Here is a 139,528-nt window from a genome sequence, read left to right on the forward strand (position 1 = left end):
AGCACATAATTCAAACCCTGGCCCGCCCCAAGCCACACCAAGCCACACTATTTGGGGACGTTACAAAAGCTGCTACATGCAGAGTGTACAGCAAATAGCTTTCACAGATAAGGACCTGAATGCAAAGCAACAGGTACTCTGAAGAGTGGAGGGGAGAAGAAGGCAGAGAGTGGAGAGGTAAACACCACATACAGGGTTTCAACCAAGCAGATATGGGCTAGAAAGGGTTAAATTAAGAGGTGGGATCGATACAGTGGGATGAATGCGTATCGATATAGTAATAATAACACTTTAAAGTGAATATAACAGCGTAGGTTAATTAAGGCGCTCTTAGACATTTGTAATCTAATGCTGCAAAACATTTTAATGCTGCATCAAGTGAAAAAAAACCTTCAATATCTTACCAAGTGTTCATAAAATGAATATATGGTACATTGATGTGTATGTATATATATTATATATATTGGTGAGTCTTTTAAATGGTCTGCTGGGGCATATGAAAATGGTTGGGAGAGATCTAGATGAGTAAAGATGGGTATGATGTTTCGTGGGGATGTCCAAGACAGGTTGTCAGTAACAGATTCCATGATAGTTTATCCTCCAAAAGGAATGTCTGATCTTCATATGTGGGGATGTCACTTAAAATTCTGATGTAACATCAGCGTGTGACCATCTAATAGTGTACTGATGTTATGGACATTTATGGAACAGCAGTTGAGAGACGAGTAATTTTGCAATGACACGACTAATGTATGGTAGATTGAAGGGTGGGATAGGTTTATCAGAGCACTGAGTTATTATCGTTCACTGTTGCCCCTACAAGTCTTTATTCCATATTAATAAATAACTTTCAGTCAATTGGGGTCACATATATAGAGTAGTTGTAAAAGTGATGCAGTCGCCATAGCAATCCAAGGGATGTTATTGCGAGTTGCAGAACGTCTGCACCAGAAGGCACAACCCCCTCAATGTGTCAGTAAAAATTGCGTACAGAATAGAAAGTAACACTGTAATGTTTCATTTCTTGAAGAAAGTGAGTAAAGATTCCAGAGTGTAAAGTTTAAGGATGGAATTGGATGAAGAAGAGGCCCCAATCCCTCCTTTCTGGGAGGATGAAAGAGTACAGTATTTGGGAGGCTGGATCCAGCGCATAATAAAGATCAAGACAGACAGATGGACAATGTTTGTGGAGGATGAGCTCAACGAGAAGTTAATCAAAGATTTTCTTGACCGTGAAGACCAAGTCATGATGATTTTCACAGTTATATCAAATGGGAATTTAACTACAATCCAGGAGGTATGTGTGTTATAAGATTAGTGTTTATCAAACTATTACACAAAGTACACCTAAAAGTTACATAAAGTATTATTCTTGCTGCACCTTGTTAATATGATTGACTGAAGATGGAGAATACTTATTTGTGTTAATAAAAGTTAATTTCAGGTAACACCCTTACATAAAAAATATTATGCTATCCCATAGGTTTGTAAATATTAGTTATCTTTAGTTAATAGTCTAGTTAAACTCAGTAATTTCAGAGGTGGCTGAGGTGGCAACATTGTGCTGTACTGTCAAGAGGCTATAGCTCTATCTCAGACCTAGATGTATTTCTTACTGTAAAGATTTCTAGAAGCCACCTACTTCGACCGATTGGACATTGCTTGTCCCACCACTTTGCTGGACAGCTCCAGGCCCCAATGCATGAAAAAGCCTTCTCTTTAAGCATACTATAGGTGCCAATCTATCTGGAGCTTGGTCCCACCTATGGAGGTTCTTCTCCACTTCCATTTCCTACAATACTTTACAAGTTTTGACTCCACACCTAAAGCTCTACTTTTTTCCAGTCTTGCTGCCTGACTATCACCTAATAGATACAGATAGTCTAGATCACCGTTTAGTTTAATGGAGCTGTTCTCAGCTAATCAATTGGCAAATGTTATGATTTTGTTTAGATTCTCAGCTTCTGCTTCTTGTCTATGACCAGGAAGCTCCGCCATGTCCTACCATGCACAAAACATTGTGGAACAGGGTAATGTGATGGTCGGTGGAAAGGGGCCAGTCTTAGTAGATAGAGTTTTTCTCTTAGACAATGCCTCATACCTCTCAACATTTCTAATAGCCAAAGAAGGATGCATTTGTTTTAGGGGGCTTTGTAAGAGGTATACTTGGGGGAAGGGCTTTAAAAGACCTTTTATGTGACTTTGTGTAACCAATGAAGGCATCTAGAAACACAGTATATTTCAGTTGCACAATTCAATTGTATTGTAAACACATTTCTGCTGTTTCTATACACATTATTGTATCTGGGATAGACTTATTCCCAGCAAACATGTTAAGATTATAGAATAGGGGGGCATTAGGGAGAGGAAAGAGTGACAATTGAAATGTATGACACCTATTGTTTAATTTATCTAGATGTCATTTTCTTTAGCAAATGGGATTCTGCATGAACAGTGGAGGTTTGCTTAGCCTGAGAAACCACATCTTGCTATGGTTAATATGTTGTAGCAATATAATTTCACAGAGTGTATTTTATTAGAATATTGTACTGGTGACATCATTATTCACTGAAAACTTATGCAGCTATAATGTCACACAATGGGAAAATGAAGAACCTAAGCTGAATCTATAGGAAATTATGTCAATATATCAATATTATATATATATTCTGCTATAACTTGGAAATGCATATTGTTTGTCCTGATACCTGCAACACATATTTCAAAATGCAGACCACATCATGACTCCATGACTCACTGGGCAGGGTGCTAAATGAGGATCCCCTTGCCCCTCCATAGATAAACTCAATTTACAGTGGCACTAGATGGCCACAAACCCTAGGCAATAGATTGTCTGCTTACATGCAAGTAACCTAGAGACATAGAGCTATGGGCACAGTATTCAGCAAATCTTGTTTTTTAGAGCAAAGGTAGAATTTAGAATTTTTAAAAATGTTAGATGTTAAATCTGTTACCCAACACATACAGTAATTCTCCCATTTTTGTAGATCATCCCAAACACAAAGAACAAAGCAGTTTATATTATGAAGAAGGTTCCAACAAGTATTGGGCTAGACAACTACAAGAATGTACTACAGTTTGGAGAGTTATCATGTTCATCGCTGAAGCAGACATCAGTTCTAATGGAAGAGGTAAGATGTGCCATAACTGTGATGTAAAATGTGTAAAAAGTGAAATTCAATAAATACAAAATAGGCAGAAATCATTGAGCAATATATGATAAAGACCTATTATAACACTTCAGGGTCTTCAACCAGATAGACCATCTACTGATTTTTGGTGCTTCAAGTTGTGAATGTATAGCAAAAAATCTTATAAAGAAAGAAGGGCCAAGTCACAAGGTTCTCCAGTGTCCTTACCAAGGAGAGTTTTACTGAAGCAATGTTGACCTTATGGTAATGACAGTGTCATAACTATAATTGGGCGCCGACAGAAAGTTTGTGTTCGTTTTCACAATACAAATTTTCTTCGTATTCCACAAAATCCATCCAACATTATTCTCAATAATCCCATTTCGTCGTCTGGTTGCCATGGAAACAAGAAATAAACGCATAGAAGATGTTCAATAAGGAATTTGAGACCAATGGATGGAAGAAAGAGGGTCAAAATTAGCTTAGAGTTGTGGTGTTAAGATAAAGAATAGTAGTGGAGTGGTTAAATGATCTTAATTACATTAATTAATTAAATTAATTAAATCAAAACTTTAGAGGGTCTTAGACACTGTGAGAAATGGCAGACAGAGAATCTCACTCTGTAAAATGCCCAGATGCAGCACAGCAGTGTCACATAAAGCAATCACAGTGAAATGAACGGATCCCCTGCCTGCTCTGCTCTTATATAGGCTCTCTTCATTACTAGTCTGCTAGATGCAGCACAGCCATTGGACAAGCTCTCAGCAGGATGTGACAGGAGTGAGCTGATTGGAGAAACGAAGATTAGCTCACTCCATGTCCCTCCTCTTAGTGCAGGCAAAATGATGAAATTCTCCTTCTCTTAGTGTAGTTAAAAAGAACAAATGTACAAAGATTTTGGTATTGCGCACATTCGTCTTTCCAGTGGCAGAACTACCAGGGTCGCAGGGGTCATGACTGCAACCGGGCCCTGGAGTTCTGCCAGTCAGGGGGGCCCAAGGGGTGCCGAGCGGTTGTTTTAGCAAACCGCTCGGCGCCCTTCTGTCTCCTTGGCTGCCGCTGCCTGCCTCATCGCTGCCCCGACTGAAGTGGTGGGAGCGTGAGGCGTCTGTCTCGGGTGACGTCATATGCCGGCGCTCAGCAGTGAAGCCGTGCGCACCGCGGCGAGACAGAGGCCTCGCGCCCCCACCACAGGACTGCACGGTAAGTGACCTACAAAGGGGGGTAGGGAGAGGGTAGATAGTGAGAAGGGGGAGGGTAGATAGTGAGAAGGGGGAGGGTAGATAGTGAGAAGGGGGAGAGGGTAGATAGTGAGAAGGGGAGAGGGTAGATAGTGAGAAGAGGGAGGGTAGATAGTGAGAAGGGGGTGGGTAGATAGTGAGAAGGGGGGTAGGGAGAGGGTAGATAGTGAGAAGGGGGGTAGGGAGAGGGTAGATAGTGAGAAGGGGTAGGGAGAGGGTAGATAGTGAGAAGGGGGAGGGTAGGGAGAGGGTAGATAGTGAGAAGGGGGTAGGGAGAGGGTAGATAGTGAGAAAGGGGTAGGGAGAGGGTAGATAGTGAGAAGGGGGTAGGGAGAGGGTAGATAGTGAGAAGGGGGTAGGGAGAGGGTAGATAGTGAGAAGGGGAGGTAGGGAGAGGGTAGATAGTGAGAAGTGGGTAGGGAGAGGGTAGATTCTCGCACCGGGGCCCTGCGTCTTTCGTTTCTTTTGTCCAATGTTGCATTAATTTGTTCGTTATTAGGACGAATGGACGAAACGGTAACGCGGTAGCAAGAAAACATATTAGTACGAAAATGAATGTGCAAGTCTAGTCATAACTTAAACTCTGAGCCCTGGGCAAGTCTGGTGTAATTTAGCCTACACTTCTGGGTATAGAATATTTTGTGCCACCTCTCTTCAATGTGCTCATACGGATAAACCTTTGGTTGAGAGGAGAACACATTTTTCTCTATATCAATTGTTTCATTTTATTCTGTAAAGACTATAGAACTCAGAACTTCAGTTTCATATATACAGCAAGTATATGCATACATGCACATATACTCTCACTATGGGACTGACTACATGCATAAAGTCCTTTTCTCTTTAGGCTTCCCTACATTACCAAGAGGTACCCAAAATTAGGGTTTCTAGAAATGAAGATATCTTGTCTTCCATAGAACCATAGAGAGTATGGAACATTTTCTTTTATAAATTCAGTACCTTAGCTTATTATATAGCATAATAGAAGTTATGTAAATGGAAGGTATTCAGATGAAAAGCATGAAAAGTAGTTCTTAGTACCACACCAACTGATGATGTTGTCCAAATTTGGGCTCTCTTTATATTTAATGGGGCCCAAGTCTCCCCTGTGGCTCTTGTACTCACACTTTTTTTCATTCACACACATTTGTGGAGAGGACTGTGTCGACAGTGGGACAGATCTCCAGACTATGGTGATAATATAAGTATGTCTCGTACAGAAAAAAATGATGGACGTTCCCCTTTAACCTAAACTACTTGGCCTAACCATGAGTTTTTGGTATACGGTATATTAGATTACTAAGTACTGTATGTCAACTGTATCTTATTTCAACATGGCTTAATCCGTAAATAAGAAATGTCTCAGAATTCTCACTGACAACCTCATATCTGTGAGATCGATCCAAACAGGTTTAAGACCTATCTTGATGTTGCAAAAGAGCATCGTTTGCCCTCATTTGTTGCTAAGAAAGACTTATAAACAAGAATGTGGAAATCGCTGCTGGCAAATATCACAAGTCCCATTATTCTTACTGTTTACTGAATTGTTAGAGCAATGCTATACATTCATCTCCAGCAACAGAATGCTTCATATCTCTCTTTGACTATTACTCAAAATTTCACAATAACACCTGATCACAGTGCAAATATTTATTTCAAGTACGATTAGAGTATGCGAGATAAAAGAACAATGCCAAGCAGCGTATTTTTTGCATTGTTCCTATTTTATGACTTCCACAGAAGTAACTTTCAGTGACAGATTCATGGGTCTCAGGCATGCAACATTGTTGGTTTTGATTTTTTCTTAAGTTAGTTCCTCTTTCTGTGGGATAGTGAAGTGATAGTGAAAACATTAGATACATATTCTATTAAAGAGTAGAATATCTGCAGTTTAAAAATAACTCAATGGGCAAGTGTTTGCATGAAGGAAAGCTTGTATGTTAAGGCAAGTGTAAAGGTAAGTAAGCATGTGTAAGGAAAGTATAAAATAGGATGTTTGTGTGCAAGGGTAGGCAAGAATACATGGGAAAATGTGTATGTGTGTATCTTGTTGTTCTTTTATTTTAATATATATTTAATTACATCAATAGTGACATACATCCTCTACCTAGGTTGTTGTACCTGTCCTATCTAATAAGAAGAATCACCGGTCTTGGCCCTGTTTTATTTCTGAAGACATGGATCATCATGTGGAGGATATGAAGAATAAGATACATATTGTAAAGGGTCTTTTAGCAGGAAAAACAATTTTACCAATTCCGACCACGGCAACAACAATTGAACCAATCCAGTACAGTGCAAACAACAAGTAAGAATGAGAATAATCTATATGTTTCTGAATGATACAGAATATACTTTGTGAATGGCGCTATGTTAACAAAAGTTGTTATTATTTATATATATGACAATAGTTTACACAGGATTTAACTACAGTTGTGTAAAAATACTTCCCGAGTCTGATTTTCTGATTGTAACATATTTTCCACATTGATTTTGATCAGATTGTTCTGTGGATTGTACTAGTTCTTGTTGAATGTTTGTCAAAAAAAAGCAACTGGAATAATGTTCTACAGTAAAAATTTGAACTTTTTGGTGTTGGTGGTACCACATGCCCAATAACCCCCAAATGTCGCTAAGTTAAAGAAAAACTTGGAGCAGAGACCTCAGACCGATTCTCAAGCTCATAATAATAAATCAGGGGCATGTACCTTACCATAACAACTGAATCTAAATTGCTATGAGGAGATTTATTAAACCTGAACGTGGAAGACAAAAATCTCAATAGGACATTGCACAATATAGGCTAATTTGGTAGTGGTATTTTTATTATTTTTGTCGTGGTCTCCCAGGTAATTTTAGCTTAGTAATAATTCTGCTATACATTGAATTATTTAAGAAAACAAAGAGGGATAATTCTGAAACATCATTTTTTGTTTGGTTGTGGCTAAACATATGGGTTTGTCGTTGGTTCTGTCCAACTCATGAAGAATGTTGCATAAGCCGGAGCCAAGCTGGCTTAAACTCCCTCCCCTGGTCAAGATTTTGGTTCTCAAAAGGCGCAACCCAAGAAGGAATGACTCAAATGCTGCGCACTAGCTGGCTCAACCACCTCAGTTTTTATGATTGTAGATTGTGATTTTTTTCTACTTCATTCATTTTTGTATTACAGGGAAACCCAATTTGCCAGAGGAGCCCTACACACATTTGAATCAATGATCATAAAATGGTCTTATCAGATACGGGATATAGTAGAAAGGGATTCTTCACAGCCTCTGGTCCAGGGTCACAACCCTGGTCCAGAAACAGAGCTCGATTTCTGGAAGACAAGACGAGAAAATCTTACAAGCATTTTTGAGCAGGTATGTGCTACATTACATTTAACTCTTTAATTAATATATCCTTTTGTCTCTCTCCTTTTCTTTCTTGACAATGTTCTGTTCGGGGTTATAGACCAACGTATAGACATAAAATATGCTCTAATGTATGTGTGTATATACTGGACCTGGCTTACGGAACCACCCTAAGACACCTGTATGAGCACAGAATTGCTCCCTTAATATTTTAAATAAACACCATATTTATCAATAAGTTGGTTAACAAGGTTAACAATTCCCACACCAATAACAATAACTAAAAACATTCAGCCCTTTTACTTTTCATGAGCCTGGATGGCTGGAGAATTTATTCTGAACAGCAAACAGCTACAATCCCAGAATGAAATAAAGTAAGAGAATGAACTTGAGGTCACACATTACACTGTAAACCCCATGCAATATCTCATCAGTTTGTAAATGACTCTAAATATCAGAGCTATAATATAATTCTGTAGCGCCATAGACAGAGAAACAAATCTGGGCTTTCATGGATCTTTACACAGTCACCATAGGGCAGCAGCAAGTATTTACATCATTATAATTAGGGTTGTAGAATTGCAAGGCACTCAACTTTAGCTAAACGTTATCAAGTTACTTTAATTACATCATCATTAATAGGGTTAGTGTGAAATGATTTGTTTTTAAAGGTGCTGTTCCATCTATTGTGCTGAATTTCAAGTGCCAATAAACTTTACAAAAATAACAGGCGTCTTCAGAAGAAGCTATGTCAGGAGCTATGAGAGTGTGATAATTATATGATCATATATCACATTGGGAACTGAAACACTGCATTGTGCTTTGAGTAAACATGTTTTATACAATCAAATATACATGGTACTCATGATATTCCATACAGGAAAAAGGCACAATCATCCTTTAGGCATCTTTTCTGACTGTGTTGATACATCATATATTAAGGCATGTCGGAGGCATATCAGCATGGGAGTGAATTCAAAGCCAATTAAGCTGCCCTGGGTGCAGAGTTAATGGGTGATGCCACTATATGAGTCTATCCTATTTTAGCAACCAATTATAAGCAGGAGGGGATGCCTAGGGTGCCTAGGTCAGCCCTTGGTTTTGAATAGACCATTACAATTCTTAAACTCTCTACACATTTACTGACATTCACTTAATTCTGTCTACTTTAGCTCCAGTCGCCTGCTGTTCAGAAAATGGCTACTATTTTGGAGGAGAAAGAAAGCAGCTACTATCCAATATTCCAGAACATCACAAAAGAAGTAAAAGAGGGTAAGTAAGACTGCGGCACGGCAGGCGCTTTACATGAAATGCTGGCTGAATTTCATGACATTCTTTCTATAAAATTGGTTCTCTGGCACGTTTGTTGAACATTTGTCAAACAATAGTCGCAAATAATACTAAATAATAATATTAGCTAAAGCCCCATGTCACGTTGCTTGATTGTTTGTTTTTGCTATTTTTAGACTTGTGCAAATGGTCCATTCGTTTTCAGACAATGAGTTTTGTTTCCTGTCCTTTCTTTTTGGACATAACTTAAAGGGTTTTTGCATTTGTTGTCACTTACCCCCGTTTACTGTCTCATGCGCACTCTCGCTCACACTCTCTCTCACTCTTTCTCACGCTATCATTCACACTCTTATGCTTCCTCTCTTTCAATGTCTCCTTATTTTTTCTATCGATCACTTCTGTGTCCCTGTCTCCTTTCCCACAGTTCCACTTCTCTTGCCTCTTCTTGTTTTTGTCCACTTCTCCTTATGTCTTCTTTCTTGTTCCGCTTCTTCCCATGTCTTCTGTCTTCATCCGCTTCTCCATGAACTAGGGATCCTGGTGCGCAAATGGGCAGAGCCTCTGGGCACACTCTCTTCCGATTGGAGGAATGGGGGATAGGCTGCCCTCTGGCTCCACCCTTTTGTGAAAGCGCACTGAGAGGCCAGAAGTATGCAGATAGATTTGCGGAGAGCGGTGCCGAAACGCGTCTCTTTCTAAACGAATGTGTAACCCTCTGTGATTAAGATACAGGATCATAAACTTAAGCTCTCGCGCAAGTGGAACTCAACAATATGGGGGGTCAAGGCGATGAATAAATATGCTGCTTCTCCAACCACTTCAACCGGTTACACTAATGTACATTGACATTTTATTATAGATAGCCTACAATGGACTTGTGCTTAACTCCTATTTCTCCAATCCTCTGCTTCCGACTCCCTGCATCCTATGGTTATTACATGGTCGTTATTCTGTAACGATTACAATTCGTTACAAATCTGGCAGGCATTTTATAGCCATACTCTTGGCAACATCTGTTTCCTTCTAGCTTAACAGGAGTGCTTCTACTTCTCCACCATGGGAAGTTTCCTCTACGGTCATATTGTTCTGACTTTTTATGACATATCTGTTTGTTGGCAGTTAAGAAAAATATGTACTAAAAAGTATAAAATCCCTGTTAACCTACTTTAATGTACTGTTATACATAGATATAATACTACGTGTCCTCTACACATGTAGAGTCTATGTCTGGTTATTATTATCACTTTGGCTTCATAACCACTACTGTATGAATGTGCATACTCACCATGATTTTAATCAGTTGTTAAAGTAATACATTGGAAAAAAATTCTATAAATTGTATGAATTATAAATTAAGTATTTTTTAGTTTAATTCTGTTTTTCAATTTGTTAAAGCACTTTGTGAAGCTGAAGATGTGGATCTACACCTGAAAGCGCTCAAGCCACATATAAAATCACTGGAGGAGGCAGAATTCCCTCACATCCAAACTTTAATTGCTCCTTTGCTTCATACTATCTGTTTGATCTGGAGTCACTCCAGGTTTTACTGTGTTCCCGCTCGGATTATTGTCCTCCTGCAGGAGTTTTGTAATTTATTCATTCAACAGGTACATTTCCCAACATCCTCTGTAGAAAGACTGGCTCCTTATCTAAATGTGACCATTAAAAGTGATTTGAAATTTTACAGAAATTTGCAAGCGTTTTTGAAAAAAATTATCTTGCTTAAAATATGTTAATATCCTTAGTATTCAAAGATACATAAAGGACTATACTATACAAACTAAACTACGACAAGATCAAGGGCTGACTAAGGTCTGAGTCTCTATATTAGGAGAAATGGGCCAACTAGATAAGGCTGAATTCTGTTTCTATGTTTTAAACTAAAAGTACTCTTTTAGATCACTTTCAGCTTTGTTACATAGCATTTACTTACCAGACTAAAACACTCAACATTCCATGATACTTTCCCCCAAATATACTGTTGTCTTCATTATTTGCACGACATTGCTATATGCTTTTCATGTCATCCTGAATTTATTCCATAATTGGTGATTAAAAATAAATACATTTCATACATATCAAAGCAGATATAAAAATTGAAACTTTAAGGCATTGTCCATAGTTGGTACCCTCAGAACTTGGCAGCTGTTGGGGCACTGTTTGTTATATCAATATATGATATGCCCCAAAGACAAAACTACACGAAATACTATGGTTTTACCCATCAGCCAAAAGGACCTTGAGTTTTGTTGACTGTTCAGTGATATCATAGCTGTATAAGTTTAATGCAGCAGTTTTTATCCATGAGACATTCACAGGAGTGGGATATTGAAAGATATATATATTTATATACATATAACATGTTAGGGACATTAGAAATACATTATTATTTTTATTATTATTATTATTAATATTATTATTTTATGTATACAGTGACAACAATTGAATAGAGTGCTTCTTGCAATACTTACATTTAAAGGGCCCCGCTCTCAAGTTTACAATCTAGAGGGATTTAAGATATTAAATTACAATTTGTGCTTATTAATTATCGCTCATTGGCCTACATTGACCCATTTATGCTCGTTATTCCAAACTGATTTTTTCCTCATTAAATTCCAGGCAAAATCATATCTTTCACCGGAAGACCTCTTCAAAGAGGAAACTGAAGATGCTTTGGAGCATGTGCAAGTTGCACTCGGTGTGCTCAGGAACTTTAAACATTCATTTCTAAGTCACAGAAGTAAATTGGGGACATTTTACAGAGATGGCAAAAGGTTCAAACCTTGGGATTTCAAATCTCAAATGGTGTTTGCAAGATATGACAGATTTCTTGAGCGATTAATGAAGATTGAGGTATTTAAATCTTCTAATTGTATCCTTTGCACTCCTGAACACTATAAATACTTACAGTAGTGTGATATGAATTGCAAATGAGCTCGCATACATGTATCATTTAAGAAAAACACTACTTTCACACCTTACGTAAGACACATATTCTACTTAAAATAATACATTCTTGTAATAGTTATAATTACAATTATTACCATAATTACTCCCATTTGACACAGTCAGTGACCACAACAATTATATTTAATTGGGTAGATATTACATTTTAAGGCTTTGAACCGCAGATACCTTTTTTTTCTGGGGGGAAAAAAATAATTATCCCGTGTGCAGAATTCTATGCTTAATTATTTTAATGAAAAGAAACTCATAGAGCACTATGAGAATATTTGTAATCTTATCTGAATGATGTCCAATATTTCAAAGATGCCATCACGTATGTAATAGTTACATTTACTGTACAGCTATTTCTCTCTCCACATGGGTTCATACGGCTATAGGATTGCGCTCAGATAAAAACTTTGCCTAAGACCTTTTGACAAGCTTTTGCTGTAGTTTGTATAGCGGTGTTTTTTAATTTGTGCTGCTAGTATGTCTCTCAACCAGTCAAAAGTTTTTCAATAGCCTATTGAACTGTATAGTTCAACTTTTTTTATTATAGCCAGGGGCATAATAATGAAGGCAAGGCTTTTTGGAGTATTATTATTTGTCACAAAGGGGTACCTTAGCCAATTGTAATGTCTATGGGAATTATATAGAGTCAGTTAGTGGGTTGCAAAAGCCAAAAATTGCAAGCCTTTGAGACTATCTAGGTGTCTTCTTATGCCTGAAGAAGAGACCTAGATAGTCTTTAAAGCTTGCAATCCATTATACGTCAATTACCCAATAAAGGTATCATTTTTACCAAACCGTTCTCACTTTCTATGGCTAACAGGGTACAACTCTATAAGCTTCCCTCAAGATCGTTCGCTTGCGAGCCGGGCTCTCTCCACCTAATGTATCGGTTTGTCTTAGTCTGTCAATTCTCGTCTTGTCATCCCCCTTGAATTTATGTATTGCGCTGCGTAAACTGTTGGCGCTATATAAATAACAGATAATAATAATAATAATAATGATAATAATAATAATAATGCAAAATAGAAAAGTCAATGTACAGTGTAAAGTTAATACATACCCGTAAAGCACTGGATTGTGTTATTTTTTCTTATTAGAAATACCCCCGCATTATCGCATTATTGTTGAAACTGTTGTGCATTGTTTTGCTAGCTGACATTGCATCACACTATATACTATGCTGTATCAAGATAAGCGTAACAGTGGATACAATGAATGTTTTTAACTTGTGTGTTTTACATTGTAGGATATTTTTGTAACAATGCTTGAATTTCAAAGACTTGAAAAGCTTGAGTTTGGTGGGAATAAGGGCAAAACCTTAAATGAACATGTGTGTCACTTGTATGAAGAATTCACAGAAAGCTGCCAAGTATTTAAAGACATTTCATATGATCCTACTGACTGTGCCTATAAGGTAATTTAACTTTTTTGCACAATGCTTGTCAATATCTAGATACACTGATTCAATGAACAAGTAATTGTAAGAAACAAATATATATATATATCTTGTGCACACAAAAAAATGTAAAAAAATCCAATAAATTAACTAAATTCCTGTTTATTCAACTCCAACCACAGGAAAAGCATCATGCAAAGGGACAGTTTTATTTAAGTGACTTTTAATAATTTCATATCTTCAATGCTACATGTTGTTTTTTTTTAATACTTCTAGAGTTTTGATTTCTTTATCGCCTTACCTGCTCTGTAAAGGTTTTCAAATAGTACCTGAAAAAACCTGTAACCCATAGTATGCATAAAAGAGCTTCCATAGACTAATTGGGGTTTATTTACTAAAACAGGAGCTGAACATTTGTGCTCCCTGACACTAGTATGCTTTATGAACGGCCAAACCCCAGCAAGCTTCTCCTACAAGAATAAAGTGACGGCTTAGGGTAATAGTTAAATATCACCTAACCAACGAAACTGCGTATTATGCAGGGCCAGCTCACCTTCTATTTTTGGGGATAAACTTGTCGGGATGAACCATTCATTTAGTGAGTTGAAACCTTAACTCTGTTAGACACTCTCATGCAAGACCATGGGTGTCCAGTGGAAGGCGCTAGTAGGACAATTGCCCCTCTTTGAAATGCCATGACTGGGCCACCCGATTATGTCGCTTCACTGCCCCTTGCACAGGACTAATAATTGTTTGCCTATAAAAGCCTTGTTATATGAACCGAAGAATTCAAAGCAAATCAAAGAAGACGCAAGCTATAGAAAGCGTGCCTTATCAAGTCTGTCGCCAAGAGTCCACTCAATATTTGCAGACTGATATTTATCTGCGGGACAGAATGACACTGAGACAGTCTTGTTAATAGCCATTGGGATTAGGGTGCAATTCCACATAGTTTCGTGATTAGATTTTCTATATAAATAATCTTCTAGTAGCGTTGTTCTTGGCTTGTAGTCTACTGATTTACCAATGTAACCCTTTGTTTTAATTATAACCAAATACGTTGGATTAATAAAACTTTTTAAAACAGATAGTATAACAATTATAATAATAATAGTAATAATGATGATAGGAAGCTCTACTTGTGAAATATTTTTATTTCCGGAGAACATTGATAGGTTATAGATAAAATAGACGAGCAACCGAAATGAATCATAGGTCAAAGCAGCGTTTCCTAGGGTGATATATAAACCTCTTGAGCTACTCCTGAATAATATAGGCAGTACTTTAAAATTAGAGTACTTAATAATGTTGAAAGGAATATTAAAGAAATCAAGGGGAACTATGAGACAGATTGAAAAATGCAAGATCAAGTGTTTGGAGAGAAAGAACTGAAATTTAGAAAGATGGATGACACTTTAGAGCAGTGGTTCTCAACCTTCCTAATGCCACGACCCTTTAATACAGTTCCTCATGTTGTGGTGACCCCAACCATAAAAATATGTAATTATATATTGTGAAATATGTGTTTTCCGATGGTGTTAGGCAACCCCTGTGAAAGGTTCATTCGACCCCCCCAAAGGGGTCGTGACCCACAGGTTGAGAACCGCTGCTCTAGAGGCATCTGAGCTCTGAATGTAAACTTTGTATTTATTTTTCCTTATGTGTTCTTCTTAAGTCTGATGAACAAAAGGTGCATGTACTAGCATGTATCCAATACTTGGTATGAAAATGTGAAAGTAGGCTTTAGGATACAAGACGTTTAGAGCTTGGAGATCTTCCCCTTGAAGGTACTCTGGCAGGTGCAGTCCATGTGTCATGAGATCATGAAGGTCCTTATGCAGACTCTGTCACTAGCTCTTGATGCAGTATTACCTGAGCAAGAATAGTAAACACCTGAGCTTTCACTAGCCAGAGCCACTTTAAGACAGTGGTGGGTCCTGGTGGAGCAATCCAGTCTGTCAAAACACACAAAACTGATCCAACATTACCACCTACAATGTAGCACCTTATTGCCATCTGGCAGACATCCAGTCCAGGAATTCTATTATTCCAGTATACCTATAATTTTTATATATCATATCACTTTCATATTGTTACATAGTGGTACACTGATACCTCGCTCACATTTTAAATGGTCACATTGTAATGTTTGTGATAATAGCTTTCCAAAGGAACTGCACAGCTGTGGACATCTTAGTGCTAGAAGAAATGCCGGCAAAGTCTAGGAAGAACATCTACGTGTCTGACCATCAGATTCCAGCGCAACCTTCCCAGATAGATGATGGGAAATTAAGGGAAATCTGCATGAAATGCCTTGGATATGACTTTATTGTATATCAAGACATGGAAATATAAATACGAAAAAAATCAAACATTAAATGAAATTATATGTTTTCACTTCATTTTCATTACTTACAGGAATTTGAAAATAACTATGTTGAATTCAAGGGAAAAGTACTGGATTTTGACACACAGCTTGCGTCACTGCTTTGTGAAGCTTTCAACGATTGTTCCGGTTTAGAATCGGCATTCAAGGTATGATGCATTTTGTAAAGCTTTGTCCAAGTGGTCAGAAATAATAAAGCACAAGGTAAAATTTACTTGATGCTTGGCTGATCATCAAAATGTGTGGAAGGCAAGAAAGGAACTCCAAGGGAGCACAATGTTCTCCTTTATTCTTATAAAGCTAGATTGTATGTATACTATCTTCTGTATATGAACCAATGCAGCTTTCCAATCTTATTTCTCTAACTGGCAGTTTGTGAATAAAGGTAGCAATTTAAAAGTGTTAATACGCACTCTGTGGTAAATTAATATGGTCACTAGGGAGGTACCTGTTCACTCTGGTGGAACAAATGGTAATGTGTTCATCCTGCTGTTACTTAATCAGAAAAGTAGATGCTGAAATGCAAATAAGCCTGTGTGCACCATGGCAAGCTTCCATGTTCACATCTACTAGAGCTACAATGGTAGGTTAATTACTTTTATTTAGTCCTACAAAATATTTAACCATTTAAGTTTCAGTTGAGGAGAACAGGCTTGTGACATCCCATTATTTAGAATTTCACTGCTGATTTTAGGAGGTAGAAGAGGTAAACATATAAACGCAAGAATCTTTAGTGTCCTGGGCCAATAATAGTCCCTGACATAGGTTGATGTTCATACTGTAGCATTCACATGTCTCGACAACCACAATTGATCTGTGTTTCAAAGAAACTCATTTTACATTTCATGTTTCTCCGCAGGTGCTGGCTATTTCAGGCTACTATCTTGAAAGGCCAGTTATATTGGACATATTCAATACAAATTATTTTGCGCTACTGATGATGTACAACGATGAGCTAGACAGATGCAAGCAGGTGTATGATGAACATGTTAAACAGGTAAACAATAATTTCCATCTGTAAGAGCTTCATACCGAGTCCTCTTAGCTTTATCATTGAGCTGAATTATTACATGTTATATATTTTTTATTACTTAGGAGGAAAATGATGTTGTACACAAAAATATGCCAGTTACCTGTGGTATTCTGAAATGGACAAGAGAACTCAAAGACCGGATCCAGACATTGTGGTCAAATTTCAGATTCATTCAGCATCCGTGAGTCAAACCTTGTTTACGTGTGAGAACATATATGCTTGGTGTCACCAACATAATCCCATTGTCCCTCTAAAGTCCCTCTGACATTCTCTAAATAGTAATAAATTAATTAATAATGAATAAATGTTATTTCATTTGCTGTTAATATATATCGCAGGAGCATGGAAAGTCCTGAAGCTTCAATTGTTTATCAAAAATATATGGAGATGATGACGTTACTTGACCAACACGAAGAATTGGCCTACGATAAATGGAAATCTAAAGTGGATAATGTGTGTGAATTTAATTTGGATAGACCACTCATCAAGCGTAATTTGGAAGATGGGCTTTTGAGTGTGAACTTTGACCAAAAGGTTGGTAAAAAGAGTTTTAGGTAGCTGTGAAAAAATGCTGTAAAGTAAGAATGCTTTCACAAATAAACATGTTTATAGTTTATTTTTATCATTTCACAAAATGCAAAGTGAGTGAACAGAATAGAAATCTAAATCAAATCCATATTTGGTGTGACCCCCCCTTTGCCTTCAAAACATCTTGGAGAACTAACCACAGTTCTGTGGATTTAGGCAGCCTCCGTTGCTTCTCTCTCTTCATGTAATCCTAGACCAGCCCTTCAGCCAACAAACTGCCTTCTGCTTCAACCAAATATTTCACATTTTGACTCATCAATCCAGAACATCTGTTGGCATTTTTCTGCACCCCAGTTCCTGTGTTTTTGTGACTAGTCACTTGGCCTTGTTCCCACGTAGGATGGCTTTTTGGCCGCAAGTCTTCCATGAAGACCACTTCTGACCAGACTTATCCTTGTGCCACCCCAGCACAGTGCGAGTGATATACAGTGGGGCAGGTGAATGGGAGAGCCTTATAATGCCCCAATTCATCCCAGCTTAATCAACAGTTGTAGATACATTATAATTGGTTGTGGGTCATGGACCTCTAATGCCATATGCATATGATGCTTTAATAGCTCAATATGGGAGTGATACCTAAGCTAGGGTGACTTATTAAGATAATATTCCTGCTTTTTAATCATTACAATTCTTACTTTTTAATCACTGTTTACCTCAGGAGAAGAGGATGTCAGCAACAAACTGCTTATTAAATTGCTTACAATATGATGATAATATTTAAATACATACAGGTAGAAATTATATGCCTATGGAATTAACACAGAAAATAATTTTACACTTCTGTATAATATACATATATATTTTTACAGAAAATAATATTTTTTTGTTAATTATTTCTTTGCAGCTGGTTGCCGTGTTACGAGAAGTGAAATATTTACAGATATTAAATCAAACAGACATCCCCACGGCAGCATTGTTTATATTTGAAAAAAGAGAGCTCTTGCATAAGGTTTGTGCTCCAATAAATCTGCGGTATCTTGTACTGAAATTTCGCCAATATTGTTTTAACATGTTTTGTGGCTTTTAATATATTGATGTACTGTAAAAAAGGCATAGGTATTTATGGTGTCAAATGACTTGCTGGGATCAAGAAAGAGTGTAGAGTGCTTTCCTATGGGGTCTTCATCGTTGAGGGACCCAACACAGCATCATAGAATTTGTTGGTTTTATTGAAGCCCGGTGTACGTAAGGGGTGGTGCCAGGTGAAAATGCAGTTTCCACTTTGTCCCTGTGGTGCCCACAAGTGATAACCATTGTCTGGTCTGCTACATGGAGATCTCACCTTAAGAATATATTGGTTTCATTTTTATTGTTTGGGGCAATGCACAAGATGAACAATTTATAAGATCTAAAAAACAGTTTGAGGTTAATTGATCTTTGTTTGAATTCTTTACTCCATTTTGTAGTATATTGGGAACTTAGAACTCATTGTTCAGTGGTACAACAAACTAAAACAAACTGTATTGGAAGTTGAATATCCCTTGATCAAGGAAGACATGAAGTTTATTAATGCGCAACTCAAGAGTGCGGAGGAGCTGTACACCTGGAATCACGAGGACTGCTGGGATTACATTGTTACAATGAAAACCATCGTTCATGACCTGGAACAAAGAGTACAACAGTCAAAAGATAACATAGAAGCAATCCAACATATCATGAAGACTTGGGCAGAACAGCCTCTGTATTCAAGAAAAGACAATAAGAAGGATGCCCTGATAAATCTAGATGACAAAAAGGAAAGACTGTATAAGAAATACAAATCAATGCAAGACGATGGACAAAAAATTCAAAATCTTGCATGGGTAAGTGAACCAAACCCAAGTCCAAATTTTCATGTATGAAAAATACTGTCTAACCCAAGGCCAGATTAAGGAGCAGTTGTATAAGATGGGCCCCTCTTGCATCTCACTGTTTGTAAATTTTTTTAGACCAGGAGACCAGTTAGGGCTTAAAATTCACCATCATTTACAGGGGCGAATCCCCCCTTGGTTTTACAAATTAGGTTTTTTCCCCAGAGTCTAACACACTGATGCAAACTCATACTGTCCATTCTTCACCATAGTGATATAAGCTCAAAAACAATTCTTAATTACACCTGTACCTGTAACCGTGCCATTGCTTGCTGCCCTTCCTTTGTGGTCTCTGAAGGTGTGATGGGGTGCTGGCATATGATGCCATATCCTGGAGCTCCTGTCCAACAGAAGAGAGGGGGAAGCAGCAGCACCAATGCTTGTTGTGTAGTCAGAAGAAGCAATTATATGCTTTTTGAAACCAATAAATGTAGCTCATCCCATCTGGAAACTTTGTGGGCCCCTCACCACACTGGGGTCCTGAAGCTACTGCTCCATTTGCACCTTGGTAAATCCAGCCCTGGCCGCATCATAGCTCAATCATTGAGTAACATACAAGAACAAACTAAACACTCATTAAAATTTTTAAAGAGGTTTTTACTAGAAGCTTATATGGCAACTTAGGAAATAAAAAAAATTAGAGAGCGCACAAATCCCTTTAGGCTTTCTTAGCAATCTGAAGCATGTCATTTGTCCATTTGTGGCTCGTTGAGTTTTGTTTCCACTAAACATAGGCTTCTAGGAGAACTGACAAACCTTAGTATGTGTTATGAAATGTTTACCCCAGTGAGCTTCTCCAACAAGAAGAACTGAGTGACTTGAAATGTTCAGCTCGCCTACAAACATCCACCTGTTTAGATGGGGTATTTTCAACACTAGACATCTGTAACAACCCAAACTTCTGCGATTATCATATGTACAATGATTAATTATTTGTTTCTCTAGGAAAACATGAAACTCCTTAAGGCCGATCCTGAGTCAGACTCATGGAAAATGTACGTAGAGTACATTGATGATATTGTAAATGATGGTTTATACCATGCAATCTTGCATTCCTTGCAATTCTTTATGGAAAACACAGAGGAAAAATTAAAGCCAGCTCCTTTATTTGAGGCACAAATGAGTCTTCACACCAACGAAATATTTTTCAAGCCTTCATTACAAAAAGAAGATGGGGATGGATTGTATGACCTGATGGAAGAGCTTTTAGGTGACATTTTTAAAATGTCTGGGCAAGTAAAACGGATTGCCAATCATTTTGAAGCCAACAACTACCAGGTACCTCCATTTTTTAAAAAAATAACTGCATGCTTGTCTACTATTTAATAAATGGAAATAAAAAATAGAGAGGACTAATTTTCATTGGTCAGAGAGGATCCACATACTGAACGGCCAAGATAAGGAGTTAGCGGGTGACTTTCTGTTTCAAGAAAAGATCTGGTACAAAACTGATGCCCCAAGTAACAAGCAGTATGTGCAACAAACTTAATGTGCTTCATAAGACAGGAGAAGCAAACATGGTTCTATGGCTCAAATATATTACATAAGAGAAATATTGTGGGTTTGTATTGTGCCTGTGTCATCACCATAGGGTTGAGATGTGGCCAGAGTCCTGAGGTTCCTGAGAATACGGACCCCTTGCTGTTCCCCTCCAAACACCAGCCAATAGAATAACTCTCTTGTTAATGACGCAGGAAGATGGTGAATGGGGCAGTTTATCAGAAGTGTCCTCTATTTATATGATTATGATTATTATTTTTTAGAATGACATGGATGAAATGATAGATCTCTCAGAAATCCGGCAGGAAATTATGGAAAAAGTTACCACTGTTATCAACAAAGTGACAGATTACAAGAGTACGTTTGATTCCTATTCCTACTTGTGGACAGATGACAGAACTGAGTTCATGAGGCAGTTTCTCCTGTATGGTCATGTGTTAACCTCAGAGGAAATTGAGGCGCACGCAGATGACCATGTGCCTGAAAGCCCCCCTACTATTGAACAATTTAAGGAACAGGTAAGTAGCACCTGCAAGATATCAAAGCTGTATTACATTTAGTTCATGCCAGAATATCAATGTATTTTAAATTATTTGTTTTCTTTTCAGATTGACCTTTACGAAAATCTGTATATTCACATTAACTCCTTAGATGATTCCAAAGTTTTTGAAAACTGGTTTAGGGTAGACGTGAGGCCTTTTAAAACCTCCACGCTCTTAGTCTTAAAGAGGTGGAGTTGGATGTTTAAAGAACACCTTCTAAGATTTGTCACTGACAGGTAATATATTTATCCACTTTTTGATTTATCTTAACTTGAAGCTAGGGACTATTTTCTGTAAAAATGTAAGATTCTGAAACTGGCAAAAATCCAAGGCCATATATAATCGGCAGTGTTGTATTGTTTGCATTAAGCCAATTTTAGCTGCTATGTGAGAATGCAGGCAAATAATGTTATATAGTACCCCAGTGACCCAAATCCCTGCCCTATGGAAATTCTCTTACATAGTAACAGGTTACTGGGGACTCTCCAAACAGTACAAGTAAACCAAAGCCATCCATGGCTTGAAAAGATCTGTTTTTCTTTTAGGAGATGTAGGAAGAGGCTTTACATGAACTTTTATATTAAAAGCTATCATTTTAATTTGTGAACAGATTGTCTCCTATACACACTACACATATTATTGTATTTCAGGGATCCCCACAAATATTCTGGGACACCATTGGACTGTCACTTCCTAGAGGCAGAGGGATATTTGACAATGTAAAAGTCATAATGTTTTAAAATGTTATATATACAGGCCTCCATTATTAGCTAGAGCACAAATTCAAATTGATCTCATCTCATTGATTCCATCTCTGACTGCTAAATTGATCTATTATATCAGACTAAAAGATGTAATAAGTATGTTATCCTGTTCATAAGAATATTTTGTTCCTTTTTTGTTAGCCTGATTGACTTGGAAGAATTTATTAAGGTGACGAATGCTGGTCTGCAGGAGAACGTTCCTAAAGGAGATTATAAGGCTCTTGTGGGTGTCATGGAGCTTCTCCTCGCTGTTAGAGACAGGCAGGTGGCAACGGATGAACTATTTGAGCCCCTCAAGCAGACCATTGCCTTGCTGGAAAGTTATGGACAGAAACTGCCAGACCAGATATACACCCAATTAGAGGTAAATGAAAAAAATAAAATGTTTAACACAACAAAAGTGGTTTTAGGCTGGAAACACGAATATTATAGAAAACCTCCGGGACTACACATGGCATTGATATCACATATGAAATGCTAGAAGAAAAGTATATTGTTGACAGATTAAAATAAGAGGTATATATGTACATAAACCATATACCAGTTTGCAATACTGCTACCATTTGTTGGAAACATATTGGTTCAGAAAGCCTTTGTAATGCTTTAAGAGAGGAGACGGAAAGGAGGACAAGGATCTGTCACTAAAGTTAATCCTTTGGGGTTTACAATATGTAAAACAAATTAAACTTGTCCATGTTTTTATGTTAAGATATTTAAACTCACAGGCAGTCTTTAAAAACCCATTCCAACAGGAACTACCAGAAAAATGGAACAACACCAAAAAAAATGCAGTTTCCATGAAACACGATCTTGCCCCTCTTCAGATATTGGAGGTTTCCATTATCAGGAAAAGATGTGCTGCTTTCGATGTAAGTAAACGTGTAGCCACATACTAGTTGTACCTGTACTGGTTTCTTACCTTGGGTCCTTGGCTGGCAGAAACAGCTTGAGTTGGATGAATGTAACTGGAACAGAGGTTTCTTAAATGATATACAACAGAAGTCCTTGCACCTCTTTCTATTCTTCTTAGAAAGTTAATGGAACTTAGTCATGACAATTCTACTTTTCAACTTTGTTGAAGGCCTACCATGGATAGCTGTCCCAAAGCCTGGTTTACGTGTTTGCATACAGATAATTTGCCTGGTGCTACAGATAGGGTTTTGTTCATACTAGCACCATTTATATCCTTAAGTGCTTTAATATTTTGTTACTATCTCCAGGTGAAGCAGATAGATTTCAGAGATATGTTTTGTTTGGATGCACCCTTCAAGTACAATGTGCAAAAGCCATATGCTCGTCTGGATAAAGTGAGTAAAGTGTGTTACTTATAACTCATGGGGTAAGAATGTCAAAAGATTGTGCTATATGAATATAATATTAACTGCTTATACTGTTCTTGATTCATCTACTAGATTCTGCCTAATTATCTTCTACTTGGTGTGCTAAGCACCAATAAAGTTTTGAAGATGCAATTTTTGGTAGTAACAGAATTGATTTGATGGTCCAAAAAAAGGCAGTGTCTATTGAATCAGTTGTTAGAGAGACTTATTGTTGGGGGGCACCTGTTAAATGACTCATAGTGGACCAAAAATGTGGAGGATTTGTCCAATCGAAAACGAAATTAGTTGTCACCCACCCTTATTCACTCTAGACTTCCTGGAGCGCTTACCCAAAAAGGTGGCGCCTCGGGGCACACCCTCTCCCCCCGCAACAAAACAGGGCCTCTCCGCCATTCAGAGATCATAGGGTGAGAGAGAGCATGTAAGAAAGTGTCGAGGGTAACAAAACTATTTAACAAAATAGGCAAATATTTGTTATAATGATTATTACTGCATCTTAAAATATACCGTAACCATATAGGTTCATGACTTTTCCTACCACAGACCGCTGTTCTCTCCATAGATGGCTGGTGCATGTACAGTACATTTCTGTGAGCTTATTAGACCTTTTGCGTTGTGTTAATGTTCTTGGGAAGGAAGGCTCACAGATGCAATATTATTTTTTTGGTAAACTAGTTGCATACATCGGACAAGCGGAAGTTAGTCCTGGAAAGTCAGTAAGAACAACAACAAATCCATTATCCAACTATGCAAACCAAAATGTTTTGGGCTATTTCTTCTTGCCATTGAAGGTTCCAGAAAGTAAATTCAGATAAAGACTTTCTATTTACAGTTATAACTTTTTTTCTAAATAATCCACTTGAGGGAGTATACCATGATAGCACTTTGTGATGGTAATAACTGTACATTAAAAGTAGTGTTGGCAATCTACAGGCAAATCACGACATATGTGTTCTGGAGGAAGAGTTGCAAGAGATCCAAGAATCTGCAGACCTATTTGAAGTTGCAGTTCCAGACTACAAGCAAATGAAAAAATGTCGCACAGAGATAAAACTCCTGAAGGAGTTGTGGGACATTATTTTCAATGTTAGGGTATGGTTTATTTTGGTCAAAATGTATTATATTTTTATAACTTATTTTTCTGGCTACACTATACTACGTGTATTTTAACAGTTAAATCAATGCCTGTTTTTGCAAAGTAAAGTGTTTTTGCTAATGCTTGCTATGGTTGTATTTAAAGGGACAGATAGTTTGATTTCATTCTGTATTTAATATTTATCCTACCAGAACAGCATTGAAGACTGGGTTAAATCTCAGTGGAGGCAGATTAATGTGGAACAGATGGATGTTGAGCTAAGAAGGTTTGCAAAGGCAAGTTTCCCAGCTGATGTTTTTTAATTTTATTTTCTTTAAATTTTACCATTCATTTTTCATTTTCAGGTAACTTCACTAATACTCCCTATTATACTGTTTTTCTGTGCAAAATAAGTGTGTCTAGTTCATGAATTACATTTTTTAATAATATTGTTTATATATACATTCTACAACCTTTTAATTTCCTTACTATCTCTGTAAAGTCACATTGATTCTACTTTGAAGATAATTCATTTACTTTCACTACCTAGCGCCCAAAATGATTTTTTTTCAGTCTCAGATGTAGATTTGTTTACCTTTCTAAAATTATATATATATATATATATATATATATATATAAATATATTCCAAAATCAGTAGCTTCTCTGACATTAAAACAGAAAAGTCTGTTCCAATCTCTGCCCGTTGACCCGCTGTGCAATCACAGCTGCTTGCTGTCACTGTAACATACACCGCTTGCATGCAGGCATCAGGGATTGTGATACACACCGCCACAAATGTAAGCGTACCACCTCCCAATCAAAGCAATGTTCAACAAATACATAAAAAAAACAGTACATTTATTTCATTAGAAAAAAATCAATATAAAAAAATGCTCAGGTGCGCTTTCAGTGCAACTCCCATCACCCTTAGACAACATTGATGGGAGTTGTAGCCTTAAAAATAGGTGCACCAAGGTTGACCTACACGTGTACTCTCTAATATTTTATTTCTTTACCCCTATTATGGAATTTAAGCTATTCGTATGTGTTCAGCCCACTGAACAAACAAAAAAACCCTTTCTATTAGCCAAAAATGTATATAAAAGTGGGAACCAAAGCAAAGTCTTCTAGATTAAAGGGTGGATTTCTATTTTTGAGACAGGAGCACAGTTTTATGTTTCTCACGTGCCCCACATTAATTTGCCTTAGATATAATTACATAATCTCTATTCTGTTCCATAGGAAATGTGGTCACTGGACAAACAAGCCCGGTCATGGGATGCGTATGTGGGTTTGGATCTTACTATAAAAAATTTGATAACATCGCTGCGGGCTGTAACAGATTTACAGAACCCGGCAATCCGAGACAGACACTGGAATCAGCTGATGGCCGCAACAAAGGTCAGTTCTTTCCCATGGCTGAAAAACAACACTGGGATTGGAATAGCGCACAGAATTCCCATTACTTATATATATGTATATATATATATATATATATATATATATATATATATATATATATATATATATATATATATATATATACCGTATATATACAGATTTATACTTTTATATATTTATACTTTAACTGTACATTTCTTTTTACATTTCTCCAAGCACAAGGTGTAGCTTTTATATTGTATGTTCTTGGCATTCAGAAAACTCTGGGGTCTTATACTGAATTCAGAAATATTTAGTAAGTGAAATTAGGACACAATTTTAAGGTGGTAATATATTTCCAAAAATGCTCATGGGGCTTTTCCATGTGATCACTTCAGATGTGCATGCTACATTTGAGTAACTAGATTACATGCCCTATATATCACATGACAGGGGCACACAAGTGGATGATGGCAGTGATGGAAGCTACAGAGCTACATCACACATTTTCAATGTCAGAAATGCACAGTGACATTACGTCCATTTTCCATTGTATTCATTTTGCATCTTTACATCAGAAAAGGTCTTGTAGATGAGGACAAAAAAGTCAAAAATTTAGATTGTTTTTAAACTTTCCAAAAACTTATTTGTACATAAAATGTTCTCATGACATATAACACCAGGAACATATTGGCAGAGATGTCTACTACAACAAAGTGACCTAAAATTGGCATGGATATGAAGCTTTTTTTTAATACATAGTCTGAAATGGGTTTTTAAAAAATGTATTGCAAAAATGTAATATTTTAAAAATATTTTAAATAAAATATGTAAATTAATAATAATAAATTCATTACTTAAATTTTAATTATGTACTATATTGGCCCAGCAAGTTCAAACAATTTTTTTTTTAAAACAGAGGTACAGAATGCAATTTTAGGGCATTATTATTCCTGGGGACTTCCCTGGGTCAACTACTTGGACTTCTCCCTTTTCTAGGGGAGTGGCTTTGTGTGGGTGGGGCTAGGTTTACATAGGGGAGGGGCTAGCTCTAGAAATTATTTAGTTGGCGAGAACTTGGTAGAAAAGTTGGTGGAAAGTAAGTGGAACACAGGCAGATAGTGGTCATGGCCATATGCCGCCCCTCGCCCCCAAAAGTCCTGGAGACCTGGGAAAGTAGGACCTCACCCAGAGACTCTGGATCAGACCTGGAGAGTTCCAAAGTGTGGGCACTATTAAACATAAGTCCCCATTGTGAAGACACCGATGCTGCTCGAAACTGTCATGCCACAAATGAGATGTTGCAAGGTGCATAATGGTCAGTAGTTTCGCTGAAAAAACTTATCAACGCCACCTGGAATATTTTCGGAAAACCTGGAATCTGAATTGCGACATTTTTCCCCAGAAAAAATCCATGTTTATGAGTTTTATTTTACCTTCAGCCTGCCCTAAAATAGATGTATAAAAATGTACCGTTATTTTCTAAGGATCATACCATTATTTGCTAAGTGAATTGCATTAGATTGCGAGCTTTTGAGACTACTTTGGTCTTTTGCTGAGGCATGTTGTAACACCTTTATCAGATTTTACTCTGAAACTTCAAAGAACTTGTGTCTGGAATCTTTGAAGTGGCTCTTGGCGTGGACATTCCTCACTCTGTATTGTATTACCCTTGACTAGCCTCATAGTCCTTTGTGAGGGGCAAGTGTCAGATACTACCATCTCTTCCCAGCATGAAGTGGTGACAGTTGGGAACCCTATAGTTATACTATATCCCCTTTATCGCTACCCATTCAACTTCCCATTACAGTAAAGCAGATAAAGCTCTATTTGACCTGTTCCCACCACCAATTGTGGAGAAGGAAATGTGAATGGACAACATATCCAGGTAAAAGTCCACCACACTTCACAAAAGGGATTTTTTCACTTTTTTTCATGTAACACGGAGTAATAGTAATATTCCATATATATTGTTGCCATTCCAGAATATTTCCTGTCAATGTAATTAAGTAATATTATATCTGATATGTAAATGTTCTTTTTTTTTGGCAGGTGAAGTTTTCAATGACTGAACAAACTACGTTATCAGATTTACTCGCTCTGCAGTTGCACAAGGTAGAAGATGAAGTCCGGAACATTGTGGACAAAGCAGTGAAGGAGATGGGGACTGAAAAAGTAAGCTTTATATTGTACATGTTTTTAAACATACTAAGGTTTTTTTAAAAAGGTTCATTGTAAGATCTTGGTAAAAAGGAGTGTTACGATACATGTGATGTCATTTTATTTTCAAAAAATATTTTTTTGGTGTCTTATGACATTTTTAGTCATTAAAATAAAGCTGATTTGTTTGCTGGTATATCATATCTTAGAATTATTGATTTATAACATATATATATGAATTATAATATATTTTCTATGACTAGATACTTTTGGAGATTAGTCAGACTTGGAGCTCCATGCAGTTTTCATATGAGCGACACCATAGAACTGGAACCCCTCTAATAAAAACGGATGAGCAGATCTTTGAAACGCTGGATAGCAATCAGGTTAGTCTTTGGCTAATGATGTTTTTGTTCTTCGATAAAATATCCTCATATAAGTCTATATATGTTTGTTGAGTTTCTCTTTTTAGCAGTATCCTTCTCCATGAGGTTCATGATGACAGAATAAGTACTTTTACTAAGTTTGCACTGAGCTGATGCTACATTTCTACGCATGGTTCTAGACACCCTAGATTTTAAAAATGGAACCATTAAAGTGGAACTGTGATTTTCCCAGATACTTGGTTAATCTTCCCAACACTAAATAAACACATGTATTGGTGTTTAGAGATTTAAAAAGGGGGTTTGTTTGCTGAAATTGAACATTTAATCTAATTATTAAATTGAACTCAACTGTCAACTCGAACACAATTCAAGTCAAATGAAGCTGACTGCAAACATGACTATGAAAAGTACAGCAACCTATTTATAGAAATTCAACTTCATTTGAGTGAGCAGATGGGTCGAAAAAGAGCTCTGATTTTACAAAACTCTGTGAAATTCAGTAGAACTGTTTCACCCAACAACCAACTCGACCTCTGTTTTGACTGACAGGCTCACGCGATAAATTGACAGACAAGCTTGTATAACAGAGTTGGCCACGATTGACAGACTTAGCAATCAACTCTGTAGCAGTCAAGTGCAACTAAACAGGATTTGATGAGACACTTGTAATACCCAACTTAAGAGCATCTACCTCTATGTCAACTATTTTTGTGAAGGTTTTATTAAAGGTGCTCTGCTCTCTAAGTGAGTTGAATATTGACTTACTTACTAATCATCCACAAAGGCTTTGCCATGCTTTAAGCCGCACATTTCTCATCCAACATTTTCCTGCTTCCAAATTCATCAATTGTTGATGATCCGGTGTTGGCTTCATCTGTTTTGCCAGGTTGGCCAGCGATGAATTATCTCATTTTGGTGACCGTGATTTTAGAGTCACTGCTTACTTTGGATATGCATGTTCCTAAAGAGCTTCTCCCCTTGAGTATATATTTTATGCAGGGTGTTAAATTTCAGTTGTAAAGATATGGCGGAGATGGTTGTGAAGAACAGATGTTCTATGTTTTCTCATTCCGAAGTCAGCTGAACTAACAAACCCCTTAACTAAAAATACAGTTACTTCAGTAAATTATAAAACTTCAATTAATATTCTTAATTGTCACCCAGCACCCATGCATTTGTTTCCTTTTAGGTGCAACTGCAATCGATTATGCAAAGCAAGTATGTTGAGTATTTTATTGAACAAGTATCAAGCTGGCAGAAAAAGCTGAACCTAGCTGATTCAGTGATTTATATTTGGATGGAGGTCCAGCGCACATGGTCACATCTAGAAAGCATCTTCATCGGCTCTACTGATATCAGAAGCCAGCTTCCTGAAGATGCTAAAAGATTTCACGGAGTAGATGCAGACTTTAAGGTAAGTAAGAATAAGGCACCTTTAGAATCCAAATAAAATGTTTTCATGTTGTGACAGTATCTTTCTTCATGTCCAATGATGTTATATTCATACAGGAATAACATTGACAGCAAATTATATAGTTTGTAGCAGCAGAATGCTTGGTTTACTATATAATTCCCAATGTAATATTTATGAAGTTCACAAGAGCTGAAGTTTGAAGAGATGGCCCCATATTTCCTAGTTTGTATTGACAATCTTTATGAGAATCTGTTGTTTTTTGAAAACAACATAGACTGGCAGTGGAAATAATATGTTTCCAAATTAACTGATAAGTCACGATGAGATTTATTAAATTTCTTTTAGGCACTAATGCTGGAGACTGAGAAAATACAAAATGTTTTGGATTCAACAAGCCAGCCCGGTCTTTATGAAATTCTTCAAGATTTGCAACTCAGGTAAAGTAGTATACACCATGCAATGTGCAGAAATCAAAGAACTACCAAATGCAAGTAACGTGCTTTAGAATACAATAGACCAGCGATGGTGAACCCATGGCATGCGTACCACAACGGGCAGGTCAAGGCCCAAGGTCTCTTCAAAAAGACTTCTGTTTCAATGCTACCTCGCGAAGCATGTCAGCATCAATAGCTGGGACGCTTTGCAAGGGGGTCAGTGAAATAGAGGTCTGTAGGAACCACCACAGGAATTAAGAAAGGTAAGGGATGGGGAGAAAGGGGAGAGATAGTGAAAAAGAGGAAAAATAGTAAGAAAATACAGAGATAAAGAGAAAAAATTAGGAGACAGAAGGGGAAGATAATGAGAAAGAGGAGAGATAGGGAAAAAAAGAGGACAGACAGTGGTAGCAGCAGCAGCAGCTAATGGGTTCCATCTGAGAAGCCACTAAACACCCATCCTGTTTAATTTAAATATATTTGTATACATTTAGATTAAACATGATGGGTGCAAGGTATTTGGTGGTTTCTCAGATGGAAGCCATGTGCAGCTGTCTCGATTGTTATGTGACACAGAAGCAGGCACTGATAGATTGTTGCCATAGAAACTGAAAACGATTCTCAAAAGTTTCTGATTTCTGCTATTAAACTTGCAGGTAAAAGAATAAAAAGGCATGTTAGCTCAGATCTGTTTATACCAATTAATGTTTTTTCTTAGAAAAACGCCACCTTTAAAGGCTTGTATTCACGTTATTATTCTGGTAACTTGTATTGCTCTGAATTATATTTTGGTAATTTTAGAAAATATGTTTTCATTTCACTATTGCAATCTGGACATTTTTATATATTAAAAGGAGTTTTATTTATTTCCACTATGTTAAACAACTTTGACAAAACATTACACAAGATCCACGTCGAAATAAGGAAATAATATTAGTATTAAGATTTAGGAAATTACCAACATCGATGTGGGTTTGAATTTTAAAAGAAACTGGCCTGCAAGTATTTGCCACAACCGCTCCGTTGTCATTTGCATTTACAGTTTTCATAAATTATCAACACGATTGGCAGTCACAAGCGACTCAAGTTTAACTTGGTGAATCTTTGAAAGTAGTAGTTTTTAGGGAATATCTCGGGGATAACCTGATGTGCCCCTTGATCTTCTCTAAATTTCAGGGATTAGTGAATATTTCCATAAATGTTTCCGTAAATGTTACAAAATAAAGCTTCAATAAGGAAGGATCTCATTGCGTCCGGTGGTCAGAGCTGGGGTATAAACTGTTTGTTGCCCTACGGTAGGTACTGTATGGTGTCTTTCATTGTAAATAGCATTTGCATTAGTTCAGATGTATGTAATATAAAGTATAAACCAGCAGATCATTAGTACCCCTTGGTGATCATATTTTACTGATCTGTTATTTTATATGACTGCAGTGGTTCACATAAACATGATAATAGCAGAAACATTTTATCTTAGGAGGCATGGTGATGTCTAAATCACCTGTTGGAGAGAGTTTTCCTTGCGAGAGTTTGGGAAAGTTAGGTAAAAAATATTAAGTGGTGGATACCTCGTACACTTTATGGGACCCACAGCCCTGTAGTCCAAGCTGTCTGCATCACAATTAAGTACACAAAGTAGAACTGAAGTACAGTAGTCGAGCTACTCATGTTCAAAGGCTCTGTCACACGCCTCGTCTTTTCCCCCATATCCCATAATTACTCTCCCGTAATGGACTGCTTTATGTGGTCAGCATTCACTTCAAATGTATAATTTTGCTGTTTCAATGGAAGCATCAGCCTTTTTGCTGTGCCTGTCCATTATATTTTAAGCCACCAGCGGGCTTTGCTGATCATGAAAAGTTTCATCTTGTATCATAATTACATAGAATTATGGGCCAAGATGGAACTGCATATGACCCTCCTTTGAAATATTCGTTTATGGCTAAACTTTGCTTTTTTTTAGGCTTTCTCTTTGTGAAAAGGCACTGACGGAGTATCTGGAAACTAAACGTTTAGCTTTTCCGCGCTTCTATTTTGTTTCATCAGCAGACTTGCTTGATATTCTGTCAAATGGAACCCAGCCTAAGAAGGTATGTGTTTAACGGTGGCCTGGAAGCTTATCCTTTTCAGATTTTTCTATTTTGGCCCAATGAAAGGTATCAGCTACAACAAAAATTTCGATATTACAGCAAAGTGATAAAAAATAAATAAAATAAATATATATATAATTATGTGTGTTGGGCCTGACGAAGTGTGGCCCGCATTGCCTGTCTAGCGATTTGTCCAGTGGGGGTTGGGGGAGCTGGTGCCCACATGACAGAGCAGGGCAGCCGGGCCCAGTGTAACAGTACGGGTGGTACCCCTGGGATTTGTGGTCCGGGGTAAATTTACTAAAGGCGTTAACCTCTGAAAGTAAAAACTCCTATGTCAATGGGGCTTATTCACTAAAAAGTCAAGTGGTCAGTCAAGTTGAAGGTTAACAAATGACCAAACACAACTTCAGTTGCATGCCAGTGCATGCGAGAACGTGCCTATGAGTTGCATGTGAGAACGTGTGTTCTCATGAGAAAATATCAATTGCATGATTCACAAAATTATTTTTAATAACTTGTTTTGCTTACCCTCCCTCCCTTTTTCCCTCTACATCATGTGTTTTAATGTACCGAGAAGAGGTGAACTTGAGGATGGTGTAGACCCCAAATGGGTTAAAATGTCATGTAATGGGCTCTTATATATTCAGCCCTATAAAACAACTGCCATTAACACCAATGTCGATAGAATCACCATCTTTCCATAACATTTCCGTGTTATAATCATGGAATCAGGTTTTCTTTTACATACTGTTGGAATGTACCGTGTCATTTAGGATGATCTTATGGCTTATTTAATTAGAAGTAAAAAAAAAGTTATAACAACTCCCTGAATGGAATAGATACACTCGAAAGCTTCACTTAAGTGACGTTAACCAAAACAGGCTCTTATCTGTGGCATAATAGTCTGCATTTAAGCTACATCATTTTCTCTTCACAATAAACAGCATTGTTCTTAAACAATATTTGATATAGTTAAATATTAGAGGACTAGAAGGTTAAGCATTATTCTGCATGGAATGATGCTAGCATTCCAGCAGCCAGAGTGTTAAAGGATTGTATTACATCAGACATGTTTGTCTGCAGGAGATAACAATGTAAAATCACTGGCCCATGTCCCCATGGAGCACATGCCCTGAGCGGATGACATACATTAACAACAATAAAGACCAAACATGCCCGGGATCACAGATCAGACACATCTTATCTATCTGGATGAATAAAGCTAAACACTTAGTGTTGTTTTTCATAGTGTCAGTGACCTGGCTGTGGAAGATTGTAATGAGCTTTCCCGAGTTTCTTTAACCGTCATCCTAGTATCCTCCCTCCAGCCACAATCTGCCAGTTTGTGTGACAGCACAAGACCCATTTATTCTGTAGCTTTTCAGCTGGATAATTATGCAGAAGATTTACGCTATGCTGTTCATAAGCTGACAATGGCCATCCATCCAGACAGAATTTCTTGCTCTGAGGAATATCTGCTAGCTGGGTGTTAAACAATCAATAGTAAAACCGCAATGCCAAAGTTTACATTGGATGGGAAATTCACATTTTTTATCTTCATGTCATTAGAAGAAGTATTTTCAAAACAGAAATTTTCAAATATAGGAGAGATGTTACATCTGAGTTGGCCGAAAATGACATTAAAAGTTATTGCTCACGTTTTATTTAAGTTATTTAAGGGTGCTGTCAGGGGTGAGCCTAGCGTTAATAGTGCCTGGGTACAGTATTTTTCAGGACCCTATAACTAAAATACAAGTACATACTAGCACACGAATACCCACACACTCTATCTATACCGTAACACATACATACACCATCTTCCTCCCTTTCCTCCCTCGCACATCTAATCCTAAACTCACCACTGACACTCGAGCACCATACACTTACACTCACACCATGCAGGGACACAAACACACATGCCAACAGAATACACACACTCACACTAACACCATACACTCACACCATACACTCACACACACATATGAGGTCAATCACCCTTCAATAATCACAACTCGCCCAGTGCTGAGTAGAAACGCTACTTCCAACATTTTCTTTTTGTGAACTTTTTGTGAACTTCTTCTTCCATTATTTTAGGTGACACGCCACCTGGCCAAACTTTTCGACAACATCGCTGACCTTCAGTTTCAAGACGTTGAAAAAGAAGAGACAATTTTAGCAACAGGGATGTTTAGCAAAGAAAAAGAATTGGTTTTATTTAATGTGGCTTGCCAATGCACTGGACAGGTAATTAAATTGAGAACAAGAGGGATTGGGACAAAAACAAAGTTGTAGTTTCTAATCACTTGAAATCACATAGAATTCACTTCATTATGAAGGGCATGTTTCTGTTGGGCATACAAGGCTCAGAAAAAAAACATTACATGTTAACAAAGTATAAAAAAACTTTTCATCTATGAGCTTGCATTGTAAAAGTCCGAGCTGGACTGTTTTTATAACACCTTAGAACGATTAGCATTTTGAAAAAGCCTGGCTTGGCGGCCAGTATATTTTAAACTTAAATCTGTTTGCCTCATTGAGGTATGGCAACTTATTATTTCACCCTTTCACAACATTCCCATTAAAACGTATCATTTTGACCATCCTGTTGCCATGTAAAGTACAACCTAAACTTGGAATTGACCATTGTTCCAATCCATAAGGTGGAACACTGGCTAAAGAAAGTGGAAGAGACCATGTGTGAAAGTGTGCGCTATCACATCACAGAGGCTGTGAGTGCTTATGAGGAGAAGCCAAGAGATCAGTGGGTTTTCGACTTCCCAGCCCAGGTGGCACTGACCAGTTCTCAGATCTGGTGGACCATTGACGTTGGAATTGCCTTTGATAGATTGGAAGAAGGGTTTGAAACAGCGTTGAAGGATTTTAACAAAAAACAGGTACACATGCTGCATGTCTTCTATTCCTCAGGACCAGTTATGAGTTGACTGCTGAAGAACATTACTAGTGAACATGATTTTCATGTTTTTATGAGAGCCTAAAGCAATTGACAGTAATTGGTGTTGTAGCTCAACAACATCTAACTTTTGGTTACTCTTGTACTTCAAAGAGGCAAGCAACAAATTGCACCACAGAAAAGAAAGCACCTGTCCTGGTCACTAGTTATAGTAACACCCTTGCCTTCTTTAGTATCTGACGAGAGTATCATGCTGCCTTGGTGTCGTAATCTGAAGTTTGCGGGCCGTCTAGACCATGTTGATTTTTATACAGCATATATTCACTTATTATCTTCTTTCTTTCAGATTTCCCAGTTAAATGCCCTGATTAACATGTTAGTGGGAGAACTCTCAGCTGGCGACAGACAGAAAATTATGACAATATGTACAATAGATGTTCATGCTCGAGATGTGGTAGCAAAGCTTATTAGTCATAAGGTATGTCCTAAATCATGTTCTTAAACATCATGAACACTTAGCGTCTATCTGTATAATAGATTTTAGAAGAATGGCATGGTTTAATGTTTAGGAGTATATTATGTTTTGTTAAAGGTAACCAATTCCCAAGATTTTGCTTGGCTTTCTCAACTGCGACATCGCTGGGATGAAAAGGACAAACATTGCTTTGCCAACATATGTGATGCTCAGTTCCAGTATTCTTATGAGTATTTGGGCAATACAGCCCGACTAGTCATTACACCTTTGACTGACAGGTAAACCACTTTCATACAATGTGAACTCTGTCCAGAATATTCCTTTAACATTACATCCAATGTCACCCCTCTCTCGTGCCCATTGCAAAGTTCAGATGCACACAGTGAAAGGGTCATATGCTCAAAAGTACACAGTTTGCCAGTATTAAAGGTTATATATTGTGGTCGTGCGTGATAGATTTTCTTCTGCTTTTAGGACATACCAAGTGACAATTAAGTAAGAAGCTCAGAAGCCTTTTGATCTGTTTAATTGGAAAATATGCCACATTGGTTGTGTGTGGGAAAGGCGGATAGGAAAATTGGCAGGCTTGGACTGGCCATCTGGCAAACTTGGCTAATGCCATTGGGCAGATGCTAAATGGTGAATGTCATTTACCTTTACAGCCGTTCTGTCAAATGTGGCGCTTTAATGTGTGGCTGTTGGCGTAAAAACCCCACTATAGGCCGCCTCAGGGTAAGGGCAACAATTCCCACAATATAAGGGGTATGCTCACTTATCAGCCGCTGGCCTTAAAGTGCCAGGACCGTCTTTATTCCCAAATCTGGACCTGATAAGCGGCGACACTCACTTTACCAATGGGAGTTTGGGATCCATGGGTGTAGTTTAGATATGTTTTCATAACAGTTTTTTTTCTTCGTAAGATGCTACATTACCCTTACTCAGTCCCTGCACCTGACTATGAGTGGGGCCCCTGCTGGCCCAGCTGGGACAGGCAAAACCGAAACCACTAAGGATTTAGGGCGCGCACTTGGGGTGATGGTTTATGTTTTCAACTGCTCTGAACAGATGGATTATAAGGTAAGTGAAATGGGAAATATACTGTGTGCTTCTTCTTGTTACAAATGAACAGCGAGCGCAGTAGCATCGCCATTTGTCTTGTAGTCCGTCGGAAACATATATAAAGGCCTGGCACAGACAGGGGCCTGGGGATGTTTTGATGAGTTTAACAGAATTGCTGTTGAAGTTCTATCAGTGGTGGCGGTTCAAGTGAAAAGTATTCAAGACGCCATCCGAAACAAGAAAAACAGGCAAGTACAACATCTATCCAGAAATGATAACTTTACTTCAAATCAAAATGTAATCTTTCGCCAGGAATGCATTTCATGGCTTGTCCCTCTGCCTTTGACAGATTTCTGTTCCTGGGAGAAAACATCACATTGAAGCCATCAGTGGGAATATTTATCACTATGAATCCTGGCTACGCCGGTCGGACCGAGCTCCCTGAGAATCTCAAGGCTCTCTTCAGGCAAGCACTTGGAGCGCTTACACCACCTATTGACATTAGCTTTAATTGCAAAATTTTCCTGCATGTTCTTTACTTACCATGGTACTGAAACTGCAAAACTAAAGGATCTATGTACCTAAAAGAATAGGATACAGTGTAAAGGCACATTTATCTAGCTTTACGGGCTTTTAATTTCTCTTGAGTATATTTACTTATTGTAGTCATAACCGATTGAATGCATCTGAAACGTTAGAATTTATTGAGGTAATATATATATAAGTGCCTTCAGAGAAATTTTGCCAGGTGACATCATAAGCTGGAATAGTTTATCTAGTGGCTGCTGTTTTGCGCAATTTGTATTGTTTACACGTTTTTTCAGCTGATACATAAGTGGCCTGGTTAATAGAAATAATATATATGATAGCATGTAATAATCTTATTGCATTTAATATTGACTTTTCATTGCAGTAAAAATAGTGAATTTGAGATAAATATGATCTGTCTGGGCTTGCTCTAGGTTCTTTGTGTGTATTCCCCTTTTGGTGCATATATATGTTAGAGCAGACATTAATTGGGTTGATAAATCTTTTGAGGCCCTATTATTACTGGCAGTTTCATAGGGCTTGCCCCTTAGGCTAATGTTTGCCACCCCCAAAATACAATCCAAGAATCACAGAGTATTTGAAGAATTCAGAGCAGCTCTCCACAAAGTTCATATCCATTTAGCAGGATCTGCATAGTTCAAATGTTGCTGTAAGATGAAATAATTATTATGACAGCAGTGTTATTGTTGCATGTTGTGATGCTCTAACACACATACTAACCCTGTTCAACTCCTAGAATAGATGTTCAGTAAGACATGTAGGGTGCATGGCTGGCCATAACTTTATTTCCCTTTTTGCTGTAGACCATGCGCTATGGTTGTTCCAGACACTGAGTTGATTTGTGAGATAATGCTTGTTGCTGAAGGCTTCATTAATGCTCGACCGCTAGCCAGGAAATTTATAACGCTTTACACGCTATGCAAGGAGCTGCTTTCCAAACAGGTGAGATTATCTTATAAGGTTTAGACATGATTTACATTAATCATTGTAAATAATTATGATATGTTCTTTCCTTTTATATCTGGTACCATCTCCTTCCCACATATTAAGGATCTTGAATGCCAAGAGATGGAAATTTCTGTTGAAATGATAATTATACCCAAAAATACCAGATTCTAGTTGAGCGGCCAATTCACAAGCCCATGCCCCAACCAAGTGATTCTGATTTACATGTACTTTCTTGGGATTGGACACTTACAAATTTAATCATAAACTCCACTACAGTCTCATGTTGTGTATTTACTCTTGATTATAGATTTGGGCAGAAGCTGAAAACATTTTAACAATTTGCCAAGCCTGGGCCATGGCTTGTAATTAATTAGCAGTTATAGACAAAGTGTCTGTGTCCATGGCGCGGCTTGTAGAAGTCATTGTGTTCTTTGGGGCATTTAGTCAAGTGTCCGTCACAAAGAATGTTTCTGCCTACCCCTGCTGATTATTTCCCATCGGGCAAAATCTTTTAGCATACGGAGGTCACTGGTCTCAATGTGTCTGCACCAATTTCATACCCCAGTCCCATTCCAGACCTACTGCATTAATCACACCTCTCAAACCTGTTAATTGCAAGCATGACATCAATAAGTATTAATGTCCTTTTATGTTTTGTAGCATGTTCCATTCCCATGCACAGATTTAAAGAGAATGCTGATATTTTCTAAATAAAAATAATAATAAGTGCATATAAATTGCATTGAGGCCACAATGCCTAGCTTTGATATGTGACACTGTAGACATGCTCGATATGGCTGATTCCCACATTTTACTTCTCCCTGTAATTAGTAAAATATATCCTTATTAATATAAGTAGGTTGACTCAGGCAGCTCATTAGAATTGTAAAGAGGTATACATACATAATGATAAGGCTATTAGAGGAGATTTACATTGTTCCAACTGACACTGCAAATAGAGGCAAGCGTTGGGTGACAGTTAACCATGTAATTTTATTTTGACATAACATGTAAAGTATACACAGTTCTATCAGTCAGTTATAGTCCATCTGAGACATTAGTATTACATAACAAGTCAGTTTTCTGCCCTCTGCAAATGATATTGATGGAAAATATGTAGTCCTGGTGTGTCAGTCTTTGTGGTCCACCTAAGCAAGGTCAACCCCATCGTATTGGAAACGACGGGAGCCACCGACCTGGTGGGGGCACCGCCGCCTGGCTCTCTGCTTTGTTAGCAAGCGCATACAGAAGGGAGGTGCAGAGATATAGTTTGCCTATGGTGCTAGGAACCCTAGAGCTGGCCCATCGTGATGGATACCTTCAACACAGTATCTCACTTGACAAATCATGTTTTGTGCACTTTGCATGCATTAGGTTTTAATGACACATCTCTTGGCGCCTCATGGAGAGGATTACAAAATAAAAAGCACAAAATAATGAAAATATAATAAATGAACAACAAAACCAGCAAGTGTGGTAAGATGTAGATTGGGTCAGATGGTATTAAATTATGATGTCTTTGATGATGATCATTCAGTGAATGTTAGAAGTTAAGATAACTAAAATGTGTTGTACATTACTATTTTTCAACAAAATCTGGTGGAAGAACCCAATGCCACCAATAGGATCTGGCAGCATTGAAAGCTGAACTAGAACACGATAGTAAACCATAGATATGTGTTGTGATCCTGCATTCAATTATTTAGACAATTCTATTAAATACGGTAGTACAACCGTATAGACCCCAAACTTTCCTTCACTGAAACATTTTCCCCAGTGAAATCTAAATCCTGCTCAAGAAGCAATAACAATTTAGCTTATTTTATCCTTGCATTCATAACGCTGTGATATCTAAAATATAAATGTATTTAGGGCAAATTAACAGCAAAGTGTGCTTAAAAAATGATTTCTTTGGATCAGTATATCTGCAATTAATTTTTCAGCGATACTATTATTCACACATTTAGCCCGCAGTCATTTTTTGGAGAAGATAATTGTAGATTAAGAACGGCCCGCCATTAGCTACTAGTCAGAACATGTTATGTTTGGCATTAGCAAGCGCTTTGTATGTGTGCCATAGGTAATAAGAGCTCAGTAATACGGCAGAATATATATACGTCCTCGTTGAAGACAAGTAAAACATACTGTGCTGTGTTGCAATAGATAGTTTAAGTCATGTGACAAGAAAGCTTTGTATTTCAAAGAACAGTAGCATATTATCCCTTTACATCTACTGCAATTATAGAGTGATTAAAAAATCAGTCAAGTTCTAATGTTGAGAAAAAGTCATCATGCATGGCACAAATTAGTAATGTTTGCGATCATTTTCTTTCTAATTCATTAGTTGGGAGACATGTAGAAAAATGGTTCATATCTTCGTAAAAACAGGAAAACATACTGGGAAAAATAATATATGAAATTAGCATAGTGCTTGGCGGCTTTGCCTAGCCTTAAATTAGTCTGACATAGTGATTTGATATTGCTTGTACTCAACTAGTTAACTAGTAACCTCTTAAATACTGTCGGAACTCACTGTTGTGAACTCAGGAGGTTAATTAGTGGGTTACAGGACTCTTAGATTTACCAATGAGAATCCACCTATCATTTATTAAATTCTTAATTGGTCAATAAAAAGGGTCATATCGCTGCTTCACTTAACACCTGCTCCATAAAATATAGAACACACCATAATGATACTTGTAATATCCATGTAATTAAATTGTTAGGGTACTCAAGTGACACATTCATCTAGATCATGATTGCCAACCTATAAAAAAACAAATCTCTCTGGGCTGTGACATCATAGCGAGCTACTAGATGTTTATGGAACCAAGCGAAACCAAGCTGCTTTTATGTTTTTATATCATTTATATATATTTATACTAAAATATCAAATTCTATAATAATATACTGTATTTACTGCTCAGTCACATCTGTTATAACAACATAATGGGATGTTGTCTAGGAAACATTTTTTTTACATATACGTTTTTTACATATCCTTCCATATGTCCCTATTCTTCCTAGGAACACAAATGGTGTAGAGGACACTTACCAAGAGTTTGTTCTAATTATTACTGAAAAAAATTATTTATGGAAGAAAATGTATCAGTAATAAAGTAGGTTTGCACAAAATGGGTCTGTGTGTTTATGTATGAAAAAAAAAAATTTGTGTTCAAACAGCTAATTAGAATTCATGAGAAATTTGAATTCTAAAAATGCATGTGGACTAACTGAAAAAAAAAAAACAGTTAGGGCTTATTCAATAGAAACCGAGTTTTTCCATATAGTTCTCTCCTAATTGTATTTTTATTGTTTTGTCGATATACTTATATCTGACTTTGTATACAGGATCATTATGACTGGGGACTGCGTGCCGTGAAATCTGTCCTGGTGGTGGCAGGTTCTCTCAAACGAGGAGACAGCAAAAGACCTGAAGACCAGGTATCAAGGGCAATAGAGGCTACTAAAAATGACTGTCAATGTTTAGACAGCTTGTGTATAAGGAATACATTTATGGATTCAGTATATATTACAGGAATCTGTTATTGTGTGATTGAACATAAACACATTATTCCAGTGAGATTTCCAACAAAACCTATGTCGGCCATGTTTGTAGAACATAAAAAGGGGACAGGCAGAAGTGTCAGAATAACTGAGGTTTTAGACTAAAGCTATTATTTACTAAAATACTAACATTATCGTAATATATGCTATTATATTATGTAGTGTAATTACTTGACTCCTGAGTTTTTATTTTCCCTACTAACTGTTTAGGATAAAAGCAGTGCAAAAACTTTTCACTCCTTAGTTGCCTTAGACCACCTAACATGTCATACATGACATCTTCCTGTCTACAACGCACTGGGCAGCTACATATCCCCCATCCCAAGCTATTCCTCTTCACTAAATACTGTACCTCATATTAGTGAAGGCAAGCTTCTTGTAAAGGAAAAGTCAATTGTTTTCATAGAAGGCTACAGAAAATCAGCTATTGCCAGGAAATCCATCACAATGTTCTTTATAACATTTTAAATGTTTAATGCTCTTCTGTAATTTGTCACCCAGACTCCTTCTTTTCACGCTTACGTTAAACCCAAGGCGCTTCCATATTCGTTTTGTACCTCTTTGATCGATGAATGCAAAAATCAAACTAATGGGTAGGCTTACGGTTGTTTCAGGGAAAGAGTAAGGTTAAATTCTCACAGAAAACAGTAGAAAATAAATAAAAAAAAATTTTTAATTTTTATATGTGGGTATAATGAATATTTATTTTTATATATCTATATATACACATATATATATATATATAATTATAGGCATTTTATTTGAGATACAATAGATATGAATATTATTTGAGGTCCTCTGTAGAGCTCATGTACAACTGTCTAATTTCTATGGGTTTTTTTATTTGAAAATAAGAATGAATATCGCTTTAATTGATATTGGGGCATTTTCACTGAAGGTGTGTTTTACACTACTATGTTTTAATAATTGTATTAAACACTTTTATAATATTTTTTAATTTACATCTTTTTATTTCCTTGTTTACTTAAAAAAAATGACATTTGCTTTCCTAATGGCCTCATAAAAAATGGATCCATATACCTTCGTTTTCATTTAGGTGCTCATGAGAGCTTTAAGAGACTTCAATCTACCGAAGATCGTAACAGATGATGTGCCCATTTTCATGGGTCTAATCAGTGACCTGTTTCCAGCATTGGATGTACCTAGAAAAAGAGACCTTCCCTTTGAACAGATGGTTAAACAATCTACATTGGAGCTTCACTTGCAGCCCGAGGAGAGTTTTATTCTCAAAGTAAAAACAAAATCAATTTATTTTTCATTACCTCCCATTAAAATAAGTACAGTAAAGTTGCAATAAACTTGAAGGTTAACTTTTATTACAATTTTTTTAAGTGACAATAAAGTATGCACTTTGACTTCCCAAGGGTTACCTATATTTTTATTTTATGTTATTTTTGTGATAATTTGAAACTCATAAAAAAACCATGATAACTGTCACTGTTTGCTTAAATGTGTAACAAACGCAATTATATATATATATATATATATATATATATATATATATATATATATATATACATTACCCACTGTTTTGTCAAGGAATAGAAGATTCTATATTTTTTTCTCTGAAACGTCATTTATTCATTATATTCTGTTATATAATAATTGGATTGCTGCCCTTTTTTATAGATGTGTGTAATGTCATGTGTTAATGTATCAGTGGTCTGCTGTCCAGTTCAGACTTTTAGTTACTATTATGATTGAATTAATTTACTAAGCAATTATTAAGGCACATTACCTTTGGTTAAATTTAGTATTCAATCTCAGACCACGTTTGTTGCCTTTGCACGGTACAGGTTGTCCAGCTGGAAGAGCTGCTCGCTGTACGTCATTCTGTCTTTGTGGTCGGAAATGCAGGAACAGGAAAAAGCAAGGTACAGCATGTTAAATGTGATTTCTTTATTACTTATATAAGTCACAATTTTACTAAGGGTACACAAAGTAACAGCCTCACCAATGAAGAATACATAGTAAAACTCTGTGAGTACTTTAATATGCATTCTTTAAGTAAAAATAGGACCTTTAAGAGAAGCTGCAGTGGGACATCTCCTCCATGGTCTCATGTTTCACGTCACTGATTGGCTGCTTGATGCCAATCCCATTAGAACCCGCCCCCTATCACTCACCGAGCCAGAGCAGTGAGTATACTCTCCTGCTGCTCAATGATGGATGGGGTGCTTCCATCATCTTTTCTTGAAACCCAAATTATACATTTCTTTGACCATCTTGCTAACTAAAAACACAATGCTTTTCAACAGCTCAGGTTGTCATTTTATGGAAAAAGAGTCTTAGCCATTGAAACTATTCATAAAGCTTACAGTATCTGCAGTCTCTGCAGTCGGTTAGAAGGAAGTCAACATCAACATTACATCAATGATCAAGTTCTGGGATCTATTTTTTTTTTTTGGATTATGGTCATCCATCTTCAGTCGTTAACATCACATTTTCTGTGATACTTATAGATTTTCAAACCTGAGTTCACCTGAAAGCTGTAAATTCTACACTCTAGACATACCTCCAAAAAGCGACCTGTCCAGTGCCTGTCTTTGCCCCCAGGGGGTCATGTAATTTGATTATTAGCCTACAGTTAATTAAACAGCTTTCGCAATAACGCTGCAATCCAAGTAAGACCAATTTGCCAACCAAAGGCTGAAGCAAATAGATTTTTCTACATGTATTAAAGAAATTCAATGCTCCACAGAACTCAACAAGCTTTTTCTGTTGAACTGTACTGCGTGCACCAAAATTTTTCACGTTTTTCAATGAAAATCACTAATACACCAATTACTGTGTGAAATAAATCGCACAGTACGCTGCCATTTCAAGCAGACAACCCCTATCCAGAAAAATAACTGCATTTTTAAAGTGTCAGAATGTAAGTAGTTAAACAATAGTGAATATCAGAGCTGGTAAAAATAGATGTTATTAAAGTTACATGGATTTTCCACCTAAGTAGACAATAACAATTTATATTTGAAGCTATTTTAATTTCACATAAATTGGCCTTGGAAAGTGTGAAAGAACCTAACCCGCAATTTGTGACTTCATTCCAGAACTGGCTTTGTGACAGTTATTTGTATAATCCCTTTTCTTGCACCCATACAATACTACAATACTCCTGTACTTATTCTCTTTCATCACAACTCATTACCATTCCTTCCTTCTGTATACTTAATTGCTTTCATTCTCCTCCAAACGTCTTGATAATTACTGATGCTTTCGATCAAGAACTAATTGGATATTAATGCATTGCTGGAATATAAATGAAATATTGAGTAAAAACTGTATTTTCTAGAATGATATTCAAAAATGATTCATATTTTCCCCCAGGTATTGAAAGCTTTGAATAGGACGTATATAAACAGCAAGCGGAAACCCGTGTGGAATGATCTGAACCCGAAAGCAGTTACTACTGATGAACTTTTTGGCTTCATTCATCCTGCTACAAGAGAATGGAAAGATGGTATCTATCTATCTAGGGCCATTCTAGACAATTTCCTTAATTTTTACGAAAGTATGTTTATTAATTCATGGGGAAACAGCAAACTGTATCTTGAAAATGTATGGGTAAGCGAACCACCCTAGCAAGGTCTTCTTTCTCCGGATGGGGATAAAAGGGCTGTAACTGTTAAGTTAATGCACCATTCTGTAGGTAACCCATTATGTTTATTTTAGGACTTTTGTCATCTCTTATGAGGGAACAGGCCAATCTTTCTCATGATAGTCCAAAGTGGATTGTTCTTGATGGTGACATAGACCCAATGTGGATTGAATCACTTAATACTGTTATGGATGATAATAAGGTAAGCTAAACTCTGGGCTATACTCTTTGATACAAGTATAATACCCATTTTTGTATTACTGCAGACATTTGGAAGGGTACTTTTATTCTAATCCGTATATTCAATGTTTTTTTGCCTATGACGTTCATGGCCTTTAAGTCATGATTAGCTTTGCCTTGAAATTCTAGTAATTATGACAATATCATTTTTATTCATATACCTATATATACATTGTATGCTGCAGCATTGCCACAATGGACTATGCATACTGTTTGGATTTAAATATATTCCCTGCTGCCAACAATAAACCATTATATATTGTTAGTTTTTAAAAATTGATCACTCCAATCTTAAATGAAACTTCACATTTCCTGTAGTAAAAACTAAATACCAATACCACAGGTCAAAAAACTGAATACATATTTTATTTTTTTTTTTCCCATTTAATATTTGCATAGAAAATGTACCTATTTTGTATCCATATTTGTATTACATATTTTTACTTAGGTCTTGACACTTGCCAGCAATGAGAGAATTCCATTGACTCCAACCATGCGTTTGCTCTTTGAGATCCACCATTTAAGGACAGCCACACCTGCCACGGTTTCCAGAGCAGGGATTCTGTATGTTAATCCTCAAGATCTTGGTTGGAGCCCGTAAGTAAGGCGCGGATTACAATATCTTGTTATAATATAATTGTGTTTTTGAATTCTAAAACCATATTTTTTATTACCATAAAGTAATTGTTTTTTCACAATTTGTTCATGTCATTTCAAATCTAATTCTACCCGAAACGGGAATATCATCTCATCACCAGTACTATTCATCATTGCTCAAAGGGAAGTAGCGCTTGAAGTACTTGCTTAATAATCTCAAATTAATTACTCTACTTCAGCCTTCATTATTTTTTAAGTGTTTGTATGTATATATATATATATATATATATATATATATATATATATATAATATATATATATTATATATTATATAATATATATTACATATATATATATATATATAATATATATTATATAATATTACATCTATATTATATAATATATATTACATATATATAATATATAATATATAATATTATATATAATATATACCGGTATATTATTATTATTTAAAATAATAGTAATGAAAGCATAAAATGAAATATCGACACAATGTGGCCCATCTGCATCATTAGATGATATTTCATATGCCTGAAAAGCCACAAGTAATTTTATCTGTGTTACTGACTATAAATATATGGAATGTTACATCACAACTCAAGGACACCTGAAACATGGCAGCAAGTGGATGTAGAATGAGCACCTGTGGTTTAGTTAAAGATGGCATCTTTATGGCTTTGCGTATGCTTTGGCATCTTTATGGCTTCAACCATTTCTTTTTGACAGATATGTGGCCAGCTGGATTGAAACCAGAAGTAACCAAACTGAAAAGGCTAATCTCACTATTCTTTTTGACAAGTACGTCCCATCATGCCTGGACCAGTTCAGGGCAGGGATTTTTAAAACCGTCACCCCGATTTCAGATAACAGTATGGTGCAGGTAGGAAAACATTATTTAAATATTTTAAAATGCTCAGGGTTCCATTTCTAGCTTTTAATGATTTTTCCAGGGCACTAACTTTTTCTTCGCTTTACTTATCTACCACAGACACTTTGTTCTCTGCTAGACTGCCTTTTAACCCCGGAAAATGTTCCTCCTGACTCGAGCAAAGACCTCCACGAGTTATACTTTGTGTTTGCATGCATCTGGGCATTTGGTGGAGCACTGCATAGAGACCAGGTTTGATTGAACATTTTTTATCTTCATCTGGTTCCCCTCTGTCGGGAATGTGTAGCAAGCTGCTACTGTCTAGCTGGAACACTTGGGCCCTAAAGATATATATTTGCCTAGATGTAAATAGTTAAATATTAGTGGCTTGAAGGAAATAAACTAATTATGCATTGTCTTTCTGCACTTAAAACCTTAAAAAAAAGTCCAAAACCAGTTATTAATTAAAAAAAAAGAACTTTGCACACTATTAATTTACTGTAGAAGATATTTGTTTTTACTTCAGTAACTCATATCATTATTGAACATTTTTCCATTCTATTTTCTCATTCTTTTTAATACCCAATAAAGTAAAAAACAAAGACTACTGTAGCTTCTGTTGTCAAAAGGGAAAATATAAGATCTGAAACAATGCAAAACTGAACCACTGAAGACAAACTGTATTTTGTCTTAAACTGTAGTTTTAAAATCACCATAATATGGAGAATGGATTTGTATTGGTCCAAGAGAAAATGACGTCTTTAGTTAAAGTTGATACCTTTAATTGGTACTAACAGAGAAAATGGCAATTGAGACCTCAACTGTCTCTTCTTCAGATGGAACCATTGTATTTAATATTCTGAGGTCCAAAAAACATGTGCGACTATACACCTTTTTCAATGTTGGCCCAGTGAAAGGTATAAGATCAACCAAAGACACAATCGCCGTAATTAATACATATTAAAATACATCCATTCTCTGTAATAGTTTCCAAAAGCTATCCAAGCAGAGGTTCTAATAATAAATGTATAAATTAAATTGTTAACACGTTCTTACATGTAATTGTAACTGAGGTGTGCCTTTCAGCTGGTGGATTACAGAGCTGATTTCAGTAGATGGTGGATAAAAGAAATGAAAACTGTGAAGTTCCCATTGCAAGGAAGCATTTTTGATTATTACCTGGACAATAAAACCAGGAGGTTCATGCCATGGAGTGACAAGGTCCCCAATTTTCAAATGGATCCAGATACCCCACTGCAGGTAGGAAAAGCAAAATGTGTCATGTGAATGACACGAGGTTCAATCCTTACAACAACTATAAGAATATTGGGACCTATACATTTATAAAGTGTTCATTTGATGTCATCCAATGCCAAGTTACAGTACATGGTACTAGATGATTGGAATTAAAATATGTTCTGTGTGTTAATAATCATATAGGTGAAAAAATAGGTCTTGCTTTGTGTCTCTGTGGGATCATTCTGAATGAAATGATCTTGAAACTAAAGTCGAAGGATCTAATAATGATCAATGTGAAAACCACTACTTATGAGATGTTAAGAGATATTATGGATCAAGTCACCTGCACTCATAAGCAGGGATTTCAATGATGATATACTAAGGAGGATGTGATTAAATTAGAGTAGTTTACAAACTAGTCGGCTTAATTGTGCATGACTTGAGAATTTAACACTTCACCCTTAAGACCTTGAGATTGGGGTCAGTTCCCAGGTTTGGTCAAACTCCCCTTTGATATTGGAAGTGGAAAGTGTCTTCTAAAGTCCGTCCCTTATGTATGACATACGACATGTATCTTGGAAAGGTTTATAATATAACAATCAATTTAATTGATTTAATTAAATGTATAATACAATTATTAGTATTTTTAGTTGACAAAAAATGATTTTCCTAATGGTTCCAACAAAGCCAGCGAGGGATTACCCTCTGTGATTGCCGGCACGGGTATGGATTTCCTGATTGTCTTTCTGTGAATCCTTTATACTCCTGCAGGCAGTTTTTGTTCATACAGCTGAAACCACTTGCCTTGGATATTTTACGGATCTCCTGATACAAAAATCCAAGCCAGTTTTGCTTGTTGGGGGAGCAGGAGTGGGAAAGACCGTGTTCCTGAGCGACAGACTGGCTTCTCTGTCTGATCTGTACCTTATATCCAAAGTGCCCTTCAACTATTATACTACATCAGCTGCTCTACAAAGTAAGTGGAACACTAGCCAAAGCCTTCTGGTGTCAACATCACACCTAGTTTTTAATACATTTTAATACATTTAGTTTTGCTTGCTACACTAAAATAAAAAAGATAAATAAAAGAATGATAATACAATTCTATTGCGTATACTTGATTTTTTTTTGACTTTGGCTCCTTACTTTATAAAATGTATTAAATTATAATTAGAGAACCAGATGGGTTAACAATGTAACTTGATGGCCTGTTTTACCTTGTACATAATTGCCTCTATTTCAGGGATTCTTGAAAAGGCTTTAGAGAAGAAAGCGGGACGGAACTATGGCCCAATAGGAAATAAAAGGCTTGTTTACTTCATTGATGATATGAATATGCCTGAAGTTGATAAATATGGAACTGTTCAGCCTCATGCCTTGATCCGGCAACATATTGATTATGGACACTGGTAAACAATGTTCGATTGTTTCGTTGGGGTCTCTTTCTTGTTATCTGAGATTATTACAAATGCACGGAAGAGGAACTCTTTGTTGAATACTTAATTTGTACAAATCCAAATGCATAAGCCTAATCATTTTTCTCATAGGTACGATAGGCAAAAGATGACTCTAAAGGAAATTCACAACTGCCAATATGTTGCTTGTATGAATCCAACCTCTGGAAGCTTCACCATTAATCAGCGGTTACAGGTAGGTGTTAGAAAGGAGAAATAACCTGTCGACAGTTATGCATTTCCAAAGAGCCTGGTCAAACTCTAAGCCATATTAACCAGAATTTATTCCAAAATAGGATTCTTATAAGATTTATATTAATTGTATTAAGGACTCCTAATGGTCAGCTAGGTGTTAAAATACTTTTAGCGGCAGTAAAATAGGATGTAGATATTATGTTTTTCCATGTGATTTAATATCTTACAATCATCTTAACCAGCACTGGACAGAATGTATAGAACATATTATAGAGGAACAATGTCTCTGTACAACTAGATTAACACGTATATTCTCACTTTGTTGCCTCTTTAGAGACATTTTGCAGTGTTTGCCGTTAATTTCCCTACAAGCGATGCCTTAGAAGCAATCTTTTCCAAGATCCTGAGTTTTCACTTCCAGCGATATTCTTTCAGCCCACCCATCCTGAGAACTGGCCCAGCATTGATTCAGGCCGCAATGTGGCTCAACCAAAAGATGGTCCAGAACTTCCTTCCAACAGCTATTAAATTTCATTATATTTTTAACTTAAGGGATATCGCCAACGTATTCCAAGTATGTAAAATACTTTTACCTATCATTGAGCTTTAATTCTCTCTCACCATTAAAACGTTTTCATACTCTCTCCTCTGTGTTGTACGACTCTCTAATTCTATTATTTTTGACAATCCACTTTCACTAAAGTTGTGGCTTTTCTGCAATAACCTCAATACCTTCTTCTTGCTTTCTTGGATAACTTATTCTCAACCCACTTTAGTCTTCTTACCAAAGATTGGCCCTCTTTGCCTCTTATCCTTTTCCTCAATACTTGTCTCACCCTTCAATTCCTGTGGTCCAATATTCTGACCTTCAGTGCTTTTGACAATGTATGTAGCGTATAATATAAATATAAATATATATATTATATTAAGTTGAAAGGCAAATTTACTTATATACATAGGATATAAAGAAGGGAAAACTAAATTGTTGGTTCAGATGATAAATCTATGAATTCTATTTAATTCCACATAGTTACACACACACACATGGATAGGTATACATGTTGATTTGTTGCTTTTCATAAGCGTGTTTATAGATTTTAAAGTACAGTTAGTATGTATATATGAAATGTGAGTGTACAGTATGTATTGGAAACCCATTTTCTGCAGAACCCCCATATTTATTTTTTCCCGTTTTGTTGCTGCTCTCCTTTTGTGGAAACTGATTGCTTCTGGCAGCCATTCAGGAAATATTAGGATAATCATTTCACCATTTTTAACAACAGTGGTCATAGACACTTGCTTTAAAATGCAAAGTTAACGACAAGATTACATCATGCTAAAAGTGGTACAATTTCAGTAACATTTCATCCAAAATTATATTTCTAAACACTTTGAGTGTCGAAATAAGTCATTTTGGTGTTATTATCATTTACTTTTCAGGGAATTTTGTTTGCTACCCCTGATTGTCTCAAACAGCCAAATGATCTGGTGGCCCTGTGGCTACATGAATCCTCTCGTGTTTATGGGGACGTGTTGGTGGAAATGAAGGATTATGATCTGTTTAAGAGGATTCTGCATGATACCGCACGCAGATATTTTGAAGTAAGGAAAATGTTGTCATTCGTTTTTGTGTTAGAACCGGTACACAACGCATATCATCTCGTTGAGCTGCCCCAATAGGTCTCAAGTGTAACTTTCTCCTAGCGTCTCCATAACGCAAGTATTTACATTTACTACACAAGCATGTTGATGAATTATTATGGACATATGACCCACCTATGCTAATAATGATCCCTTTTTCATGGACCTGCCCTTATACTGAAAAGGTCCTGCCGAGTGTAAATAGCTGCACAGGGTACCATGTAATCAGACGTCTTTTAAGCATCCAGAAATTAATAAAAAATATCAGTTTTATTTATTTGATCTTTTATTTTTATTGTATTGTCAGAAACAAAAAACAAATTGACGGGGTAAATCAATTTAGTCTTTTGTGCTTTCCTGTTTAATGTAGGATCTAGACGACCAAGTCCTGTCTCGACAGCCTCTCATATTGTGTCACTTCGCCAATGGGGTTGGTGCTCCTTCTTATTTGCCGGTGCAAAGCTGGGACTCCCTGCGGAAAACCCTTGTAGAGGCTCTGGACAGCTACAACGAACTCAATGCTGCAATGGACCTTGTGTTGTTTGAAGATGCAATGCAACATGTGTGAGTGATATTAGCTAATCATCAGTTGCATCCATTATTCAAAACACCTACTTTTACTAAATGTTGAGACTATGTTGAGTCAGCATATATATTTCGCCATTTATAACTGTTCTTTTTAGGGTATGGATCACTAAGTAAGAGGTCTCAGTTGTGATTCTCATGTTCTTTTCCATTCCTAGGTGTCGAATTAGCCGCATTTTAGAATCTCCACGGGGTTATGCTCTACTAATTGGTGTAGGTGGTAGCGGCAAGCAAAGTCTGTCTAAATTAGCTGCCTTCATCAGCTCCTTTGAAGTCTTTCAAATCACTTTAAAGAATGGATATGGTATCCAAGATCTGAAGGTAAACTAACATTTCAGATGATGTCTGGTTTCTAATAAACATATTACCTCGGACTTCCTTTTTTTACTTATTTCTCCATTTGACCAGGCAGTACTTGTTCTTTTGTGCAGATGTTTTTCTAGGTAACAAAAGTGTAAAAAATAAATAAAAAAAAGGTCAATGTTACTTTATGGATCCTCATTTTTAAGCAAAACAAACTGGTTCTATAGAATTACAAACACATCTTTATCTCAACACTTTTTAGTTAACATCCCCTGTTCAATATTGAAGATACAGGGACAGGTCAGGTGGACAAATTCACCAAGGGCTTGTGATTTTTATACCTGTCTCAACATTCTAACTAATTGTCTTTTTCTCCGTTAGGTGGATCTTGCCAATTTGTACATCAGGACAGGAGCCAAGAACATGCCCACTGTGTTTTTGCTGACAGATGCCCAGGTTCCAGATGAACGCTTCCTTGTTCTGATTAATGACTTGTTGGCATCAGGTGATTAAACTACCCATTTCTTGAAATATTTTTTCCTATCGATCCGGAGTTACAGTGAACTTTGAAGAAGCACGAGTTTGTGTGAATTATACTGGTAACACAGACTGAACTTATTGTATTGAAGATACATTTGTGCATATACACCACATGTTTTTACATATATGCAGTTTTTCACACGGTGTGTAATACAGATTGTAAATGATGGTTAACTATAAATCTGAAGTACATACTATTTACTAGTTTCTTAAATATCTTTTAAAATGAATATCAGGATGAAATGACTAATCTACATGACATAACACTGCTAGTTGATCTCTAGCTTAGAGAGCCAGGCCCGGGAAGTCTGATATGGCTGCTTTTCCTTTGGACAGCTTAGCTGTTGATCTTTCATTAATGGCAAAAACAAAACAACTTTGAAGTATTACAAAGTGTAGGAGAAAGATCTAGGATGACTAGAAGTGCCTGTTCTTAAGGTTGGTATTCTAAAACAAAAGGTTCCGGGTCACCCAGCTTTGTCCTGTCATTCACGGTTTTATAGACTTCGGATTTCCACTTCCTTATACACAGAGAGCAAACATGGAATGAAGTGACCATTGCTGATGCATCCTTTGTCAAGTTGTCAGGAACCATGTTGTGAGCTTGGCACAACCCTGTTAAAAATCGGCTCTGTCTCCTACTAGGGGACAGCCCAAAAAAAAGGAATTATTGTGGGTCAAGAATGAGGTTGAACTTAGGTTTTTCCCCCAACCTAAATCCAAGGTTAAGGCCAATTGATCATTAGAAATCCATTTTGCAATTATGTTACACAGCTAGAAATTTCCTTGTTTTCCACGAAAACAGCTAAATGACCCCAAACCTTTGAATGGTAGTATATATTCTATATATATATATATACTTGCTTACATATTGCTTAAAGAATAAAGAAAAGAGAGTAGCGGCGCTACTAAATATAAATACAACAACATATATCCCAAAATATATAAATGAGGCTGCTCAACAAGTGAGTTTAGCAACTCTTTTATTACACTTAAAAGGGATAATAGTGGTTGATTCTATTATTATTGCTTGCTTATGGTGTGAACGGTAGGTGAAAATGTAGCAAACTATTTTAATGCTTATTTTTCTCCCTGAAGCTATGAAAAAACTGTATCACGCTGAAATTACAATAAAAAATAACTTCTGAAGTTGGCTTCTGTTCTACCTTAATAACAGGTAGAACCATTGTCAGGCAAGTCAATACAAGTGATCGAAATTGTGAAAACGTGGCTTTTGTAAGTTTAGGATATAGGAAAAGTGGAGACAGGACAGGTAGATACATAGATAGAGTCTAATTGTCTCATCTAGTAAGCATATTTAGAGTCGTGTTTACTGACTTTCAAGATTTCTATAATTCTTTAGTGTGTTTGTCTGTTCTACACCCACTGGAAATATACTCTACTTATGGGTGATTTTGTAATTAAATGCTGATTATGTAGTGCCCCGACACTGCTGCTTGAACTCAGGAAAGCCAAAATATGATGTGATTATTCTGTTTTGGTGATATTTTTAGGAGAGGTTCCTGACCTATTCAGTGAAGAGGAAGTTGATACTATTATATCTGGGATTCGAAATGAAGTACGAGGGCTTGGACTTGATGACTCCAAGGAAAATTGTTGGAAGTTCTTTTTGGAAAGAGTTCAACTTCAACTAAAAGTAAGAAATAGACTTGCAGAACATATCTATTTTCTCTGTATATATATATATATATATATATATATATATATATATATATATATATATATATATATAAAGGGATAGGTTGGAAAGTTTTATCTGGGCAATAGTTAGAATTTTTGTTGCCATTAAACAAATATTACGTTTCCCAAAACACATCAGCATGAATAAACTAATTCAATCAGCATTGTCTTGTGTCGGGAATGCTTCCATAAAATACGCTGAATTTTCTTTAATAGTTAGGCCTGTCCATGAGAAAAGGGCAACTGTGCTCCTTGGAGAGCTACATCCCACAAATGTTCATCCTAAGAAGAATATCACACACTTAGTTTATGGTGCTAGGAGCTGGTGTTGGGATACAGTAGGTATAAATACATTAAGGAAGAAGGTCGCTACTCTCAGTCTAAACATTAAAAAAATCACACAATACCCATAGGAGAGCACATATTCATGACTGTAGGGCCATGTTTGTTGGTTTTCTCCTTTTAAAGGAAGTAAGAAGTAGGATAAACTGGGCCGAAATGTCTATTAATTGCAATAGCCTGTCCCACAATCATATCCTAGTGAGCTGTAACAAACTTTGTATGTCAGAATGCAGTCATTGTTATAACCCTCTGAATGAATAAAACACTCCAAGAAATGTGATATCTATAGATGTGATATCTCAAATGTATCCTCTGAAAGGCAGATGTAGATCAGAAAAAGCAAAATGTTGACAAAAGTCTAAATCCTGCATCTGCATTTTTCTAATTATTATGAAATTCTGCATTGTTGTTCTAGAGAAATCTGAATCCAAATCCCAAGTATCTTTTTTTGTTTTTAAAAATGTCTCCTTGATCTTGTAGAGTGCATGGACTTATTCTTTTTTCTTTGTAAACATGCCATGTTGCCCTCTCTCTCACCACTTTATATTATGTTCCCTCCAGGTTATTTTGTGCTTCTCTCCAGTTGGTTCCACTCTACGAATTCGAGCGCGGAAGTTCCCAGCTCTAGTTAACTGCACAGCTATTGACTGGTTCCATGAGTGGCCACAGGAGGCCCTGCAATCTGTCAGCAGGAGGTTCATTCAAGAGACTGAGGGGATTGAGGTAAGAAATGCCGGATTGTCAGTCGAACAAAGACCTTGTAATTTCAGAAAGACCTTTAAATTGGCGGTAGACTCCGAAGCATTTGGTTTTATGCCCTTTGGTCTTTAAACATATCAGCTGTGTTACAAAATGTTCCTCCTGTATCAAGTTTAAAAACACACTTATCTGATTTATGCAACATTTCGATGCAAGCGTTATAGTTTTCTAGAAAAAGAATAGCAATGGAATGCATTTCACTCCATGGCTCTACAATAAAATGTTTGTGGTCCTCGCTTACTTTTTAAAACATTTACAAAAATTACATGTGTTATACAAATACAAACATTGTCCAGTGAGATCGTCAGAAGAGCAAAGAAATGCAAAGCAAGAGAAATAGGATGTTTTATTTTGTCCAACATCAAACGTATGAGACGCTGATCATACACTGATTGAATATCAAAGATTTATTATTCCATCACTACAAACCATGTGAGGTAGCTGGAGATAAAAGATGTGATGGGTACGGACTTGTTTCACTGAGACTTACCCATCAACTACGCTGAGATATCCTCAAAGCCATATTCATATTAACCATGATACTGTATGTCCTCCCCTTATCTGTAATCATAATATTGCCCAAAATATTTCCTCTTTAGTCATATATATATATATATCCATGGAAAAAATAGGAGCACTCGCAGGACTTCATATTAAAGTGCAGAAATGTTTATAAGTTTAGGTCATATCGACGTTTCGGTCTCCTGCACAGAGCCTTCATCAGGACATTCCCATGATTAGGAGACCGAAACATCGACCTAAACAAATTTATGGATTAGAGTGTGCCTTTCATTCTTGGGACATTTGGCAAAGTAATGATTTTTTTTACAAATGATTTTATCGATTTCAGTATCTTTTGTCTTCATTGTTGCTTAATGATTATGTTTATCATACAGAAATATAAAATATATATTATACTACAGGGAAGTACACATTATCGGCTAGGGTGGAAACATTAATTCTGGGAAACTATGATACAATTACTGGGTGTGATGGACACTTATCTAAACCTTTATATTTTTTAACCTGTTCATTGAAAACATGAACCCATGGAGAGAATTAACAGGGGATTTCACCCCCTGCTGTGTAATAACTAGTTTAAGGCATAAAATACTTTGGCCAACTAGAGAGCGCTAATACCATAGGGTGTCTCTTTATTTTTAGACACACATGATTAGGATCTAACTTATTTCTTGAAAAACAACTCAATGATGGGTGTCATTTTAATGTAGTCGTGCTCTCGGAGGAAAAGTTTCCAGGCAACTGAGCAGCACAGAGATTTGTAGGAGCAGCTGAATGTATTTTCCGGAGCATCAATGTTTTCCAGAAATCAGAGAGAGTCTTTGGTAGAAGCTTAATACAATAATTTCCTCCTGTGTCACCCACTGACCCCCCCCCATCATACAATAGCTTACAACTATCATGTATTGTGTGGGTGTGAAGCTTCAGCTCTATCCAGGCCACAGGTGGCCATCAAGCTAATAACCAATGGCGCCTCCCATATACCGTACCTCTATTGCCACACATGCGGCAGATCCTGCCATTTAGTGTGTGGCTGCTTCTAGCAGGAACATAAATACATATTATTTATGCATCATTGGCCTTAAAGTGCCAGGGGTGACTTTTATTGCCCTTTCTAACTTTGACACCATCAGAAGCAGCTTTTGGGCACGTCCCACTCCCCACCCACTTTCCCATGCCACGGTGGCAGAACCACCCATAACGCCAGCGGGGCCGCCTGCAACGTCAGCAGGACCACCCCCGATGACATCGGGACCTTCTAATAACATCCTGAAATAAGGCTAAGGGATTTTAAGAAGAATCATACCAGCACAAAATTAGATGATTTTGTTTATTTTATTTTAGAGAATCAATCGTGATTCATGTGATAGAAATTTAGCTTGTCTATAAGTTGCATTAAAGTGTGTGGCAGATGTCCAGCAGCAATACAGGGGGTTAAATCATGAGTTATGGATACTACTCTTCTATGTGCCTAAGTGAAGTGTTGTGGTGCTTAGTGCCATCTACTGGTCATTATTGTGCTTACAGCTACATGCTTTTATAAAGAGATAAGAGAACGGTAGTAAAAATATCTACACAAACAATAAGTAACATCAAAGAATGTGTAAATGTGACTGCGTATAAAAAACATATTGTGTGCTCGATGATTGTTTGAGTAGAAATAAAGAAAGATTTTATCACTGCCTGTTTTTAATCCTGACAAATAATTTTACCCCCCACCTCAAAAAAAAAATACTGCAAGAATTAAGCCATTAATTAAAAATCTGGGTTTAAAAAAAATCACAATAACCTGAGACTACAAGGAGTTCCTTAAGTAACTATACATACATTGAGCTTCTCTGTAAACCTTGATATTCTGTGATTGTCCAGAAAGAGAACCATTACTGAGAAGGTGGTAGATAAGTGGAACAACCCCTCAGCAGAAGTGGAGAGGTTAATACAGTGAGGGAATTTAAACATGCATGGTATATACATAAGGCTATCTTATTTTCTATCTGCACTATGAATTTTTACATGAGTTTGTAAATATTTATTCAATAGCTATGCACAAAAATAGTTATTTAATTCAAAACATTTCTAGATCAGGTAACAATCAATCTCTGTCTCTGTAATTTCCATATGTGATAAAGTGATAATGAATGGTTCAGACACAGAGCTTTCAGAGGAACTTTCACCATCATTGTCCTAACTGATCCCTCACAGATCCACCATCCGTATTTCCACTGCCCGACCCAATACAGCACCGCGCTCTCTACTTCTGTGCTAGATTTAAATTAAATACACTGGAATAATATACTGTATATAAGGCAAAATTCTACCGGTAGAACTTCATCCAATACTTGGAAAACAAACTGATTGCTCCAAATACCACTTTTTACAAGAACTGATCCTTACAAATAAGGTCCATTATATGAAAGACTAGTGCATGTGCTCGGAATTAAACTAACACCCCCAAAAATAATATTGTTACTTTAATGTATTTCCTCTTTCATCACCAACCTTTCAACGGTATCCCTGTCGATCTTACTCTCTCCATTTTCCCCTATTTCCCCTTAACCTCCCAGACCATCTCCCATTCAATGATCACACCTTCATCGCCTTTCTCCTCTCACCCTCCTCTTGCCTCATCGCCAATCACACCTTCGCTTGATGGCTACCCTTTCATCTTCCTTACATATTGCATCCCCTCCACAATGCCAATGAGTGATAGATACACATTATATAATCAATTAATACATGTAAAAGTTTTATATGATGATGCCAATGAGCAATAGGTACTGTATACATTTATATATAATATAACTAATTAATACTTAAAGGATTTATATGATGATGCTGACGAGCATTGGTATATAAGCAATTAACATATAAAGGATTTAGTAGATGATGCCAATGAGCAGTAGGTATATATAAGCGACGAGCAATAAATACATATAAAGGATTTATATGATGGCAATGAACAGTACATTTATATGCAAGACTTTATACCAATATAAATTAAGTATATGATCTAAATTAAGTATATGTTGCCAAAAAGTAGTTAATACATAAACTTTGTATATGATACCAGTGAACAGTAAATAAGTAAACTTTGTACATGATGCCAATGAGCGCTAAACACATAAACTTTGTATATGGGATCAATGAGCAGAAAATACATTAACTTTGTATATGATGCCAACCAGCAGTAAGTGCATAAACGTTGTATATGATCCCAATGACCAATCTTTGCCCCCAAACAGCCTGCCTGTGACATCGTTGCTCCTATACATCCTGTTTGTGCCAACTTTACCACCAAACAGCTTGCCAGTGCCGCTAAACAGCCTGCTTGTGCCATCTTTGATCCAAACACCTTACCAGTGCCATTCCTTGGACCCCAAATAGCTTGCAGGTACCACTCTTGTCCTTCAAACAGCATGCCTGTCAGAACTTACCACATCCATGGAGACTTAAAGAGCAGCTCCTCACTGTGAGGTAAACATGAAGTTCTTTACAGGAGGGTTCTGCCTGCTTCACCCACAGAATCCTTCACAGTATACAGAGTCAGTACTGTGGAGGACTTTGTGAGTACAAAGAGCTGGATGCCAAAGCTGAGCTATGGGACACTGTCCCAGAAAGAGGTAAAGTTCTGCAAGCGAGGCCCCATCTTTAGAGACTTTTAAAAAAGACTTAAAACCCAACTTTTCTCATAATCCTTCAGATAATTCAATCTTTTTCTCTTGTATGCATATACCTGTAAAGTGCTTTGACTCCCACCGGGAGAAAAGCGCAATATAAATACTTGTTGTTGATGTGTGGAGGGAAAAAATAAAATGTGCAACTTTGGAGACTCAGTGCTAAGGTCTCTTGACTCAGTGCTTAATCCCATGTAGCCCACTAGGAACGCCTCTGCTCATAACTGCTCTCTGGCTATAACAAATTCATGCCTATGTACAACATTTTCCATACCAACCATTATCCCACTGTCACATCTCCATCAGCAAGGAAGACATACTCCAGTCCTACAAAGGGTATGTCGCTGGGACACTTGTAGGGCTTAACTCTATAGTCCAATTATAGTGCATCAACTGACTTTAATTAGATCGTCACCTTAAGCCTTGCCCAATAATTCCCCCGTTGCCATACCTTTTTTGTGTATAGAGATATTGCTTGACACAGGTCAGATAGTGAATGCAACATACCTTTAATCCAATCTGTATACCAAAAGTTGCAAGAAAGTTAAAAACTCATAGAAAATTAACAGAAGCAAGAAAATGCTACCAGACGTGCATATCCTTCCTTCTGTTTCTATATAACCATTTTATGTTTTTATAGCCAACATATTTTGAGAGCTGGAAATAATTAGCAATTTCTTCATTTCAATGCCATACTAATTAAACATTTCCATTTCCGTCCCTAAATTTCTTTTTATAATTGTTTTACGTCTATTTAAAATATGTAGTGGTTTTATAGATGTACTCGGTATTTATTTTCCCACACCTGCAATTTGAAATGTGGTTAAAGATACATCTTGTGTTGAACTGCTATTATTTTCCATCTGTGTCGAAATTATTGTAATTCAATTTACGTATGGTTTGCCAGCAAACAAGTGTATGATAATTAAAATGTTTAAAGCTGTGTTCTAGGCACAGTACAGTTAAAAATAAAAAAGGTGTAAGTAGTACCAGTTAGTGTGACCAGCTTTTATTTTTGGAATTCAGAGATACCCAGGGCAGGGTTTAATTGTGTGGCAGGTAGCTCATAGACATTCACATGTTAAATCATATACATATACATTCACATGTTAAATCATATACATACACATACACTCACTTGTACATTCTTTCTTGGACAGTATATTTGCTTCTTCGCCTCCCTGCCCATTTTTTTTTTATTCCGGTGAGCATTTCACTTTCTTTGCCCACTTGTCTACTTTTGTTTTTGTCCTCTCTCTGTTTATGCTTTTTTTTCATCTCTATATGTTTTGTCTTATTTCTTCCATCATACGTGCCCAATGTACTATACATTCTGACTCCTTCTCATACTCTCTGTGGTACACAATAGAATGGCTTGGTCTTAATCCCCCAACCACTGACACTAAGTCTACAAAGTAAAGAACATTATCAGATAAACCGGACTCCGTTAGCACTGCCACAAAGAAACAGCTTGATGTCGTGTTTAAACAGAGACTTCCAAGACATTCCATGTCTGCCTATGACGACAGCCTCCGGGTCTGCAGATGTTTATTGGAATTAAATAGAAAATGAATATAAAACAGAACCAAATGTTCTCAAATGCTAATCTACCTTACTGTAGTTAATACCCAATAAAAAATGTTTTTTTCATTTTTTCCCATATGGACTTCCTCCCTCTACATCCCACTTATCTATCTCTTAAGATCGAAGAGTATATTTAGCTTTAACTCGCACAAAACCAAAGCCAAGTCAAAGGCAAGGACACTAAACATGTTCACCTGTTCCCTTGGCAGTCTCATCTCCTTACATAACTCAAGTATGTGAACAACTTTAGAACTTTCTGATAGACATGGTGAGTCCTGAAGGTCACTCTATGACTCCAATTTAAGCAATATGAAAAGTAACTAGTCTTTGTAGATGTAACTATATGTTGGATAGTAAAAAGCAAAAAAGGAAGTCCATCACACCCGCCGTCTCCAATCAATACGCTACATTTATACTACCAGCAAGACTTTAAAACAAACTCATGTTGAATATAGGACTAAGACTGGACCATGAAATGTGGCAACAGTTGCCCAGTGCTCTTATGAACTAAGAATACATAACTGAAATGTTTATTCCTTCCAGACTGTCTATCAATCCCGTAAACTCTCCTGCATTACAAATAATTTATGTAAACATGGCTGAATCACAGGACCCACCGATGCTTCCTACTGGAATATGGCATTAAGAAAACCACTGTGATTTCATTTCTTCTTCATTAACAGGCCTGAATATTTGTTCCGTATTTTTCCCTGCCATTTATATTGCTTGCCTTGTGCAAACACAGTTACAGTATATAGCTGTACCTGATCCAGAGGAAATTAAAACTGTATTGTATCGGAATTACAAGTTATAAATGTTGCTGGTCTTATATAGAAGTAACTATGTGTGAAAAACACTCTAAATGATGTAGGAAGGCATCCACTTAATGCAAATTTATTTAATATATATGTATTCTGTCGAATGCAAAATATGCATAATTAAGATTAAATTACTGAATATAAGCCTTTTATTAGTATACTTTGACTTCTAAGGATATGGAGTCTATGAAACCATTTCTGTAAACGATACAGCACACGTGCAAAAAAAGGAGGAAACATTCTACTGTACTATTACATATTAAATGACAAGCTCGGAAAAATAAAAATATAACAGGATAATACCGAAATGAAGATACGTGATTGGCGGATAATTCATGCTAATGAAATTACTGCAATTAGTAGTTCTACAATGACCCTTTTAAAAGCCACAGCTGTTAAAGTCAGGAAGTGCTGTCACCACTGACCTTATCATAAGGGAAAGTGACAAATTACGAATGCAAAGAAGGCCAATCATGAAAGAAGCCTGTTCTGCAACGATTAGTGTTTTCTGGAAAAACAGCATGAATTGCCGCCAGCTGCTCTCTGGCTCGACCTGGCTCCCATGCTGTGCCATTTTGCTGAGCTAGATAACAATAGATATTTTGCCCCCAAGTGAGAAGACTCCTCCATGGCCACTTCCAGCTCTTTCATAGCCATGCTTTCCACCCATGGTTTAGCGATAAACATTTAGCTTAGGATCATCTAGATAACGTACAGTGTACACCTGGATTGCCATCGAAGGTGCTTTTCCACTTGGAATATTAAATGAGCTTTCTAGCACGCTAAGCAAATACACCATAACAGATCTGTTTTAATCACATTAAAAACTATATATGGCAATAAACAATAACCAGTGCCTGTTTTTGTGTCACAAGAATTTCTAGCAAAAAAATAATGAAACTCAAGTTTGAAAGTTTCTAGATATTTAGGAGTTCTATGAATGATGCTTTAATGCTGCTTTTCAGTGGGTAGAATAACATATTCACAGACCCAGAACGTGTATATGAACTAAGCAAATTGCTTTCTTGAATGTCCCTTCTGTATTGTCATACTGATAGCTGTATTAGCACCACTGAAGTTGTTCGACGTTGAGTAGAACATTTACTAGGTTACATATCTTAAAATAGAGGGTCATTACATGACAATAAGACATCTGTAAATAGGTGGTCATTAGATAATCAAAACACATCCTATATCTTCAATATCATTGTCTGCATCCCTCCTGCAGGGCAGGGTATTTGGAAATTGTAATGGGAGCACTGGTGGTTCTGTCAACTGGAGACAATACTTGAAGCCCCTATGCTCTCATGAAAGGACAACGACACATACCGAAGTCTGGTGTCATTTCCAAGGAAGTCCACAGAAGAGGTTTCAAAGTTCTGTCTCCCTCAGAAAAGGCAGTGCTTACTTAGTAAATACTTTGATACATATCCACAAGTTTTTATTTCAATATCTTTTTTATTGTGTATGTCACCAGCGATTACCGTCATAACAGTGGATTGACATGGAAGGCATGAATCCACAAGTTTTTAATAAATATAAATGCCACTTATTGCATCTCCAAAGCGGCAGCACAACATCCCTCTACTCTCCACAGTTTGTGATCATTTTAGGGGGTCCACTTAGCTGGCTATAGACTTATGGGTCAAGCCTAAATGACATGACAGGATGATAGGCACCTACCATACCCCTTGTGTGGTAGATACGTCACAAGAAGGGAGCTATGATTGAGATCTGTGTGATTGATTTCACAGCTCAGTGGGTGGTCAAGAGAAATAAGTGGATCTCCTCAACCAGTCCATGATTCCCTCTGCCAGCAAAAACAGGACAATGGGGCAGCTCCACAGGGCAGTGCTTGAAATCGGGGCTGTTGAGCTTATAATGCGGCACTTTGCATGTATGTTTACATCTTACATACGGTAGAACATCTCTTTAGGTTTAGTGGAAACTGTACTCAAAGTAGTAAATCTGTTCTCTCAAGGAAGCTTCAGGATGTTTTAGCTAAGCTAATACAAGAAAAAATGCAGTAAAGAGTTACAGGGATAATGTAGCACGTAATTTATTCCAGGATTACACAGTCTTGCTAGCTAAGCATTGTGGTAGTGGACTGGTAATCCATGGTGGTAAGACGAGAGGGTGAATATTTATATTTGGCGTCTGTAATGCAAAATCTGAAAATATACAGAAGTTACAATTCTGTCAAAATATATATTCCACACAGCGGAACTGTCTAGCTTCCTCATTAAACGCTCAGGCTATATTTTGCCATATATCTTAAACAGAAACTGTTATTGACATTGGTGTTGTAAATTATGTGTAAGTTTGCAGAGACTAGGTGTACCTCATTTAATTCCTATTAATTGATTTCCAGACTTTCCATGATTAATTGATGTGGGTAAATCGTACAGAGGAAGCAATAAATAATTGTTATATTGATGAGGTTGTGAGTTCGCAGGAGTGACTTATGCATAAGTCAATGGGGATACTTAAGATGCAACAGTTATTTTATTAGGTATAGTTACAAATTGTTTAGTAGGTTACCATTAATGAAATTAGCCACAATGTCCCTGGCATTTTAAGCGCTGCCTGTGTAAGGATGCTGACCTATATTTATAAAATTATTAAAAAAATGTCTTCCAAAGTAAAAATTTCTGTGTACTAACTCATCAACATATTAATAGAGAGGACATTTGAACCATGTGCAAGATCAGTATTTCTATTCTTGAACAACAAGAGGCTTGAAATGCCCAATTTAACAGCAACTTGATTATTTCAGAAGAGTTGGGCATGATGTTCAAGTTCACAGTTCAAGATGGTCAAGTTGCCTCTGTATCTCAAGTGACAGCTAAAACCTATATCTCTTCCCTGGATCTCTGGGTCAAATACTTCCTCATCCACCTAGAAGAGCAGTGTTTGGCGGCATTGACTCACCACACACTTCCAGCACACTCCTTATCCAATTAAATAGCCCCACTCCTATGCAAGGGTAGTCCTGACCCTTAAAAACACCCCCGAGGAGCTCGGGGTAACCTACCTGGGCAAGTTCCCATAGTACAAAGAAATTTGTGATACCGGTTAGTGAGTCAGCAATCATACTAAGATGTAGGGTCACATCAATCAAGACTTCGGGCCCCTTTTTCAAGTGTCACACAAGTGATTGTGGGATCCTGAAGGCTTACGTGACCTGCATCTTACTTTATCAATATCAGTCCACTAAAAACTATAACAAACTATGAAAAATATTTTCCTTATAAAGTAACCCTGTAAAAAACTGTAATTTTGGGTCAATGATAAGGGTGAAATCTAATAAGATTGAATGAGAGAAGTAAGTTGATGAATAAAACATCTCCATGTTAACTTTGCAAAATTTACCAAAGACTACAAAAAAATACTCTGGTGCATTTCTTGGTATCCTATTCAACATTTTCTTTCATATCTGGCCATGCTAAGGTCATGAGTTTTTTGCCAATATGTTTAAAGCCATTCCATTTCTTTCGTAGCCCAACGTCAAGGACTCAATCAGTCACTTTATGGCATACGTACACACCAGCGTCAATGAAATGAGCAGGAAATACTATCAAAATGAAAGGCGGTATAACTACACCACTCCAAAAAGCTTTCTTGAACAAATTACGTTGTACAAAAATCTGCTGGACAGAAAACGTAGAGAATTGACTCAGAAAATAGAGCATCTATTGAGTGGATTGCAAAAACTTAAAACAACTGCGTCACAGGTAAACCTACTGCCTTTAAGTAACATTTTAACAATCTCGGTGCCAAAGATGATGAAAAACCTGACTTGCCCTAAATATTTTCTGGGAAGGAAGTTAATTTTTATGAGTCTTTGGACAAAATAAGGTCATTGGTTCTTTGTATATTTCTGTTATCCCTATTGCATGCATTCTAAATAATGATATACATTCCGCGGTGCAGTCTACATAATTATTTTTGGTCAATAATATTTGTATGACCCTTTTTATATTATTGAGTTGGATTCCATATTTTTTGACATAAATGTATTTGGGCCTTTCACTTGTGAATTTCACTTCTTCTCTGTAAACTACATATTACAATGGAGGTAATGAACATTGCAGAATATGATGACATCATATAAATGATCATAATAATTATAGTAATTAGATCACCGTTTCTGCTTGTAATAAATGCATGTTTTGGTTTTATGGTTAGATATACTTAATGTTGGGGTTAGAGTCCATTCCTGCCTTATCCACTATGACTCTTATTGCATAGCATTTACTGCCAAGCAATATATATAGATATTTAAGTCCAGTTTAAGGTTTTATTAATACAAGTGTGGCAATTCCACCGAGTCACCTCTTTCGCTTGATTTTGCAGGTAGAGGACCTAAAAGCCAAACTTGCTTCTCAAGAGGCCGAACTGCAGCAGAGAAATCTAGATGCCGAGGCTCTAATTGCTAAGATAGGGCGTCAGACTGAGAAAGTGAGCCAAGAGAAGAATATCGCTGATGCAGAGGAGCAAAAGGTCGGTTTAATGCAGTCATTTAGTGTTGAGTAATGTTCAGCACAAGATACATCTTCTGTAGGTGAATCATTTCGAACAACTGTCTCTCTCTGAGGGACAAAAACTCGGAAGAAATTATGGTTTCTTTACAGGTATTAGAAGATGTATATTACAACATTATTATTATTATCACTTGACCTTCCTGTGCAATTTGTATCTTTTAACAGTTGCATCGTTAGGAAAATGCCATAAAATCATCTAATTTCCTAATGAAAATTTAGGGTTGAAGAAAAGCTGAGACAATTGCTGCTACACCACGGTGCCCTACTGGTTGTGAAATACTGGCATTTTGGGCAGAAATAGTTCATCTCACCCCAAATCCTATATTTTTATTCAATAGAGTACAGATTGTGGTTGTCACTAAGCTTTCGGTATGCTAATACCAGCTGTCCACTAAAACTATTTTGCAATACAATCATACAATTATATTTTGGAGAATGAGATTTTTTTGGATTTAGCTGTTTGTAGACACTGTGGAGATTACATTGTTTTTACTTGTGATTTCTTTGGAGCTGATTGACGTATATGTATATAAGCATTTAAAGTCAAAATCGCGAGACGTGCAAAAGGATTAAGACAAATTTTTCGATTCATTTTGTCCAATTTGTTTTAGGCCAACAAATTTTGTTCCCTGCCCATTTTTTAATTCAGGAACATTTTTTAATTTGGGAACAAAATTTGTTGCCGGGTGCCTACATTCACTCTCACTAACTCTCTCACACTCTCACTCACGCCCTCTAAATGTTTCTCTACCTTCTCTACTGACTACTTCTTAATTCCTTCTACCTTCTGTCTTTCATCTTCTCTCCTTTATATTTTATTTTCTATCTTTGTCAACATCTCTGGGGACATAACCTGGTGCAAACTTCCTGGGGCGAACGACACTGGGACGCAGGATGTTTTCCCTAAGGTGAACTTCCGGAAAAATAGTGGAGCTTTTACTGATGTCCTCTTCCTTAGTGCTCTGCAGGATCGGGGAAGAGGACGTCAATGGAAGTGCAGTCATTTTGCCTTAAGGTAAACTTCCACCCAAATTGCGGCACTTTCACTGGCATCCTTTCCCCTAATTGGAGAATCGATGGAGAGGATGTCAGCGAAAGTGCGGTGCTTTGGTGTCGTTCTGTCCACCGATTAGAGGATCGGGGTAGAAGATGTCACTGTAAGCGCCGTCATTGCGCCAGGTTATGTCTGCAGAGATGCGGATGAAGATAGAAGAGAGAAGCTAAAGGAGAGAAGATGAAAGGCAGAAGGTAGAAGAGAGAAGATGAAGAACAAGAAGATACCGAAGTTGTCAGCAGAGAAGGTAGGGAAGCATTGACAATGAGTGAGTCAAAATGGGGCCTGCAAATTTCAGCCTCATTTTTGTGGCCTTGTACAAATCACTGAGGTTGGCAAAATTTGGAAAACTTGCAATTTGTAAAAAAACGAATGCACAAGTCTAATAATCGGCACGTGTCATTTCCATATAACATTTAATTGCAACTTGTTCTAAGTGAATTGCCCCATGAATAAATTAATGTGGCAAAACAATGGTTGACAGTGGGCCTTGTGACCCACGTGACATGAAGCCAAGGAATTTGTTGGTAGCAGTATTAGGACAAACTTAATATAATATATTTATATACTATAGAGACCATATATCCTATGTAAGTAATGCATGTATTTCCAGTAAAAATGACAAAACGGAAGATGTATTGGATGTATAACACATGTTATCTATAAAGGAACCTAAAGCAATCTTAATGTTTGTGTTAAGGTTGCATTGATACAGGAAGAGGTGTCCGTAAAACAGAAGGACTGTGAAGAGGACTTGACTAAAGCTGAACCAGCATTAATAGCAGCCACAACAGCTCTCAATACCCTTAACAAGGTAAAGGACTGCTTGTAACATAATACTTTCCTGTCCTCCAGATCTGTGACTCCTCTTAATCCTATCAACCTCCTCTATTTCTCTGCTTATCTCAGTTATTGAGGGGCTTCTCAACAATCTGCACCTTGCGAGCATTCATTATTTTTTTCTTCTGTCAAGCGTCTCCATGCAGCCCTGGCTTGGTTGTTTGAAACCATACTATTTGAGATTGGGTCATTGTTGCTCATGACAGACAGAGGAATAGAAATGAGGACATTGGGCCATTAGCTTAACAAGGAACAAGATTGGATCCTTGTTAAGCTTATCGTCAGCGGTGGGAGTACCGCACAGATATATGCACCAACCTTGGAACATACAACCTCATGATTAGCAAGAGCTTTTCACTTCTAGACATAATGCTATAATTGTTTAACTTTAATAAATTGTAAATTGAGATTTTTGTGAAGAACCGGGTACAATTGTGTACACACTGAGAGCAGAAAACATCCTATCACTCAAGCCCTGTCTATATCTCATATTCACTGCAACAGAGTAAGCCACACCATAACACCCTATTTATTTATCTGATATATATCCCTGATTTAAGCATTCGCATGTTTACAGCATCTCTGTAATATAGGAAATGTGTGATACAACTGCTAAATAGTATCTCTTTGTAGTGACTGTCTCTCCACATAACGCTTTACATGTTTAGCAGTAAACGACACGGTCTGCATCTCAGTAGGGATTGGAGTTTAACAAAGCTTAAACCGACAAGATAATGTATGAGATGAAAAGATATCTAACTGATGTTTTCCCAAGTATTCAATTTTATCTTCTCAAGCAAAGAACTTCCTATTCTTCATCTCCTCGGGGAGCCATCATTCATAGCTTTGTATTTCCGATCCCCCACGCTTGGCAACAGCAGTGCTGTATTTTACTGGCAAAATCCAGACTACTGTTTTAAAGGCCAACATAAAGAGCGGTGTCCAACATATATCGCAAGGCTGACGTTTTTGTAACACATTTTGTTTGTGTGGTGTGATAATTCTCATACTAGTGCCCCCCCCAAGCTGTTGAGGGGCACTTTCTCATTATATCTTGTTTTGGATCTAAATATTAACAAGCAAATAAATGCAATCTTTCTTAAAATAGGATCCTGTGGTATGTTAACAAATACCTTGGGTCTGCTCAGTAATTTAGAACATCATTAACAGTAAATTAGGGTAAATTTCAAAGGACCCCCTTCTGCACTAAAAGGCCTTAGGGGGCCACTCTAAGACAATGACCCCTCCTGCATCGCAGAGGCTTAATGCATGAGCATGATTTGAGGGAGAACAGTCAATTTAAGGTAAATAATTTGTCAGTAAAATAATGTAAGCCACAGTTTACCACTTTTAAACCTTGAGATAAAAAGTAAAGGTTTTTAGCGAATACAAAAACATATTTTGTGCAAGCAAAACAACTATACTGATACTATTAAATAATAATATAATCCATAATTATATAATAATAATAATTATATATATATATAATTATATTATATATATAATATAATCCAAGTTTAAAAGGCTAATTGATCATACAGCTATGTAACATGTGAACAGCTAAGTGAACAAAATCATATGTATGTGTTATCATGGTGCCTGTATTAGGCAGCACTTACACATACATGCCCACACACAAACACTTACACATACACTAATCGGCCATTACATTATGATCACTGACAAGTGAAGTTAATAGCACTGATAATCTTGTTATCATGGCCCCTGTCAGTGGGTTGGATATATTAGGCAGCAAGTGAACAATTTGTCCTCAAAGTTGATGTGTTAGAAGGAGGAAAAATGGGCAAGCGTAAGGATCGGAGCAACTTTGACAACTTTGACAAGGGCCAAATTGTGGCCCTTGTCAGGATGCATCCATGGAGACCCCACCTCACAACTTACAGGACTTAAAGGATCTGCTGCTAACGTCTTGGTGCCAGATACCACAGCACACCTTCAGTAGTCTAGTGGAGTCCATGCATTGACGGGTCAGGGCTGTTAGGCAGGAAATAGGGGGACCTACACAATATTAGGCAGGTGGTAATAATGTGATGGCTGACTAGTGTGCTTTACCTTTATCCAGAAGTACCCTTTAGAAATATAACTCAAAATATGACAGAATCATTCAACAAATTCACCACTGATCTCATCTAAAGAGAATATCTAGAAAAGATGTTACCCAAGACATTGCTTGTCGTTATAATATTTTATTATTTTTTTCTTTTTTCCCTATGCAGATGAATCTCACAGAGCTAAAAACGTTTCCAAATCCACCACTTGCAGTCACCAACGTTACAGCTGCCGTAATGGTTTTGCTGGCACCCAAGGGCAGGGTTCCTAAGGACAGAAGCTGGAAAGCTGCCAAAGTGTTCATGGGAAAGGTAATCGTCTAAGTAATAATGAATCCACAGCCACAACTTTATAAAGGAGACGACCCCAACACTCTTCAAATATCAACCTATCTACAGTGTATCATAATGATTCTGTTATAGAAAGCCACTAATACTGGTGACCAAACAGCTCTAACAGTCCTTACTGAAACTATTACATGGTAGTAGACAAAGATACAAAGAACAAGATGGTTTCTGTGATTGGAAACACAATTAAAGCTGCGCGGAAGATGTTGGATGACATACAGAATTAATAATGATTTAGTGTTTCATTTTATCATATTTCTTCTTTTGAAGGTTGATGACTTTTTGCAAGCGCTAATAAATTACGACAAGGAACACATCCACGAAAACAGCTTGAAAGTGGTAAAGGAGCAGTACTTGAAAGATCCAAAGTTTAATCCAGATCTTATTCGCACAAAATCATTTGCTGCAGCTGGTCTCTGTGCATGGGTCATCAACATTGTTAGGTTTTACGAGGTAATTTTACTATGTTTAATATGTTTTTATAAAAGTACCATAATGCTAGATGACAAGCTCACGGGCAGTGTTCTTAACTCCTGTTGCGTCTGTATGTATTAAAGTGTATTTGTTATTTGTGTTAACTGCCCCATTTAAGTTTTACATGCTGTGTAATTTGCTTAATAAATAAAACATCATAATAATAATAATGCTTCATATTCCTATATGTTTACTTTTAGGTATATTGTGACGTGGAGCCTAAACGCAGAGCACTAGCTCAGGCCAATGAGGATCTCGGTGGAGCTACCGAAAAGCTGGAAGCGATCAGAAAGAAGCTTCATGTGAGTTTATATTGGTATTTGTACCACAAATAATTTCAATTTATTTGTACTGAAGGAGACTTTTAAATTTGGTAAATGAAAGTGGTAAATAATTGTCCATTGTCATACCTGGGAACTCTCTGGGTTTGACCCGGAGATTGCTGGGTGAGTCCTGCTTCTCCGGTTCTCCAGGTCAAGACCCGAATCCTCCAGGTCGCGGGACCGAGGTCTTGACACACCCCGCTCCCCGCCCATTTTTCCTTTAAATGGTGGTGTTTCCTGCTGCCGTCAGCGGGAACGCCCCCGACATCAGTGGGACCGCCCACTGGCATCAGCGGGACCTCCCACCGACGTCACAGGACCGCCCGCTAACGTCAGTGTGCAGTCCTGGCCGCGTCCCTCAAGGGAAGGCTCCGGGTAGCCAGAGCCCAGAAGTTCCCAGGTATGTCCATAGTGTGTGCAGAAAAGTATTTGTTTCCCATATCACTTGTTACATTAAGAATATTAATAACTGTGAGACCACGCATGTGCAATAATCCATGCACCCCCATTTTTGTAATATACAATGGACAGTAAGAGTATGAACCCTATATAAGATATAGAAGATGAAAATGAAGGCTTTAGTATGTTCGTTTTAATGAATGAATTGACTGCACATCTTAATTTATCAAGTAACTCAAGAATATCATTAATAGCACAGAATAGGGTATATTTCACCCTTCCTTTAGTGTTGTATTAAAGTCCCCCATGCTTAGACATTCATATAATTTACTTCTAGAGTCCGCAGAGATGGTTTTCCATCCGTGGAATGTATCATGAAGTACATTGTGGTGCGTTTCCACTTAATAATGATGTATTATGGATATATAAATAGATTTGATTTACATTGTCCAATGCTTCTAAATATATTGCTGCTTAAAAACTAAAAATTAATAATAATCATATTATGAACCATTCCGCCCATCTAGTCTGCCCATTTGTTTTCTGCTGTAAACCCCTCAAACATTATTTGGCCCTTGGTCTTGTCTTATGTTCAGAACAATGTTATCCCTATCCCATGCATGTTTGTATTGCACATGCGTAGTTCAATCAGATGATATAGAACAACATAGAAAAATAATAATAATAATAACTACATGGACCTATAGGAATCTAGATACATTTTACCAAAACCAAACACAGAGTATTTTTTTTTGCAGGAGCTAGATAAGAATCTGAAAAGACTTACCGTCTCCTTTGAAAAGGCAACAGCTGAAAAAGTCCGTTGTCAGGAAGAAGTAAATCGAACTAACAAAACTATTCAGTTGGCCAACAGACTTGTAAAAGGACTAGAAGTAAGTATTTTCTGGCAGTATGCTAGAGCCACACTAAGATTATACCCGCGACTTGGCAAGACAACATATTTATCTTCTCTTATCCTTTCGTCAGTGCTTAATCCACATTCTAGTGGGGTTTCAGTGCAACGCCCAATGCAGTCTGTTGGGAGAATGAAAGAGTCCCAACTTTGCAAGTTCTAGCTAAAAATTTATGCCTTTGCAGTAGAATGTTACTATAGGGGTCCTATAGGCTGACTTTTCCTGCTCAAACACCTCACCGAGCTGACGGTTTATGACAATGCTAATGAAGTCCCCCTTGTCCAGTTATATGCTTTGCTCCATAGGCTTTCATTAGTCAGAGTGTCAATGGCTGGGTGATCAAGAACGAGAGATTCTATTCTTTACCACAGATGGTATGATAAATAGCCAGGGTTGTCTAGTTGATTGGAATATGATAACATGCCTAAAACATGTACACAGTATTGGTGTGCGGCTTTCTTAACACATTATACCATCTAAAAACCAAAATTGCTTTAAAACCCAAATATTTTTGACAAGCAATTTTTAATGTGACGGTAGCATTAGTAAAAAAACATACTTTACCATACTTTACCATTTTCCGTTTCGTGAAGACCCAATGTAATTAGGAAAGAGACGTTTACTAGAAATGTATTATAACTCATTCATACACACAGTATATATTGGTGGTTCCTATATGGCAAGACCAAGACCTCCATCAAGATATCAAAAGTACCAATCCAAAATACTGTTTATCTGCTAACTTATCGCTTTAAGAACCATCAGAAAATATTAGTAACTAATAGCCATAATAATATAAACATTTGATTATAAACAGTGAGAAAATAAATGTTGTTGCCTTCGTTTTAATTTTAATTTCACAGATATATGTATTTCAATATTATTTGCAGAACAAAACAGAAAAAAATAATTATTGTTAGGGGTTCTACCATATAGAATTGACCTGGAAGCTGAAACATCAGAATAATAAATCAAGCCGTTTATATTTAATCATTAACTAACTCCCAAGCTGAGCAGCTGTTAAAAATTAGAAATAGGTCATCCCAGCCAAGATGACATTACAAGCAATCTATAATGCATTAGAATAAAATTATAGTGATTTTTAACTGTCTAGAAATGTATTAGACTGCATGTTCTAACTCTTAAACTCTTGTTAGCCAATGTCACTTGTGATTTATGATACGTCGATGGTATAGCGGAATTATTGAAGATTTAAATAGATGATCATTCCATGTTTAGAAAATCTTCAAGTTTTAAAGTTCTCTTGGAGATTAAAGAAAAGATTTCCATTGCTATTTATGACTAATTCACAAGAGGTATAAACAGAATGGAGAAATTGAGTGCTTATTTTTCTTTTAAATGAACAAAGTTTTCTGCACTGCAGGTGATAACTTAAAGTGGCAACGTATTGATCATAAATATATGGTTTTACAAGTATATCTATATGTTAGCAAATTAAAACTATTTTAGATGCAATCGCATAGTCCTAACATCATGGTCAATGACCTGAAATGCCTGAAGGTGCATCACGTCATGGATAGGTCCACCTAAAATACAGTATTTACGCATTTCAGGTGTATTTCTCCCTTTTTCACGTGTGCCTACATTTGGATCGATTCCCATTTGCACTACCCAGTTTGTGCCTCCTCTGTAGCTTGGAGCCTTAGGCAGCTACCTAGTTTACCCATATGATAAATAAGGCTTTAGCTTTAATGTTTTCCAGCCACGTGTGCTATGAATGATTTTTATGTTATGCATTGTTTTAGTCAGAAAACATACGCTGGAGTGAATCAATTAAGACTTTTGAAGCTCAGGAGAAGACACTATGCGGAGATGTGCTGCTGACAGCTGCTTTTGTGTCTTATGTTGGATCCTTCTCAAAGCACTATCGACGGGAGCTGATGGAACACATGTGGATCCCATTCCTAAAATCTCAAAAGGTAACATCCAAGTCTTAAGTTAACATTCTAGGAAAATGGTATTGGTGCTTTATACATAAACATACAGTATAGATTAAAGAAAAAGTGACATTATAACACTCAAACCTTTATCCAGAGTCTCAATAGAGCTTAGTAACATTAAACCTGCATGCTTGTTGGTGCTTCATTATAAAAATCAGGCTGTAAGTATATGATGTGGAGGTAGCCAAATCAATATCAGGTGTACCTTAGTACATTTAAGCTGATGATGAAGTCAGTCTCACAGTTACATTTAAGTGATATAGTAAGGTAGTTGAAGCTTATAATTTAGCAAAGGTAGGTGATGCCATGTTAACACATGATGATTAAATATAACCCAGTGGTAAAACATTCATGGTCAATGGACCAAGAGTTCCAGGCGGCCCTTGGATGCCTGTTCTTGCTGGCAGCAGTAAGATATGTGCCTGGAGGGGAGAGGCAGTCTTGAGTCTTTTTCCATCCTTTACTTTAGCGTCAAAATGTTCTAGGTGCAAAGATATTCTGCTTCACATTGATTTACTAGTGTTCACCTATTCTGATGTACATACTAGCTCACCTCCCTTTCCGCCCTTACCTTCTTCTTGTTTTCCGTGCTCGGATTTTGGTTGTTTATTTGGATTTCTTTGGTCTCAGTGATGCAGCAAAATCTCAAATACCCAAGGGCTGAAATTCTAGCTCTTGCTGGTGGTAAAGGCAGAGAATCCATGGTATCCCATTCCTGCACTGAGGATTTGGTTGACTACACAGTTGCTAACATATTGAAAAATACAGAGGCTTACTTTTTTAATTTCTCTGCATTTCTTTTCTATTTCAATGCAATAGCTATTTTTTTTTTGTCTTTAGGTTGTCATTCCAGTAAGTGAGGATCTTGACCCAATCGCCATGCTGACTGATGACGCGACAGTCGCTGCATGGAATAATGAAGGCTTGCCTGGAGACAGAATGTCAACTGAAAATGCCGCTATCTTAATGAACTGTGAGCGATGGCCTCTTATGATAGACCCACAGCAACAAGGCATTAAATGGATTAAGAATAAATATAATGTTGACTTAAAAGTTATAAATTTAGGTCACAAAGGGTAAGTATATAAAAAAAATAACATTTTCAATCATTTGATGAATTATATACAGTATTTGCAAATGAAAACACATTTTTTGCCTCAGCGTGGTCATATGCACTTCTCATATCTGCGTTGGCTTGTATTTAAAACAGTACAGGGCTTTTTCTTTCATAATTTATCACAGAATTATCGAAGGGAAATAAAACAGTAAATATAAGAGCCAAAGAGAACATTCCAAAACCAACAAACACTATTTAAACAATAACCAACATATACTTAATATTATTATAAACCTTGTGATCCCCTTTATGTGTTATCATCTCCTAACCCTGATATTTTATTTTCTTAATTTTTGAGTTAAATTATTTAGATTTATTTGTTTATGCGCTGAATCTTTTCTTCTAATTTCTTGTGACAAATGGAGGTCCTATATCTAGTGTCGGTTAGACGAGATGTTCTTTTATACTCTGCATGTTTAATGGCACATGTGTTCTATATATCACTTTATTAAGACATAGTTATAGAAAAACGCTACAAAGAAACATTTTAATGACAGGATACTGACAATAACGGTACAATACTTATGTTTGCTAGTATACAAGTAACTATGTGATATATATACAGTACTGTGCAAACATTTTAGGCAGGCGTGAAACAATTCTGTAAAGTAAGAATGCATTTGAAAACAGACATGTTAATAGTTTATTTTTATCATTTAACAAAATGTGAACAGAAGGCAACACTAAATCAAATCCATATTTTGTGTGACCACCCTTTTCTTCAAAACAGCAGCAATTTGTCTAGGTACATTTACACAAAGGTCAGGGATTTTGTAGGCATATCGAAAGCATCCTTACTTCACGGCATTATTTCAAACCTGCCTAAAACTTTTGCACAACTCTCTCTCTCTCTATATACATATTTATTTATTTATTTGTACGTTAGACATGGGCAAATGGGCCAAAACTGATTCGGACAAAATTTTGGTTCATTTTTTGCCCATACATTTTTTGGCAACAAATTCTGTTCTTTGTCCATTCAATTCAGGGGCAATTTTAATTTGGGAATAAAATAAGATGCCCGGTGCCCACTACCTTGTTTCCCTACCACTTCATCCGCATCTTTGCAGACGTAACCCAGCGGGAACTGCCACCAAGATGGCGGCGCTTCCGGTGACATCACCGAAAGTGCCATAATTTTGCCCTAATTTGAGCTCAGGGCAATATGGCCGTGCTTCAGTTGAAGTCCTTTCCCTGATCCTCCAATTCCTGAATTTACCAAAATTCTGTAAATTTCCAATTCGTACGACTCTGAATGCACTATATATATATATATATATTATTATGATTATTATTATTATATATATCATTTCTAAGAAAAACACTAATACTGTATGCAAGTAGCAAATACTTTGATTAATGTTTATTGTAAGTCAAAATAAGAGAAATGTATTAGTATCCAGTCAATATCCGCATTTTTTTTTTTTTTTTATATGAAATGAAGAATTGGTCCAGGCGGTAATCACCAGTTAGGCCTGCAAGATAAATTTACCCTTCTGGACTACTGAGGTGTTTGTAACATAATTTACTAGCTGAAAACCGGTTTATATTATTTCAACACACAGACGAAAGTGAGGGAGAAACTTTTTGGAAAACACTCTATTAGATTAAAGTATTGACGTCGTGGAAATAGATATTTCATTTAGCATGTGGAATTCAATCATTTTGGCTGTATTCGTTGTAGAGAAATAAATAAATAAATAGGAAATAACAAAGTTCTCTACTTTGTTTATCTCTAACATAATGCAGATATTTCCTCAAACATATCTGTATACAAGCTTTTCTATTTAGTATGGGTATTTTTGCTTTCATTTGCTATTGTATATAAACTTTACTGTATACAGGTGACATTATAATAAATCACTGATCCATGTTATATATTGTTTCTTTCTTTTGGTTCATTTCACTTAGTTATCTGAAAACCATTGAATCGGCTTTGGCATCAGGCGACACCATCTTAATTGAAAATCTGGATGAAACAGTTGATCCAGTACTCGACCCTCTCCTTGGAAGAAACACTATTAAAAGGGGCCGGTAAGTGAAATGTCTTACAGAATTGTTTTGCAAATGTGTTATCATCATCATATCATGTTATCAATCCATAGTATCTAGTATCAAATTACATTTTAAATATCTAGAATTCTAATCATGGCAAAAAGCCGGCAGGGTAAATGCCAAAGCTAGATTACAGAAGAGAATTCAGTTGAAAATACGGATAAATGCGAAATCTCACAGGATAACAATTTTTGTTAATAGTCTAATGAAGAATATTCTTAGAAAAGACACCAAAACCTAAATAGATTTATATTTACCAGCGTCTTACCACAGCTCTTTTGCCTAATGATTAACCCCAATTAGATGTAGTGAACAGGGATTATAGACAGCTGCCCCCCCAGGAAGAAAAAAAATTTAAATCAGAGTTTGTGGGGAAAAAAATAGAGTTTGCAAAAAGTTCATAATTTCTTGTTCTAAAACTTGAGGCAGGACTGCTTTTTTCAGTTTGTAACTTGTATCGAGAACCTTTATGATGTCCAAACAGTTGGCACAGTGTCGGCTGCTTTTCTTTTCTCTCTTTTTCTCAATATACGAACAAAAGATAACCATCATATCTGGCTGTTGTCATAAGACACCATCCCGATATTAGCTACTAATATTTTACCTCTGTTATAAAATGGCCACATATAAAAGATATAAGTTAAATGCACTAGGAAATGTTAAAATCTATATTTGTTAAAGAATGTTAAAACAATTCACTTTTGTTGCAGCTTCTTCTCCGGATGACTCTAGTAAATAAAGTTTGCTTATGATGTTCACCTAATAGCTTTCTTATACAAGAATGAATTACAGGGTGCTCATCCAAGCATAAAATCATTGAAAAAAGAAAAAAAGCCTTAGATTCTGCTGTTATAATTATTCTGTAGCCTATAATAAAACATGTGCAGCTCGCAGACGTGCCAAGGGCAGCTGAAGTGCATATTAAGGGTTACATCCGGCTTGGTTTTCTTTAATATTCTAGCCTGGTTATAGTATGACTTTAGACTCCAAAAGTACAAAATCAACATCTTCAAGTCTCGAGAAAATCATAGAAATGTGCAGTACACGCATGGGCGGTATCGCTCCTTGTCAGCCGGAAACATCAAGGCACTTAATTATTGTTATTTATTATTAATTTTGTATTGGTAACTAGTATAACTACTAAACAGGAAAACTATTAAAAATTACTATTATGACAAATATTAGCCACTTGGCATATATATATATATATATATATGTATATGTGTGTGTGTGTGTGTTTTGCTTTTTTTTTTGCTTGTCTTGTAGATCTTACTAGTTTAGATGATATTGACATGAAGTACATTTACTGTATGCATTTCTTTCAATGGATTTTGCACTAACCCAACTCCTAGTAATATCTATTATACAGTATCCCACTTTTTGATGTTTTTTTAATGACTTGGCAAGGTTTAAATTTGTCCTTTGAAATAATAGCTAAATAGATGGTTGTGATATATTTGGTGCAGTCCAACGGTTGAAGTTCATTAATAATTGGAATGTTGTGGAGTATGAAGTAATGAATACTAATTACTCCTTTCATGTCTGACAGCACCCCGTGGGCCAATCCATCAGCTCAGACTTTAATTTGGTTCCAGTAATGGTTCTATCAATAGTACATTAATTCTGTGTTGAAAAGATATACAGTTGAACCTGACCCACACTGTAGAAGCTACTGTCATAAAATGGCCACACACTGGCAACAACTAGGTAATTACAAATAATTAAATCTACTGGGCACTAGACACTACTAATTTAAAATTAAATAATGTCTTATGATAGTAGTTGACAGTAGAAAGTAAATCTGGAAATATTTATCAGATCCTTCCCAAAGTGAATTTCCATTTTAATTTTTTTATTATTATTATTATTTTTAATTATTTATATAGCACCAACAATTTATGCAGCACTTCGTACAGTAGAAGGGGTATGACAAAATAAGGACTGACAAACTGAGCCCCTGCTCACAAGCTTACACTCTAATACATTGCATTCACTTTTATTTAATAATATGTTTAAGGGACAGTGTTATTGAGGCCGGAACCAATCAGCACCCTGTTCGTTCCACTGGCACAAAAACATGTCCTATTCATTAGGGTCCCAGCGTGAGCAAGGGGGAAGGTTTAGCCTGCCACACTGTATTTGTCGTAGGAAAGCTGTATAGAGGCACTAGGATGAAGCTTTAATAATATTAAAAACTTATAATGTGGAAACGCCAGTCAGTTAAAGATTTGTGTGCTGAGTTCATAGCGACCTTTTATCCTCTATATCAATGATCACTCTTTATTCATTAAAAAACGCTTCAGGAGACGATGTTTAATTACTACTGGTATCACATTGGCCCACAATAAGCCAGCTGCCATGGCCCCCATGAAACTCCTTGAGGAGCTGCTCCAATTGATCCGCTTTAAAACTGGGCCTGATGCAATCAGAAAAGAGTTCTGGATGTTTTTCAGTCAATGAAAAGATAGCCAGGGTTAAAATAATAACATATATATATATATATATATATATATATATATATCTTGACCTTCATTATGTCCTTGTTTTACAATTGAAGAGTTAATTGCACCTGACGAATGATAATAAGTCATTCCAGTGTTATCTGTACCCTTCCTAATTAATGCTACTTTAAAGATGTTTTTCTAACAACTACAGAACAACGTCATATATTAGATATCGCTCATCTTCGATTATAATGGTTTAAATAACTCCTACGGTGTAAAACTGAATGTAATATCACTGTATTTGTCTTTCATGGATTATACATACAGTGGTGAATCTAGGATCAATACATAAGGGGGGCACATAAGATACCACAGTCAAAGCTGGAGGGGCACTAAAAAGTCATGCCACTGAAAAAACTATATATATATATATATATATATATATATATATATATATATATATATATAATGCCTAAATACCAGAGTATTGCAATATGCAATGATACCTTTGTTATTGAACTAACATAATACTTACAAGGCAAGCTTTCAAGAATTTCCCTCTCTTCCCCAAGTATTGCTTCAGACCAGAGAAAGAGAGGAAAACTCTTGAAAGCTTTACTGTATAGTTTACAAATATTGTAATAATCATGTGCCCTAGACAATATGTCCACGTTATAAACACGTAAGAACGTCTATTACACAGAGAAACTGAAGGCAAGAGCTTCCCCATTGGATATACAAATGATGGGGTGGGTTAATGCTGTTTGCCTTAAGAGTTAGGCAGACCAGGATCCACCATTGTCATGATCAGTATGAAAATCAATCACAGCGATTACATGCAATAAGTGTGAACACTGAGTTAAAATTCTCCCTCTCTCTTACTGACACACTCTTACTGAGAGAGAGAGAGACGAGAGATAATAAAAACAATTAAACCATGTTTTTCATGTTCACATCCTTTATTGCATTTTAAACAGTAAACAAAGGGTTAAGTCTAAAAAAAACACAATGCTCTCTAAAGATTTCTGTCCTTAACCCCTTAATGACAAAGCCCGCACATGTACGGGCTCAAAATGCATTGTTTTTAATGGGTTTAGGGACCACCCATTGTCCTTAAGGGGTTAAAAAACACTTTATTACCCCCTACTCCTGCACACCCTTTACCTAGATAAACGTGTGTATGAGTGAGTGTCAGAGTGCAAGTATACATACAGTATGAGTGTGTGGCAGAGTGGAAGTGTGCGTATGAGTGAGTGGCATAAAAAATGTTTTTTCCAAGTCTTATACTCAGGCCTTTTCTTTTTTTCTTTAATTAAGATCCAAAGTTTGAAGGTTTTTTCGAGCAAATCCAATATTTGTAAAATAATAAGTAGAAGCTTTTCACTGCTCCCATTACTTCAATAATAAATGCAGCTGTAAAATAGCTTAGTATAAAGCAATAGTGAAAAAGACAAATGCAAAAAGCAAGAAATAATAAATTAACCGCTGTGAAATACAAGTAATAATTAGTAACGTATTATAATATGAACTATAATTGATTTTCAGTGTTTTTAATTGTATATCTTTGTAGGTATATAAAGATTGGGGACAAGGAGTGTGATTACAACAAGAATTTCCGTCTCATCATTCACACAAAGCTTGCAAATCCACACTATAAACCTGAACTACAGGCTCAGACCACACTTATTAACTTCACCGTCACTACGGATGGGCTTGAAGACCAGCTTCTGGCCGATGTGGTCAGTGTGGAGAGACCTGACCTGGAGAGTCTTAAGGTAGATGGTTGTTGTCCTTATTAAATGGATAAGGAATGCCAATGAACGGTTAGTGTGTGTATGTGAAAGGGAATGGCTAACGCATCCTTTTTGGCCCGTGCTTCAATACATTTTGAGGTGGTCACGTTGGAGCTGTGATTAAGATCTGTGCTGCAAAAAGTAGAAACCTCAGTCATAATTTTGTGTTTTCTTCCTGTGCTAGTCAATGATAACAAAGCAACAGAACGACTTTAAAATAGAGCTGAAGCGTCTGGAAGATGAGCTCCTGATACGCCTGTCAGTGGCCGAGGGCAATTTCCTAGGAGACATGGAGCTGGTGGAGAAACTGGAGTCTACTAAAAGCACAGCCGCCGAAATAGAGCATAAGGTAAGTATTTATTAGCGTCGGTATAGGGTGCTTACTGCTAAGCTTCTGATATTTCTCTCTATTATCTGTCTCATGTGCTTAGAATATAATTAAACAACTTACAGCCAAATAAATAATTTAAGGTGAATCATGTATATGATCTCTCAAATATGCTTACTTTGTGCTGTGGTCTAATTATGTGTTTGAGCAAGAAAATAAACATTTCTACATTACTCTAGAAAACTGCCATTTGACGTTTATCAAAAAAGAATCCTTCCAGAACAATTATTTAAAGGTGCAACCATAAAGAAAAAAGTACTTTAACACTTAAGTATCTTTATTAGAATTGGGGCTCGCTATTGCTGGATACCGTAGAATATTTTGGAGTAAGGCCGGGCTCGGATTCCACTATGTACTGACTGCTTCAACGCTGGACGGCATACTGCTACAGTTCTTATACAGCTATATATTTGCCAATTTCCCAGTCGCTCAGTTACATTTCATCATTATACAGGTGGTTGAAGCAAAGGAGACTGAAATAAAAATTAATGAAGCCAGGGAGCATTACAGACCTGCTGCAGCCAGAGCGGCTCTTCTTTATTTCGTTATGAGCGATCTTCGTAAAATCAATCCTATTTATCACTTCTCACTAAAGGTAACTATGCCCTTCCTTAATAGATTCAATGGAAGCACAAAACATGTAACTTATTTTACAAACAGTCCCGCAGAAAACAATGTTCAGCACATACCAGTCCCGCCGTTTTTCAAATAGTTAAATATCAGGGGGTAATCGTAAAATACTAAAAGTATCAGTATTTGGAAAGCGTGGGAGCTGAATTTAGATGAATTATATGAAAAGCATCACATTATGGCACTTTCACAACCCCATTTGGAGGAGATCTCTGTAATACTCAATCCCAGCGAATGCTTGAGATGTGCATAATTTTATCCTGAAGAATTGGGAAATTAAAAGGGATTCAAATCTGTCACTTGGTTCTTTTTTTATCACTAAGTGTGATTTACTCGCTGTGACCAGACAGGGTAGTTATCTAATGAAATATCCAAATTCTCTCTGTGATCCACTTAAAAGTGCTCTGTAAGGAGGAGATCGAGTCAAAATCTGTGGGGATCCACTCCCAAGCATTGTGTAAATAAAAGTTAAGAGAAGGGAAAAATATGCATTGCAAAAAGCAAAACGTAATTGGAGTAATTATTCTGAATGTAAACCAAGGACTGATTCATGACTTTAGATCAGGAAAATAGGCCAGACTAGATGGGTCAAATGTTTCTCATCTGCCTTCAAATTCTATGTTTCTGTGTAATTAATAGCAGAGCTGCGTTGTTACTTATAGACATCATTTCTAAATACGCATCAGTGTATATACTGTATACCTATCATTAGGTGTTTGTGCATGCTTAGAAATACATTGGAGCACAAATAAAGCTGTTCATGCACTTAGTAATTATTACTCTTTGTACAAAGCAAGGCCTTGCCTCATTCTATATATATATATATATATTGATTTTGGGCCTTTTTTGGTGAAAATCTTTTATGTTAGAAAAAATGATGCTTCTTATATCTCTTCCCCTTAAATCATTCTTACTCTGGGTTCTAAAGAAAAAATAAAGAAAGACAAAATATTGTTCATTAGAGCTTTTTGACAATATACTTGTACCCCCTTCTTCATAGGCTTTCAATATGGTTTTCCATAAAGCCATAATACGTGCAGAACAGTCAGAAGATGTCACCGAGAGAGTTGTCAAACTCACGGAATGTATCACATACGCCACTTTTCTATATGTCAGTCAAGGACTTTTTGAAAAGGACAAGCTGACATTTATTTCCCAGGTTGCATTTCAGGTAAGGCATTCTGATCGTATACTATTTTGCGTTAAGGTGGACCTGGCTACAGGGGACATTGGAGTTTTGCTCTGCTGGCCAATGTGAATATGGAATGTAGTAAAGTATGCTTCTTGTATCAAATGAAACACTTTTATAATTGTGATTTTTCATATGCTTTCTTGATAAGATTCTTCTAAAACTTAAAGATATTGACTTATTGGAACTGGATTTTCTTCTTCGGTTTCCTGTTGAGAATACGTACAGAAGTCCTGTTGACTTTTTGACTGTTCAGTCTTGGAGCGCCATTAAGGTATAATACGTCTGATTTTGAGACATAAAAAGTAACGTTGGATGTATCATTGAACGATCTAATTATTAAATATCCAGTGCATATACTTGGTGATTATGCTTGTGAACTTCACAATCAACAGTTTCATTTAAATATACAATACATTTTCATCTAAACACTCAGTTTATTAGGGTGGATCTGAGTTAGTCACATTTCTCAAGTATCCTTTTTGGTATTCACAAAAGAATAGCTCAGGTCAACTTGAGAGCTAACTCAGTCCCATAGGCCATGGGGCTGCATCATGGTGGATTTAGCAAAGATATTTTTTAGTTGGACCATTGAAAGGTTAGTCAGTGAACATCAAGGGTTGGTCCACAAATAGTGAATTCAACAAGCACTCTGGCCAAGGTTGAGCTTATGTTAAATATTTCCAAGTGTTAAGGTTTTAGGGTTTGTACATTCATGTGACAATATAAAACCATGAAAGCTTCTCCATTAATAAAATACTTAATTGTCTCGTATTCCATAGCAACAAATCCAGACATAGAATGCTATGGCATCTCAGCGTGTAAGTTTTCCTTTTTGTGTAAAGTTCTGTAATTTTTCATTACAGATGATTTCGACAATGGATGAATTCAGAGGGCTAGACAGGGATATTGAAGGATCTGCCAAACGCTGGAAAAAGTTGGTTGAATCGGAAACCCCAGAGAAAGAAAAATTTCCACAGGACTGGAAAAATAAAACATCGTTACAAAAACTTATTATGCTGAGAGCGCTACGTCCCGACAGAATGACTTACGCAATACGGTTTGTACTCATTCATCTTTTGTTTTTTTTATTTAAATCTATTATAAGACAGTTCAGTCTCGTCTTTTTTGCATTTCAAATTGCTAAAAATATCAGCTTTCTTTTTGCCTTTCCATTTTCTTGAATATAATATCCCAGACTGATTCAGCCTCCAAATTATTTCTAACAGTGATGTTCACACATGTTTTGCAGCGGGCTTCCCCGGGTACTCTTGGCCACACACACTGGTTTAGAATAATGGCAACTGTGGTCAATAGCATCTGGTTTGCAACAAAGTGAACTGTGCAATAAATTGTCATGGATTTATTCATGAAGAAATAGAAATGAGCTGAGATTTAAGCCTTGAGGTAATGGGTAATGCCCCAAGAGAATAGAAGGTGCTAGATGATTCATTGTTTCTTCAAACATCGGAAATAAGCCCTTTAGAGAGCAAGTACAGACCAGTGTTGAATGAATGACCATAGGCCAATGGTGATTAGTGGTACAAGAACTTAATTCCTCACATCCTGTACAAATTAATAAAGAACGTCCTGCTTTCGTTTATCGTTTACAATATTATTACTCAACAGAAACTTTGTGGAAGAAAAACTTGGATCAAAGTACGTAGAGAGTACACGACCAGACCTGGCAAAATCCTATGAAGAAACCAGCCCTTCCACCCCTGTGTTTTTCATCCTGTCTCCTGGTGTAAACCCACTAAAAGATGTGGAGTCATTGGGTAATAGTTATGTCAACATAACAAGCACTGAAACCAATGTACTACATTTCTCAACAGCCTTGATTTTCAGTGTTTTCCAACGATAATATTGGCATATTCCTAAACTGAGCCAATAGGGGGCAGTCACTAGCAGTATGTGACGGACATTAAATATACCGTATTGGCTCGGATATAGGCCGCCCCCGTATATAGGCCGCACCCTAAAAGTTTGGTGCTTTTTTAAAGAAAAAGTTTTTTTCTTTAAAAAAGCACCAAAAAAACATGCTGCCACTCTGCCCCCCCCGAGATATGCTGCCACTGTCCTCCCTCCCCGAGATATGCTGCCACTGTCCTCCCTCCCCGAGATATGCTGCCACTGTCCTCCCTCCCTGAGATATGCTGCCACTGTCCTCTCCCCCCGAGATATGCTACCACTGTCCTCCCTCCCCGAGATATGCTGCCACTGTCCTCTCCCCCCGAGATATGCTCCCACTGTCCTCCTCCCCCCCCCGAGATATGCTGCCACTGTCCTCCCTCCCCGAGATATGCTACCACTGTCCTCCTCTGCCCCCCCCCCCGACTTACCGGAGCAGACTCCCGGGTGTCTTGCAGGGCCGGCGGGGGACATCTACGCAATACACTTAGACAACCTCCCGTGCCGGCACCCCCCCCCCGCGGGAAGTGCTGGCAGGGGAGGCAGTCTGAGCGTATCGGGGAGTAGGATGCAGGTCCCCTGCACCGCTGCGGGGGATCTGTATCCTAACCCCGCTGCCTGCCCGGCGCCCGAGACTGCATGTCCCGGGCGTCGGGCGCTAGACCCCCAATATAGGCCGCACCCCCACTTTAAAGACTTAAAGTGGGGGAAAAAAGTGCGGCCTATATTCGAGCCAATACGGTAATTACAGCTTTCGTAGTAATAAAAACACTGAATAGAGCTTAAGAATCGTGTAAAATTATGTACATGATTATGTATTTTACGTCTCTATGAAAACTGAAGAATATGCCTTTTATATGAAATATTTAGAAAGAAAAATACTCAGATTTATAACTGAAATAAAAGATAAAATTATGTGATTAATGCAGACTAATATAAACAAAATGATCACCCCATAAAGCTGTATTTTTCAATTTTTAGAAGGGAAAATGTGTGTTTTTTCAGGTAAGAAACTTGGCTTCACTATTGATTCGGGCAAATTTCATAACATATCATTGGGTCAAGGTCAAGAGAAGGTAGCAGAAGAAGCGATAGATAAAGCTGCACAACAAGGACACTGGGTGATTCTCCAAGTAAGTGCTAGACAAGTTCTTATGGATCATTACCAAACATTAATCTAATAATTTCACAGCTTTTACAATGAATATAAGTGTCATTCACTATCCAAACAAGGTTTATGTTTGTCATTTTATTTTGCAGAATATCCATTTAGTTGCCAAGTGGTTGCCTACATTGGAGAAACTCCTTGATCAGTGTAGTAATGGATGCCATGAGGATTATAGGGTATTCATTAGTGCTGAACCGGCATCAACTCCAGAAGAGCACATTATCCCACAGGGAATACTTGAAAATTCCATCAAAATTACCAATGAACCACCAACTGGAATGTTAGCAAACCTGCATGGAGCACTCTATAATTTTGACCAGGTAAAAGGACACCCTACATGTCTATTGATTTTCTAGTAATAATGGCCTCTGTCAATACCGCAAGATTCTAACATTTGAAGAAACAGAGGTATGACTAGAGAGTAAAGTCTTCAGCCTGTTATGTAGATCAAAAGAAATGCCTTCTGTTGTAGGCTTGCCATCAAGGCATCATAGTGATAGGAAAAGTTTAAGATTTTATATTAGACTTGGGCGCCGGCCAAATCTTCGTATCCCACGAATATTCGGCTATTCCTGTGTTTGGTCCTCTGCCATCAACCAATGAAGTGCACCTGCTCTTCATTGGTTGATGGCAGACGAGCCCCCTGCTGGCAACCAATAGAGTCGCTCATACAGACTTTTAAAATCCTGGTGCCGAAACTCGGTCGGGGAGTCCAATGGTCTCCCCCCTCCAGGAGTTAAAGGTCCATATAAGCGGCCATTAGAGTCACTCGTATGGACCAAGTTCCGCTGTCAGGAATCCAATTGGTTGATGCCAATGGAGGCCCCAGCAGGTGACCAATAGAGTCGCTTGTATGGACCTTTAACTGCTCGCGCGAACCTACCGATTTCCGCTCCCGTTAACCCCTGAGATGCTGCGTAGATAAGCTAGACTAGATGGGGAAGGGCCCATGGAGATAGACAAAGACATAGATTCTTTGTGTTGTGTTTCTTCGTGTACGTTTTGCCGCCGCCATGTTTGTTTCTTCAGTATTCAGAAAATGCACCCTTCTTGTTCGTTTTCATGTTCGCCCAAATATGAATGCACAAGTCTGTTTCATATCACTAAAGCTCAATGCAGAAATATTTGCATTTTTTTTAGAATTTGAAAAAATAAAATAGAATTGTCTTTTTGATTCCTAGGATACCCTTGAAATGTGTGCCAGAGAACACGAATTTAAAAGTATCCTCTTTTCACTATGCTACTTTCATGCGTGTGTTGCTGGTAGACTTAAATTTGGTCCTCAAGGCTGGAACAGAATCTACCCTTTTAACGCAGGAGATCTGACAATATGTGTCAATGTTCTTTATAACTATTTGGAATCAAATACCAAGGTAAGGGAAACACAGGACATGAGACAAAATAAAAATAAATACACTTAAAACTAAAGAACTACTGTTCCTCTGTACTGTGAATACTGTATCCATCTGTTCTAGAGCAGAAAACATACACTGTATGATCAAAAGCATGTGGACACCTGACCATCACACCTGTATGAGCTTGTTTTTTGGCTCTAAAGCAGGATTTCAGGATGGCTTTGGTTCCGCACACACATATGTAATGTACAGATTGCTAGCTGCAGAATATAATGTTGCCATATAAATCAATAAATAATAGCAATCAAAGTGACTTCTGTTATGACAGACATCGTGTAAGTTATAAAATAAACCACCTGATGCGTGGTATAATGTCTAAAATTGCAGTAGCGGCATAATAGGTAGAAATGGAAATATTGTGTCATATTTTTGGACAAAAAAAACGACAAATATTTATAAATGAAAGGCTCCGATTTATATGGTTTGATTATCCTCCTTTTGTTCGTAAATGTATTTTTTGGCATGACCGTCGCGTTCTAGAAAATGCCGTTGCAAGATAATTTAACCCCTTAATGACAAAATGCGTTGTTTTCAATGGGTTTTGGGGCCGCCCATTGTCCTTAAGGGGTTAAACATTTCCGTAAACACGGTTTTGCATATTTTATCTGGGACGTGGAACCTGTGACACCTTTTAAATAACCCCTGTAGTTTGAAACAGATGTTCTGCCAGTCTCCGGTGTACAGTAGGCGATAACACATGATATATTAACCTAAAAACTAAATCTTTTGGTGGACTCCCCCCTCACTGACTAAATGTTATTATAGTCAGACCAGCCAACGAAACACCAACCATTTAAGACATCCTTTATAATATTGACAAAAGCAGTGGTTAACATGTACACATATCTCTTATTCATTAGGCAGGTAATGAAGCATTTGCAAAAATGTAATTACATACAGCAGAGCTGACAGTTCTTAACGCAGCATTAATAATCACTACAATTAGTTCTGATGATGGAAGCAATTTACAGCACGTCACATACATAAATAACGTTGAGTTTCTTGCGTTTGTCATTATTATGTATTAAGGACGCCAGCTTGTTGTGACATTCTCAGCGATATCCTACCTGAGTTGAAATTAAGGTTAGATGAGTGATTTTATTGGAAAGATGCAACAAGTTTAAGCAATACTTGTACTTAATTAAATGAACAAGGTGACTTTGAGAAACCGCTGCATTAAATTCCCTCGCAAAGGACAGCTCCATATCCTATGCTGTTTTACCTACTCTCCGGAATCCAAGATCATGCCTACTCCTGCTAAATGCCCAAACCTTTCCTAGACATAATCCCGGGAAAGGTTTGAGGCAGATGCGAACCTCATTTTAACCATGATATAAAAATAACACAAGTGGTGGATGGTTTTCAGTACTGGATTCCTATTTGGTTTTATCTCAGGTGTGACAGCTTTATCCTAGTGATTGTGGCGGGGGATGGGTGAAAAAGCGAAGGTATCCTTGAGTTAAAGGGATCTGGGCTTGACTCTGGAGTGACACCTAAATCACATCGCGCTGCATTCATTGGAGACCATAAAGGGCAAACAGCATCGCTCAGTAACATTACCTTGTGATCCATTGCTGTCCAAAGCATATGCAGAACACCGAGCACCAGTTACATATTATTTTGTAATTTCGAGGCAGACATGCCAATCAACGTTCCAGAACCCAGCGCTCGCATCTCAGAAAACATCAAAAAATCAATTGAGTGGAGAGGCAATCCCTGAATAAAACATGTGGCAACCTTAGTCACAACATTTGCAAAGACGACTTTGAAGCACAGGCATTGGGATAAATATTAATTCCTATGTTTTCCTGAAACCTAACATCATGGCAAAATCTAGGATGTAACTGCACTGGTTTATGTGTTGGTCTTTTGTTCCTGAATAATTGCCTAGTCTTAGGCTGACTACATCAGTTTCTATGGCAGGTTCCATGGGAAGACCTGCGTTACCTCTTTGGTGAGATTATGTATGGTGGACACATAACAGACGACTGGGACAGAAGGCTATGTCGTACTTATTTGGAAGAACTTATGAGCCCAGCCATGGTAAGAATTAAAATGGAGATGTTGACTTCCCTTTCAGATCAGTGAGTTATGGTGAGATAAAGCATTTTCTATCACTCCATTAGTTAAACATTATGAAAGGTTGTGGGTCACCAAACACACAAAATACTTTCCAGACTCCGGCATTGAGTAACTGTTCTCCAAGACTGACAACACGGATCTAGCGGTTGTGTGGTGTATGTGGTGGGGATATTGCGTCATATCCCAGCTATTTAAACTTTGAAGTGTTCATATGAGGACCCAAACCCACGTCTTGCTCGGCCTCTGTAATGTGGTCATGCTCCCCCACATAGTTCAGCACGCAGGACGTTGTGTTATGATTTCTATCCAATTATTTAAAGTGCCAATTGAACATTTAACTGCACATACTGTTACCAAATCAGATTCATACTGCGTTCCCATTTAATTTTGAAATCGTTAAAATATACATCATTCTTATCACAATAATCTGTAGATATGGTAATTTTGGTGAATCAGTGATAAATGTTAATAGTCTCTGTTTGTATTTGTTATTGTCTGTATAACCCATTGCACTGCAGAATCTTTTGGTGTGATATAAGAGATGATTTTGTACAGTATCATTCCCTAAATATAAACACTCTACAAATCATCCCGCTGAAGCCATGCAATACTTTGCACTCTTTATTTCAAAAAGCTTGAAGGGGATCTAGCGCTGGCTCCTGGGTTCCCTGCTCCTCCTAACCTGGATTACGTTGGATATCACGACTACATTGATGAAATGCTCCCTGCAGAAAATCCGGTACTGTACGGGCTCCATCCTAACGCAGAGATCGAATTTTTAACAGTAACATCAGATAACCTCTTCAAAACCATTCTAGAAATGCAGCCCAAAGATACAGTTCTTGGAGAAGGATCGGGAATGTCGGTAGAAGAAAAGGTAACCCCTTATTTCCTTATGTAACGCGCAGTATTCATGCCTAGTTTAGTTTGCCTGCGAAGGGCAGCTGACTTTCAAACAATAATCGTCTCAATCTTCTTTGCAAGGTGAAAAATATTCTTGATGATATTTTGGAAAAACTTCCAGAAGAATTTAATTTATCTGAAATAATGCAGAAAACAACCGAAAGAAGTCCATATATTCTTGTTTGTTTCCAAGAATGCGAAAGGATGAATATTCTAATGCGAGAGATAAGACGTTCACTAAAGGAACTGGATTTGGGCTTGAAGGTAAAGTTCCGTTATTGCCAGGGGAGGGCTGGCACCTTATGGTCCGAGGGGAGGTAAAGCCAAGTGCCCCCCACAAACTCTCTCCCATACACACATAATTGTTTGTACCAAAACAAACACATTAATGTTCACACACTTGTACATGTACACTCATGCTCACACACTTGTACATACATTCTCCCTCTAACATACATTCACACACCCTCCCCTTACCCCTCACCGGCAGCTTTATTTTTTTTGGCAGCCTCTCTTTTGCAGTAGGCACACGTAACATCACATTTCATGACCCCCGCTGCACTCCTGTCTCCCGGGCCAGTCCAAAAGTCTTCTCAAAGCACAGTTGGACCAGCCTAGGGGCAACTGCAATGTTATGCTTTTGTAATTGATGCATTTACTTACTGGCTTTATCTTGTAACCCTAGGGTGAGCTCACATTTTCTTCTGAAATGGAAGCACTGCAGCTGGCTCTCTACTATGATACCGTTCCGGAATCATGGACAAAATTAGCCTATCCATCGACATATGGACTGGGGCAATGGTAAACCATTTTTGGGTCTTACTTCACAGTGTAACACTATGTTTGACCTAATAGAAGTAACCTGTAAACAATCAACCCTCTTAAACTGGGACACATTATATATGTCTCAAATCCAGTCCACTAACCGGCAGCGATGACATTAATTTTTGCCTTATAAAAAACGTGGCTAGACTTCCAGACCAAGTAAATACGTTAAGGGGTAGACTATATTTGCGTCACCCAATGAACTATTAATGTGGAGCTCATACCAAAAAATGGGCAACACCTTTTATGGAGAAAAACATTTTGTGCCCATTAAGAAAAAAAAGTTAAAGGCTCACATATATTGCCTTGGTCTGGAAAATATTTTGAAAATAAAAAAAAAAAGAGGACAAAACAAAACGATTGGAAGCAACAGATGCTTCAAAGAAAAAGTTTGAGAGATGTTACTCCAACCACTCTAGTTTAGAGAATATGAAACACAAAAACAAGACTAACGTATCTTTACCTTGACAGGATCAATGATTTACTCCTTCGATGTCGTGAACTTGATACCTGGACTCAGGACCTTGTTTTACCGGCAGTGGTATGGCTTTCTGGGTTCTTCAACCCACAATCATTCTTAACAGGTGATCAGAAATCACATTTTCCTTTTACATTTGTGTATACAAACGCAGATTGACAGTTATCTGAGTATGTCATGTTCTTTTGGCTGCACCGCCAACTACAACCCCATATTTAAATAGCCCAAGGTAGGACTGAGAGGGTGGTAGATAAATTGAACAGCCTCCCATCATCAGTGGTAGATGCTAATACATTGAGGGAGATTAAATATGAATTGGACAGACATAGAAGGTATCTTGAATGTAAGACAAGACCAAGGACTGAGTCTGTACATCAGGATAAACGGACTAGATGGGGCGAATCTGCTGTCAAATTCTGTTTCTGAGACAAATAGAGCTGCACACATTTGTTGGTTTAAGCCCACAAAGTACACACGAAGCTACATACTTATGGATGAACAATCACATTCCAAATTGTCATCAGTCCTTATACCAACATACATAGATATGGTTTTATTTGTCTTTTAAAAAATATATACAAGTAAAAAAAAAGCAAACTAACAAAACAATTTAAATAATGGATCGTTATTTAAATTGGACTTAATTATATTATTTCAAAACTATATGGTTTCCTTTTATAAGGCCAGTCCAGCCTTCTTTTCATAATTTCCTTTTTTATTGGAGTGCAAATTGTTGCATGCATAAAGCTTCTGTTTAATGCCTTCCCCTCTTTCAAGGCCTGTACTGAAAACAGGAAGCATACATTAGTACTGTGCAGAGCGCATATTTAAATGAACAAGAGTACTAAAAGCCAATAGTATGTGTGCCGTTCAACGTGAGCATTTAGCTAGAATACATAGGGTTGCACCTAATACCTCCTATGTGAGTGCTAACGAGCATGTGTTGGACGTGTACTTAGGTATGCTTCCTGGTTTCAGTTAGGATCCACATCCCCCGCGGTGCTGCAGGATACTTGGATACTTCTCTCAGGCAGCCGGTGGACGTCTGCGCGATGCGCATAGACAACCTGCTCTGCCAGCTCTTCTCTGGCCGGTCGGCCCCGCTGGACACCAGGGAGTCTGGGGGGTGGCATATCTAGGGAGCAGAGTAGCATTTCTAGGGGGGCATAAAAAATATCTGGGGGGGCAGAGTGGCATATCTATAAGTAAGGTGCATTATGAATTAAGGGGGACCTTAAAATGGCTATTGCTTTTCCAAGTTTCTGTTTATACATAACATATGCTGACTAACTGCATAATAGATACCAAAATTGTTAAAATACCTGTGTTCCTGTTTATTAGATAACATACTGTTTTACCATGCCACTCGTGTATTTTTTTTCTTTAAAATAGCACCAAAGTTTTAGGGTGCGGCCTATAATCGAGCCAATACGGTACATCCAAGGGGTATGACAAGACTAGAATTGACAGACTAAGACAAACCGATACATTAGGTGGACTGCCATCTTTTTTTTTTTTTAACAAAATTTCAGCTAAAACAACAAAACATAATTGCAGTGTTATTTTTTTCTAATTAGCAATAATGCAAAGCATGGCACGGAAGAATGAATGGCCACTAGATAAGATGTGTCTGACAGTTGATGTAACAAAGAAGACAAAAGAGGATTATGGACACCCACCTCGCGAGGGCGCATATATTTGTGGACTTTTCATGGAAGGTAAATGTTCAATTTGTAGACAGAAGTCTGGTATTAATACACATATTTTTTAAAAACAATTCTATCTGCATTTCATAAAAATTTTTGTCTATATATATATATATATATATATATATATATATATATATATATATATATAGATATATACAGCCTTCCAACTTTACGCTACCAGTTTGGGGATGGCCCTTTCTTGTTCCAGCATGACTGTTCTCCTGTTTACAAAGCAAAGTCTATAAAGACATGGTTTGATGAGGTTGTTGTGGAGGGACCTGCGTGGCCTCTAATACCTTAACACCTTTGGGATGCAGTGGAACACAGATTGCAAGTCAGGCTTGACCTTACAAATGCTCTATTTATATAATATATCAGTTCAGCTATTTAATGTGAAAATTAAATCAAAATGAGCACTTTCACATTAAGGGATTACAAAAAGTAAAAACCATAAAATAAAAGCGTACAATACCCTACGAGCACTATGCGCTTTAGTACCAGAGGGAAAATGTCTCTAGCGATGCGTGTCCATTATATGTAAAATGAAAGCAGACGTGTGCTGAACAACTGTGTAATACTACACTTTTATTATTCTAGGCGCTAGATGGGATGTACAATCCGGGGTGATATCCGAGGCACGTCTCAAAGACTTGACCCCACCGATGCCAGTTGTATACGCAAGAGCTATGCCAGTGGATAAACAGGAAGTGAAGAACGTATACGAATGCCCCGTATACAAAACTAAAATCAGAGGCCCTACTTACGTTTGGACATTTAACCTGAAAACCAAAGAGAAGCCAGCCAAATGGGTATTGGCTGGTGTGGCCTTGCTTCTAACAGTATAGCCTTCAAACGAAAGCGCTCAGCAACATTCTACCTCTTTCCATTTTAGCCATCACGTGTGATATTTACTTATTTTAATTAACTGAAGAAGTTTTGTGTACAACGAATGACATGAAAAGCCAGAAAAAAAAAAACTGGATTTTTCTTTCATTCTGAAAAACTAAATGCTACGTAAATTCAAAATAAGGACCATGCTTGTGATTGGTATGGACTGTGCCAACACATTTTAAGCTACTCTTAAAATATATGTTATGTATATTGGTTTTTTTTATGTTTTTACATTGCTACACGCCATGTTTCTTTACACCAAAGAGCTGGAACCATAATCCAATAATTGAAGCGAGTTTTATCCGAGAACTGTTAACGCATTTTCAGTCTTGCCGAAGCATACTGTGGACAGGCACGCCGCGGTGTACGGAGGGAACAAAGTTAAGGGAAAAAGAATAATATAGAAAATAAACGAATAGCGCATTGCAAGAATAAGAGAACATTTATAATCAAATAAATTTGTAAATCATTTTACAATCATGTGAAAGTAATAAAAAGACATTTAGTAGAAAACAGTACATTAAACATCTGGCATACTATTTGGTTATGCAGAACACCCCTAATGAAATTAACAAGACCTGTTAAAACTTCGTACAGCCGTTCATGTTAACGCAAATAAACAGAAACAAAATGCATACTCTACTCATTATAAAACCTATTGCTATTAACTGAAAAACTGTGGAATTATTCTACATTTTAGGTACGGTTAATACTCTGATCTAGTTGTAGTAGCTAACTAATAAGCAGAGCGGGAGGACACTGCATTAGTAAAATTAAAAATCCACAGAAAATCATATGTAATCATTGTAACGTGATGCCGTTTTATAGAGATTATTTTCTTGAATTTTGTGTATTGGATGAGTAGCTCTATTTATTAGCATTATTAATCCGTGTGGTTTTCTTTGCCACACACAAAAAGGGTCTGTAAATCACTTTCAGTTCAGCAGGGTTAAAAATTAAGGCAATGGAAATGGAAGCGTTTCAGTCTCATCTGACAGTGAAAGATGTGATATTCAACCATGGACGTTTGGGACAAGGGTCCATCAGGTAAAGGCATCTTAAGGATATTTATTATGGAAGATGGAACAGTGCTATCTGATCCAATAATATGTGATTTGGGAAAAACATTTAAGCAGCAAGGCTTAAAGAAACATTTCAACCCATTTGGCTAAAGGAGAGTTGGCAGAGCAGTTCACTATTTATTATGAAGGGTCAAAGCTGGCACGTTCCTCCAGCATGAAGGTCTGCAATGTCCCTGAATAATGCATAATTTAAAGGGTGAAGAGACTGGAGAAATCTCAGTGATTTTACTATACATTATACAGGGCCAGCCAAGCTCTTCCTGCAACAGAAGCCACAGGCGGCTCTTGACATAGCAGTCTATTAGGTTATATGTTAAAAAAGGCTCTTTGTTCCAAGGCACCTCATCTTGTATACAGAGTAAGTGATTTGTTCAATAGCTTCTCGTAGCAGTGGCTCTGTATATAATGAAGCATCGTATGGCTGCCACCACTAATGCATTCAGAGGAAGCATGTGGCTTCTGCAACGCTGCTTTAAAAGCGAAGTCAATAAAGCGAAACCAAAACTATATGCAATGCACAGCAATAGAACAGGATTTATAACAGTGCCGAAACAATTCTCTGCACATGGTTATGCTAGTGTAAGGTGCCATTTTTCTTGCATTAGAAAGCATGTACAAAACGCTATTGAAGATTATGTTTCATGGTCGGAGTAGCATTCCAGACCTAAACACAAGCTGTATTTGGATGCGTGGCTTTATCCCTTAGCTCCTGAAACGTATTATATTCCTCCAACTGTTCATACTTAATCATCTTCCATGATATTCTTCTGTAAGCTGAAAAACAAAGGGTACCTTTACATGAGACAGAATACCAATTGCAAAGCACAGCAACGTCCGACTTGTTTTTGTGGTCAGTTTAACGATTTTTACAAAAATAACAAGCCTTTCCTTGGTCATCTATAATATAGAATTAATGGAACATTATACATCTAATCACATACCTTTCCAGTCAGATAAAATGGGTAAACCAAATGGTTTTTGTTTCCTAAACATATGCCTTTAAATATAACCTATATGATCTGTCTGTTTAAATCCCCTTACTGTATAGAAAAAGGACACTACAGCCATTATATCTGCTTTAATGTATATGACAGATGTGTCCCCTTTACATTTTCATTTGGTCCCTCTTGCACATACACAGAATGCCCATGTATGCATCTGCATTAGCTAAAGCTATTTATTTTCAGGTTGAAGAATGAATATCAAAGTACTTACAATGCATTGATGGGGCTGCATGTGATACTGGAATGGCCCCCTTAACCCCTGCCATGTCTGAAGGGAAGGATATTCCACTTATTCACCAACCTCTCAGTGAATAAGAGCACTAGCCTAAGGATATTCAGCAAAATATTTGCATGTTGCGGCATATATAATCACCTTTCAAGATATTCCTTGACATTGTCATGACCATAAAATTTAGCCAAATGAATGAGCATTCCTGTAGCACAACGACCATCTCGTTTGCGGCAGTAGCTGCAGTTACAAATCAGTCGGCAAGGCGGGCATATCCAATCCTGCGGAAAAACGGAAACAAAAGTGACTGCTTGTCTACATAATGCCAATAAACCTAGAATAATAGCACTTCTGGTCACGTCTAATGGTCAGGGTTTGCACTTCTTATGATGAGACTGCACAGAAATCTACACAGGATGAAGTCTAGCAAGTGTCTGATAACATTTTGTAAATGTAAAAGAAGTCTCCACCCAGAGATTTCAGTTGAGGGTTTTTTATGATCTCTTTGTACTACAGTCTTTAACACTCGAATCGGGGTTACTTACAGGGTCTAGAAGAGCTGTCCTCACATCTTCACCGTAGCGGTTCCGTAAACAGGGCCCACAAAACTGACCCCTGACTCCGCCACAGCCTAGATTTCGACAAACCGTTTTAGTGTCAATGGTTTTTTGTCGACACTGATGGCAAGTACTTCCCTGAAGAAAGAAGGAAAATGATATATATAAAAAACGGTGACAGTTTTAATTGAAATCTGACTTGCGCTAATGTTTTGTTAGTGGAGGGGGTCAGTAATCTAGGTATAAATTGTACAGTTTCTGGGATCTATTAACCAAAAGAGATGTTGACAGAAGAGTTGTGGTTTCAACACCCTCATATCACTCTTCATTCCGAAAGTCCAGCACTAGTATGTTTCCCAAGCTAGAAGGGCTGGGCTGGCCCTGCCTAATGCATCCATTACACAGGGCCTGCCAAGCTCTATCTGCAGCAGAAGCTAATGGGGATGGACCTTCATGATGTATAGTGAAGAGCTGAAAGCGCAACTCCCTGTGGCAAGATTAAATAACGTGTGGGAGTTCAGAAATAAAAAATTACCATAATTTTGTCATAAATCTTATCTTTGACTGTAATAGCAACGTTGTCCAACTCCTCTTCTGTAATATCTTCTACAGAGCGAACTGTGGTATATTTTGACGATCTTCTCTTCCTCCGATACTCTTCCCTTTCCTCCTATAAAACAAATGGAGGCGAAGCATGAGGACAACTGCTTATTTTCTTTTTTAGATAATGGATAGCAGAAACAAAAATACTTTTTATATACATAAAATCTCTCAAGTGTGTAGAGCTGCTGTGGTGTGATAGATCAGCAATTCCACACCATGATTTTAGATGTTATTAGGCTGGCACTTTAATACAGGGGTACCCAAGAGGTAGCACTTCATTCTCTGAGTTTCCACAAAAATCCAGGACTTTGTAAAAATAAAAATAAAAAAAATAAAACAGAAAAGTGCTGGTAACATGAAAAGCTCTCTTATAGTAGATAAAGGGCTTTTTTGTGCCAGGTACACATTAAAAATCAGTATTTTTCTAAGTTAATTTTCAGTTGGTTTACATTCCTTAAAGTTGTTTACTAAAGAAGCAAATGAAATACTGTAACAATAGAATTAACAATATCATCCCAACACTATAATAGCTTTCCATTTTAAATTAAACTTCTTCTTCTTATAGTGCTGCCTGCACTCTTTATGTTAGTTCTAATATTACTCCCAACACCTCCCTTTCCCACCACATTTAACTACACAAAGCATTAACATATAGTCTCTGTACCGAAGAGCTTAAGTACAGAGTGTGATCGCATTACTATTTTCCCAAAAATAAAAAGAACCGCTGAAACAAAATTAAAGAAGAAAAAAAAAGTTTTAACATTGGACAGTATTGAGTTGAGAGCGGATACCTCACTCAGTGTACGTTTCAAGAAAGTTCCCTTTCTGCAGTTCTGAAGGTGTTCAGCAAATTTCACAGCAGATAAAGTAAAGTTTTCCAAAGCAAAGTTCTCCGGAGGACGTGCGTTTCTGGTCGGGTTGGTACGCCGTTCCATCTGACCCTCGGAGAACGTCCTGCGAGGAGTCTTTTTTGCTTTCTACAAATAGAATTTTTTTTTTAAAAAAACTGCATGTTTCCAGAAATAGCTTGAAGTAACATTAGGACATCGCTTGTGTGATTTAACTTACAGAGGGCGTTGCAGGTGTTGTTTTCATAGGGAACAGTTCAGGCATCGAATTCAGTTCTGCAAGGAGCTGGGCAAGCTGAAACGGCATTAACCAAAAGTTTAACAACATTTCACACGTAGTACAGAAAAAAATAAAAACATACCGGATGCTGCACATTTTTTTCCTTTTATGGCACTGTTCCAAAATACAAAGGAGGCAAAACACATCAATAAAGTATTATTTCCAGAAATGATGATGCCAGCGTTGCATTTAATTCTAAACCAATGTAAGGGGAACTGTACTTTTAAGATTAGATGATTACTCCAGTGAGACAGCAGGGATTCATAACTTGAAGATGTTTGAAGTGAGTGAAAATACAATTAAAAGAATGATTTTTGTTTTTTTAAATGCTTCTATGGCCCGTTCATGGCACATATCTCCTTTTCCTCTGCCACAGAAAGCCATAGTTTGGAGAAGATACAAATGTGCTAAGAGAGGCACAGATCTTCCTGACCAGGTTATCATTCCTTAAATGCGGGGAGGTATAAAAATGAGCAACAAGCAACAACCCCTTTTCAGCTAGTTACAACAAGGTTACTTCTTCGCACTCATTTCAGCGTACATACCACGGCCTTGTTTTCCTTAATGTTCATTGCTCTTTTCAGAAGTGCACTAGAGCTTTCCTTGTTGGTCTTGCCATTCGCTGTCTCTGAATGAGATGTAGGGGTTACTTTCCTTTTGGTGCCTCGCTGCAAATTCTTCCCTAGGGCAGGTGCTTTTTCCTCCTCCTCCTCCTGTCTTCCAGGTTTTACAAGAGGTGTGTTGGACTTCTTTTTGGTTTTGTTTACACATTTCTTGTTGGGAAACTGTAGAGCGACACGAAGGCCAAAGCTTCGCCTTTTAGGGGGAGAGGGTGCTTCTTCGCTGTCTGACAGCACGACGACGTCACTATCTTCATCACTTTCAGTCAACACCATCTATAAAAGAAAAATGAAAAAGGTGTGGATTACAAAACCTTCTGATAGCACTTAAAATAAACAAAATAAAAATGTCTGTTTCTTAAAGTGGAAATAACAGCATATCTAGGGAGGTGTGAATTACAATCTACGGATCCATTTTCAAATTAAAACATAGGAAAAAAACATTGTGGATGCGACCAACGCGTTCTATACACAAAGAGCAGAAACAATGTGCAGAGATGTCTCATACTTTGTTCTGCATATCTACTTCGCTTTGTGTGAACCCCTCAAACACATCGCTGTCAGATTCGGTGTCTTCAGCAAACACGCGTTGTAGTTCAGCTGTGAGGTACCGGGAGTGAAAACGCGGCCCCTGCAAAGGAATGGAAATATATTAAAAATCTTCAGTTCTGTGCAAAAGTATATGACAGGCATGAAAAAAATGCTTTCAAAAACAGGCATGTTAGTAGTTTATTTTAATGAGTAAACAGAAAAAAAAAGGCTAAACCAAATCAATGGCGTGACCACCCTTTGCCTTCAAAACACATAAAATTCTTCTAGGGCACACTTGCACAAAGCCATATAGTTTGGTATAATTGTCTAATCGTAGACCTAACAGGTGATAGTTATACTGTATCAGCGAGGTCTCTCCCAGGCAGAAGTTTAAAGGTAGACAGGGGTTTCCAGATGTTCTGTCCAAGCTTTTTGAAGAATACGGGCCAAGGAAACAATTGAAAGACCTGTCATGCTTAAATCCCTTCCCAATTGTAAAATGTCCAACAGTGCCATCGGCGCAGCATTGGCGTAAGACAGCTGGGCGCAGGCACAACGATGTTGAACCATACAGAGAAATAAGGGGTGGCCAAGGAATATGAGCAAACAATGCAGCAGGGGTTAAACAATACACCTAATGTTGTATAAAAGACATAAATATAAAGCATAAACCACGTGCAAATAATGAAAAAATAATAAAGAAAAGATCTCTCTATTATTTTTTCCTTATTGGATCTGCCTTTAGGTATATTTTATAACATATTTTATAGCACATTGGCGTTTTCACAGGTTTGTTTTGGTCATCCTCGCGCGTGGTTTATTCCTTTTTTTTTTTAACCGATGCTGAACCAAGGCCAAGCCACGAGAACACAGGGGGTGCAGAAAAACGGCAGCAGGTGATCCGGATTCAGGAGTTAACATTTGAAATATAAAGGCAGTTTGTTCACCAAAGAGAGAGAAGCAACTGAGGCTGCTTAAATCCACAGAACAATGGATAATTCGCCATGATGTTTGCAACAACCTACCAACCTTAAAAAAAAACAACCCGTGTGCAAGTGAACCTGGAATAATTAATGCTGTTTTGAAGGCAAAGGTCGGTCACACCAAATTGAGTCGATTTTTATTCTGTTCACTCACTTTGTATTTCATTAAATGATACAAAGAAGAAAAAAAAAAAACCTACGAAACGTGTCCTATTTTTGAAAGCATTCTTACTTTACAATTTTTTTTCATACTTGCCTAAAACTTTTGTACAGTACTGTATATTTGGATTACATTGCCATTTTAAAATACACTACATATACAAACGTTTGTTAAGTTTTTACTGACATACATACATCACATTAATATTCTGCCGTGCTGCGCAATGGGTAACTTGTAACGCTTATCAAACTAGTTTACAATTCTGTTTGATCTATTTAATTGCATTAAATGTACACGTAGTTTCTAAAAACACTCCTTTGCAATTCTAAAGTAAAATATCAGAAAAATAAACGGAATTACATTTCATCAATAAGTATAATTTTTTGTTGTTTTTTTTTTTTTTGGAAGGGCCTATTCTAGTCTTACTGAAGCAGGCAGATTGTCTTATATCTCATAGGTATAAGTCTCTCCACAGTGTGATGCTCAAGATTTGCCATAAACTTTCATTTTGACTGGTAAACTAAAAGTGTGTTCCCCTGCAGGAAATTGAGAATTATTCCCAGTTAATTCCGTTTCCTTGTCTATTCTTGGGCAGCACAGGTGAGAGATAGTCTCCTCATCCCATCGGAGATAGGTGGTCAGGAAGAGCAAGAATATAAAAAGGGACCTCCCCCCCACATAATAATAATGTAATAACAAATACCTTCACATCAAAAGTAATGCAAAGAAAAAGCGTGCTGCAGAAGACCAGGAAAAGGAATTTCCAAGTAAGAATTCCTGATTTCCATGTCATGTCATGCCATAGGTGGGATGTAACGAAGAAAGGATGGGTGCAAGGAGTAGCATCAGCCTTTTTACCCCAAGATGTCCCCAGAGCTTTGTTGAATGAGCTCTTCTGTTTCAAGGTAGCTCTTTGTCAGTTGATCTGCAGGTCTCATGGATCACTTGATTGATCCATCTGTGCTGAGTATGCTTTCTTTTTTTGGAGGTAGGAAGGACAACAAAACATTTGTCTTGAACCCTGGGAGGCACTTAAAGAGTCACTTTATCATGGAATGGCATACATAGCACGGCTAGTTCACTTATTTTCCTAGCAGAAGGGAAAGCTACCACGAAGGTTGTCTTTAGGGTTAAAAAAATGCTGAGATAGAGGATTCAACGGGTAAAGAGTCAGTTGATAGAGTACTAAATTGAGATCCAAAAAGATTAGAGATCTCGCTGGGATCCTAGGCCAAATTCTGGAGACCGCTAACAAAAAACATTTGATGCCAAATGAACCAAGATACCCCCTTATTCCCCATTCATGAACCCATAGACAGCTGGGTGTTTTGATGGTACTAGACAGGTTTCAATTCTAATGTATTGAAACAGGACAATTGCATTACTGTACTTTAAAGACGCGAGTTGAGTGTGATAGCACAGCTACTGTAATACTTCTTAATTATTAGCTCGGTTTAATTATTCATCCTTCGAATACCACCGCAATCAGTTCAGTGCACACTGGGGAGTTTGTATTTGTTGGGCACAGGAATGTGTGGGTGCTATTGATATATATTTTTTTTTTGCTTCAAGCTTTGCTCTTTGAAAAACACCCCATATGTCTGTCCGTTTCATTCCAACAAGCAGACTCTGCTATGAAGGAATTTTACTTCAACATCTCTGCAAGATTAAATGGAAGCACTAGAAAATCTAACATTTTAATGACTTAATGGAATATTATTTGTAAGGCGCTGTGTGCCCTTTTTACAAAGAATGAAAAATTACTTTCAAGAGCAACTGCATTAGCTCTTTTGCCTTTGTGCTGCTGTGCCACAGCCCTGCTGAGGTGACTATGTGCTAACTCATTTAGCCTGTATCTTCTATTGCTGCCAACTCTAAACCCAAGGAGCCAGCTTCAGGGGAACACAATTACCGATTAGGAACAAAGAAGAAACATACTTCGCCCCATGTATTCTGTGGAACAGAGGGGCTTTAATTAAGGAAACTAAAACGCCAAAAAAATATATATATACTTAAGATGGCTTAAAGATTAATGTATATTTCACATTAAAAAAAGTAATGTAGGGGGGAAAGAAACAGAAATTTCTTATCTACAAACTTTTTTCCCTGATAGCAAGTAAAAAGATTTCTGGGTAGGTGGAGCCAAGGCCAAGAATAACACCCGATAAAACGTAAGGGACCACCATCTCCACCCTCAGTATAATAAGAGCAAAACAAACAACAAAAAACACATGCAAAAAAAAAAAAGTCCAGAAGATCAAAACATTCACACATCATGGTCCCTTGGGAAGCCAATCTGGACAAAAAGAACTTCCAAGTTTCCCCATACCTGGCTTTTTCTGGCTCTGTAACAGCAGAGACACTTCATAAGCGAAGAGCCTCTTTAAATACTCATTCTTTCAAACATAAGATACACTATATGGACAAACGTATCGGGAAACACATAACCACTACGTCAACAGGTACTTTTTGCCCATTCATCCAGTTGAGCTCGTGTGAGGTCAAGCACTGATGTTGGACCAGAAGTGCATGTCTTGTCTTATTAGAGGTCTCCCAAAGCCATACAGTTGAGCTCAGGGTACCAGGCTTTCTTGGGCTAATCCGGTGCTATAAGCTTTACTAGGTCTTCATTCTGCGTTATCTCCCCAACTACACTTGTGTTGTGTGGAAGAGAAAGGAACACATAGGCAACCCTAAAGTCCCATACCTGAGCTAAGGCATTGCTAGCCAAACAGCATCCTTTTCGTGAAATGAAAATAGTATGAAAATATAGCCAAGTCGAGAATGGTTATTGTCTATCCAGATATTCTTGACATGAGATTTCCAAAGTGCGACTCTGGTAGCATACATGAACAAGATAAAGAGGCAGAGTCCTGTCAGACCATATCCTCATACTTCTTCCACAGTCTTGACCTTCAGTCCCGCAGACTAGAAGTTGTAGGAACCTGCTTTGAACCTGCCCAACTGCTGAGACTAGGCACAGTATACAGTAACACTCCAGATTTGCAGTCTGGCAACTGTGGAGTTCAGAGTCTATGTGAAGAATTATATAGGCCTGACAATAACATGTCCTCCTGCTTTCTTCTTCCATCAAGATGAGCCTTTCCATCTTGCCTTGAGGAAGCTGAACCAGAGGTGCTCAAAATCATAGTGAAGGCGTATATAACACTTGCCAGAGTCGAAGATGTTTTTATATTAACCAAGCAACCATCCCAATTCTTGCAGAAGCTTTGGGATTGTCTATCTGATTTAACAACATCTTCTTTTGCCAGATTTCCAAGTCAAACAATCTGTATCCCCTGCTTCCTTAGATGGGTTGCGACTTCTGATAGGGCTGAGGTGAAAAGACATAGGCGAGCTAAGGAACCAAACCTTGTCACTTGAAGAAACTTTTGACGATTCTCCTCTATGGGGATATGCACATGGGCATCTTCTAAACCAATAGAAACCATTAAGTCCCCTGTGGACAAGAACTGTAGAATGGACCTTATCTTGCACTTTCTTTTGTAGATGCAGATTTCTGAATCATCCAAAATCTGAGCATAAAAAAGTGATTAATCTTAAACCTAGGCAACTGTATTATGTGGCAAACAGTGCTGGTCTCCTACTGCCCTCTCCAATCGGGACTCAAGATCATTACCAGAAAAGGAATCCTGCAGAGGAAGCCATTCAATTAAACTAAGCATGACCACATCAAGAACATAGGCCTTTGCAGTCATGCAGTCTCAACTATAGGATTATAGAGAAAGTCCACTACAGACCCCACATCTGCCACATTCCTGGCATACCCCCTACAACCTATGCTCTTTAGTAAACCCCCCCCCTCCAAAACGTTATAGCCATATCTTAACTGATCTTGCTGCAGAAGCTGCTGAAATAATATGCTTGAAAACGGCTGTGATAGCTTATAAATATTTATTTGCCGACCCTTCTGCCTTGCCATCTATGTGATAGGATACATGAAAAAAAGTCTTCCAGTGTTATGGCAGTATTCCCAAGGAGATTTTGCCAAGAAAGCATCCATCCATCCTACAGCCAGTACACAACCTTGAAAAGTTGTCAGAAAACAGAAACAACTTTTTCATCCTTCTGTTTCTCACCCCTTATCCACCTAGAATGTAAGTTCCTGCGGGAACAGGGCCCTTCATTCCTCTTGTATCTGTATGTCAATTGCTGTATTGTATTTGTTATCTGTAAAATTTTCATCTTCTACAGTGCGGCGGAATCTGTTGGCGCTTTATAAAGTATAACAACAAAATAAATAATTAGAATGATGCTTCTACTGTGGACAATGCCCCTCAAGGCATGACAGTGAAAGTCTTGATCACACAGAAGCCCTAAAGAGAGGGATTCTCCATGCCCTCACAAAGAGGGAATCTTACATGAGAGAAACTCGGATTGTGAATTAGATGAAAATGGGTTTTTCTTAGGATAGCTGCCCTGGATGAAAAGCAGCTGCAGAAGCATTCAAAAACTGGTGGGAGCTCCAACGTCATTCAGTGGAAGTCACTGGCAACCCCTTCTGTGATATTGTACAGTCTGAGCAGATGGAGTGTCTCCAATTCGGCAGGATCGTCTTACCTCCATACAAGCATTAATGCTTAAAATAACTACCGAGGTAACCACTGACATTTAACATTCCAGTACAGTACACTGATAAATTATAATGAAGTTTATGGATTAGGATTGACAACCACAGTACCATTGTCTTCTCTGGATTGGAATGGTTATTTTGCTCTTTTGGGTTAGCTCAGGCAATCTTGACAGTTGCGTAAAAAGACCTAGACTATGTTTTTGGCACAGAAATACACGTTTTGACAAGGTCCCCACAAAATGGCACTTGAGTCACTTATAGTAATAATTTAATCAGTGTTTACGCTGGGATATAGTCGTGTGGCTCGTCCACCTCATCCATTTGCACTCATGTAATTTACCCCACCACACACACCTTATGGATCGTAAGCTCATTTGAACACGACATTGGTCACCTTTTTGCTGCTGTTATCTGCTACTAGTTACGTTGTACATCGCTGCAGAAAAGGGCGAATCAAATGAAACGTAGTATTGGAGGGCACCATTAGGCCCATCTAATCTGCCTGTTTTTCAGGATGTATCTCATGGATGTTTAAATTCCCTCACGGATGGGAGGCCGCTCCAATTATCTACCACCCCCTCAGTAAAGTAAAACTTCCTTACATCGCAGCTAAGCTTCTGACCCACTTTCAAGGTAAGGGGGGAGATTATTTCTAGGGGTATTGCCGGTGCCCTCACACATACAACAGTATGTGAATAGTTACCCCAATAGTAAACATTTTACATATTTTCTTTCCCGCCTCAACCCACAAAAGTATCAGCTGTGACTGAAGACGGTGTCTGATCGTTAGGGCTGCGTGCATTTTTGTTAGGGCATATAGGAAACGACGCAGGTCACATGATCAACCTACATAACCTGTTGGCATGTGGTATATTTTATATAATTTCATACATACTGCCCCTTTAGGATTATACTTAGCGGGGGTCTTTTTAAAGATGAACTTTAACAAGTTTATTGTCTGCATGCAGTACTTATGTTATATCAATAAAATATTTGAAGTGAATGCCAGAAAGTATTCGAAAGCACACATGCAAGGTTGGGGGTAAACATGTAATCAGAGGGTCAGGTTAACGGAAGTGGCCGTCCTCGCGTCAAGCCGCTGATTAATCTGCATTGTCTATGCGGACAGACGAGACTGCAGCCCGGCGATATTAACCCTTTACGGGAAAACGGGGGGCAGTTGTAAGAGGTGTAAGACATGCTTCTGAGGGGCTCCATAACTCAGCGCTGGACGCCCTTTAACACACCAGCCCTGCTCCCGGAGCAGTCATTTGATCGGAAGGTATTGGCGGCATCTGCTTCGCCGTTTGCATTCCCCGCCACAGGATAAGCGGCTCTGTGATTACAGCCCGGCCCCCGCCAGTGGCGCCAAAATCCCATGCAGCGGAGAGCGCACACGGCGGGCCGGGGCGGCATCTCACCTTAACTTCGGCGGCTGAGTCCATGTTCGGTGCAGACTTCAATACACCTCGGCGTGTCGGACCGATGAGCAGCTCACAGCCAGCCCTCCAAAACTCCGGGCACGGGAACGCCTCTCAACCCCAACCGGGGAGCGCTCAGCCCAGCTCACCCCGCCCACTCGTGGCGAGTGCTTTGTGTGACACGGGCCATGTGTGTGTAACGTAGAGGAATTTACTAAAGCAGCGAAGAGGGGTTTAAGCCAATAGACAGTTGTTATTTTTTAACAGAATGCTCGCAGTTTATGTGGGGCTAATTAAATATATAACTTTTTATAATAATCCTACCCGGTTACAAAGCAAGACAGGTATCTGGTATTCACTATGCATTGTGTATTAAAGGGACAGCGTAATGCCCCCGACAGCCCCAGTTATGAAAAGTGCATATTACAGTACTTGGCGTCATTTAATAAGAAGCCGCAGCTGCCCTCCTGGTCGCACGTTTCTTGCCACAGACTGTCTGCTTGAAATCCATGGGAGCGCTTTCTGCGTGCGAGCGAGACACCGCAGGCGTTAAAATGGACCTCTCTTAATTATGATATGCATTAAAATACGTATGATCTTAATAACAGATCCTGGCCGAGGGCTGCAGATCCAGGGGGCGATGTTCCCACTGCTGCCAAACATGGTGTTATGCAGATTCCCCTCACTGGGTCGGTTGGCTGGGAGATCTCCTTTATCAGCATATTTACACTATGGAGGTTGTGCTGACTCGGCACGCTTTACATAGATTGCTTTAGGAGGTGCTGAGCGCCTTTTGGACACGGAGCCCACAATGTTAAGTTATATCCCAGAGCCTTTTAACGCACAACAGACATCAACCGAGGTGATGGCGGCTGGGGGCACTGGCCTAAGTCGGGGCAGTAAAAAAACATACCCATAAAGCAATTAATATGTGACCCTAAAACCTTTCCTGCTCAACCTAATATTGGCATAAAAATCCTAAATTTACTATTATGTTTTACACGTACGCTCTTGCAAATACCTGGTACATATTGTTTATCAGTGAAACATTAGATGCTGCTGAGACATAAACTATAAAACTGATTTTACCATGGTATGGGGTGCTAAGTTACTCGCCAAAACCGGTACAGCCTCTGCGGAGATCTTACTCCGGTGCGCAGCATAGAAGGTGGTGGCAGCAGAAGACGTAGGGGGAGGCTGGTGCTGCCCAGAGTCAGGCATAGGTACACCCCAGCCATGATACACCTCTGGCACAATCTGTGTGCATCATAAAGTCTCACAGTCTTAAATCTACATTCTAGTGTTTCTAGATTCTTTACTTCAGGATGGTAAAAGTGATGGAATAATTCATGTCATTGGTCCCCTTAACAACAAAGCAGGTAACTCTCCAGATTAAGCCCTGCTTCTTCAGGTCGGTTTCTTCTTTCTCCAAGCAGTGGTGTTTGGTTATGCCCAATTACCACCTACACTGCACCCACATCCACTCCACTCTGTCCCACTAAGGTCTGTCTGGGGCTAGCCCTGTCCCTGTATGTCATTAACTTTGCCCCTAAACAAAGCCACGCACCCAGAAGAGGGCAATCTACTGGCCAATGGCGCTACATACTTACATTTACTGCCATTCTGGCGGCAGATCAGGTTCTTTGGTGTGATCCTCCTATTGTATTATTGCAGTGTTGGCAGTTGCGCTCCTTCCTCGTCCCAGTAATCTTCCTGGTGTTTACCAAATTTAAATCACAGGCATATTTGTTGTTGGACTCATCTTCTTTATTGGCCACATTAAATGAACGTTCGCCTGCACTGCATTAATGAAAGGTGATGATGATGAATGTAAATTTGTCGTCTACTTGACTCCCAGAGAGTGCTGTAAAACATCAAATATAATACAGCCTTCCTCTGTTTTAAGACACTTAAAACATTTTATACTGTACATTAAAAAAAATATATGTTTCACCCATAGCTTTTATTTATGTTTGTTATTTGTATTTGTGTGTATTATTTGCACAATTAGTGGAAAAAGTCAAGCTGTATACTTGACTCAATCCGTTTTAATGCTGATATAGTGGATCTATTGAAATTTTGAGTTGATGTCATACTAGTTAAATACAAATGTCCTAATATTATACAGTGGGAATACCGCTGCAATATTTCTTCCGCGTTACCAGACCGTGTGGAACTATAGAACAAACATCTTTTATTCAGAGATGATGTGCTGTGAATTCCTAAACGCGTTACGTTTTATCATGTAACACTGCGGAACCTGTGATATACTTCTTATTTGAAACAACATTCTGTACATTTACTTTTATCCATCTCTTTATACAAGTCAAAGAATATTATATTAAATATAATTTAACCTGAAACAATTAAAGATATCAGTGCTGCGTCCTAAGCTAACCAAACCTTATTTGAACTATATTGGGCAAACATAGGAAGCCAAACTGGTCTATCACCCTGTAGAGAAAAATCACAAAATAATTATATTATTATGTAAGAAAAGAAAAATTCATATACGTTGAAACACGCCAGCTAGAGATCTGCAGGGTCCCCACTCTGCGAATCGCGTAGAGCTCTACACGCTGTCTGGACTAAGCACCGGGGACTCAGATGCACCGGTAAGTTGGGGGGGGGGCATAACACAGGAGGATCCAGGTCCCCTGCATCGCTGCAGGGGATCTGGATCTTAGTCTCATAGTCAGACCTATTTGAGGTCTGATTATAAGACGACCCCGATTATAAGACGAGGGGTATTTTTCAGAGCATTTGCTCTGGAAAAAACCTTGTCTTATAATCGAACAAATACGGTATATTCCTATATATTGTGACTGAATGTCTTTATAAACCTAAGGAGTTTGTCAGGGATCTTTAAGAACCACTGTCCTCTAGGGTAAAATTAAAGCCCATTCCAGATCCAGCTCAAATTGATGTATTTAACTTTTAACTACTGCAGCAAACATAATATACATAATAAACCTTGCCCTTGCCTCTGAGCACTAACTAAACACTGGTTTTGCTCTCTAGGTTGGGGTGGCTTCCCCACTTCCAAACACAGCAAGGTTTTGGCCAGCAGTTTTCTTGGCTGAGGTAAGAAGGTCTTCTGGATTACATCAGGCTGGTTCTTTCAAACTCTCCTAACGAGGCTGTTGAAGCCCCAGCCTGCTCTTCTGGTTATGAGTCTTCAGGGACCCATAACACAATGTGTAAGTCTCACAATCATGTTTTATCTTTTCCTCTGGCTTAAAGTTTATTTGTAAGGACAAATAAAATTAGCAAAAGCAGGCTGTATATATCGCCCATCCACTACCACACCCGACATACTGTATATATATTATACATTAAGGAGCACTTGATGGCTGGAACGTACTTTTTGAAGAGGAGGAACACTGGCATGAACGGGAGGCAGCTTTTCATAGAAATGATTGTGCATTATGTAGGTAAGAACTCAGTTAAACTTGAATTTTCAAATTTATTTATCAATATGTTATGGCCAACTGTATTAAGGAAGGTCCTATCATTATAGGAAGTTGTACGTTTTAGTTTCCGGTTGCCAAGACAAAATCATTTGTTAAGTGGTGACTGGCATGACCAGATACAAAGTGGAGACAATCTTGTCCTTACCACACCTTACAATTATAATCATTGGAAGTCAGCAAAACTCCTACTACTAAAAAATAAAAATAATATTTGTTAATTTCACCAACATTTTTCATGCTCAAATACAACTAGTCATTATTGATAAATAGGTAAATCATTAAACCTATAATTACCAACCACTACCAACAGCAGTAATCAAATCGAAACACTAGCTCATTCTATGCATTCTATATCACTTAGCCAGTTTGTGTATAAAAATACAGCATAATGAATGATTATGAATAGTAAGAATCGGTATAACAAAAATAGTTTTATTTATTGATAATATACTATAATAACATATGTATAGTACAGTTAGTTAATACATATACTGCTCTTTTAATACCTAGAAGAAATGCATAATTATAGTGATTTTTATGATTAGTATCTATTAATGATTTATGTCACCGGGTATGTTAGAACATTATGCTTTTATTCTGATTTATAGTTTTTTATTTAATTCCATGATACTTTTTTTAAATGTAATCATAAATGTTATCTTGTATTAAATTGGCTATCACAAGGTGAGATGTTATAAGAGATATATTAAGATTGTTGTAAGACTTGGCTCTGATCCAGGATTCACAATCCAAAAACTGTTTCTGTTATTGATACGAGGTACATGTTTTCTCATTTAGGTAACTGTGCCCTTTCCAATTACGCTTCCCTGAGCGTTTCTGCTGCAGATTGGGTTAAACATCTTTCAATTGTCCCATTATATATTCCTACTAGGGGAGGGCTTACCTTCTGTAAAGCCATGTGCCCCACCCCACGTAAATTATTAATATTGTTTTATATAGTGCCATCATATTCCATAGCTCTGTACAATGGGTAGACAGGACATAACAAGTTGTATATAAAATAATTTGACTTACAGAACTGCAGGTGAGGAGGGCCCTGCTCAAAGAGTTTACAATCTAGAGGGATTTAGGGTGTATTACACAATAGGTAAAAGTGCCACTGTTAGGGATGGACCAGCCACACTAGTAAAAGTACTAACAGATAAACACACAAACAGCAATACATGTGTATGCACAAACTAACACAGTCTAAAAACACTTACTTGCTCTAACATAGTCACTCACTTGCCTATCTTCATAGCACTACTACTGTGGGACCACCTCTGCTCCCAACCAGGGGCTGGCTGGCCCTAAGGGCAGAAGTGGCCCAGGTCAGTCTAAAATTTGTAAGAAAAATGTCTGGTCTGACTGGCTCACTCGTGGAGGAGGGAACACACTATATATATATATATACTGGTGTTTTCTGATTCTGTTCAGGGCTCATTAGACGGCAGTTCCTTTTATCTATTTACATTGGACCTTGTTTCAATAACTTGTGTTTAATGATCTAATATACAGATATGGTTTATCAAACAGCTTCCAAACTTTTTGGCTTATTCTTACTCATGGTGATATTTAGTGGAATACGCCTGTACTGCCATCTACTGGTGCCAAGGAAAACAACCACGAGTCTTCACAGCTTTATAGCATCGTTTACAGGTTTACATGGTGCTTTGTATTAAACAGTAATTATGTAAAACATCAACGTAAAATGTGATAATTTTTTTATATCAGAAACCCACTGTATGTGAATGTCTATTTTGACATGATTACACACTCTTTTCTTTACAATGTGAATTCCACAACCTTCCCAAATAGTGACTGGTTTGCAGGATCAAAAATGTAACAAAGTAACAATATTACGTGTATAGCTTGGAGGAGAGAAATGGGAAATGTGATAGAAACATGCCGTCAAATTCTATGTTCCTATGTCAATATCCTGCATAATTTTCCTCCAATTATATTATCTCTCCCCTGTTAAATTGCTGATTGTTGTTGATTGATTGAGACAGCCCCACTTTGCTGCAATTGCATTCCATGAATGTGATCTCTTCTCTTTTTTTAATGCATTTCTCCTTCTCATTGTGATTGTTGAGCTGGAGAGAGACATAGAACAGAGTGACTTCCTTGGTCCCAAGACCCAGGTTTAAAAAAAATGTAAGTATTTTATCAATTTATTTGTACCTGGCCCTAGAGTATTAATATTGTTTAGTTAGTGTGGTGGGGATTAGTGAGAAATTGGTTAGATAGGGTTATTTATGGGTTACAGTATTTGTACTCATTTAAATACCTGTAAAACTGAATAAATGGTTTTCATTTTTTTTAAAACAAAAAATCTTAAAAATGTCTCATATATGTATATGTTTTGTTTTTTTTTAAAAAAAAACCCTACTACACCCAAATATATACAGACAGACACAATTTGTATGGGTTCACTAAATGAGAACGAGGGAAATGACGGTTAAAGAAAGAAATAACAAAACCATGAAAATTGCTCTGGTCCTCTAGTGTAACATAGCCCTGGTTCTTAAGAGGCTAAATATATCCAAAACTATTGTGCTGATTGCTAAACAAACTAAATGCAGTTTAAATGAATACACTTAGTTATGCTAAAATCTGTGAAAGACACAGTCCTTCTTTAAGGGGTAACCGGTGAAACAGTTTCAAGTCAAACTCAAGCAAAAGGCTACAATTGTGACCGATTATCCCACTGTGGAAAACTAATTTCTACTTGCCAGACAGGACTACAGAGCCTAAAAAGGTTCCAGTCAGGCTACAAATTCTGCCTACAATTTTGACTATAAATGGCAAAAACATTTTGGGTTGGAGCAAAGCGAATGCATCGATCTTATCTATATATCTATCTACAATATACAGGTATATGCTATTGACATATATAAATATTGCATATATTTCTAAATACCGTCTCTGCAAATGGTTTTATTATCTTGACTTTTCCTTTCATTAATTCCTTTTACAACAGAAAAAAGGCTCTTATTCCAAACCTGCTGCGCGTTCCCTCACTAAGTTCAAGAGTTTCTTGTTCCATAATCCTCTCACTCCTTGTGCATATAATCCTTTGCTAGATTCTAATGTTTTCTGGCTGTATAGGATGTTATTACTGCATGGTGAGCAGAAAGTGAGTTTGTTGTATGTGGGTGGTGTTAATCCTCTAGTAATGAACACCTTTCTTCTATCAGGCCATGTTTTCGTCTTCTTTGTGATGTGATGAATTTGGTGGTTTTGTTTTCACGCATTGTTATATATTTCTCAATGACGGGGTTTAATCTGTCTCAATTTTCCATGTCTCTCTTTATGGCTTTTACTCCTTTTCTCTGAATCACTTTGAAACTGGGATATGAACAGCAAAGTGATTTTAAGCTTTTTGACAGAGCTGATCCATATACTTTACTGTAATTTACACCGTTTTTCCATTTTCTTCATGAATCTAGACATTCATATCCTAAGGTGAGCATACTATTGTTCATTTAGTCCCACCTACCTCACTCTTATACCTTCAATATTCGTCTAATTTAGATAAATGCACATTGTCCTAATGCAAATGGCTGGTTGCCAAAGCTCTCCTTTTTATTTCTTTTGGTACAAGTTCTTTCTAAAGATTCCATATATTTAGAACAAAAACAGTATGTCACTAGAGTCAATCGCTGAAAAGATTCACACAAGTCTTGTTTTTTTGTTTTAAAGGGCATTTCGTTTTTAGAAATCAGAAATGGGTGTAATCATTTTGGGTAGTAGAGATTGCAAACCTGGGGAAGGGATTTTCTGTAGCACCCACCTTCATGAGCCTTTTCTGAGAAGGCCACCTCCTGTCTGGAGATATTGTACTATGAGTAGTCCAAAGTGTACTGCTAGAAACCAGGAGATCATATTTAGTGATACAGCACAAATGGGGGCGCATGTGCATATGGGAAGAAAAAATATATAATAGTTTAATACCGTCAAAATAATTTAAAAATATGTGTAATGTGAATGAACTCACAAACAGTGCAGGTACAAGAGGCTCTTCAGAATAAAAGTATCTTTATTTCTTCATTAAAATCTATAAGTGGATGAAAAAAGATCAAATAGTGCAATATATTCCTGTGGTAAGTATAGGTAAATGTAATGCACTTACAGGATGGCAGATGTCATTGCAGCATTCAACTTAAAGAAGGTTGTAGGCCGGAGGCAGGAGAAAAAAAATACTCTCCTACTCGATCCTTACGTTCTTCTCATGGGTTAAGGCTCTCCTCCTCACTTATCACCTCTTCCTTTTCCCGTCTACAAGATTTCACACAGCTGCCCCCTTACCTCTGGAATCTACTCCCACCGCACCTTCAGCTTTCACCCTCCCTCCCAACATTCAAGAAACATCTCAAAATCCACTTCTTCAGATAAGCCGCACCACCTTAGCTGCTAGAACTTCCTGGTCATTGATACAACCACCACACTACCTCTCACCCTTTCTCTATGCCTTATGTTTGTTACCCCATTCCCTCAAGATTGTAAGCTTACAAGCCGAGCCTCTCCACCTAATGTATCGGTTTGTCTAAGTCTGTCAATTCTTGTCTTGTCACGCCCATTGAATATATGTATTGTATTAAGCGCTGCGTAAACTGTTGGCGCTATATAAATAAAAGATAATAATAATAATCTTACTTAAAATTTTCTCTCCATCTACACAATATATCATTCTTGATTTGTACCTTAAATATTAAGTAACTATATTATTACACAAATATTTTACTCATTTTACGAGTAATGTTTACTTGTAAAGTAAGGATGTTTGGAATCATGTTGTTTAAATATGAAGAAATGTCAGCTAGGTATGGTTAATAAGAACGCAAAACAGACTTATTTTTGCTTGCCTTGGTTTCAGGCTATCTGTGCTTACAGCTGTAATAGTTGTTCCTCACTTCCTGACAAGTTACAATTATCATGTAATTAAAGATTCAGCTCATCTCCCTTATTAGGCTGAATGAAATGGTCTTACACATTAACCATAAACAGCATTTTACTGTCAAAGCCAAAACATGTTTCCTTAGAAACATGGAACTATTACTTTTTTGAGGTTTTAGACTCTTTTGAAATCTTTTGAATTACAAGTTGGTGCGAATGTGTGCTTCTCCCTCTCAGATGCAGAAAAGTTGAAGGCTCGTGTTTTTCACTGTCAACAAAGATTTCCAAGACAGATCCTCTTATGTGACAACTTCTACAGTGAATTACACTCTTTAGTGGGAAATGGTAAATTACTGATTGTTAAAATGACACCATATCAATGGTGATATCTCCAGGATGAAGTGTCTACGATCTTTGCAAAATTAGTCAGTCACAAGCTAGCTAATTGCCTGGACTCCTAAGATTGATCCGTGTGAACGTCTCAACATTTTTATCATGACCCTTGACCTCCAAAGGGCTCTTTATAAGACTTTTGCAAGATGAATAAATCTTTTTGAAATTTCAATTGTAATGCTTCATTTTATTTGTGTCTTCTGTCGTCAGATGGTAAGTATAATGTACAGAGTGGAAATTCTGCAGGAACTAATTAAAATATAATAAATGTTGACCAAAAGCACATGAGGTTCAAAACAGGTGTTGTCCAACTGAAGGGATTTTTCAGGAGCTATGTTCTTATGAAGTTTTAGAAAAAAAAATCCTGATCATCTTATTTTACTTGATTATGCTTTTAGCTACAAATTTGGTCTTCCATTTTTAGGATGTAAGAAGAGCTACTGAAAATCCTCCACGTTCCAAATTTATCTTTTATCACTAATGACCGCCATTGAAGAAAAATAGAAGTGGATGCACGTTATCCCATTAACATCAAGACTGACATGTTTAGATAATTCAGTTACACTTGATACCGGAAGAACTAAGGCATTTAAGGTACATTGGTTCATCCAGTCATCAGGACCATGGTTTATATGCTATACATGTTTGTGGGTATGTATATACAGTTCATTTGTAATCTAAGCAATGGGAAATGTGGAGATACCATGTTAAGTCATATGTTACCAAAGTGACATCATGTGGTTGAACAGCGGACTGGACTTGTTGTAGAAAACAGGTGGAGTTATCAACCCTTTTAAACTGCATCATTTGGAGTAAGATTCTTTGTAAATGCTCATATTAGTTGTACCATAACTCTATACAATTTAACACAGAAATGAATTGTATAGATTAGGATAGACTGTTAAACTGTTCAGCCCCCTACCTGGTAATGGGATGTACAGTAAAAGAATTGTAAAACTTGCTTTTTGTCTGATTTTCTTCTGTAAGGGTCTACAGAGAATGTTATCAAGTGGGGAGGAAGCAGACATAGCTGCTGGCTCTCATTTTTTTTCTTCGTTTGAATCTAAATTATCCATAATTTTCGAGGAAATATAATGCTTATCATTCATGAGGCACCACTGGTTTATGCAAAATAAGGCTAAGGTCCTTTTTACCACACACTCCATTGAGCTCCAGAAAGCAAGGAAGAGAAAAAGGCTTTGATGAGTGAATTAAATGTATGTAGTTCTGGTTAACGAACAGCAGCCGAGCATAATAGTTGCTTAACTAATCATTTCCCGCATGGCTCATTCCCCTGCTCGGTCGACTCAATTCAGAATAAACCCACAGTGGGGGGGACCAGATTTAGAGACAATTATATGTAACCACGTGACTGGCCCAAACAATTTGCTCTGTGGGAAAATCCCTAACTTAAGAGTACTGTTCTTCTCACTGAACCTTATTTATTCTGCCTTTTTACGCAGTAGGGGAGGAAATTGATGTTATCACTATTATATCTACACGGAAAGTGTTCTACAGTGTGTGATTATTAAATAGTTGCTTTGGTAAAACACTGAATACGTCTACAAAATAAACAAAAGTTGATGTAAATTAATTTTTTATGTCCTTTATGATGTCAATGGAGTTTTGATAGCATTGATATGCATGGTTAGGTTTATAATATACAATTTAACCATAGAATAACATTGTTGAACACCTCATCTGTCCCTTCTAATAGATCCAGCTACACCGCCCAAGGCTTTAGCCATAGAAGCACATGCTCAGATAAGACCATGCAAAGCTGTAGGAATGAGTGTTGGACAACCCTGCTTTAACTATCCATTATGAAGGGCCGACATTGGCGTCATTATGGGGAAAAACATGGTTAACCCCTCAGTGTTCAAGAGATATGATTTTCATCTCATTGCAGCTCATCCATAACTCAGGAATAAACCCAAGAAGATTTTTTGTGATTGGCACTGCATGGCATCTCTCCCAGCCACCCCCCAAAACTTACCTTTGTAACCTTTTTCCTCTCTGCTGAGTCAAAGGCATGAAGAGCGGTGCTATGGACAAGATTCTATTTAAGATGTGCCAGCTTTGCACTAAGTCCCATAATATAACCATGCCAGGTAGAAGGGAGATCTTCAAATTCACAACGGCAAGACTGATTGCTCAACAGGGTGATCTGCCCTAAGTTTCAAGGGAAAGGGGTCTAGCCGTCTAAACCAGTACTCTGTTAGTATGCCGCCTAACAGAGGTGTCAATCTGACATATCTCTTCACAAAGTTTCAGTTTGCTGAAAGGAAAAAAGGGCAGCTAAACTTTATTAATTTGAAACCACTAAACAATACTTGCCTAAGCCAACCCACACAGTAACTCATGTCTTCCCTAACATTAAGTGTATTTGAATTTGTAATTCTCAACCTTGCTAATTTACTGTTATGTTCAGTTGAAGTTGACTGCTGGAAGTTGAGTTGGTCATGCAAGTCAGAAATTAAGTCTTTGGTACAGTTGGTTTGCTTATCTTTCAGTCCTATCAAGTATAAAGGAGATCTATGTCAACTTACCTCATCCCGAGGAGTCAAGTTAATTTTATTGGGTTGAGCCCTTTAAAACTAGATTGCCAATTGTTTTTCTTATATTTTAGCCTCATGATGCTCATATGCATACAATAAAATAGGTATTCAAATTAAATGTTTGATTTCTCTTTTACTAGGTACCATTTTCTTTTCAAAACATAAATATGTTAATGTCATGTATTTTAATACGACTTCATATATATGACATATTTAATCATTAAGGCTGGAGTGTGTGACAGCTATACAGATTAGACCCCTTGGAAATCTCACCACTTCCACAGAGTTCATCTTCTGCAATGCAGACAAGTGGTGGTGGGGAAGTGAGGTGGGCTTCTAATGAATCATTCCATGCGTTGGCAAGGGAAAAAAACATTAATAAAAGGTGACACAGCTACCACATCAATTAAAGTACATATAAAGGCAGAAGTATTCATTTGATTATTTGTAATCTTTCAAATGTATTTCTTTTTGCATCTGCTTATTCACGATGGCATAGAGTTGCTCAAATCAACACAACCAGAGTTGAAGTCATCTTCACTGTCAATTCTCAGCGAGTTACAAAAAAACAGCACATCGACTGCTATGTTTATTAACAGAAATTCCATTTGAGCTGAATTATACATGGTGGCAATGCTTTTTCTAATTCATTTTTACATAACTGGCTGAAAACAGAAAAGAAAAAAGAATCTTCATTCAGGTGAGATAATGTACTTTGTTATTTGCTTTTATACTTTTTTACTTCTTTAAAAAATTTTTTAAAAAAATCCATATATTGTCTATAAATGTAGGTACATTTCCTCTATAATGAACACTTACATGTAGTTTTGGGCAATTTTCAATGCCCATTGTAAGAAATCACCACCTATATAGACTAGTTGTCTCAAAGTCTGTACATTACCACTCAAGAACACTGCCCTTTGGATTGTCATTACCTAAGGACAAGACTGCACCTTTTCTTTCTGTCATTGTATACATGTCATAGCTAAAGCATTCTTCTTCATCTTTTAGCTCTTTATTTCCCTATACATCTCAGTAAAGAATTTTATTTCAATGTTCAAGGAGCTATCTGAGGCTTTTAGCTGTGCCCCAACCGAACGTGTTTTATTGTTTAGCACAAGAACAGACACTCAGTACTTTCCTTAAGATTGCTGCTAAAATTATGTTCCTTGAGTTACATTTTAAAAGGAAAAAATATGACATATTGATCTTGAATCTTGGGTGCAGGGTTCAGATAGCTGGCTGAGAGGCTAATTGTCCCATTAATTTGGACACATCAAGCCGAAACAACTTTGGATTGCGATTCACGGGTTCTATGAAATCTCAGGTTAGCCAGCATGCCGTAAAACATATTGATTGATTGCTCAGCCGTGGCCAGCTGACTACAGCTACTTAAATGGAAACACACAATTGCGGTTTTTGGTTTTCACTTTATGTGTCAAGAGTTTAGAATATGTACGTAAGTTTGCAAATTCTTTTTTAGTAGGTTTTCTTATGTATAGTTCAAAACAAAATAAATGGTGGGGGCAACAACAAGGTCAGTAAACCAGATTAAGCCCAAAAGAAGGACACAGTGGGACAAAAGGGGATCCTGGTACTCCCAATGATTTTGTCATACCATAACAAATAATCCTAAACAAACATATTAAAATATTCAGTTTCCATTAAGATACTAACATCAACAATATATTTTCCTTTCAATCCGGCCCTATGGTCTGCGTCTTCATGAAAAGCACACCGTGTCTTAAAGGCATGCAGATTGCCCCCCCCCCGGTAACTAGCCCATTGAGCAGCGGGACACACAATCTGTTGGCAAGTGGCGTATAACTCCTGGTCAACACTGTCCCTTTTATATCAAGACATCTGGCAAAAAAACATAATGTGGGGCAGAACATAATATTACATATACTACACAACACAGGGGTGGAAAAACATAGGCACTTAGGTTTCTCTCAAATTACATAAAGTTGCCATTGAACTTCAAGATACATTTCTTTTGTCTGTCTCAGCAGCAGGATACAATCTAAACCCAAAGAGAAGTGAATAAAACACTATACGTTGCTACAGGACTTTAACTACGAGGTACGCGTTGGTAAGAAACACAAGCCCTCTGAGTTATACTAGTTTCCGGTTGATTAAATATAGATTAGTGTTCATGAGGACCATTTGCCAGAGGTTACTTTTTGGCTAATGATAAAAAACATTTTTGCCAGCACTTTTCAAGTCAAACACATGCCTAATAGTCACAAAAAACAAATTTATGCTCATTTGGAATACAGTCAAAGATGAACTTTGGTAATGAGTGCTTTGTTGAACAGTATACAAAATATAAAAGAGACACAGAATGTATGCATCGAAGCCAATTAAATGGGGAACATAAAAGTGTTCATAACTTAGATACCAATGATTTGCTTTTTATGAAACAGGATCAAGTTAATGCCAGAAACATAGAAAATCATTCTTTACCGATCAACCAGAAGAGAGGTTTAATGAAGCAAATACTGATGGCCATCCAGAGGATTGGAAACAAATAGGAACAAATAAAGATATTATGCACAAAATTGGCAGAACAAGAGATAGCGACTATTAAACGAAATGCATTACAAATTGTAGCTCGGTGCATGCTCAGACCAGCTGGTGAGTGAAGGGCTTTACGGCTGTGGAAGTGACATGAACACAATATACTATTCTTCTCTTGTATAAAAGTACATCTGCTATTGATGAAATAGTAGAAGATATGTAGATTAACTATGTAAAATATATCAGTGGAAAAAACGTATTATTGGTGTCCAGATTAATTCTTTCTTGTTTTAGGCAGGACTTTACTTGTATCTGTTTTGTTGTTTAACATATTGGACCACCATTTCATTTCTTATTCAGGTCTTTTTTATTGAAACTTCTCAATTCAGATTTAGAATATTGGAACAAAAAACAATCCTTGAGGCCCCCAAGATGATAAATATTAATGAATTAATAGTATCTATTAATATTAATAACACAATGACAAGCTAAGGAGACCATCGCCACACACACACACTAACGTACACAAATACACACAGCCTCTGGTAGGGGAGAGGGGAGTGAGATAATGTGAGCGACGATAAGGGAATTAGGGAGTGAGTATGCATGTATATGAATGAATGTTGTATGTGTTAGCATGAGTGTGTATGTGTAATTGTGAGTGTGTGTTAGCACATTATATGTTAGTGTGTATGTGTGTTAGCATGAGCGTGTATTTGTAAGTGTACTAAACTATTAATTGGATTCCATCATAAAGGCAAATCTATGTACATACTCATTATCATGATAGCCAATGCAAGTCCAATTATGTTACTAAAATATCGTTTTTACATTAAGCGGCAGCCAAAAATAAGTGCAACTCTCAATAATGCTCGTGTAACCCTGGTGAACTGGTAAAAAGTCTAATTTTCACTGCCCCACTTTGTATGAGATCGATCTCTAATTTGAATAGTGGCAGTAAACCTCTCAGAAAATTCTAGTCAGGCTAGAAGTTTCTTGGTGAATATTTTTTTTTAAAACTTTATTTAGATATGTGGTACCAAATATTGTTTATTTCCTAGTACAAATCAATGAATGTAGGCCCTTCTGTTACCAAAGGAACTAATCATAAACTTACTTTTCATTTCATTGGAAAGTTAGAAGAAATCAGTCTCGTTCTTTGTTATTTTTGCGCCAGAGGTAAGCACAATAAAATCATGAGTTAAAATGTTCCCATTATGCTGTATCATACAACTGAGTTGACAATAAACGAAATGCAATCCAAATTTTTCAGCATAAATGACTTTACATTCATGCAAGTAAATTAACCATAAAAATAAAGGGAAGGAGGGGCTTTGAGGGCAGAAACAAAATATCCCAAGAAAGAATAAACTGTAGATAATAAGTACCAATCTGGTGTTGAATGCAGCCCAAAATACCAATTGTTTTAAGTCACGACTAAGACAGCTGAATGCTCATCTTGTGGATACAGAGCACGGATGATTGCCTACGATGAGTATCTTCTCTCACAAATAACAGTTTTTTCGTTCTTAATTTTCTGCTAAATTGGAAGCTAACTGCTTCCTACATTGTCATCGGAACACCTGCAGCTGTGCTGGATCTCTGCGCACCATTTCTTTTAGGTAAAACAGCACCCCGCTTCTTCATCTCTTCATTATGCTTATGTCTTCCTTTCATTGTACTGCAGCACTAATGATTCAGGCAGGCTGGACAGTCATTAAGTGACAAGGAAATGATACTGTATGCAACGTGTGACTAATCGATTTGAACAAATGAAATCACAGACTTGCCTTTCCCATCATTCATTTCACAAACAATAGCAATGTGGCTCACAGCAGGTAGTTCAGTTAAAACCAGCCTTGTAAAACAAATTTTCTGCAGCTGTTTAAGTGTTCTGCCATGGATTTGATGTTTCAACTCGTACCCAGAGCCCAAAAGAATTTAAAATAAAATAAAAAAAAAAGCGTTGGGAGGAGGGGAGTAAGAAGAGAACAATCTTCTCTACATACATTAGAGTAATTAAGGGTTTAGTGTCTTATTGGTATGTTTTTCATCTTTATACATCTTGTGGGGGACTATTGGATTAGTAAAACATGCATAATCATCCCTAATAATCAAACAAATGGGTGTTACCATTTTCAACAAGCTTTTTGATTAGGGGAACATGGTGATCCTTGATAATTATTTTCATTAAAACACTAAAACTATGCGCAAACAGTATTGTCCGAGGTCACTTGTCATTTACAGCTTGGAGTATTTATAGAGATGAAGATCGTGTGACAACATAAAAGGGATACGTAGAAGGAGAAAAAGCAGTATATTGCCAAAGATTATTACAATAATGGGGGGGGGGAATAATTTTTTCTATTTTTTTTATTTCAACTTTTGCCATTTTGAGGTCGACCGCTATATATATATAAGCCGAAAGGTATTTTAGAAGACCAATGAGTCTATTCTTGCAGAAGTTAGAGGTAAGCAGGCCAGGACTGTCCATAGCGCATAAAAAGCAAATGGTGGACCATTCGGGCTGCCCTATTTTTTAAGATCACCCTGCACCTGGGGTGGTATGCTTTAAAAACCCCAAGCCTATTTTTTTAATCCTATTCCGGCCCTGGAGGAAAGGACAGATTAAGGCACTTGGGTCCCTGAAAAAGTGATGTAATTTCTATGGAAAGATGGAGGACCTCCGTCGATGCTGTGGGAGACCACATCACGTAACCCGATCATGTCGCTTCATGGGGCGGATGAGAGGTATGTGCCCCTCATAACACCAGGCCCTGGAGCAACTTCTCCATGTGGTCTGCCTGGAGGTCAAGGTTAGTTACTCATTTAATGAGTAAAATTCTAAAGTACAATGGAGAATGGTCACCGATTCTATTGGCTTAAGAAGCCAATCAATTACATACATGACATAATAAAGCAGTGGTTTCTAAAACCCCAAAGGCCAAAAACAGGACGTTTTTGGTCATCTCATGTTGAGTTCAGATATCTAAAAAACCAAAACATTAAATTAGGCCTATTTGTATTCCTAGAAGTCTGGAGTTAAAAAAACTATTAAAGTGAATATATGTGTGATGAAAAGAGAGATTTTTTTTCCACTTTATCATCTCACAAATAATATATATCACTGCAATACTTGAGTATTGAAACAATAAAAAAAATATCAACTTACACAGCACAGGTATGCTTTATATTCAGTGAATATATCAATGATAATGGTTTAAAATCAAGATTTTAATAAATTAAAAAAGACACGTCTTCATTTCACAAGTTTTTTTGCACAATGTACCTTATAACAGCATACGATGGTAATTAATTCTAGTGATCCAAAAATGTATTCTTTATGTGGCATCATAGTTCTTCTTAAGTTATAATCATACCCTATACACAAATGTATATGTTATATGTTAGAAGACAGAATACTGTTATATTGATGCCAAGGCTGACATAAAATGAATAGGACATTATCTTCAAATCTATATAAAGACCTCTATTAAAGTTCAGGGCTCTGGTGTGAAAATCCCCCCGGGGACCCTCCAACTTCACCAAGCAACATGTCCCACAGTGACATCTAAACAGCTTGTGAGCGGCACCTTTTCCACCAAACAGCTTGTCAGTGCCTTTGCCCCAAGCAGCTTATCAGTGCCATCCTGGCCCCAGAACAGCCTATTTGTGCCATCTTTGCCCCAGCTTGTCAGTGCCCCCAAACAGCTTAGCTGTGCCATATTTGCCCCCAAACAGCTTGTCTGGGCCTTCTTTGCCCCTAGCACCCCCTTCCAACATGCACTCTGGCACACATATGTAAACACACCTACATAAATTACACATCCATGCTCAAACACACACTTAGACATCCATGCTTACACACTTACACATCCAGACTCACACACACAATTTCACATCAATGCACACACGCAATTACATACATACTGTGACTGAACATCCTTTAAAACACAAGGAGTTAGTCAGATAGCTTTCAGAACCACTTGTCTTCTAGGGTAATATAAAAGCCAATTCCAGATCCAGATAAAATTGAAATATTTATTTTCTTCAAATCAGCAGCAAGACCAAAATACAATATAAACAAAAATAAATATAAATAACTGCTATTTGTTTATTGAAGGGGAGAGAGGCTCATATTTCTTAAGTGTGGCACTCAGATCACCTTCACATTAATGCTTGCAATATAAGGAAAGGTATTCTTAAATCATGGGAAAAGTTGTCTGTTAAACCTACCAAAATGCTCCAGTTTGTCACGCAAAGTCCAGCTGAAGGGCATTGAGCTGTTTGCTTAAGTCATGAAAAGAGGGATAGGAAACATTGACATGGATTTAAAGTCCAGACAGAAAAAAGGGCGAAAAGAGCTTTTGGGGCCGTAAATGCAGAACTTATTATCCCACATAATAGAACACAGGTATCTCTTTTTCTGCACCATTGAAAACGTAAATAAGTATTTGCTCACAGCACAGGTGTAAAATATCAATCAGCATGAAGTATGAATCTTTTATGTTACCTGTTTTCACGAGATCAAAATAATAGACTGAACGTGCCATTTATCTAATGAGCTGGGTGGTTGTATCAGTGAAGCATCAATGGTGCTTGGCTATATGGCAGAGAACTGAAAATGAACAGGATGTGTATATGTAAAATGTCAGGTGTTTTAGGTGTATTTCAGCCATTGCCCAAAATACAGATTCCATTTAAAGCACTGGATGTGTACAGAACTGCACGCCTATTGGTTATGGAAAGCCCTCTGTATGTACACAATGATGCATGTAAACAAACTCTGTAAAGGACCAGGCGTTTTAGACAAAATGGCTGTGGCTCACGTTCCCACCCTTCTGAAGAGCCTGGACTAGACAGCTATTGGGCCAGAACCTGGCTTGAGCTCGCTCCAATGTGACCAGCTCTAATTTTATCTAAATGTTCTTCACAATAACACTCTTGTTGGAAAAGACTTACTCTGATTAAATTACAAATGTGAAGAATCCAAGGAGTAGAAAGCAACTGTAAGCCAATGAACATGGCATTTAGGTGGTAGAGGAGCAAGGTCGCATCTAAGGTTATAAGTCTTTCACCTCATTCCATGTCAAAGCTTTTTTTTGTAGTACAGAGTCACTGTTTCCATTAGCTGGTGACGTGGATCTCTATTGTGAATAAAATACTAATATTATCATATACCTGTTTGTATATTAATGACTGATATGACATAACTGCCTCACAGACTTGTATGCACTATGAAGGGTCAACTCCAATGATCTGCAAGGGCTGAGGTGGCCCAGCATAATGCATAGCTAGAAAGACCTTGAAATAATGTGAGAAAATAACCCAATGAAATTACTTGAAGAATTATGAGAAAACACATTGGGGGGTTTTAGAAAGGTGTCACAGTTACAACAAAAAATGGTATAAATGGGTTTGACACAAAGTGTCCCAGAATGGGACTGAAAGGAAGTTTGGATATTTAATATATACTATGGTTGTGCGCCATAATATTGTGCTGCCATTTGGCTGGACTTTAAATGGATAACTAACAGCTTTTTTCTGATAACTGGCCAGTATTTTTTAAGCCAGCCAATGAATGTTGCAGTATAACGTGATAATAAATACCGTATGTGCGCGGCGGGCCATCATGGGTCACAGATACTTAATAAGCGGGTCAGCCAGCCTGGCAGGATTCTCATCAACCTACTCTTCATTCATTGATTTAACTGTTTTATGTATATAAAGGGTATACTCCTTGTTTATGTTAAAAAAAATATTTGTCTTGTAAACACCTGCAACACTTTAATCACAGTCAGAGTGGTTAACATCTGATCAGAGTTACTCTAATTTGGTTCCCAAAAGCCAGCATTTTGCCCAGTAAAACACACACAAAGTTCACCGAGCTGTATTATTATTGTAATGAGCTGGGTGGCTTACAGGCTCATTACATTAATAGTGTTTGATAAATAGGTTGCAGAACTGTGGTAGCCAAATGGAGCAGCGCCAACGCTGACTAAACCTCCACAAAAAATCTCTTTACCTGCTACTTTCTACAGTGCAAAAAGTATCTTTTTATTTGTTTTTTTTTAACTAAAAGGGGATACTTGACCAGTACCTGACTATGAGACCTTAATGCCAAAGCAGGATTTTTAGGTAACTTATAAAAACGATACCTTTCATCTCTGTCTCAGCCCTCCCTCAAAGTTTTTTTTAAAACAAAAGTTGCATTAGGAAATTAAAATTATTATTAATGTTTTTCACATTTTATTCATTACCCTTCACCAAGTGTGAGTCCCATAGACATCTTATTTTCATGAACATAGTAAGCATTGTTATGATATGACTGATAGATGTATACTACTGGGAGCAGTCATCATGACGTGCTCTCCGTTACATTATTTTCCACGTAATATTATTGGAAACTGATTGGCCCGGACAGGCTTTCTGAGTAGAGCGCTAGGAGCGTAGAGATGATTTCGGAAAGTATGACTTCTACATCAGTTTATTTGTATTAATTTAAACATGTATTAGTTAGAGGTGAGAAGCCGCCACTTGTCAAGGCCTTCTCACATAAACATGGAAGAATCACCTTAAGGAAATGTAAAATCAGGAACTGCTCAAAAAGGTGATAATTTGTCTAAATATCTAAATGATATCATATGTTCCTTATAAAACAAACTAAATCACATACATACAACAGTAATAATATTCATGTATTTTGTGGGGGACATTTCCATCCTTTAGGTACTGATGATCCATGGGCAATCGGGGCCCTGGTGTGCCGCTGCACAATGGGCCAGTTATGTGGGATATCTCTGATCTCTCACTGGCCAATTTACACTACAGAAGTGTGTGAGCAGGCACAGCTTCCATGGTACGCAGAAAAAGGCACTCTGTGCCTTCAAGACACGGGGTACCGAGTGACATCTAATGCCGGTACTCAGCATGGTACTCAACAGTGAGGAGGGCTAAGAGTGCTGCCCTGGCCCAGGTCTATGGCAGCGCCCAAGCCAAGTATATCACTGCCTATGGGCCTCACATACTTTCTTAAGCCGTGAGAAGGACACGAGTGTCCATGTACAGCCTCTGTCTATCACGCCATGCAATGCAGATTTCCACTCCACGATAGACGCACCAAACTCAGATATATTTAGGTGCAGTTGGTTATACATGTTCTAATTATTCTTATTCATTCTAATTATCTTTGTCAGATTTTAGAAAAAATGTTTTATTAAGCAATATATACCAATTAAAAAGTATATTAAGTACAAACACATTGAATAACCTGGGTTACTTAAATGGCAAATCCCTTGTTAGCGCTATCACCAAATTGCTATAAATTATACAGTTCCTTAAATATTTGTCTGTTTTATTTTCTTAATTTATTCCCCTTAAGGACAATGGGCGGTCCCAAAATCCATTGAAAACAATGCATTTTGAGCCCGTACATGTACGGGCTTTGTCATTAAGGGGTTACAGTTGTGTTTTGTTTTTATAGCTCCAATATATTAAAATGTCAGAAATTTATACTAGCTTTCAAGGAAGATATAAAATGATTAGAAAAACTCTTTTGACCTCAAATTTAAGTATGGTGCTTATTCTGGAAGATTAATGATGATTTTTGTCTTTTGCTGGGTTTGCCAAGATCTAGCAGATAATACACACATTACAGTTTGATAATTTTAATTCAGCTAAAATTCAAGTATGGAACATAAGCTCCCACTAGTGTTCAAAGCTAATGTTTACACCTTTTATATTTTTCAATAGTATAATAACTACAATACAGAAAATGGAAACTTTATATAAAGACACATAAGCAGAGTTTGACAAGGTCTTCTGTGAATTAAGAGTTTGATTGTGTTACTGCTAAACGGGAATATGTTTTTAAGCCATTGCTTTTAGATGTATTGACTTTGGGGCCCATTGGCCCACAATATATTATCTTTGATTATTAAATTATGAAGATGTATTTGGGAACACCAGCTATTACAATAAAATAAAATGTGACAACCAATGCCAACCTTAACAGATCTGGAGGAGCTGGCAATAGGAGGTCCAAAATTGAGCTGGGGACATTCCAGACACAGATTGGTCATGTCGACCTCAAGCATTGAATCACATACTGAGTACACCAGGCATGGGCTAGGTCCAAAGGATGGATGAGGATAGAGCGTTCTGCCTCCTGGCAATGCCTGATTGTGTCACTGGCTTGCGTTTAGCTCTAGGCTGCCATCCATCAGGATCCATAGCAATTTAGTAATTTATTTGCAAATAAAACCCATCAAGTCCATCAAGTTCTACCATTATGTTGATCCAGAATAAGGAAACACAAAATGTTTTCTTATGCTTGTACTTTGGGGACAAGAAAGAGTTTTTAATGTATTTCACTAGTGGGAGGCACTGATTTTTAATTTTTTTAAGAAATTCTTATTATTTTTTACCATTTTATTTGATCTGAATGGTTCCCCAGTCTTTGTTTTTTACTTTAAACTTGTATTATATTTTTTACATTGCTGGTCGTAGTACATTTGGTCAATCTGCACGCGGAGCTCAGAGATCTCAGGGAGTCTGGACAGACCTTTTTGGAACCATTTTCTTTCATTGGTTCAGGGCCTCTCCATCTTGGTATCCAATATGGCAATTGTGAACACTCTGGAGAGCTATCACACGGTGCCCTGTTTTTTTTTTTGGTGTTGCTGAATACCTCAGTATGGAGGCATTTTAGCAACACCAGCTGAGTAAAGATTGCTCTTTCCAGCAGAAGGATGCCACCACATTTGAAAAGAAATAAAGCCTTACAATATGGTGAATGTGATCACACCAGAGACGGTTGATCGCTTTCTAAGCTCATTTAACGCCATGATTTTCCAGACACATCAATTGTCACTAACTATATACATTATATGTCATCATCCAGCCTATATTTAAAGTTGTTTATTGAATGTGATAGCACAACGTACAGACAATTTGGGGCTTCAAGTGTGAGTGATTAGGGTAAAGGTGTATATACAATAGTAATTAGGCTGTGTTGCCACCCCTTAAAATGTAGTGCAGGCTTTCTAACATCTACATGTTCTTCTACAGTGCTCCCCTACATATCCCCCGACAAAAGCATGATTATATATAACCAATGGAAAACATGTGTTGAGTTTATAACTTTTTTCTTTTTTGTGTTTTTTGTTAAGATTTAGGTCCAGAAGAGATATTTTCCCAGGAGTCAAGAAACAGTGATTTGGTCTGAGCAGTGACCCTACTGAACCATGGTACCCAAAGTATCTATTATTTTTGTGGAATTCCACAGCATTAGTATTTTGAAAATATCCTAGTATATAGCTTAAGATCGACTGACATTTTGGGAACACTTTTTTAAGTGTTAGTGTGACTATATTTGGTGATATTAGGCATATAGGCATACATTTACTCAATCATTTGAATAAAGATTAAGATTTATTTTGACAGGATTTGCTCAAGTACAGTTAAATTTATTCAGTGTAGGACCCATATAATCCCATAGTATAATTAACATTTAATGTCAGATAGCACATATAAAAAGGTGTTCCAGTGAGTTTGGAGCCAGATTAACGGCAGATCACATGGGGCAATTGCACCAGGGTCCCGGCATTCTGATCCGGCTCCATACCTCTCACCTGTCCCGCGAAGCGATGATCCGATCATGCAGTAATCATCCTCCCACGCTGACAGAGTCAGGGAGGAAGGATGATTGCAGCACGTCACAGTAATTGATCAGATTGCCGCTTAGTGAGGGAACTACAGGCCACAAGGAGCATACTGGAGGGAAGTGGAGGATGCGGTAAGTACTGTGTGTATGTGTATGTTACAGTGAAAGACCGAAATCTGTAGAATGTTGACATTCACCGGTGAATGTCAACATTCACATAGTCGCTTGGTGTATGTCCGAAATATTTGCTAAATACCCTTATTTCTTACTTACACCGGCCAATGTCGACATTCACCAAGTACTAATGGTGAATGTCGGAGATTTATATTTTCTTCTCCGTATTTCAGTGGCGATAAAATATCACAAGGGTGACGTAACTTTTTCGCCTCTCTTTCCGAGAGGAGTGACCAAGAACTTAAAACAAACAGCACATTTCCAATAAGAAAAGAAAATATAATATTAATAATAAAAGGATTCAATTATGTGATTAGAAACTTATTTATTGCAACAACTTAAACTATTATGACATTTTGAATTACACAGAAGTCCCTTGCTTTTGCAACTGCATTTATTTGTGGAACACTTCCTTTTGCAATGACAGCGTGTATAGCCTTGCCCGCCGCTTCTCGAATTAGCTGCAGCTGCTTCTCTCAGCCCTCGGCTCCTCTCTTTTTGACCTCCACCAGAGCATATCTGTGATTGTCGACATACACCGGTGAGGGTCCGAATGTAATATAATGAAATGAAATATTCCATCTTTCACCGACGTATTTGGTATGTGTTGACATTCACCGGTGAAAGTCGACATTCACCAATTTTGGTCTTTCACGGTAACATGTATATATGAGTATACACATGCCTACACACACATGTATATATAGTGCTCTCCACTAATATTGGCACCCTTGCTAATTATGACCAAAGAATGCTGTGAAAAAAAGTATGTTGTTTAACCCTTTGATCTTTTCTTAAAAAAAATATATTCTCATGGATTTCAAACAATCGCAAACACAAGAGAGGTTTATCCAAAAACATGGCGAAATATATGTGTCGCACAATTATTGGCACTCTTTTAGTCAATACTTTGTGCTACCTCCCTTTGCTGATATTACGGCTCTGAGTCTTCTCGTAGAAAGCCTGATGAGGTTGAAGAATGCATGGCAAGGAGACCATTCCTCCATACAGAATCTTTTCGGATCCTTCAAATTCCGAGGTTGATGCTGGTAGACTCTCCTCTTCAGTTCACCCCACAGGTTTTCTATAGGGTTCAAGTCAGGGGACTGGGATGGCCATGGTAGATTTTCATTCAATATCTGTTGATAGTTGAGTTCATGATGCCCTGTACCCTAACAAAATGTCCAGGTCATCTGGCAGAAAACCATCCACAAAACATTAAAGAGCTATCACCATATTTAACCGTCGGCATGAGGTACTTTTCCATATGGCTACCTCTCTGTGTGCACCAAACCCAATTCTGATGTTTATTGCCAAAAAGCTCCATTTTGGTTTCATCTGACCATAGAACCAAAGTTCCAGTAGTGTCTGGCATCTGAAGATGGTTGAGTTTGTTTTTGGATGAGAGTGGAGGCTTTTTTTCTTGAAACACTTCCAAACAACTTGTGGTGATGTAGGCATCATCAGATTGTAGTTTTGGAGACTGTTTGGGGACTTTCTGTTCCCAAGATGCAACTAACGTCTGCAATTCTCCAGGTGTGATCCTTGGAAATTTTTTGGCCACTCAATCCATCCTCTTCACAGTGTGTTTAGACAATATAGACAAAATTCCTCTTCCGGGTTGACTTATAACCAGAGCCGGCCTTAGGTGTTCTGGCGCCCTGTGCGGACTACTCCTTTGGCGCCCCCCCATCCCAAAAAAAGAAAGGAATAAAAACTTGTAACAAAACCCCAATCACTATATACTACGCCAAACATTGATGTGGTGTAGGCCTACCACTTCATTGTCTGGCTTAGTAGTAGGGATGCACCGAAACGAATTCTGGACTGAAACCGAAAGTGCAGCATTTACCTGGCCAAAACCCCACACCATAAAAAAATCTAACACTTTTATTTAAAAAAAGTAACACACCAAAATAGGACAAAACAATTAAATAACAATATTATATATATATATATATATATATACATATATATATATATATATATATATATATATATATATATATATATATATATATGATTAACAGCAATCACATTCCTATCATGCCCAGGCATACCCAGATTCCAGGATGTACTCGCAGACTTGGCATAATAGGAGTATGATTGCCCTATCTACCCCTTCTCACTCTCTTCTGCCCTATCTACCCCTTCTCACTCCCTTCTCCCTATCTACCCCCTTTCCCCTGTCTCACTCCCTTCTCCCTATCTACCCCCTCCTAACTATCTACCCTTTCCCTCTTTGAAGTTCACTTACCTTTCAGGAGTCCTGCGGTGGGGGTGCAAGGCCTCTGCCTCCCAGCTCTGCCACTGTATGGAACAGTATAGAATGATGGGAGTTATGATGTACTTTTAGAGCATAATTAGATCATGAAAAAGACATTGGAAATGGTACAGCATAACACCCATCACTCTCACACACTTACCAATCCACACACTTACCAATCCACACGTATACCAATCCACACGCATACCAATCCACACGCATACCAATATACACGCATACACCAATCCACACATATATACCAATCCACACGTATACCAATCCACACGTATACCAATCCACACGTATACCAATCCACACATATACACTAATCCACACATATATACCAATCCACACTTACCAATCCACACACATATACCAATCCACACATATACCAATCCACACACATACCAATCCACACGCATACCAATCCACACACATATACCAATCCACACATATACCAATCCACACATATACCAATCCACACGTATACCAATCCACACGTATACACTAATCCACACACATACACTAATCCACACATATACCAATCCACACACATACCAATCCACACATATACACTAATCCACACATATATACCAATCCACACTTACCAATCCACACACATACCAATCCATACATATACCAATCCACACACATACCAATCCACACACATACCAATCCACACATACACCAATCCACACATATACCAATCCACACATACACCAATCCACACATATACCAATCCACTCTCACTCTCACTGAATGCTTTCCTACCTTTCCTCTTTTCTCCTTACAGCTCCTTTTCCTTCTCTTCGCTCCTCTTCTTCAGTTCTTCTGTCTTCTTCCGGGTCAGGTCAGAGGGCACGGACAGCGGTGGGCGCGGCTTCAGTGTTGTGCGCCGGGATCTGACAACAAACCCCGGCGCACAGCAGCTGTTGCCGCGCGGATCACAAGGGAGCGGTGTCGGAGGTCATTAACAGACCTCCGGCTCCCTTGAGTGATTTTAAGCCGGGTTCAAGGGAGATCCTTGAACCGGCTTAAAATCACCCAAGGGAGCCGGAGGTCTGTTAAAGACCTCCGACACCGCTCCCTTGCGAGCCTGCTCCTCCAGCGGCGGACATTACTGTCCGTCTCTGGAGGGGTGCCGGGTGCCCCCCTCATGAGCGGCACCCGGTGCGGACCGCCCCCCCCGCTAGGTACGCTGCTGGCGGCAGCGGTATGCTAATGTGGCTAATGTGTACGCTAATGTGGCCGCGGCGGCGCCCCCTGGAGCGTGGCGCCCTGTGCGGTCGCACAGGTCGCACAGGTCGCACACCCCAAAGGCCGGCCCTGTTTACAACATTTCCAGTTGAGTTGAACTTCTCAATTATTACCTTGATGGTGGAAATCAGCATCTTCAACAAGTTATTTTCTTGTAGTCACTCGCCATTTTGTTAACCTCAACAACCTTTTATCGCACATCACAGCTATATTCCTTGGTCTTACCCACTGTGATGAATGATTAAGGGAATGTGGTCTATGTGTTGCCTAATATTTATAATCCTTGTGGAAACAGGAAGTCATGGTTAAACAATTTCCTGTTCATAGTCACCCAGGTATACTAAAATAATGTAAAATATCAATGGGAATATTCTTCAAATGTGTTTTTCTTATATTATGTTTGGATAAACCTGTGTTGTGTTTGCAATTGTTTGATATCCATGAGAGCAGAGTACTTAGTGTGTTTTTTGAAGTAAAGATCAGATGTTATACAGTAAAGACAAATTTTCACAGCATTCTTTGCCCATATTTACCAAAGGTGCCAATATTAGTATAGAGCATTGTATATGTGTATGTGTGTGTGTGCATACCTCCCAACATTTCAAAATGTGAAAGATGGACACTTTTATTTTTTTAAATCACTGTCATGGAAGTCACCAATACAAGTGATGCATATTACAAATAACCAACACATTGAATTGAATTCCCATGAGGCTCAGCCTGACATACTACTTTCATGATGCTGGCTGAGCATCATGGGAAGTGCAGTTAACAGTAGATAAAGCTGCAGATGTTAGCTGTGAATTACAATTCCCATGATGCTCAGCCAGCCAGGTGTCCACCATGACTAGGCATCATGGGAGTTGTAACACATGTCACATCATCTGCTGTTAACTACAGTTCACATGAGGCTCTGCCAGACATACTGCTTCATTATGATGCTGGTTGAGCATCATGGAAAGTGCAGTCAACAGTAAAGCTGCAGATGCTAGCTGTGAACTACAATTCCCATGATTCTCAGCCAGGTGTCCACCACAATGCTGGCTGAGTATCATTGGAAGAGTAGTCAACGGCAGAGATTTTTTTTTATTAAAAAAAAGGCTAATGTTAGCCTCCCTCCCAGGATCCTTTCACACTGAATTACACACACTTGGCAATAAACACACATATAAACATACACTGCGCTTACACGCACCTGTCCATACACACTGCTTTCACACACACCTGCCCATAAACACACATATACACATACACTGCCCTTACACACAAGTATACATATACACTGCCCTTACACACACACATATAACATGTACACGGTCCTTACACAAACCTGCTCATACACACACATATACACACATGTACACTGTCCTTACACACAAACACATACAGTATACATGTACACTGGCCTCACACACACCTGCCTTTACACATACTTACACACATGCCTTTACACACATGCCTTTACACACACACATACACATACACTGCCCTAACACACACCTGCCTTTACACACACATATACACATACACTGCCCTCACACACACCTGCCTTTACACACACATATACACATCCACTGCCCTTACACACACCTGCCTTCACACATACATATACACATACACTGCTCTTGCACACACCTGCCCATACATACACTCCAAGCTTACAAACATACATACATACAAATACATTGCCCTTACACCCCTTTATCACCATCTCTTACCTCTTCCTCCATCCTTCATCCTGTGGTGGGAGCGCTTTACTGCTCCCTCATCACTACGCGTCGCCTCACCCTTCCTCCGCCCCTGTAAAACGGGACAGAGGTAGGGATAGGCGGGGCAGTAGGACAGAGTCAGAAAATCGTGACTGTCCCGCCCAAATCGGAACAGTTGGGAGGCATGTGTGTGTATTCTTGTATTTGTATGTTCATATGTATGTGTATGTGGAGAAAAGTATTGGGGCATCTGACCTTTATACCAACAGGGACTTTATGACATTGCATTCTAAATACATAGACTTTTATTTGTGTTTGGTCCTCCCTCTGCAGCTATAACAGCTTCCACTCTTCTGAGAAGTCTTTCCACAGAATTTTGGAGCATTTCATTTGTCAGGCACTGAAGTTGGATGAGAAGGCCGGGCTCGCAATCATCCAAGGTGTTGAGATCCGGGCTCTGTGCGGGCCACAATGTTCTTCCACACCAAACTCATCCAACTATGTCTTTATGGGCCTGGCTTTGTACACTGGGGCACAGTCATGCTGGAATAGAAAAGGGCCTTCCTGAAACTGTTCCCACAAAGTTGGAAACAGAGCATTGTCCAAAATGTCTTAGTACGCTGAACCATTAATATGGAAGTAAGGGGCTCAGGCCCTGAAAAACAGCACTCGGTGACCCCGCTCTGTGACTTTACGTGGTCTTCCGCTTTGTGGCTGAGTTGCTGCTGTTCTTAAATGCTTCCACTTTCCAATAATATAACTTAAAGTTGACTGTGGAATATCTAGCAGGGATGAAACTTCACAAACTGACTTATTGCAAAGATGGCATCACAGTACCATACATTAATTCACACATTAATTCAAATGACCAATTTTTCTCACAAATGTTCGTGAATGCAGACTGCATGGCTAGGTGCTTGATTTTATATACCTGTGGCAATGGGTCTGATTCAGACACCTGAATTCAATAATTAAGAGGTGTGTCCCAATACTTTGGTCCATTTAGTGTAAATGTTATAATAGGTGTAGATTTATATCTACTCAAATTGTATTTTCATCCTTATTTGGATGTGCACTTCATAAAATTGTCCAGAAGATGTCACTCACATCTTTTGTTTAATCTCTGATGAAAAATAACAGACCAAGCAAGTACCTTGTCCACGATAATGCTTTCTTAAAGCTTGTAATGTTAGTTTTGATTTGCAAAATGGAAGCAACAGCTGGCATGCACT

At 37.7% G+C, this 139,528-nt stretch overlaps 2 protein-coding genes across 2 annotated transcripts; one reads left to right on the plus strand and one right to left on the minus strand.

Moving 5' to 3' along the window:
* The first annotated feature begins 1,996 nt into the window (after positions 1-1,996).
* Positions 1,997-96,968, plus strand: DNAH11 (dynein axonemal heavy chain 11). Its single transcript, XM_053466806.1, has 82 exons — positions 1,997-2,041; positions 3,009-3,152; positions 6,505-6,701; positions 7,563-7,752; positions 8,916-9,015; positions 10,429-10,640; positions 11,653-11,886; positions 13,238-13,405; positions 15,806-15,922; positions 16,633-16,770; positions 16,869-16,987; positions 17,145-17,340; positions 18,239-18,343; positions 18,801-19,196; positions 20,190-20,522; positions 21,008-21,262; positions 21,353-21,522; positions 22,192-22,414; positions 22,803-22,919; positions 23,271-23,357; positions 24,324-24,482; positions 24,678-24,761; positions 25,709-25,867; positions 27,899-28,021; positions 28,270-28,392; positions 29,582-29,806; positions 30,152-30,243; positions 32,204-32,330; positions 34,428-34,577; positions 34,994-35,227; positions 35,591-35,722; positions 35,837-35,997; positions 36,640-36,796; positions 36,881-37,026; positions 37,128-37,244; positions 38,131-38,269; positions 41,627-41,719; positions 42,900-43,094; positions 43,660-43,737; positions 45,194-45,326; positions 45,539-45,666; positions 46,153-46,301; positions 47,049-47,202; positions 47,311-47,442; positions 48,277-48,450; positions 49,201-49,405; positions 49,673-49,838; positions 49,977-50,079; positions 50,413-50,652; positions 51,519-51,680; positions 52,090-52,283; positions 52,463-52,625; positions 52,989-53,112; positions 54,662-54,804; positions 55,752-55,913; positions 66,048-66,281; positions 66,904-67,050; positions 68,846-68,959; positions 71,223-71,366; positions 71,673-71,855; positions 72,077-72,178; positions 73,357-73,491; positions 75,279-75,452; positions 76,314-76,549; positions 78,502-78,624; positions 82,660-82,864; positions 83,067-83,231; positions 83,725-83,865; positions 84,901-85,071; positions 85,241-85,363; positions 85,956-86,149; positions 86,719-86,867; positions 88,006-88,133; positions 88,261-88,488; positions 89,350-89,541; positions 91,507-91,626; positions 92,300-92,542; positions 92,650-92,832; positions 93,254-93,369; positions 93,865-93,977; positions 95,449-95,589; positions 96,178-96,968. Exons 1-82 carry the CDS (start codon positions 1,997-1,999, stop codon positions 96,423-96,425), a joined length of 13,224 nt encoding a protein of 4,407 aa, XP_053322781.1. The 3' UTR covers positions 96,426-96,968.
* Positions 96,969-98,212: 1,244 nt separating this feature from the next.
* On the minus strand, positions 98,213-109,498 carry CDCA7L (cell division cycle associated 7 like). Its single transcript, XM_053466909.1, has 9 exons — positions 109,384-109,498; positions 102,203-102,325; positions 101,620-101,970; positions 101,015-101,089; positions 100,738-100,923; positions 99,879-100,013; positions 99,332-99,481; positions 98,931-99,067; positions 98,213-98,327 (listed from the first exon to the last, which is right to left on the minus strand). The coding sequence occupies exons 1-9, from the start codon at positions 109,405-109,407 to the stop codon at positions 98,297-98,299; spliced, it is 1,212 nt and encodes a 403-aa protein (XP_053322884.1). The 5' UTR covers positions 109,408-109,498; the 3' UTR covers positions 98,213-98,296.
* Between the last annotated feature and the right edge of the window lie 30,030 nt (positions 109,499-139,528).

Source organism: Spea bombifrons, chromosome 5 (assembly GCF_027358695.1).
Source record: "Spea bombifrons isolate aSpeBom1 chromosome 5, aSpeBom1.2.pri, whole genome shotgun sequence".
In the NCBI taxonomy this organism is placed as follows: Eukaryota; Metazoa; Chordata; class Amphibia; order Anura; family Pelobatidae; genus Spea; species Spea bombifrons.

Excerpts from the sequence above, each read along its gene's own strand:
- DNAH11 (XM_053466806.1), top strand. The coding sequence starts at position 1,997 with ATGTCCTACCATGCACAAAACATTGTGGAACAGGGTAATGTGATG. Across the intron at positions 17,341-18,238 it reads GTGTGAACTTTGACCAAAAG|CTGGTTGCCGTGTTACGAGA; the intron begins GTTGGTAAAAAG and ends ATTTCTTTGCAG. Across the intron at positions 29,807-30,151 it reads GAGTAGATGCAGACTTTAAG|GCACTAATGCTGGAGACTGA; the intron begins GTAAGTAAGAAT and ends AATTTCTTTTAG.
- CDCA7L (XM_053466909.1), bottom strand. The coding sequence starts at position 109,407 with ATGGACTCAGCCGCCGAAGTTAAG. Across the intron at positions 100,014-100,737 it reads TGAAACGTACACTGAGTGAG|GAGGAAAGGGAAGAGTATCG; the intron begins GTATCCGCTCTC and ends TTTGTTTTATAG. Across the intron at positions 98,328-98,930 it reads GTCAAGGAATATCTTGAAAG|CTTACAGAAGAATATCATGG; the intron begins GTGATTATATAT and ends TTTGTTTTTCAG.